General features: G+C 42.5%; 7 protein-coding genes across 9 annotated transcripts; 6 read left to right on the top strand and 1 right to left on the bottom strand.

Moving 5' to 3' along the window:
* Positions 1-43,472: 43,472 nt before the first annotated feature.
* Positions 43,473-66,889, top strand: C2H2orf80 (chromosome 2 C2orf80 homolog). The gene is made up of 8 exons (XM_070800780.1): positions 43,473-43,595; positions 47,023-47,104; positions 48,919-49,001; positions 50,710-50,797; positions 51,194-51,265; positions 61,763-61,850; positions 62,137-62,258; positions 66,423-66,889. Exons 1-8 carry the CDS (start codon positions 43,555-43,557, stop codon positions 66,429-66,431), a joined length of 585 nt encoding a protein of 194 aa, XP_070656881.1. The 5' UTR covers positions 43,473-43,554; the 3' UTR covers positions 66,432-66,889.
* A 2,010-nt stretch (positions 66,890-68,899) lies between these two features.
* Positions 68,900-71,322, top strand: LOC109576830 (gamma-crystallin A). Its single transcript, XM_019985466.2, has 3 exons — positions 68,900-68,908; positions 69,023-69,265; positions 71,050-71,322. Exons 1-3 carry the CDS (start codon positions 68,900-68,902, stop codon positions 71,320-71,322), a joined length of 525 nt encoding a protein of 174 aa, XP_019841025.2.
* Positions 71,323-83,895: 12,573 nt separating this feature from the next.
* LOC109576824 (gamma-crystallin B) lies at positions 83,896-86,026 on the top strand. Its single transcript, XM_019985453.2, has 3 exons — positions 83,896-83,904; positions 84,002-84,244; positions 85,743-86,026. Exons 1-3 carry the CDS (start codon positions 83,896-83,898, stop codon positions 86,016-86,018), a joined length of 528 nt encoding a protein of 175 aa, XP_019841012.1. The 3' UTR covers positions 86,019-86,026.
* A 9,980-nt stretch (positions 86,027-96,006) lies between these two features.
* On the top strand, positions 96,007-97,917 carry LOC109576808 (gamma-crystallin C). 2 transcript variants are annotated; one of them, XM_019985440.2, is made up of 3 exons: positions 96,007-96,015; positions 96,119-96,361; positions 97,645-97,917. In XM_019985440.2, exons 1-3 carry the CDS (start codon positions 96,007-96,009, stop codon positions 97,915-97,917), a joined length of 525 nt encoding a protein of 174 aa, XP_019840999.2. The 2 variants fall into 2 exon arrangements, with proteins under 2 accessions (XP_019840999.2, XP_019840992.2); XM_019985433.2 differs by having other exon boundaries at positions 97,642-97,917.
* Positions 97,918-106,388: 8,471 nt separating this feature from the next.
* LOC109576799 (gamma-crystallin D) lies at positions 106,389-108,157 on the top strand. The gene is made up of 3 exons (XM_019985423.2): positions 106,389-106,397; positions 106,478-106,720; positions 107,885-108,157. Exons 1-3 carry the CDS (start codon positions 106,389-106,391, stop codon positions 108,155-108,157), a joined length of 525 nt encoding a protein of 174 aa, XP_019840982.1.
* Positions 108,158-113,359: 5,202 nt separating this feature from the next.
* LOC109576783 (ubiquitin-ribosomal protein eL40 fusion protein-like) lies at positions 113,360-114,317 on the bottom strand. Of its 2 annotated transcripts, XM_019985416.2 has the most exons (2): positions 113,599-114,317; positions 113,360-113,511 (listed from the first exon to the last, which is right to left on the bottom strand). In XM_019985416.2, the coding sequence occupies exons 1-2, from the start codon at positions 113,693-113,695 to the stop codon at positions 113,360-113,362; spliced, it is 249 nt and encodes an 82-aa protein (XP_019840975.1). In that variant the 5' UTR covers positions 113,696-114,317. The 2 variants fall into 2 exon arrangements, with proteins under 2 accessions (XP_019840975.1, XP_070656835.1); XM_070800734.1 differs by having other exon boundaries at positions 113,360-114,317.
* Positions 114,318-118,463: 4,146 nt separating this feature from the next.
* On the top strand, positions 118,464-121,312 carry LOC109576774 (gamma-crystallin F). The gene is made up of 3 exons (XM_019985402.2): positions 118,464-118,472; positions 118,552-118,794; positions 121,040-121,312. The coding sequence occupies exons 1-3, from the start codon at positions 118,464-118,466 to the stop codon at positions 121,310-121,312; spliced, it is 525 nt and encodes a 174-aa protein (XP_019840961.1).
* The last annotated feature ends 18,332 nt before the right edge of the window (positions 121,313-139,644 follow it).

Here is a 139,644-nt window from a genome sequence, read left to right as displayed (position 1 = left end):
AATGAATTTGAGATAGGCAGAACACCTGGCTGGAGAATTCCTAGCAGCATCTAAAGATGAAGGATTGAAGACAGGGCTAGAGATACACACAGTAGTTGAAGTCTTAAAAATAGACACTCGAAGAAAAAAATAGCAAAAGCAAAATAAGAACAGTAGGTGGTCAATGATCACCACATTTAGGAAGCAGGGAGAACGAAAAAGAAGGGACAGACAGGGGAGGTCAGTGTCAAAGGAAGTCAGAGGAAAAGCTCATTCAGGTAGAAAGGGATAGGCATTCAGCTTCATGTTAAAGAAGGGGATCCAGGTGAACGAAAAACTATCACTGACAACTCCTGACAAGTATACTCTAAAAGGCCTCCTAAGGTCTTAAACATTTAAATAAATATTTTACTCATTTGTATGAGACATCGCATTCCTACCTTCTGAACTGAAATACCTTGCTATCAATGATTAAGAATCACCTTGAATGAAGGCCGTAAAACCATTATCAGTAAGGGAACAAAATAAAGGGCATCAAATTAGCAATAAAGTCCTTTTTTTTTTAACTGAAGTATATCATTGGTTTATAATATTAGATTAATTAGGCCATTAATCACAAATATGTCAGGAAATAGGCTACCATGACACTGTCACAGCTGCAGTAGGGAAATGTAGCTCAGGCTATATTTTAATGTGTTTGGGATAACTCAGATAAACAAATTGATGATGCAGAAACTGTTCCGTCATCTCTGCATGTGTGTTTAGCCTTGTTTTCCCCAGCACTCTTCTCTGTGTGTGTGTGTGTACCCCTCTGCTTTCCCCAGCAACGCCCTCCCTCTTCCAGTCCCACACATCAGTTTTGTTTTGTTTTCCTCATTTTCTTCTTTATTTCTAGGGTTTAAATATTATTGACAAGGTTGACCGGACTGAGATCATCATAGTGGATCCTGATTCCAGGGCAACATGCGAAAAAAACCCACACAAATCACGGGCAAGGACTAAAACCTAAGGGTTACTGATTTGGCATTTTCCAAAGTCTGAAGTCCTAAGTATTTTTCCAGATGTTGCCTGAGGGCCTCTACTGCCTCAGCACAACCCTGCCCTGCCAGGCAGCTGCAGTCAGCACTTCGGGGTGAAACGACCCCTCCTTGGTTTCCAACCTGGCACTAACCCTTGAAGGAAATTCAGACTCTCTGGGGGAGGCCTCAGGGCTCCACAATCTTCCTCATCAATTTGGCTTCCTTTTATGCCAGTTCTTCCTTCTAAAGTGGTCTGCTGCCCTGACCCATGGAGACAATAACTATGTGGTCAGGAGGTAGGAATAGAGTTTTTTCCTATTTTGTATGTATGTGTATATATATATAATAATTTTTATAATATAAAAAATTGTAATTTTTTTAAATTGTGAAGTGAAAAGGGGGCTTTAAAGATACTTTGACTTAGCACACTCTGTGGTTAAATTGGGGAAAGGGAGAAGGCCTTTTATAATGCTGGGTATTACCAAATGGAATTCCAACTAGCTCAAATGTTGTTCAAGCAACAGACATTTTCCATAAAAGAATGTTCCAAGAAGCGAATTAGCATCCACCAATACTTTTAACCCATATAGAAGAAAAAAGTTGCTCCCTCTGGGGTTAAGGGACAGGGGGTAACTTAACAGAACCAGCATTTATTTTTAGAATGTACATTTACCCCACAGGGAAACCAGAGGGTAGAGGTCATTTAAGGATGTGCTCAAGATAGAAGCCATTCTATCGCCAAGTTCTTGCAGCTCGCTCTCAATCTCTAGGGACAAGAGGGGATGTCATTTAGTGTCACTTTGTAAAGGACCCAGAGCTAAATGGGCTATTTCATCTTAATTGTTCTTTTATTATAGTTTGGTTATGCAGTAATAATAATGGGAGCTAACATCTATCTCATATGGGCACTGCCCTAGCTGCGTTGTTTGATTACTTGTTTCATGCTTGCAATAAACTGATGCAGGCACTATTATTTTTTCATAAATAAATTAAAAACCTGGGGCACAGAGGTGCGCGGATCACATTGATAGTGTTCTGGTCATCTTTGGTTGCCTAATGAATTGTTTCAAAACTTTGTGGCTTAAAACAATAAGATTACTTTACTGTTACTTCGCTACAAGTTGACTGGGCTCAGCTGGGCAGTTCTTAGCGATTTCTGGGGTCTCCCAGGTGGTTACAGTCAGATGGCAGGTGTGGCTGTTTCTCCACTCATGTGTCTGTTGATAGGATCCCATATGGAGCTGTCACACAGAACCCCACAGATGACCTCTTCATGTGGCCTAGACATTCCCATGTCATTGCAGCTGGGCTCCAAAGACAAACATCCTGAGAAGACAAATAAAAGCTGTACTGCCTTTAAAAAAAAAAAAAAAACTTTTTATATTGAGTTTAGACTAACAGGAAGTTGCAAATATAGTAGTAAAGTTTCGTGAACCCATCTCTCAGCTTCCCCATAGTGATCTTTTATAACTGTAGACCAATATCATCACCAGGAAATTAAAACCACAATTAACTAGACTATGAATTTAATCCATTTCACCAGTTGTTATGTGCACTCATTTGTGCATGTGTGTGTGTGTGTGTGCATGGACGTACATTCTGTGTCATTTGATTCCATGTTAAGATTCATATAATTGCCAGCACAATCAACGTACCGAACTGGTCCATCAAGAACAACTTGTGCTATTTTTTTATAGTCACACCCACTTGCCTGTCCTTTGACAACAGCTCACCTGCTCTTCAACTCGATAGTTTGATCATTTCAAGAACGTTACATAAATGGAATTGTATAGTGTGTACTCTTTTAAGACTGACTTTTTTCACCACACATAACGCCCTTTAGATCCATCCAATTGTGCAGGCATCAACAGTTAGTTCCTTTTATTGCTGTGTAATAGTTCACGTATACCTTTTAAGACCTAGTCTTGGGAGTCATATAATTTTACTTCTATGATAATTAAAGACCTATCCAGGTTCAAGGGGCAAAATATGGCCCCCTCCCACCTTGAGTGGAGTCAATAGCTCCTTATAAGAGCATGAGGGACAGAACTGCTGTGGCCATCTGGGAAAATATAACCTGCCACTGATGGTAAGTGACAAAGGTGGGATTGACTCTAGGTCTATTTTTAGAGCAACTACATGTGCATTCTTGCCGCAACAATTAGGATGAAATATTACAAATTTAATTGAAAATAGTCCTATAAGCATAGTTTAAATATACAGCATTCATTATATTAATGTAAAAAATTTGGAGACAATTAGGAAAGGCTGGCAAAATTAGGATATCATATGATATCATTTACATATGGAATCTAAACAAATGATACAAATGAACATATTTACAAAGCAGAAACCAACTCACAGACTTCAAAAAACAAAAAGTATGGTTACCAAAGGAGAAGGAGAGGGAGACATATATTAAGAGTTTGGGATTAACATATATATATTACTATACATAAAATAGATAATCAACAAGGACCTACTGTATAGCACTGGGAACTCTAGTCAATAATCTGTAATAACGTATATGGAAAAAAATCTGGAAAGAGTGACTATACATACGTGTATAATTGAATCACTTTGCTGTAGACTGGAAACCAACGCAAGATTGTAAATCAACTGTATGCTAAAAAAATTAAACTTTAATAAGTACTCTTAAAAACAATCTACAGGGCTTCACTGGTGGCCCAGTGGTAAAGATCTGCCTACCAATGCAAAAGACACAGGTTTGATCCCTGGTCCAGGAAGATCCCACATGCCACGGAGCAACTAAGCCCATGAGCCACAACTGTTGAGCCTGTGCTCTAGAGCCTGAGAGTTGCAACTACTGAGTCTGCAAGCTGCAACCACCGAAAGCATGCACGCCTACAGCCCATGCTCCGCAACAAGAGAAGCCACCACAGTGAGAAGACTTCACGCTGCAACTAAGAGTAGCACATGCTCGCCACAACTAGAGAAAGCCCTTGTGCAGCAATGAAGACCCAGCACAGCTGAAAAGAAACAAAATTAAAAGCCAAAATTCAATGAGGCAATACCTACAATTAAAAAATAAAAAACAACAATCTACAGAAGCTGCCAGCTTTTCACTTTAAGTTAGAACTTTGGCAGGAATGAGACTAAGCTCTGTTCAAATATGGTAGCAAAAAAGTTGGATTTAATAAAAAAAAAATCAGAGAAAGTAAGGGACTGGAAGTAAAAAGGAAAGTTATAGAAAAAAAATCCTTTCACTAATTTTTTAAAAATTTCTCCCCAGATTAACATTTGAATACTATTAAATACTACATTTTACTGATTACAATAGTGGGTTCATTTATTCCAGATTCTGAGATAAAGAGTTTACAGTACAGTATTTGTCATCTTTGTCATCTTTCTGAATAATGTTCATTATAGAACCCCACTTTCAGAGCATTTCTCAGCAGAGAACATGCCTTTAGAATGTATCCTGAATTCTGATACAACTTGAGGAAGCATGAATAGACTGGGGTAGTACTTCTTAAATAGAAAGATGGATTGAAGCAACTATTATGACTCAAAAACTAGAGTGTGTGTCCAGAAAATTATTTAGTTCATTTACTTTACCAAATCCCACACTGAGGAACATGCTCAGTACTGGCAGGGGCGTTGGCCACCCAGCCTTCCACTCCAAGGAGCAAAACAAGGCTACAGCAATGCTCCCAGTCACCCCCAAGGTACCGTGAGTAGACACAGAGTCCCTGGGACCTCCTGCACCTCAGCTGCTACCAGGATAAAGCAGCCGGAAGCCAGGCGATCACAAAGGTTTCTTTCATCCTGAGGTGAACACTAAACAGGAACAGCTTCAATAACAACTGTGTTTGACACATATATTACATTCCTGGCCTGACTGCATGAGTCTATGGCATCACCATTTCTATACACCCAGGGCCGCCATTTAAAAATGTCCCAGTCTGGACATTGTGCTGGTGGTGTACAGCTGTGTGTACATAGATGTCCTCAAGTTTTGTAAAAGCATCATTTCCAAATATACTTCTCTGTCTCTTAGTGCCTTTAACTCATCCTCAAGAATAGGATGGTATCTTTGAAATCCTGCCAAGAATCAAACAGTGCTTGTTATGAGATAGCAAGTTTTGGTTGATTTACAGCTCCCATAGAACAAATTCTGAATCTCATCAGGATTGGACATAGATGCCTCCCCACGACCTTGCATGTCCTCTCTTTAGAATAATTTTTGTAATTACCAAGCTAAAATCTGACAACTAAAAACTAAGGAACATAGACTTTGCATTATCTGAAAGAAGATTGGCAATCTTTAACTTTGGTGTCCAAATTTGGCCCATTGATTTAGGACATAGGTCACTGAAAACATTCTCTCTAGAAATTATTACCAGAATCTAGGGTGTAGGTGAGAATATCACCAGATATGGGTAATGCTATCTTGGGAGAAGCAGGGCAAGAGATATAAAGAGGGCACAGAAATAACAAAAGGAACAATGGATTAGGAGGAAGAGAGATTTTATCCTTTTCTGTCCTCCACCCCTGCTCTTGGTCCTAATTGCTTAGGGAGGCTTATAGTGCCAGATTTAGTAAATAAATAAAAATATACACTGTCTAGTTAAATTTCAGTATAATCATTCCCCTGTGAAATATTTGGGACATACTTATAATAAAAAAGTTATTTACTGCTTATTTGAAATTAAAATTTGGAGCAAACTGCACTATCATGAGAACTGCAAAGATTTTAAAACAAAACATATAGATTTGAATCCTGCACAACTGCTTATGAATCATGAGATTCTGGGCATGTCATTTTGCTTCTTTGAGCCTCAGTCTCCACATCTTAGGATGAAGAAATGACATTTCTTCACAGATTTGTCATGGGGATTAAAAATAAGCAATTACTGCAACTAGCAAGCGGAGAAGGCAATGGCAACCCACTCCAGTACTCTTGCCTGGAAAAATACCATGGATGGAGGAGCCTGGTGGGCTGCAGTCCACTGGGTCGCTAAGAGTTGGACACGACTGAGCGACTTCACTTTCACTTTTCACTTTCATGCAGTGGAGAAGGAAATGGCAACCCACTCCAGTGTTCTTGCCTGGACCAGGGATGGGGGAGCCTGGTGGGCTGCTGTCTGTGGGGTCTCACAGAGTTGGACACGACTGAAGCAACTTAGCAGCAGCAGCAGCAACTAGCAAGAGCTCAACAAGATGATGTCCTCTTGTTAATCATATTAACTGTTGTATTTGCTGCTTCATGAATCTAAAATATCTAAACTCCAAATATTTTTGCAGCCATTTTCCCCTCCCCATTACCACTTTACTTCATGTAATGTGGAGAACATGTGTTAATATTCCACAGCGTTTTTCACCCACTACAGATAATTTAGTAATAAGGAGCCATAAGACTAAAGAATTTTCATTTGTAGCACCACGAATGGACCTAGAGATTATCCTACTAAGTGAAGTCAGAGGAAAACAAATACCATAAAATATCACTTATATATGGAATCTAAAATATGACAAAAATGAACCTACCTACAATACAAACTCACAGACACACAGAACAGACCTGTGCTTGCTAAGGGCATGAAGCGTTGGGGAGAGCTGGATTGGGAGTTTGGGGTTAGCAGGTGCAAGCTATTATACTAGATAGAATCGATAAACAACAAGGTCCTACTGAATAGCACAGGGAACAATATTCAATATCCTGTGATAAACCCTAATGGAAAAGGATATGAAACAGAATGTATATGTGTGTTATGTGATCGCTTTGCTGTATAGCAGAAACTGGGCTTCCTGGTGGCTCAGTGGTAAAGAATCTGCCTGCCAATGCAGGAGACACAAGAAACAGAGGTTCGATCCGTGGGTCAGGAAAATCCCCTGGAGAAGAAAATGGTAGCCCACTCTAATATTCTTGCCAGGGAAATCCCAGGGACAGAAGACCCTGGTGGGCTACAGTCCATGGGGTTGTAGGGAGTCAGACACAGCTGAGCACATGGTACTTTAATCCCCAACTTAAAAGAGAGATGGAGTGCCGAGGTCCAGCCCCGGTGGATCCGGGGAATTCGAAGTGGGGACGGCATCGGCGAGGATCAGGAAACAATTGCTTAATTAAACATTAATTAAGGATATAAAGAGTGGTTAAATAAGGATAGCTCAGTGAAGAAATTCAGTGGAGAAAAGAGGCTGAATAATTCAGCCAGAAGGTGAGAGAAAGAACGACATGGGGAGACCAAGTTTCCGTGAACAAGGCCCGCACTTGATTTTCCAAAGTAGTTTTTATACCTTAAGTTATGCATAGAGGATAAAGGGGGAAGGGGTAGAGTCATGCAGTAAGCCAGGCTTTCTTCCTGCAAACTTATCATGTGCAAAAGTTTAGGTGATTTGCATCATCTTCTGGCCCAGAGGCCTGTTAACATTTTAAGACCCTTTCTTCAGAAAACTTATTTTTCTCTAAAGGTGATTAGTCAGGCGCCACCCTCCAAAAGCATTAGATAAAGTTGCATTCCTACAGGGCAAAGGTGTGGTGGGCTATAACAAGAAAAAGAATTAACTCAAGGGTCCAAGGTTACAAACATTAAAGCTACTACTTACACCAATTATATTAATCAATACACTGCCAGGGACACTGCAGGTAAGGGATATGGAAACTTGGCAGCAAACATTGGCCCAACAAGTGAAAAACCCTTCACCAATACAATTTCTAATCAATCTTTTAACTGCTCAAAGGAATCTGTATTTAGACAGTTTAGAACATCTCCTGCCTCTCACAGTTGGGAGGCTCTGAGCAATCACATGTGGCTGGAAAAACCTATTCAGGCAGGCTAGAGGACTTTCAAAGGAGTTTGTAGGTTAAAACACTATCACAACCAGGAACTTTATTAACTGGAGCTGTAAATTAACTCTTTTTTTCAGAGAGAGGTTGTGGGGGACAGCCCCCCGTAAAGTCAGAGGTGTAGGTGAGAGCACAAAGCAGAAAGTAGGCAGACTCTGGTTTTGGGGGTAGATGCTCGAGAATTTCCAGGGGGACTCCTGAGGCTCGATCCCGCCTTTGCATGTGCCGAGCCTCCTTCCTCATGACCTTTGCCACAGGCGGAGCTCCTGCTCCCGGCAATGGAGTGTCCTGCAAAGCTGAGAGCTCGGGCAGTTGCAGGGACACGAGAGCACAGGATGGTTAGCAGGGGCTCGCAGCTCAGAACACCAGGTGTCAATGTTATTTCTTAAACACTGAACAATAATGAAGCTATTCACTGGAGAAAAGCTAAGAATTTAGCAGTTCTCTCTTTCTAAGGAAGATCTGGAAAAGTCCAAGAGAATTATTTTTAGGATTAAAAATTGGTTTCAGTGTCTCCCCCCTGAGTTATTAAGGAGAAGGGAAAGGGTTGTTTCTGTACCATCCAGGCCAGATCATTATAGCTGACCTACTGACAGCTGTAACCACACTGAGAACACAAACTGTTGCTGAGGCGACGAAATGTGCTTTGAAAGTTTTATTAATAAAACGTAGCATTATGAAGGAAGCCTCACAGACACGAAAGGAGATGTCTACCTCAGAAACCACAAGTGTGCAAAGCCTGGTCTCCATCGTCTTCTGGGGCAGACTCTGCAACCCTGGAAACGAAGGATTGCTTTCAATACCCAAGGGGTTCACTGTACTCTGGAAGATCTGCCAAAATCTCTCTTTGTTTGTTTATGCAAAATCCTGGTGATCCCCTAATCATACTGAGAGACTCAGTTGATAGGCTTTAACTAGACTCAATGTTGGGGGAAAGTAAATGGAAAAGTCAGTCTAACCGCTTTTATCAATATTTAAATTCAACAATTCCACTATGAAATATCTATCTTAAGTGCATGCTCATTCACAAAGGTAAATATATATATATTTTAGAAAAAATGTCACTTTGGAATTGCTTATTATAGCAAACAGTTAGAAACATCCTCCATGTTTCTCAATAGAGAACAGTTGAATGTATGACGGTGTAGTCTTACTATGGAATATACACAGCAGTTAAAAAGAATGAGATATGTTTATATATTCCAATAAAGAGAGCTTTCTAAGACATACTTTTAGAGGGGTTAGGAGAACTGCACAAAATATCACAATAATCTGATTACATTAAGAAAAATAAATGCCACAATTTTTTCTGTATTTATCTATGACCCTGATGCTGGGAGGGATTGAGGGCAGAAGGAGAAGGGGACGACAGAGGATGAGATGACTGGATGGCATCACTGACTCGATGGACGTGAGTTTGAGTGAACTCTGAGAGTTAGTGATAGACAGGGAGGCCTGGCGTGCTGTGATTCATGGGGTCGCAAAGAGTTGGACATGACCGAGCAACTGAACTGACTGAACTGATATATACAAATGCTTTGTGTCTTGAGTTATGCAACAGTGTTCAGATCCACTGAAGGAGGGCAGGGCAACTCACTCCAGTATTCTTGCCTGGAGAATCCCATGGACAGAGGAGCCTGGCAGGCTGCAGTCCATGGGGTTGCACAGAGTCAGACACTATTGAAGCAACTTAGAACTGGTGCCTCAGTGGTAAAGAATCCACCTGCCAATGCAGGAGATGTGGCTTCGATCCCTGGGTCAGGAAGATCCCCTGAAGAAGGAAATAGCAAACCGCTCCAGTAGATTCTCTTGCCTGGAGAATCCCATGGACAGAGGAGCCTGGCAGTCTATAGTCCATAGGGTCAAAAATAGAGTCAGACAGAACTTACCAACTAAACAGCAACAATATTTGAGAATTACTTGTATCATTTTAACTAATCACGTTTAGAAAGAAATGCAAAAAGAATTAAATTAACCACTTTGAATATTCTCCTCAAATCTTATTTACTTATCTAAAAAGCCTATACTTTACAAAACAGAAAACACAGAGAAAAATCTAAATTGTGTGCCTGTGGCCTCATACCTAGGACTTCCTGCGTACATTCTCCTAGGAGTCTGGCACCTAATTGCTCCAGGGGCAGAGGAGACTCAGAGAAAGAATTACACCCTGGGCCAAGTAAAAATACCCAAGTTTTGCTCAGGGATTCTGCAGAACCATCCAAAAAGAGGAGACAGGTCATTTGTGAGTACACACGTATGAGCACAGGAATGCTCAGATTACCCTCACACTCAGGGATTTATAGCAAAGACTTAAAGTGAAAATACTGTTTAAAACAGCAACCAACAACCAAAATTAAAAGCAGCAGATTCTGTGAGTCACCAAGAGCCTCCAACAGCAACGCGTTGTAAGCTATAGAGAGGATTGAACACGGGCATATGTGGGGTGGAGTTTCTTCACACCTGAGAGAGGAGACTGCAGATGATGCTGGCCCGTGGAAGGGGCCGGGTGTTCAGTCCTGGGAAGCTGAGAGTAGACTGAGTCTCAAGCCGCCAGATTGGAGAGTGAAAGTGCGAATGCTAGCAGTGATGGGGAGCATGAGGCCAAATACAGAAGCGGGAGGAAAAAACAAGACAAGAGAGCACAGGGGACCCCCTGGAACTTTGTGAGCTTCTAGGGAGGCGTCTGTGGGAAACTGAAACTTCCTCGACTCTGTGGTAGAGAACCGGTGTATTAATACTGTTTACTATTGTTAAACTCTATTATAAGCCCTGCCCCCAGCCCCACGTGGCTGAGGAAACCTGTGCATGCTCAGTCACTCAGTCATGTCTGACTCTTTGTGACCCCATGGACTGTAGCCCACCAGGCTCCTCTGTGCATGAAATTTTCTAGGCAAGAATACTGGCGTGGGTTGCCATTTCCTAGTCTAGGGGATCTTCCCGACCCAAGGATCAAACCCACATCTACTGCATTGGAGGCAGATTCTTTACCACTGTGCCCCCTAGAGATCCAGGTTACAGTTAAGAACCAAGCCCACTTCAGAAGTCTCACTTCATTTCTGAAATCTTCTTTTTTTGAAATAAACATCTATTTCTGCTTTATTGACTATGCCAAAGCCTTTGACTGTGTGGATCACAATAAACTGTGGGAAATTCTTGAAGAGATGGGAATACCAGACCACCTGATCTGCCTCTTGAGAAATTTGTATGCAGGTCAGGAAGCAACAGTTAGAACTGGACATGGAACAACAGACTGGTTCCAAATAGGAAAAGGAGTTCATCAAGGCTGTATATTGTCACCCTGTTTATTTAACTTATATGCAGAGTACATCAAGAGAAATGCTGGACTGAAAGAAACACAAGCTGGAATCAAGATTGCCGGGAGAAATATCAATAACCTCAGATATGCAGATGACACCACCCTTATGGCAGAAAGTGAAGAGGAACTCAGAAGCCTCTTGATGAAAGTGAAAGTGGAGAGTGAAAAAGTTGGCTTAAAGCTCAACATTCAGAAAATGAAGATCATGGCATCCGGTCCCACCACTTCATGGGAAATAGATGGGGAAACAGGGGAAACAGTGTCAGACTTTATTTTTCTGGGCTCCAAAATCACTACAGATGGTGACTGCAGCCATGAAATTAAAAGACGCTTACTCCTTGGAAGGAAGTTATGATCAACCTAGATAGCATATTCAAAAGCAGAGACATTACTTTGCCAACAAAGGTTCGTCTAGTCAAGGCTATGGTTTTTCCTGTGGTCATGTATGGATGTGAGAGTTGGACTGTGAAGAAGGCTGAGCACCGAAGAATTGATGCTTTTGAACTGTGGTGTTGGAGAAGACTCTTGAGGGTCCCTTGGACTGCAAGGAGATCCAACCAGTCCTTTCTGAAGGAGATCAGCCCTGGGATTTCTTTGGAAGGAATGATGCTGAAGCTGAAACTCCAGTACTTTGGCCACCTCATGAGAAGAGTTGACTCATTGGAAAAGACTCTGATGCTGGGAGGGATTGGGGGCAGGAGGAGAAGGGGACGACAGAGGATGAGATGGCTGGAGGGCATCACTGACTCGATGGACATGAGTCTGTGTGGACTCTGGGAGTTGGTGATTGACAAGGAGGCCTGGCGTGCTGCGATTCATGGGATCACAAAGAGTCGGACACAACTGAGCGACTGATCTGATCTGATCTGATCTGACTTGCATACGGTCAACATTTAAAACCAGATTCTGAGCAGGAAGAGGAGATGGCAGTGATTGATAACTGAGTGATCTGAGTGACAAAAAAAGAAAAGGGCCCCAAGATTCTGAGATGAAGGAACTATTCCATGAGCTGGTGAAGAAGGTGTAGTCTGCTCCCAGGGTTCCATCTCTAACTGTTAATCAGATCAGAGATTCTCAAGGGTGATGGTGAAGGGGAGGGCGGAAGTACCAGCATATAGGGAGAGGGGAAATCTGTTGTTGGGATGCAGCAAATTCTATATTAAATTGCAATTTTATCTCAGGGAGAGTTGTGAAAGTCCTATTTTTGATAATACAAATTTTTATATTTAATATAATGTGAGATGTTTTAGTTTATCAAAATTGGGGTGGTCTAAATTTTTTGAGAACACTGAGGTCAATCTTATTTATTTTATTGCTCAGATCCTTTTGTGTGGTGGGGGGTAGATTTACAGACTAGGATGATATTATGTTGATTAAATATAATTAACAGCTAACATGTAATGAGTACCAGGATACCCTATGAGTAGAGTTCCTAGAAGGGAAGAAGTACTCCCCTCAGTAGTGGGTCAATGTGTGGTCAGTTGCATCTGATGCTTTGCAGCCCCACGGACTGTAGCCTGCCAGGTTCCTCTGTCCATGGAATTTCCCCAGGCAAGAATACTGGAGCATAATTTGGTTAAAATCTAATTAACAGCTAACATGTAATGAGTAGTCTTGTTATACCAGGTAATTGTCTAAGTTGTACACATGAATGATCCATTTAATTCTCTTAACAGCTTCATGAGGTAGATACTCTTAAGATCCTCCTATCTGGTGGACAAGTGAGGCATAGAGAGGTTAAGCAACTTAGATCACACAGCTGTAAGTGGCCAGAGCAGGATTTGAACCCAGAGATCCTTCTCTGAAGCCCTTCTCTACACTGACTGTAAAGAGTTGAAATTTGGTGGGGTGGGGGCCGGTGGTTGTGGTGTTAGTAAATAAAATCTACTTTTTCCTCCCTGCCTAAATTCAGAGCCATTGAGAGATAAACACAGAAAGCAGATAGTAAAGGATGGCTTGGATTTCTGGCCAAGCAGCCTTGCTACTGCTTCCCTTTCAAAAAGGCTGACTTTCCCACCCAGCCACAAAACTACTCTGCAACCTCAGGTTCCCCCCCACCCTACCCCCACTCCCTACCATGGGGAGAAGCAAGGCAGAAAGGACTCCCAGTTTACTAGACAGATAATTCATTCCTTTACCCCAGGGAAGGAGTGAATGTTGGTAAACCTAGATTTGAAGGCCAAGGTCATTTCTCTAATGGAGGGGGCTATGAGTATAGTGGAGCATGTATTCTTCCAACATGCATAAAAATGTATAGAAGGAGTTCTATAAAAATGAAAAAGTGGGTGTATGAGCAAAGACATCGGAGCAACAATCAAGTCAGAGAAATTATAATTATTTTGTTACAATCCAAGGTGAGTGATGCTTTTCAGGAAGATGACTGATTCATGATCGATTGTTAAAAGAAGAAAAAGAGCTTAAATCAGAGACAGAGTCAGAGCAGATGTTCTGATAGTTGTCATCAATGCACCAACCAGGTACCCTCTACTCCAGTGGAGTGGACACACGAGGGTTTCACTATAGAGATCCTACTTATGACCCACTGTTCCTGGCTTTTTCCCTCTTCTCCTGTTGCAGGCCATCAGGGAACAGCTGGTGAGATGAATACCCACAAGTGACACACCAAAGCGTTTGGAGGCAGCCAAGAGCAATGAAAATTGCTTCTCTCCAACTGCACTACGGAGTGGACTTTTTCTGACAGGTCACCAAAGAAGCAAACACTGAATCATTTTATTCTTGAACAGTAAGGTTCAAGGACATATTTCATGTGTCCAGCTGAGATGGGGTATACAGAAGAACAGTTATAAAATGCTATGTTTCTAATTTTTGCTCATTCCAGGCACACTCAAGATGGATCCAGTACTATCACTGTGCCTCTTTTCTTCGTGACACTTTTTACTGAAAAATATTGAGTTGGCCAAAAAATGTGTTTGAGTTTTTCCATACCATCTTATGGAAAAACTTGAATGAACCTTTTGGCCAACCCAATAGCAGCTATGCAGTAAAGAGCACATGCTCTAAGTACACAACTCAGTGATGCTTTATAAGTTGAACATAGTCTTGTACCAGCCTCAGATAAAGACTGAGAACATTACCAAGACCCCCAAAGCACTCACTTCTTCCCCTGGCCACAAAGATTTGGTAACCACTACGCTGACTTCTGGGCTTCCCTGATAGCTCAGTTGGTAAAGAATTTGCCTGCAATCCGAGAGACATGGGTTCGATCCCTAGGTTGAGAAGATCCCCTGGAGAAGGGAAAGGCTACCCACTTCAGTATTCTGGCCTGGAGAATTCCATGGGCTAGTCCATGGGGTCACAAATAGTTGGACACAACTGAGAGACTTTCACTTCACTTCACCCTGACTTCTAGGGTGTCTCAGGTGTCTCTGTGGTAAAGAATCCAACTGCCAATGCAGGAGACATGGGTTCAATTCCTGGGTGGGGAAGATCCCCTGGAGGAGGAAATAGCAACCCACTCCAGTAGTCTTGCCTGGAGAATCCCACGGACAGAGGAGCATGGTGGGCTACAGTCCATGGGGTCACAAAGAGCACAGCACAGCACCTTGACTTCTGATAGCTTGGATTAGTTTTCCCTATTTTTGACTATTATACATGTGGATCAGATCATATGTGTTCTTCTTTTACATGAGCAGAGCTGACATGTACCTGCTTGAGGCTTTTGAGAATTTAAGGGTACAGAATGAAATAAGATTCCACATGACTAATAAGGACGTTTCACTTCTCTTCAGCAATGCATGATTCATCCTGGTGTCAGATACCCAAAGACAAATGGCAAAGCTAGCCACAATTTATTTCAACAAGAAGGGGAGATGAATAAAAGAGAACTGATTTGGACAACATTGAGCATCTCTTTCACACTGAGATTTTGAAAGTTTATTTGTAAAAACAAGGTCACTTGGACTCATTTGGGAGACCTGGCTTCTGGCCTCAGCTCTGTCTGTGGTTTAAGGGACATTTCTTATCTCCCTGACCCAGAGAAGGTTTTACTAAATGTTCCCAAATTCCTTCTAGTTCTTACAGCTTTTGGTTCTATGATACCAGCTCCAATCCCCTGATGTTGTCAACACAGCCAGGTCACAGGGCTGTGGCGTGTGCCTGCTACTGCAGCCCAACCAGCTGGTACAGAGAGAAGAGCCAGGTTTAACTTGGAGATAGTAACACAGGGAAAGAACCAGTCTCATTTTACATGTTGTACTGGAGACAAATATACCCATGTTTACACATAATGTATACTATTTTTAACATTAAATTTCCACTTTAAGGCCTCTTAATAGCTCCTATACCTAATAAGCAGGGCTTATCTTAGAGGGGAGATGAGGATGGAGGATCAGAGCAGGGGGTCTATTTAGCACCCCCATGACCTTATCCCACTCATGACATCATTTCTAATTGTATATATTCTCAGTGTTGAAAGGAACAACAAAAAAATCTTTATCTGTCTACTTTAAATCTTATTTCAACGTTTACATCTTCTTTCTAGGTCATCATGGAGCCATATCTTTTATCTTCCTATTATTAGCTTGTAAACAGCATACTTATAGTCCATAATAATTTAAATATTTTCAGTATTAAATTTAAACAGTTAAAATATACTATACTTTTTATAACCCTACTTTGACTTTCTTTTTATTTATATTATTCAGTTCAGTTCAGTCACTCAGTCATGTCTGACTCTTTGTGACCACATACACTGCAGCATGCCAGGTTTTCCTGTCCATCACCAACACCCGGAGCTTGTTCAAATACATGTCCATCAAGTTGGTGATGCCATCCAACCATCTCATCCTCTGTTGTCCCTTTCTCCTAAGGCCTTCAATCTTTCCCAGCATAAGGATATCTTTTCGAATAAGGCCGTTCTTCACATCAGGTGGCCAAAGTATTGGAGTTTCAGCTTCAGCATCAGTCCTTCCAATGAATATTCAAGACTGATTTCCTTTACGATGGACTGGTTGGATCTCTTTGCAGTCCAAGGGACTCTCAAGAGTTTTCTCTAACACCACAGTTCAAAAGCATCAATTCCTCGGCGCTCAGCTTTCTTCACAGTCCAACTCTCACATCGATACATGACTACGGGAAAAGCTAAAGCTTTGATTAGACAGACCTTGGTTGGCAAAGTAACGTCTCTGCTTTTTAATATGCTGTCTAGGTTGATCATAACTTTTCTTACAAGGAGCAAGCATCTTTTAATTTCATGGCTGCAGTCACCATCTTCAGTGATTTTGGAGCCCCAAAAAATAAAGTCTCTCACTGTTTGCATTGTTTCCCCATCTATTTGCCATGAAGTGATGGGACCAGATGCCATGATCTTAGTTTTCTGAATGTTGAGCTTTAAGCCAACTTTTTCACTCTTCCTCCTTTACTTTCATCAAGAGGCTTTTGAGTTCCTCTTCACTTTCTGCATATCTGAGGTTATTGATAATTCTCCCAGCAATCTTGATTCCAGCTTGTGCTTCATCCAGTCCAGCATGTCTCATGATGTACTCTGCATATAAGTTAAATAAACAGAGTGACAATATACAGCCTTGACATACTCCTTTCCCGATTTGGAACCAGTCTGTTGTTCCATGTCCAGTTCTAACTGTTGCTTCTTGACCTGCATACAGATTTCTCAGGAGGCAGGTCAAGTGATCTGCTATTTCCATCTCTTGAAGAATTTTCCAGCTTATTGTGATCCACACAATCAAAGGCTTTGACATAGTCAATAAAGCAGAAGTAGATGATTTTCTGGAACTCTCTCGCTCTTTTGATGATCCATCAGATGTTGGCAATTTGATCTCTGGTTCCTCTGCCTTTTCTAAATCCAGCTTGCGCATCTGGAAGTTCATGGTTCACATATTGTTGAAGCCTGGCTTGGAGAATTTTGAGCATTACTTTACTAGCGTGTGAGATGAGTGCAATTGTGCGGTAGTTGGAGCATTCTTTGGCATTGCCTTTCTTTGGGATTGGAATGAAAACTGAACTTTGCCAGTCCTGTGGCCACTGCTGAGTTTTCCACATTTGCTGGCATATTGAGTACAGCACTTTCACAGCATCATCTTTTAGGATTTGAAATAGCTCAACTGGAATTCTATCACCTCCACTAGCTTTGTTCATAGTGATGCTTTCTAAGGCCCACTTGATTTCACGTTCCAGGATGTCTGGCTCTAGGTGAGTAATCACACCATCGAGATTATCTGGGTCGTGAAGATCTTTTTTGTACAGTTCTTCTGTGTATTCTTGCCACCTTTCTTAATATCTTCTGCTTCTGTTGGGTCCATACCATTACTGCCTTTATCGAGCCCATCTTTGCATGAAATATTCCCTTGGTATCTCTAATTTTCTTGAAGAGATCTCTAGTCTTTCCCATTCTGTTTTCCTCTATTTCTTTGCATGGATCACTGAGGAAGGCTTTCTTATCTCTCCTTGCTATTCTTTGGAACTCTGCATCAGATGCTTATATCTTTCCTTTTCTCCTTTGCTTTTCGCTTCTCTTCTTTTCACAGCTATTTGTAAGGCCTCCTTGGACAACAATTTTGCCCTTTTGCATTTCTTTTTCTTAGGGATGGTCTTGATCCCTGCCTCCTGTACAGTGTCACGAACCTCCATCCATAGTTCTTCAAGCACTATATCAGATCTAATCCCTTGAATCTATTTCTCACTTCCACTGTATAATCTTAAGTCATTTGATTGATTTAGATCATATCTGAATGGTATAATGGTTTTCCTAACTGTCTTCGAATTTGGCAATAAGGAATTCATGATCTGAGCCACAGTCAGCTCCCAGTCTTGTTTTTGCTGACTGTGTCGAGATTTTCTATCTTTGGTTGCAAAGAATATAATCAACCTGATTTTAGTGTTGGCCATCTGGTGATGTCAATGTGTAGTCTTCTCTTTTGTTGTTGGAAGAGGATGTTTGCTATGACCAGTGTGTTCTCTTGGCAAAACTCTATTAGCCTTTGCCCTGCTTCATTCTGTACTCCAAGGCCAAATTTGCCTGTTACTCCAGGTATTTCTTGACTTCCTACTTTTGCATTCCGGTCCCCTATAATGAAAAGGGCATCTTTGTTGGGTGTTAGTTCTAAAAGGTCTTGTAAGTCTTCATAGAACCGTTCAACTACTGGTCGGGGCATAGACTTGGATTAGCACGATATTGAATCATTTGCCTTGGAAATGAACAGAGATCTTTCTGTCATTTTTGAGATTGCATCCAAGTACTGCATTTTGGACTCTTTTGTTGACTATGATGGATACTCCATTTATTCTCAGGGATTCTTGCCCTCAGTAGTAGATATAATGATCATCTGAGTTAAATTCACCCATTCCAGTCCATTTTAGTTCACTGATTCCTAAAATGTCGATGTTCACTCTTGCCATCTCCTGTTTGACCACTTCGAATTTGCCTTGATTCATGGACCTGACATTCCAGGTTCCTATGCAATATTGCTCTTTACAGCATCGGACCTTGCTTCTATCACCAGTCACATCCACAGCTGGGTGTTGTTTTTGCTTTGGCTCTGTCTCTTCATCCTTTCTGGAGTTATTTCTCCACTGATCTCCAGTAGCATATTGGGCACCTATTGACCTGGGGAGTTCATCTTTCAGTGTCCTATCTTTTTGCCTTTTCATACTGTTCATGGGGTTCTCAAGGCAAGAATGCTGAAGTGGTTTGCCATTCCCTTCTCCAGTGGACCGTGTTTTGTCAGAACTCTCTACCATGACCTGTCTGTCTTGGGAGGCTCTACATGGCATGGCTCATAATTTCATTGAATTAGACAAGGCTGTGGTCCATGTGATCAGACTGTTTAGTTTTCTGTGATTGTGGCTTTCAGTCTATCTGCCCTCTGATAGAGAAGGAAAAGAGGCTTTTGGAAGCTTCCTGATGGGAGAGACTGACTGAGGGGAAAACTGGGTCTTGTTCTGATGGGCGGGCCATGCTCAGTAAATCTTTAATCCAATTTTCTGTTGATGGGCAGGGCTGTGTTCCCTCCCTGTTATTTGACCTGAGGCCAATCTATGGTGGAGGTAATGAAGATAATGTTGTACTCCTTCAAAAAGTCCCATGCACGCACTGTTGCATTCAGTGCCTGTGACCTGGCAGCAGGCCACCGCCGACCCACGCCTCTGCCGGAGTCTCCTGGACACTCACAGGCAATTCTGGGTCAGTGTCTTGTGGAGTCACTGCTCCTTTTTCCTGGGTCCTGGTGTGCACACAAGGTTCAGTTTCTGCCCTCCAAGGGTCTGTTTCCCCAGTCGGGTGTACATTCTGGCGGCTCTATGGTGGGGTTAATGGCAACCTCCTCCAAGAGGGCTTATGCCATACCCAGGTCTGCTGCACCCAGAGCCGCTGCCCCTGCAGCAGCCCACTGCTGACCCGTACCTCCACAGGAGACACTCAGACACAGTTCTGTGTCAGTCTATGTGGGGTCTCTGGGTCCTGGTTCGCACAAGGTTTGTTTGAGCCCTCTGAGCGTCTCTGCAGGCTATGGGGTTTGATTCTAAACATAATTTTGCCCCTCCTACTGTTTTGCTGGGGCTTCTCCTCTGCCCTTGGACATGGGGTATCTCCTCATAGTCATTCCAGCGCCATACAGCCCCCAATCCAGAACAGTTTTGGGGAAAACCATAGCTTCTCTTATTATAAGACTTTTAAAGATGAAAATAGTTCTCAGCCTCAGTCTGAGAGGTGTTGAGGTGTTGCCTGCAGGTATCTGTTCTACTCTGTGATAGTCCTCACAAATGACACAAACGCTGATAGGATGAAGGCTTTGCCTTTAAGAAGGAAACAGTGAAGGAACAACAGCTGCTACTTCCACCTTAACTTTTTTCCAAGCCAAGCTTTGGAAGCACAATAGAGGTTGGACTAATCCAGACCTCTTATTTCTCAACAAATCTAAGGAGATAAATTATCTTTAAATGATGACCTTGCAAACATCTTCCTTGAAACAGTAAAAGCAACAATTTAAAAACTAATCCAGTAATCCAATCAGAAGGACTAAAAAAGTTACCATTATCATGCTTCAAAAGTTATCATTTCTCTATTTTCCAAGAAGTTTTACTTTAAAAATAAAAGGAGATTCCCATGTTCAAGAACTTAATATAAGCTTTGAAAAAAGTCGTCATTAATTAAGATATTTCAATGTGAGCCTGTTTCCTAAGGCCCACCAGCATGCTCTTGACAGTGAGATTGATCCTTCTAATCAGAAATTCTGGAGGCTTTATCTCAGAGCATGCTAAGAAAGGGAAGACTTTACCTTTGCCCGCAGCACACATTCTTTGTTCTGAGAGCTCCTCCCTAGAGTAAACATCTTTCACATATTGGTATTTGCTGGAGTGGTATTACGGAGAAGGCAATGGCACACCACTCCAGTACTCTTGCATGGAAAATCCTATGGATGGAGGAGCCTGGTAGGCTGCAGTCCATGGGGTCGCTAAGAGTCGGACACGACTGAGCGACTTCACTCTCATTTTCACTTTCATGCATTGGAGAAGGAAATGGCAACCCACTCCAGTGTTCTTGCCTGGAGAATCCCAGGGACCGGGGAGCCTGGTGGGCTGCCGTCTATGGGGTCGCACAGAGTCGGACACGACTGACGCAACTTAGCAGGAATGGTATTAACGTCATGAATGATGTTTTCTGGGCGGTGGCCAAGAGGAGCTACCACATGCCCGAGGTCAGGGGAGGCAACTGAGAGGAGCTACTACACGCCTGAGGTCAGGGGAGGCAGCCGAGAGGAGCTACCCCACATCCAAGGAGCGGCAGCTGTGCGGGTGCAGGAAGGCCGAGAGGAGCTACTCCACGTTCAAGGTCAGGAGGGGTGGCGGTGAGGAGATACCCATCTTCCAAGGTAAGGAGCAGCAGCTGCGCTTTGCTGGAGCAGCCGTGAAGAGATATCCCACGTCCAAGGTAAGAGAAACCCAAGTAAGATGGTAGGTGTTGTGAGAGGGCATCAGAGAGCAGACACACTGAAACCATAATCACAGAAAACTAGTCAATCTGATCACATGGACCACAGCCTTGTTTAACTCAATGAAACTAAGCCATGCCATGTGGGGCCATCTAAGACTGAGGGTCATGGTGGAGAGGTCTGACAGAATGTGGTCCACTGGAGAAGGGAATGGCAAACCACTTCAGTACTCTTGCCTTGAAAACCCCATGAACAGTATGAAAAGGCAAAATGATAGGATACTGAAAGGGGAACACCCCGGGTCGGTAGGTGCCCAATATGCTACTGGAGATCAGTGGACAAATAACTCCAGAAAGAATGAAGGGATGGAGCCAAAGCAAAAGCAATACCCAGTTGTGGATGCGACTGGTGATAGAAGCAAGGTCCGATGCTATAAAGAGCAATATTGCATAGGAACCTGGAAAGTTAGGTCCATGAATCAAGGCAAATTGGAAGTGGTCAAACAGGAGATGCCAAGAGTGAATGTTAACATTCTAGGAATCAGATAACTAAAATGGACTGGAACGGGTGAATTTAACTCAAATGACCATTATATCTAATACTGCGGGCAGGAATCCCTTAGAAGAAATGGAGTAGCCATCATGGTCAACAAAAGAGTCTGAAATGCAGTACTTCGAAGCAATCTCAAAAAAGACAGAACAATCTCTGTTCATTTCCAAGGCAAACCATCCAGTATCACGATAATTCAAGCCTATGCCCCAACCAGTAAAGCTGAAGAAGCTGAAGTTAAATGGTTCTATGAAGACCTACAAGACCTTTTAGAACTAACACCCAAAAAAGATGTCCTTTTCATTATAGGGGACTGGAATGCAAAAGTAGGAAGTCAAGAAACACCTGGAGTAACAGGCAAATTTGGCCTTGGAGTACAGAATGAAGCAGGGCAAAAGCTAATAGAGTTTTGCCAAGATAACACACTGGTCATAGCAAACACTCTCTTCCATAAACACAGGAGAAGACTCATGGATATTACAAGATGGTCAACACCAAAATCAGGTTGATTATATTCTTTGCAGTCAAAGATGGAGGAGCTCTATACAGTCAGCAAAAACAAGACCAGGAGCTGACTGTGGCTCAGATCATGAACTCCTTATTGCCAAATTCAGACTTAAATTGAAGAAAGTGGAGAATACCACTAGACCACTCAGGTATGACCTAAATCAAATCCCTTATGATTATAGAGTGGAAGTGAGAAATAGATTTGAGGGCCTAGATCTGGATAGATAGAGTGCCTGATGAACTATGGACGGAGGTTCGTGACATTGTACAGGAGGCAGGGATCAAGACCATCCCCATGGGAAAAAAAATGCAAAAAAGCAAAATGGCTGTCTGGGGAGGCCTTGCAAATAGCTGTGAAAAAAAGAGAAGCGAAAAGCAAAGGAGAAAAGGAAAGATATAAGCATCTGATGCAGAGTTCCAAAGAATAGCAAGGAGAGATAAGAAAGCCTTCCTCAGTGATCCATGCAAAGAAATAGAGGAAAACAACAGAATGGGAAAGACTAGAGATCTCTTCAAGAAAATTAGAGATACCAAGGGAACATTTCATGCAAAGATGGGCTCGATAAAGGCAGTAGTGGGATGGACCTAACAGAAGCAGAAGATATTAAGAAGAGGTGGCAAGAATACACAGAAGAACTGTACAAAAAAGAGCTTCATGACCCAGATAATCTCGATGGTGTGATCACTCACCGAGAGCCAGACATCCTGGAATGTGAAGTCAAGTGAGCCTTAGAAAGCATCACTATGAACAAAACTAGTGGAGGTGATGGATTTCCAGTTGAGCTCTTTCAAATCCTGAAAGATGATGCTGTGAAAGTGCTGCACTCAATATACCAGCAAATGTGGAAAACTCAGCAGTGGCCACAGGACTGGAAAAGGTCAGTTTTCATTCCAATACTAAAGAAAGGCAACGCCAAAGAATACTCCAACTACCACACAGTTGCACTCATCTCACACGCTAGTAAAGTAATGCTCAAAATTCTCCAAGCCAGGCTTCAGCAATACGTGAACTGTGAACTTCCAGATGTTCAAGCTGGTTTTAGAAAAGGCAGAGGAACCAGAGATCAAATTGCCAACATCTGCTGGATCATGGAAAAAGCAAAGGAGTTCCAGAAAAACATCTATTTCTGCTTTATTGACTATGCCAAAGCCTTTGACTGTGTGGATCACAATAAACTGTGGAAAATTCTTCAAGAAATGGGAATACCAGAACACCTGACCTGCCTCTTGAGAAATCTGTATGCAGGTCAGGAAGCAACAGTTAGAACTGGACGTGGAACAACAGACTAGTTCCAAATAGGAAAAGGAGTACGTCAAGGCTGTGTATTGTCACCCTGCTTATTTAACTTCTATGCAGAGTACATCATGAGAAACGCTTGGCTGGAAGAAGCACAAGCTGGAATCAAGATTGCCGGGAGAAATATCAATAACCTCAGATATGCAGATGACACCACCTTTATGGCAGAAAGTGAAGAGGAACTCAAAAGCCTCTTGATGAAAGTGAGAGAGGAGAGTGAAAAAGTTGGCTTAAAGCTCAACATTCAGAATTTCTAACTAAGATCATGGCATCTAGGCCCATCACTTCATGGGAAGTAGATGGGGAAACAGTGGAAACAGTGTCAGACTTTATTTTTTTTGGCTCCAAAATCACTGCAGATGGTGACTGCAGCCATGAAATTAAAAGATGCTTACTCCTTGGAAGGAAAGTTATGACCAACCTAGATAGTAAACGCATAGACATTACTTTGCCAACAAAGGTTCATCTAGTCAAGGCTACGGTTTTTCCTATGGTCATGTATGCTTGTGAGAGTTGGACTGTGAAGAAAGCTGAGCGCCGAAGAATTGATGCTTTTGAACTGTGGTGTTGGAGAAGACTCTTGAGAGTCCCTTGGACTGCAAGGAGATCCAACCAGTCCATTCTAAAGGAGAGCAGCCCTGGGTGTTCATTGGAAGGACTGATGCTGAAGGTGAAACTCCAATACTTTGGCCACCTCACACGAAGAGTTGACTCATTGGAAAAGACTCTGACGCTGGGAGGGACTGGGGGCAAGAGGGAAAGGGAACGACAGAGGATGAGATGGCTGGATGGCATCACCAACTCGATGGACATAGTTTGCGTGAACTCCAGGATGATGGATGGGTGATGGTGATGGACAGGGAGGCCTCCCATGCTGTGATTCATGGGGTCGCAAAGAGTCAGACACAACTGAGTGACTGAACTGAACTGAACTGAGTAGAAGCCTCACGTGTGTTCTGAAAATTCAGTGTGAGTGTGAAGTCACTCAGTCATGTCTGACTTTGCGACCCCATGGACTATAGCCTATCAGGCTCCTCTGTCCATGGGATTTTCCAGGCAAGAATACTGGAGTGAGTTGGCAAATCCTTCTCCAGGAGATCTTCCCAACCCAGGGATTGAACCTGGGTCTCCTGCATTGTCGGCAGGTGCTTTACTGTCTGAGCCACTAGGGAAGTCCAGTCTCTAGGTGAAAAATCATTGTAGCTGTAGCTGCTCCTGGAAGTTGTGGTGGTGGTGTTTTAGCCACATGTTCTGTGAAACAAACTCACTCAGAAGGACAATGCAGATAGCGAAGTGCAGTTTTATTACACCGGCGGGCCCAAGGCAGAGTGTCCTCTTAGCCAAGGACCCCGACCAGCATTTGTGAAAATCTTTTATACCCAATGTATACGTGTCTGAACCCACCACTCCAAATTCCTTGAGACTTACATAAGCAAAGGAAGGGTAAATACAATCCTAATAACCCCATCATTCACGTGTTATGTGCTCAAACAGTTAAACAGTTGGCCAATAATCAACAAGCCTGAGGTTACAGTCTGATAGGTACAGAAAAATTTATGGCCTGTCCACAGGCAGGGATGATTAGTGTATGTTTTCTCTTAGGCGATGAGTAACCTGGATACGATCTTCAAGGTTCTTCTGTCCAGAGGAGGTCTTATCCTTCTGTTGTCCTTTCCATAGGCACTAAACACAGAGTTCAGAATCCATTGGAGAGGTGTCCGAGCATGATCAGCATAAACAGGCCTAAGATGGAGTCCAGGCCCTATGAATTCCTTCCTCATTCCCCTCACTTGATGTTCCTAATTTCCTTAATGAGCATCATTTATTGGGATATATTGTACCCTAGCCCTTCGGCCACTCACATGAGAGAATGCTATCAACCCCTGGGTTACAAAATTCACAAGACTTTGTAAGAAGCAGGGTCCACAAAGCAGTATGATTAGAACGATTATGACAACAGTAACAATAGTTTTTCACCAGTCTCTGTTTACCCAGGACAGGACTGAAGTCCAAAAGGGAATATTTCCATCAGACATGGCTTTCACTTGATTTTACATATCCTCCAAGGCAGTGGATACATTTTCAGACAGGTCAGGTATGTATACACAACACTTGACTTTAATTATGGTGCAAGTCCCCCCCCTGGGCTGCTATATGTCTTCAGTTCAGTTCAGTCACTCAGTCGTGTCAGACTCTTTGCAACCCCATGAATCGCAGCATGCCAGGCCTCCCTGTCCATCACCAACTCCCAGAGTTCACTCAAACTCACGAGTGAGTCCATCGAGTCAGTGATGCCATCCAGCCATCTCATACTCTATCATCCTCCTCTCCTCCTGCCCCCAATCCCTCCCAGCATCAGAGTCTTTTCCCATGAGTCAACTCTTCACATGAGGTGGCCAAAGTACTGGAGTTTCAGCTTTAGCATCATTCCTCCCAAAGAACACCCAGGGCTGATGTCCTTCAGAATGGAGTGGTTGGATCTCCTTGCAGTCCAAGGGACTCTCAAGAGTCTTCTCCAACACCACAGTTCAAAAGCATCAATTCTTCGGTGCTCAGCTTTCTTCACAGTCCAAGTCTCACAAGCATACATGACCACTGGAAAAACCATAGCCTTGACTAGACGAACCTTTGTTGGCAAAGTAATGACTCTGCTTTTCAATATGCTATCTAGGTTGGTCATAACTTTCCTTCCAAGGAGTAAGCGTCTTTTAATTTCATGGCTGCAGTCACCATCTGCAGTGATTTTGGAGCCCCCCCAAAAAAAGTCTGACACTGTTTCCACTGTTTCCCCATCTATTTCCCATGAAGTGATGGAACCAGATGCCATGATCTTCGTTTTCTGAATGTTGAGCTTTAAGCCAACTTTTTCACTCTCCTTCTTCACTTTCATCAAGAGGCTTTTGAGTTCCTCTTCATTTTCTGCCATAAGGGTAGTGTCATCTGCATATCTGAGGTTATTGATGTTTCTCCCGGCAATCTTGATTCCAGCTTGTGTTTCTTCCAGTCCAGCGTATGTCTAATGCCATCCTATTTTGAATTACTGTCTTTCTTATCTGAATTTGTTCTTCATTCAAGGCTTGAATGGCTTTTGTACTGTCTAAAAGGGCCTGTTTAGTGAAATTAGTTAAGGCCTCTACCTTAACCATGATATCCGTTGTCCCTATAGAAGGTACAAACAAGGCAGTAAGACAGTCATATCATTGGAACATGGATCATGTCTACCTTACATGCAGATAGGGCAGGTTTACTGGAGGTTGGTGTAGGCTAGGCTTAATACTGTCATGGGCGAAAGCAAATTCTAGTGTGCAATGCCCTACCCAGCCAACTGGTAACTACGGCCATAAGTTAAGCCCACAGAGCCACTGGGTCCCGTTGCGGGCTACCCAACAGATTTTGGGATTATATTTCCCATCGGAACCGGGCCACTGAACAGACCAATTGGGGTGATAGGTAACTTCAAAGATTTGTTTACATTGTTCAGGGGACAAATAACCCATATATTTTAATTTTTGGAGGTCTAGGGGGCGTCTCCAAATCCAACTTTGTGTTCTTTTTGTTCTCAGCAAATAGTAGTGGGAGTAATCAACTGTCTTTTCTCAGGAGTCATCCAGAAATATTCATCCCAGACCTGGTAGGGTTGTTCAGGGTACCGGGAGGCCTGTCCCTCTCTTGTAAGAGAGCCCCCCTCCTTTTTTTTTCATATATGAGGTATAAGTCCTTGTAAGACTAGTGTTCATGTTAAAGGTAACCCTATGTCCCCAACCCATTAATGGCTTTTTCTTACACCAGGAGAGCAAAGAAATGTTATGATTGGTGAGAGAAAGGAAAGTTCCTTTCTGTTGTTTCAAGAAGGAGCACAGTGGTATAAAGTCCCCATAACGAAGTGGCAATACCCACCACGGGAGTCCATCCATTACTGACAGGGGCATAGCTCTACATACCCAACAGTTGGAGGAGCTGTGGAAGTCCACGTGAGAATGTGCCCATGAGATGAAGACGTTGTCCTGTGCAGGAACAGTGGTCAGGTTCAGAATTGTGTTGGTGAGGCCGAGTAGCAGGAGTCGTTTACCCAGCTCTATCTTAGAGAGGGCTCATCCGAGACCTTGTTTTCTTCTTCTTCTTCAGAATGATCTTGGTTTCCCGTGGGTCAGTGGAGTCCTTCTGGGTGGTCCACTCGGCATCTTCCAGGTCAGCGTGGTATGCCTTCTTCACTCTGGTGTGATGGATCCAAGGGGCAATGTCTGCAACTTTAACTGCGGTAGGGGTGGTTAAAACAACAGTATATGGACCTTTCCATTGGGGGCCTAGAGTGTCATGCTTTCAGTCTTTCACCCATACCTGGTCCCCTGGTATAAACTCATGCATTTGCTCCCCCAGGGGGAATGGTATTCTTTCTTGCACAAACCTAGTTACTTGATTAATTACGTTACCTAGTTGTTCCATCTGCTGTGATATCTCATCTCCTCTTATCTGAAGTATATCAGTTGCTACTTGTCTTATTATGGGAGGAGGCCTCCCATATACAATTTCATAGGGAGAATAGCTGTGGGACCGTGGGTCATCCTGAGTTTGAGCAAGGCCATGGGAAGTAAATCTACCCAGGAACAGTCAGTTTCTATAATCCATTTAGAAAGCATCTCCTTTAGTGTCCGGTTAGTTCGTTCTACCATTCCGGAGTTCTGAGGCCGGTAGGCAGTGTGTAACTTCCATTTTATATCCATGGCTTTACTTACTTGTTGTATCAGATCTGATATGAAGGCTGGGCCATTATCTGATCCTATGCTGATGGGGAATCCAAATCGAGGAACTATTTCCCTAAGCAGGCTCTGAGTCACTTCTGATGCTCTTTCAGTTCTGGTGGGGAAGGCCTCCACCCATCTCGAGAATGTACATATCAAGACCAACAGGTAACAAAAATAGCGATATGGTTTCATCTCAGTGAAGTCCACTTCCAGATGTTCAAGGGGAAGGGTACCTTTTAATTGGATACCTGGGGGTTTTGGTCTGCACCCTGGAGCAGCGTTAATCTGAGAGCAGGCGTTGCACTTTTGGGATTCTGTTTTACATAGAAAGGAGAGGCAAGGAACCAGAAAATACCTTCGGATCAATTTCTGCAATTTGTCATGTCCTAGCTGAGAGCCAAAGAATTGATGCTTTTGAACTGTGGTGTTGGAGAAGACTCTTGAGAGTCCCTTGGACTGCAAGGAAATCCAACTAGTCCATTCTGAAGGAGATCAGCCCTGGGATTTCTTTGGAAGGAATGATGCTGAAGCTGAAACTCCAGTACTTTGGCCACCTCATGCGAAGAGTTGACTCATTGGAAAAGACTCTGATGCTGGGAGGGATTGGGGGCAAGAGGAGAAGGGGACGACAGAGGATGAAATGGCTGGATGGCATCACTGACTCGATGGGTGTGAGTCTGAGTGAACTCCGGGAGTTGGTGATAAACAGGGAGGCCTGGTGTGCTACAGTTCATGCGGTCACAAAGAGTTGGACACAACAGAGCGACTGAACTGAACTGAACTGAAGGTGAGTCATATGGTGAGCTTGGCTCACCAGAGAGGGGGCCATCTCTTCGGGCACTAGTAGCTTACCACCTGCTGGCTCTCACCATCTTTTTTCTGTTTTGGTGGCTCTCTCCGCTTCAGCTAGTTGGTTTGGAGCCTCAGTGTATGTCGGGGAGTCTAGGGCCGGCTTGGGTAGCTCAGCTAGGACAAATGTTCTCATGGGGATTTCCCCGGATCCCTTTCTGTCCTCAGCTGCCCATCTGGTGGGCTTGTCACCCAACCTATTTCCTCGAGTCTGTGGGGTGTCTTCCTTTTGGTGCCCACAGCAGTGCATGACGGCTACCTCCGTGGGACTCCAGACAGCGTCTAGCAGAGTCAGGATCTCCTCCTTATTCTTAATGTCCTTTCCATTGGCCATTAGAAGGCCTCACTCCGGGTATAGGGCCCCATGTACGTGGAGTATAGCGAAAGCATACCGGGAGTCGGTGTAGACGTTCACTTTTTTACTCTTTGACAATTGCAGCGCCCGGACTAAGGCCCATAACTCAGCTCGCTGGGCTGACCAATGTGGTAAGGAGCCGGCCTCGATAACAGTCTTTTCTGTGACTGCAGCATAGCTTGACAGTCGCTGTCCTGGCTTTATCAGGCTGGTGCCATCAGTATACAGAGCCCAGTCAGGATTTGAAATTGGCCTGTCTCGGAGGTCTAGACAACTAGCATCGACCTCCTCTAAGACTTCATTGCAATCTTGGGTAGGTCCACCTTCTCCCGTTGGGAAAACGTTGCCAGGTTTAAACCCTGGCAAGGCTCGATACAGAGGTTGGGGTTTTCATATAGCAGTCCCTGGTATTGAATAAGCCGGGAATTTGACAGCCGTTTGACACCCTCCTTGAAGGAGGGTGTTGACTTCATGTGGGACCTTTACAATCAGATCCTGGCTGAAAGTCTGCTTTGTGGCTTCACGTACCAGTAAGGTGACCACGGCCACAGCCTGCAGACAGCTAGGCCACCTGGTGGCAACGTTATCAAGTCGCTTTGAAAGGTAAGCTATTGGCCTGTCCCATGTTTCCAAGGTTTGAGTCAACACCCCCATGGCTGTTTTATCTTTCTCGGTCACATATAAGGTGAATGGTTTGGTGAGGTCTGGCAATCCCAAGGTGGGGGTGGAGGTGATTGGTAGTCTTAGCTCTTCAAAGGCTTTCTGCTTTTTCTCAGTCCAACTTACTGGGTTTTCTTCAGGCCCTGTCAGGAGCTCAAATAGGGTCTGGGCTATTTGAGAATATCTTGGAATCCAAATCCTGCAGAATCCTGTGGCCCCTAGGAACTCTCTGACTTGCCCCCGAGTCTTAGGCGTGGGGAGCCTCAGAATTACTTCTTTTTTAGATTGGTCTAGCAACCTTGTGCCTTCTCTTAAGACAAACCCCAAATACCTTACCTCCTCCTTGCAGATTTGTGCTTTTATCCTCGACACTCAGTATCTCGCCTCTGCCAGTAATTGGAAGAGCACTTGGGTCCCTTCCCAGCATTCTTCTCAAGTCTCAGCAGCCGGCAATAGGTCATCTACATATTGCAGGAGCCAACATCCATACCTTTTAGGCTGGAAAGCTTTCAGGTCCAAGACCAGGGTTTCTCCAAAGATGGTTGGGGTGTTTTTGAACCCTTGCAGGAGATGGGTCCAAGTAAGCTGCTGCTTATTGTCTCTGATTGGGTCCTCCCATTCAAAGGCAAAGATGGGTTGTGACGCAGATGCTAGGCATATACAGAAAAAGGCATCTTTGAGGTCTAAGCCAGTATAGGTCCTTGTCTTAGGTGGGAGGAGGCTAAGTAAGGTATAGGGGTTTAGCACAGTTTCATGAAGAGTTACAGTGCCCTGATTGACCAATCTGAGATCTTGTACAGGCCTATAGTCTTGTCCTCCTTCCTTCTTTACCGGTAAGATTGGTGTGTTTCAGGCTGATTGACATTCCACCAGGATGCCTGCCTGCTTTAGCCTATGAACGTGAGGCAGAATCTCGATCCAGGCTTCTTTGGGTATTGGGTATTGACACTTTCTCACCGGGGTGGCCCTGGTTTGAGTTCTATTATTTTAGGGGCTTGGTGTCTGGCTAGCCCAGGGGGGGTTATTTTCAGCCCAGACCTCAGGGAACAGCTGAGTTAGCCTTTTCTCCAACTCTGTTGCCTTGCCTTGTCTATCTCCAGGGGGCTCATGTAGCCTCCATTTGTCTTGAGGGGGCACAAAGAGGGAGAGTAAATAGGTTGTTGTGCCCACCCAAAAAGTGGGCTTCTCTTCAGGAGAGAAAATCACTTGTGCTCCCAACTTGGAGAGTAAGTTTCTCCCCAGCAGGGCTACTGGGCACTCAGGGATATAGAGGAACTCATGAGTCACTTGGTGACCCCCCATCTGGCATTTCCTGGGCTGGCAAAATGACTTACCCATTTCTTCTCCCGAAACCCCAGTTACTGCGGCTGTCCTTTTAGACAGTGGCACCACAGGCTTAGTTACCACGGACAATTTCACTCCAGTGTCCACTATAAAGTCAATGTCTTGGTCCCCAGTTTTTAAAGTTACCATGGGCTCTCAGGGACCTGATGTCTTTGAGCCCCAGCATCCCTATTCAGTTTCTATGTTAGTGAGTTCTGCAACCGGGAGGGGTTTATTCTCCCTTCTTTCTGGGCACTCATTTTTTTCAATAATCGAACCCACGGCATTGGTCGCATTGATTTGGATGTAATAAAGCCTGAGACCTCTGTTGGGACCGGTTGGAGGGCTGTCCTGACCTCGAAGCTGGGGGCGGGGGGGTGGCGGTTCTTTCCTTTGGCAGTGGAAAAGTCTTCGGAAGACTTTCCAAGCTCAGCAGCCAACATTGCAAACCTCTCTCTGTTCTCCTCTGCTCATCTTTATAACGTTTTTCATATTTTTTTTTCTATTTCCATGTCCCTAGTTCAAAACACCTTATCTGCTATTTCAATGAGCTGAGAACTAGACATGGATAGAACTCCCTCGGTCTTTTGAAGCTTTCGTTTTACGTCAGGACATGCTTGCGAGATAAACGTCGAATTGATAACAATCTGGGAGCCTGTAGCTTCTGGATCTATGGGTGTATATCTGTAGGCCTCACAAAGTCTCTTGTAAAATTCAGAAGGTGACTCGTTCCCCTTCTGAACTATTTCAGCTGGTTTTGACATGTCCGTTGGCCTCCGGGCTCCCCTTTTAAGTCCTTGTATAATCGCTGTCCCGTATCTGTCTAATTGGATTTTTTTCTCCTCTGTATTATAGTCCTAATTAGGTCTGTCAGTGGGGAAGCCTTGCTCTATCCGCCTCTCTGGGTTAGCAGTGCCCTCAGGAACCATCTCCTGTAACCATTTCCTCGCCTCAGTGTTGATCCTATATCTCTCTTCTGTAATTGCATTATATCGTCCCAGGTTGGTCGATGGGTGCAGAAAATAGTCCTTATTAGTCTAGTCATGCCCTGGGGTTCCACTGAGTAAGAGGGGGTGTGTTTTGCCAGTTCAGTAAATCAGTTGATGAAAAGGACTGAGAGTAATAGGCTACAGGAGCTTGGTGATAATTACCGTCTTCCCCTATCATTGGACTTCTCTGAGGGGCATCTGCAAGGGTATTCTTTCTTCTGGCTCTTTGGCAGAGCAGAGCCTTTGTTTAATTCCAGTGGTTCCTGCCCCTTGTCCGGGAGTACTTACTGGGAGTGGAGGGTAGAGTTCAGGGAACGTAGTGGCAGCATCCGGGGTGGTAGAGTCCGGTGGGCTCATTGTCCCTCCAGCTGAGGCTGGAGCCTGCCAGGAGGGCGGCTCTACAACCTGTGGAGCTGTTGGGACCATTGAGGAGCCCGGGAGGCTTACGGGTCTCAGGCTGGTTCCTCCGGTTGGGCCTCAGGTGGCCGCGGTGATACTAGCTGGCGGGATCATCATCCAATACAGCGGTGGGGGAAGTTCCTTTCCGTCAGGGTCCTGTAAAATTTCCTTCTCATCCTTGGTTACCTTTTGGGCCATCAAGATTTTTCCTTCCCCGCCAGGAGCATTAAAAACAGGCCCATTTGGGGGGGTCTTGGGCTATTCCCAGCCAAGAGTCTATGTACGGGAACTGATCCAGGTGTCCGGGCTTTTCCATAACGATAGCATAGACTGCCTTTATGAGATTTAAGTCCATAGTTCCCTCTGGTGGCCAGCCAACTCCCACTGAAGGCCATTCAACTTCATAAAGGGTGCAGAGCCAGCCGGGTGTCATTTTTTTCCCGTAGTCTCCATCGAATCTTTTCTTAAAATTCTTAATCATATTCTCCAATACAGTGGCCTTAGATCTGCTTCCTCCCATTTTCTTACCTCTGGATTCCTATGTCCCAGAGCCTTCCCGAGAAGCCAATCTACCTGTTTCCACTGACAGGGGAGATGATGGGTCACACAGCAGATGGGTACCTCCTGGTGGAGGGCGGAATAGGAGCACACGGAATTCGATATTCTCTTTCTAAAACCCTGTGGCGAGCGCTCCGCACATTTCCTAAAACGGCGTGGACACACCTCCTGACTGGTTTTCTTAAATCCTAAGTTCCCTTTCTTTATCCCTGGCACGACCATCGACCGGAGTGCTGAGCAGCCGTTGTCGCCAACCTAAACCAGTTTTCTCTGCGTCTCCCTTCTGGTCCCTCCCAGGGGGGTGATCAGGCCCCCTCCTCCACCCTAGCGGGTGGGCTCCTCCTCACCTAAGTGCTCAGTTCCCTTGTTGCCCTTCACTACCTGCAAAAGCAAAGAAACCAGGCATTGAAAGGCTTTTCTTCCAGAAGGGCAAGGTGCCTTTCCCCCTCTAGGAGATTCAAGCCACAAAGCCTCGGGTGGCCTCAAATGAGACCTGTCTCCTCAAAGTAAGGAGTTTCCCCGCCATTGCACCAAATATTGTAGCCATGTGTTCCGGGAAACAAACTCACTCAGAAGGACAATGCAGATAGCGGAGTGCAGTTTATTACACCGGTGGGCCCAAGAGTCTTGTCTTAGCCAAGGACACCGACCAGCATTTGTGAAAATCTTTTATACCCCATGTGTACATGTCCATACCCACCACTCCAAATTCCTTGAGACTTACATAAACAAAGGAAGGGTAAATACAATCCCAATAACCCCACCATTCACGTGTTATGTGCTCAAACAGTTAAAGACTTGGCCAATAATCAATAAGCCGGAGGTTACACTCTGATAGGTACAGAAAAATGTATGACCTGTCCGGAGGCAAAGATGATTAGTGTATGTTTTCTCTTAGGCGATGAGTAACCTGGATATGATCTTCAAGGTTCCCCTGTCCAGAGGGGGCCTTATCCTTCTGTTGGTGTTTCCATAGGCACTAAACACAGAGTTCAGCATCCATTGGAGAGGTGGCTGAGCATGATCAGCATGAACAGGCCTAAGATGGACTCCAGGCCCTATGAAATCCTTCTTCAGTGGTGCGCATTAATTTCCAGGAGTCGCCCCTGTTTAGGGATTGACCTTCCCCTTTGCACTTGTATGGCTGCAGAGGGCCCCAGTGTTCCTAACATGAGACCCTACTCCTTGTTGCAATTGATGAGGCCAGTGGCAGACCCAAGTGAACCCACCAAACAATTTCTTCCTGAGAGCTTTTGGAATTGGAATAGAGCCAAGGAGAGTGAAAGAGAGAGCAACATCTCCCTGTGTTGCTGGATGAAGCCTGTAAACTTTAAATCTGCCAGAGGCAGCTATTTTCTGCCTCGGGGGTTGGGAAAGAGAAAGCAGGTGTGGATACCCACAAGAGAGAAGTGAATGAAGCAGACAGCCAGAGAAGAGTGGGAAGGATGGATGAGAAAACACTTCCTTATTAAAATTTCATACCCAGCTTCACCTAGCCAGCTCTGTCTTTGCCATTAGATTCTGTGAGAATTTTTTAGCCACCTTTCAATAAATTGTCTTTTTGTATAAGTTAGCTCAAGTTACATTTCTGTTAAGTGCAGCCATATTTCCTATAATAATGTCTCTTCTTGCTGTCTAAACCTAAAATGGTGACTCTGCCCCTAGGGAAGATGACAGCTGGTACCACCAAAGGGAATACCACTGCTATTCTCATAGTGCCTGTCAAGGTTTAGGGGATCAGAATATCCCATTCCAACCCCTTGGCGTACGGATTACTTTGACTTGAAGGCTGCTGAGAAAAATCAGACACAGAAAGAGTTCTCTGCCCTCCCCCTGTTGCCTAAAAGTGGGGCATAAATTTCTCATGTGACAATGTCCCCCTTCTCTCCTGAAAGGTATCCTCCTCTTATAACAGGAAAAGGAGATCAACTGTTATTACCCAAGATGGAGAGGATGCCCAAGATGCATCTGCATAAACAAACCTTACTAAACAACTGTTATCTACCCTCATATATTTTAAAATCACTTTCCAACAATTTATCATCCCTGAGAACTCCAAACCCCTTTTCTTTGTCCATAATTTATTATCCTTTGTTAAAATATTTTTTTTTAAAGTTTCCAAGCCAAATCACTTCTTTTCTGGGAATCACTGTGCACATAAAAGTATCAACACCAAGAAGAATTGATGTGCCTTTTCTCCTGTTAATCTTTCATCAGTTTAAATTGCAGGATTCAAATGCATAACTTAAGAGGATAGAGGAAATTTTTTTCCTTCCCTATAAACATCTACATCAAAGTTATTGATGCCTAGTGCTTAAGTTGTTAATATGTGACTTTAAGGGTATCTTCCTGCTTTGCTGCTGTGGCTGATGCTACTGTCTCTCATCATGGCAGAAGCTGTGATACCATTGCTCCAGCGGACTTGTGCTCCCAAAGTCCCATGGTGATCAGAGGGGAAATATGCTTTTTATTTTTGTTCACTCTTTTTAAAAAAATTTTTTTAGTGCTTTGTTTCTGGTTCCACTGGGTCTTTGATGATGCACATGGGCTTTCTCTAGTTGTGATGAGCAGGGGCTACTCTTCGTTGTGGTGCACAGACTTCTCACTGCAGTGGCTTCTCTTGTTGCAGAGCATGGGCTCTCTACGTGCTGTGGGCTTCAGCAGTTGCAGCACGCAGGCTCACTAGCTGCAGTGCATGCGCTTAGTTGCTCCACAGCATGTGGCATCATCCCAGACCAGGGATTGAACCCGTGTTCCCTACATTGGCAGGTGGATTCTTAACCACTGGACCACCAAGACAGTCCTTTATTCACTCTTCTCTTGCAGTCCTTTCTACTGAGGATCCTGGCATGAGTTTGAGGCTAGATTTACGATGTCTTTGGATAAAACTACTTTTAACCTCCAACTAAAACTGACTTTGAAAATAAGAATTATTTTCAAAATAAGAACTTCAGGGACTTCCCTGGTGGTCCAGTGGTTAAGAATTAAGAATCCACCTGCCAATGTAGGAGACATGGGGTCAATTCCTGGTCTGAGCAGCAACCAAGCTTGTGTGCCACAGCTACTGAAGTCTGCACACTCCAGAGCCTGTGCACTGCAACAAGAGAAGTGACCACAGTGAGAAGCCTGCACACAACAACAAAAGCAGCCCCAGCTTACCACAACTAACGAAAGCCCTCGGGCAGCAACAAAGACCCAGAACAGCTGAAAACAATAAATTAAAAAAATTTTAATACCATTAAAAAATAAGAACTTTAAAATATAAAAACACACATCAAAAGGGTTTTTGTTTGTTTGTTTGTTTTTTAATTCTGCCCTTTTTCCTGATAGCTCAGTTGGTAAAGAATCTGCCTGCAATGCAGGAGACCCCAGTTTGATTCCTGGGTAGGGAAAATCTGCTGGAGAAGGGATAGGCTACCCACTCCAGTATTCTTGGGCTTCCTTTGTGGCTCAGCTAGTAAAGAATCCTGCAATGTGGGAGACCTGGGTTCAGTCCCTGGGTTGGGAAGATCCCCTGGAGATGGGAAAGGCTACCCACTCCAGTATTCTGACCTAGAGAATTCCATGGACTGTATAGTCCATGGGGTTGCAAAAAGTCAGACATGACTGAGCGACTTTCACTTTCACATATCCCTGTAGTAGCTTCATCTTCAGATTAGTAATAATTTGACTGATATGGTGCTGGGCATCATATCTAGGGTGCAAAGATCAAAGGGAAAACGTGGTCCATCTCTTCCTCATGCTTTTTTTGGAAAGTAAACTTTCCCTCAAATTAAAGGTCAGTGTAACTGCAACAATGGATTATTACCTAGGATGTCCCCAGGTCTTTCACGTGTCAGTGGTTCCTAACCTCATCTGTATATTGGAACCCCTGGAGATATATAAAGAATATGGATAAGTGAGTTCTACTCTCAGAGATTCTGAGTTCAATGTTCTGGGGAATTTTAGAAGAACCTCAGGTGATTCTAAAGCATAGCCAATGTTGAGAACCACTGATGCAAATAGAATCTTGGTCTAACCCCAAAATCCCTGGTTCTCCAGACTTGCCCAGATACGCTCAGACTTGTCAAAATCCTAGGGGCAGCACAGTTATAGCTTTGTTACCCTTCAGTGTCTAGTCTGTGTTCACAGAGAAGATTACTAAAACTATTTTTTTTTTTTTTTCATGTAAAACTTGAGAGCCGTGCTTACATATACTGGCTTATCATACACTGTCTACACATACACGAGGTTTTTCTCCCCTACAAAATGCAAATGTGAAAAACACTACCATCAGGTCAACCCCTGCTGACCCCTAATTGTTCAATCAAAAAGGGCAAGAACATTCCTACAAATGAGAGCAGAGATTTTATCTGTAAATGTGTTCAGAATTCTCATTACCCTCAGAACATAAAAAATTTCCCATGCCAGATCATATTTAGTGAATGCATGACAAACACAAAGCATTATTATGCATCTTACTTGAGAAGCACAAAGAAAGCACAATGTTTACGCTTATGGAACTCACCACTGAAATAATGAAATTCAACATAAACCCACCAAGAGTACTTTTAAAGAGCAAAGGATGAATAGATACAATTAAGACTCAAAGTGAAAGTGAAGTTGCTCAGTCATATCCGACTTTTTGCAACCCCATAGACTGTAGCCTACCAGGCTCCTCTGTCCATGGGATTTTCCAGGCAATAGTACTGGAGTGGATTGCCATTTTCTTCTCCAGGGGATCTTCCCAACCCAGGGCTCAAATCCGGGTCTCCCGCATTGTAGAAAGATGCTTTACCATCTGAGCCACCAGGGAAGTCCAAGACTCAAAACCCTATGGTATTAATAACTACCATCTGTGAAAGACCTTTAATGTCCCATATCAATATATATATATGTTTATATATGTACATTTTATATATAGATATTATACAGTCCCTCAAAGAAGAAATAAAGTGTGGGAGTTAACTTATCCCAAATCACATAGTTATTATTCCATTATCATACTATGTAGTATTAAGAAATTTAAATATAAATTTTAATGAAGATAAAAATTCATACCAACATTCTGTGAAAATATAATTTCACTTCCACAGTATCAAGTCAATATATAATTTGCAGCTATTATGACTATTTCAAGAATTTTAGAAAGTTTAAAGAAGACATTAAAATGTTTGGTGAAGATGTAGTGCTTGGGAAGTCAAACCTGATAAAATGATTTTCCCCAGCAAATTACCCCCTTTCCATCTCTTGGTTTCCTTATGTATAAAACATGGGTATTATTTTTACACCTGCCTCAAGTATATGCTGTGAGATCAGAGAATTTCCTCACTGAGGTATAAGAGTGGTTTTGTTTTGATTTTAATGTCTTGAGAATAAGAAGTTTAAGAAGAGGTGGGCTTTCTCCCAAAGCTGTCAAGGTGGAGGGTCTATCACTTGGAATCACTGGGTTCTTCCAAGGCTAAATGTGTCTTCCATAGAGGATGCAAGGAGGAGGTGCATTGCCCCAGCCAGAGGTCACTTTCCATGTCCTGGGAGTGGTCCTGGCATTGCAGAAGGACGGGCAAACTACCAGCATCGTCTCCATCAATGTCTAGTCTTGGCAACAAGCAGCCCGTGACGGATCGTTAAGCACCTGAACCTTCCGTCTGTCTCCAAGGACCAAAGCTGGGGAGGGGAGCACTGGGGTCAATGAGTACTCGGTTGAGTTGGACCAGCTTCAGCAACCTCAGCTTGTGTGGGGATGAGGATGAGGTGGATGCAGAGGTGGGGTTGAGGGGAGGGGGAGGGCAGGGCTGAAGAAGCTTAGGGAGGTCAAGGCCGAAGTTTTCCAACAGTTGCCCTGGGAAAGGAGTATCTTTTGATCAGGCAATTGTGGCAAACCTAATAAAAAAGATGATACCCAAATATTGTCAATAGGCTGGAAAATAATTCTTAGCTTATTCTAAAATGTTATTGATAATTTAAAATAAATTGTAAATGGCCCCACTAAAGGAAAGACAATTTTTTTTCCAAACTCTCTACAGAAAATAATTTTTAAAAATATCTTTGTTACATCAAGAGGTAATCAAAGAGTATGTAAGAAAAAAAGACTTTAGGTATGTCAAGAGTTAGTAAAGGTAATATTAATATTGAGATTTTTTTCTTTATTTTTAATGTTTGCAGTATTGGTTCTTTAGAATGTGTAACTTTTGGTGATTAATAGTTCTAAATAAACATTCAATCTTGTATTCATATTTTTGCAGTCTTTGTCTTCAAGACGGTCCCCAATTTGTATAAACTTCAAGCTCACAAAACCTGGAATGTTCTGAGCACAATATAAATATAAATTCAATATGGAGTGTACACAGTACTGTATATAAAATAGATAACTAATAAGGACGTACTGTATAGCACAGGGAATGCTATTCAATACTCTGTAATGACCTATGTGGGGAAAGAATCTAAAAGAGATATTTTTATGTGTGTCTGATTCACTTTGCTGTACACCTGAAACTAACACAGCATTGTAAATCAACTATACTCCAAAAAAAAATTGAAAAAGACTCAATATGGAGCGAACAACTAATCTATAAAAATCCAAATCTAGAGTGCTAGTGTCAATCATAGAACACCTGAGATCCCAGGTAAGTAAGAGAGTTGAATGGCGAAGAGGAGAGGAAATGAGAGTTAAGTGGTAATGTTAATAGACACCCAGACCTAGATGGGCCAGAGTGACAAAGTCAGCACCTGTTCAGGGTCATGAGGACACTTACTCACAGGTCATGGTTAGGAGTTTAGATCTAAGATCCATGGGAGATTGTCAGCAAGCTTTAAGCAAGGGAGGAAGTGTTCGAGATGAGGAACAAATGTGTGAGCAGGGAGACACCTAGCAGGAGAGAAATGGTGATGCTTCTTCAGGATTTCCCTGCCCCCATGTCTATGGTCACCAAGTAGAATCAGCCTGTGTGTGTGGTGAGCCAGAGGTTCACTGGCTCCCTAGAAATCCTTGCTTGGTCAGTTGACTCCAGGGTCTCCCACTGAGCTATACAAAAACTCCTGGGGGAGATGGAAGGCTTGCAGGCTCTCACCTTTCCATGAATCATTTAGAAGGGAAACCAAAGCCTGCTTAGGTAAAAAGATCCGTGAACTCCAGGTCAGGATCATATTCCTGTCCCAAACGTAAGATTTCTTTTTTCCCTTCAGGGTGTGTAGGTGTATTTTAAAAAACAAAATATTTTCATTCAGTCACCGTTTCCTAGCAACCCCCACCTCCCCCCAAAAAAAGCATCTATTTTTCTGAATGTCTGTGAACACCATTCCAGTGGATGCTCAAGCACGCCTCCAGAAGCACAGAGAGAACAAAAGCACTGGGATCACCCTGGCTGGCGAGAGATTATGAAAGGGGAATTTCTTAATAGAACACAGTCTGAAAGACCTGTACCATAGATGTGGGGTACAGAGTGGGGACCTGCTGCGAGTGTGCAGATATTCTTAAAGGGTGTGATATTCCTATGGAAAATGGGGGCTGTGATTTCTGGGGGAAGGTGGTTTCTATGAAACAGCTAATGCACGAGATGGCTGACACCTTTTCAGCAGCTCTTTTCTGTGTATTTCCAGCCAGAATCTTGTTTCATTAAAACTCTATAGACCGAAAAGAGGAGTGACTGGCTGAATTCAAATTTAAGCTGAACAGAGTCTGTGCAAATGGTCCTCTTTCAACCAGGCACAATGCATGTGAGTCACTGAACTGGACAGCTGGCAGAAACCCCTCCAATCATTCAATGCTTGTTTTACAGAGGAGGAAACATGAAAACACAGAGAAGCAAATTCACTCATTCAAGGTGGCTTCACAGGGTCTGCCGACCTCTGGCTTTGTGGAATGGAAGTTGCTTATATTTTAAAAATCTTTTACAGAAATTTTCTGGAGGTCCAGTGGTTAAGACATCACGCTTTCACTGCTAAGAGAATGGGTTCATTCCCTGGTTACCAAACCAAGATCTCACAAGCCAAGCAGCGTGGCCAAAAAAAAGGGGGGAAAAATCTGCCTATTATGCGATACTGAATGATAAGGGGGAAGGAAAATGGGTCTAAGAGAAAGTTGTCCCAACAACCAAGAGACTCACATTTTATAATTGGTGCATCTGAAATTCAAAGGACTAGCTCAGAATTACAAAATAAGAATAGGTTAAAGCAAAGGCTAATCTTTTACTTTTTAAAAAGGCATCTAAGCCCCACTCCAGTCAAGGAATTGAGGTAGGACAAATGTTTATTAACAACTGTTTTTCTAATTATTGAATTGGAAGCATGATAACACAGTCTTCCATAAATGCTAGCCTTTATGGAGTTGTGGAATGTTAGGGTGAAAGGTGCTCTGGATGACATTAACCAGCCTCATCACATTTTAGGCAACACCTGAGACTGGAGTGCAGCAGAGCCAAGAGGCTTGGCCATGGCCACAGCAGTCAGTGCTGGAGCAGACTTCACATTCTGGCATCTGGTCTCTCCAGGCCCAGCGCTTTTCCTTGTCTAAGCCACCAGAAAACCTTTCTGGCTTGCAGTGTCCTCTCCCAGTTGACTCTCCTGTAGGGCACAACAGTCCTGTCTTTATCTTTACTTCAATTCCTATGCTCCAGCTTTATTCCCTTTTCTACATCTCATCTAGGGCTTTAGCAGATGAAGCCACAGCAAGTATGGTCCAAAATAATTTAATTGATTTGGTGAAGAATTTGGGCTTCCCACGTGGCTCAGACGGTAAAGAATCCACCTGCAATGCGGGAGATCTGGGTTTGATCCCTGGGTTGGGAAGATCCCCTGGAGGAGGGCATGGCAACCCACTCCAGTATTCTTGCCTGGAGAATCCCCATGGACAGAGGAAGAAGCCTGGCAGGCGATAGTCCATGGGGTTGCAAAGAGTCAGACACAACTGAGTGACTAAGCACAGGTGAAGAATTTATTTAAATCAGTGGCATCCAATTATTGTTGGAGAGCTTAATCGGATAAAGCTTAATGTTTATATGCTACCATTTTAGAAGTTTTTAAAGCTTTTTTTCCCCAGCCATTTTGGATTAGTGATTTAAAAACATGTGCAAAATTTCAAAAGTAGAGAAGGTAATACAATGACTATCCATAGGCCTATAATTCCAGAGTCAACAAATGTTAACAATTTTCTTAGATGTGTATTAGCCAGGGTTCTCCAGAGAAACAGAAACAATATAGGGAGAGAATTAGTTTATTGAACTGGCTCATGTGATCATGGTGGCTTGACCAGTCCCAAAGTCTGATGGGGTCAGCAGTCAGGATGGAGACTCAACGAGGAGCTGCAGTTCAAATCTGAAGGTGGTCTGCTGGCAGAATTCCTTCTTGCTTAGGAAGATCGTTCTTTGTTCTTTTAAGGTCTTCAGCTGACTGGATGACTCGCCCACATAATGGAGAGTCATCTGCTTTACTTAAAGTCTACTAATTTAAATGTTAATCTCCTTCAGAAACCACCTGTGCAAAAAATAAATAAATAAAAATAATGTTTGACCACAAATATGGACAGAGTGGCCCAGCCAAGTTGACACATAAAATTAACCATCACAATTTGCTTTAGATTTTTTTTAAAGAAATAAAACACTGCAGAAAAGTTGATATCCTATTTATATACCTATCTCTGGGCACCCCATTCAATGGTGATAATTTGTAAAAAACTAACTCCTTTTTGTGACATCAGGCCCCATTTTACTCCATCACCTAGGCTCAATTTCTTGTTCAAAGCGGGGGTGAGAATTGAAGATATGGCCTCACCTTTGTCATCACCACATGTTTCTACAAGGACCTGCTGGCCATTGAAAGTTGTACATAGGTTCTATAGAAAATGCCATCACGAGCCATGAACCAGGTGGATTCACAGAGAGTCACTATGTTGAATGCACACAGAACTCAAACACATTCAGATCACAAACCATCTGTGTTTGGATGCTTCTGTCTATATAGTCTCATCCACGATTATATGAGCCGTGTCTGTTTTACTTGTGAGTTTATTGCAAGAATAAGTAAATGATGAATATTGACAAAAAATTTGGAAGGAATAAGAAGTGTCAGATAAATTCAAGGCACAGTGCACTGGCTGGCAGGCAGCTTTCTGACCTGGAAACCTGCTGGATAAGAGGCCTGCTCTCAGATCCCTTCCAAAGCCTAGGACTCCATGACTGGTATTAGGAGTGATAGCATCCTTTATTCAAATTCTCTCTGATTTGCTGCTGTAGCTTGAAGGCTCAGAGACGCTGGGTCTTTCCAAAGGATAAAGGTGCAGTGTAGCTGCAGTTACCTGCTTAGCTGGATAAGCCTTTAATCATGGAAAGAAGGCTCCTAAAGAAGGAAATGAAAAAGCTCCTGTAAGTCTGATGGAAAATAGCTTACATTTATTGCACTGAGCATTTGGTGGGTTGTATGTCATAGATAGTCTGGATATTGGCAGAGGGGTTAAAAGCCTAGGGAAGAATTTGTTCCTGTGGTGTAGGAGACAGCCAGATGATCTGGCCTCTGTCTCCTGTCCCGAGGGCCTCACATGTGGTCCAAAGCAGGATGCTAAATCTCTAGAGAGGATGTTTCTGCCAGCAGTGTGCACAACTGAGACATCCCTACTCTAGAGCCTAGGATCTGAGCTGAGAGCTCCAGTCCGCGCTGGGCAGGGTATGCCTTTGAAAGGGTTCGACTAGTAAAAGATATGAGTGAGATTCCTGAAAAAATGTACCCAAGGGTGCAGCATTTACATTGCAGCTTCTGCTTCTTCTATTGTGAATCTTATCGGTTAAATAATTTATCTCTATTTTTTGCCATCCAAACTTCATTTTATTTTTTTTTTATTTATTTTTTTTTTTTCTTTTTTTCTCAAACTTCATTTTAAACACATAAAGAAAACATTAAGTTTTCCCATGGAAATTTTTTTCTCCTGTGGTAGCTTTTCATTTACTTGATACTTTGTTAAGAGGTTGGTGAAAATCAAAGACCATATAAAAAGGGGAAGAAAGGTTATTATGGTTCTATTTCAAGATTATAGGCATAACAATAATACACTTATTAAAAACATCATTATAGTCCCCATTAAATATATTTTCTCTGCCTACTAAGATAATTATCTTTTAACAAGTGCTTAAGAAATGCTGCAATATGAATTCACACATTTTATATGCATGTGTTTGGAGGTCAACATAATAAAGAACAAACCATAATTAGGAATGCCAATTCCTCTACATATCTCATCCAAAGAACTAGAATTTCAGAACTAATATAAATATAAACTTATAAATATACATATACATATATATGTGTGTGTGTATATGCTACTGGAGATCAGTGGAGAAATAACTCCAGAAAGAATGAAGGGATGGAGCCAAAGCAAAAATAATACCCAGTTGTGGATGTGACTGGTGATAGAAGCAAGGTCTGATGCTATAAAGAGCAATATTGCATAGGAACCTGGAATGTCAGGTCCATGAATCAAGGCAAATTGGAAGTGGTCAAACAGGAGATGGCAAGAGTGAACATTGACATTCTAGGAATCAGCAAACTAAAATGGACTGGAATGGGTGAATTTAACTCAGATGACCATTATATCTACTACTGCGGGCAGGAATCCCTTAGAAGAAATGGAGTAGCCATCATGGTCAACAAAAGAGTCCGAAATGCAGTACTTCGATGCAATCTCAAAAACAACAGAATGATCTCTGTTCATTTCCAAGGCAAACCATTCAATATCACAGTAATTCAAGTCTATGCCCCAACCAGTAACGCTGAAGAAGCTGAAGTTGAATGGTTCTTATGAAGACCTACAAGACCTTTTAGAACTAACACCCAAAAAAGATGTCCTTTTCATTATAGGGAACTGGAATGCAAAAGTAGGAAGTCAAGAAACACCTGGAGTAACAGGCAAATTTGGCCTTGGAATACGGAATGAAGCAGGGCAAAGGCTAATAGAGTTTTGCCAAGAGGACACACTGGTCATAGCAAACACCCTCTTCCAACAACACAAGAGAAGACTCTGCACATGGACATCACCAGATGGTCAACACCTAAATCAGATTGATTATATTCTTTGCAGCCAAAGATGGAGAAACTCTATACAGTCAGCAAAAACAAGACCAGGAGCTGACTGTGGCTCAGATCATGAGCTCCTTATTGTCAAATTCAGACTGAAATTGAAGAAAGTAGGGAAAACCACTAGACCATTCAGGTATGACCTAAAACAAATCCCTTATGATTATAGAGTGGAAGTGAGAAATAGATTTAAGGGACTAGATCTGATAGATAGAGTGCCTGATGAACTATGGACTGAGATTCGTGACATTGTACAGGAGACAAGGATCAAGACCATCCCCATGGAAAAGAAATGCAAAAAAGCAAAATGGCTGTCTGGGGAGGCCTTACAAATAGCTGTGAAAAGAAGAGAAGCGAAAAGCAAAGGAGAAAAGGAAAGATATAAGCATCTGAATGCAGAGTTCCAAAGAATAGCAAGAAGAGATAAGAAAGCCTTCCTCAGCGTATAGTCAGATCAGATCAGATCAGTCACTCAGTCGTGTCCGACTCTTTGCGACCCCATGAATCACAGCACGCCAGGCCTCCCTGTCCATCACCAACTCCCGGAGTTCACTCAAACTCACATCCATCGAGTCAGTGATGCCATCCAGCCATCTCATCCTCTGTCGTCCCCTTCTCCTCCTGCCCCCAATCCCTCCCAGCATCAGAGTCTTTTCCAATGAATCCACTCTTCACAGGAGGTGGCCAAAGTACTGGAGTTTTAGCTTTAGCATCATTCCTTCCAAAGAAATCCCAGGGCTGATCTCCTTCAGAATGGACTGGTTGGATCTCCTTGCAGTCCAAGGGACTCTCAAGAGTCTTCTCCAACACCACAGTTCAAAAGCATCAATTCTTCAGCGCTCAGCTTTCTTCACAGTCCAACTCTCACATCCATACATGACTACTGGAAAAACTATAGCCTGGCTACTTTAAATAAAGTGTCTTGAAATTACAAAGCAAAACTTCAATAATTTTTATTAGTCTAGAATAGCTTAATGACACAAAACAGCTTTAGAATCCAAAAGCAAATTTATCTCCAGCATAGGAACTTGCCCAAAGTGTTTGGTAAAGACCTTGACCAACAGAACTCTACTTATGTAACACTGTGAGATTGACACTGGAAACCCCAGAGTCTTTTTTCCTACATCCAGTCTCTCCTCCCAACTTTCCTAGGGTAGTACCCCTTTCTATTCACCTCCCAGGGCCCTTATTCTACTCTCCCCTTATTAAAAGTCCATTAGGGAAGGACCTGATAAGTATACACTAAAGTGGAATCACTAATACGTTTTTATGTCTAACCCTCCTAACGGTATTTGCATTCTAACGGGGGGGAAAAAGCCTTCAAGCTAACTAATATATCTGTATGGCATATCATATATCTGGAAGTTATCAACTTTAGACATTCTGCCTGAATTTAGCAAGGGCAGCAGGGGAATCTTCAAAGAGGGGGTCTTGATCCTTTCGGTTTTGTAACATCTGTTCTGCCTATTGAGGGTTTATCATACTCCCTGCTTTCCTAGAAATTCAGTTCTATGTGAGTTTTATTTGTTCATTATGGTTGGACACTTTAAATCTGCAGGGTTGCAGAATGGCTGTTTAAATCAAAATGAATATTGATTCAGCTACTAGAGCCATCGGTGACTTCTCTTGTATTTGGTGGAGGAGGGAGGAATTGGGGAGGAATCTTCGGCAGACCGCGCTTCTGTGTCATTCCTGCTAGTTCAATCCTGCTCTCTTGTTTTTAAGGGGAGATTATATTGGCATCAGACTTCGGGAGAATGAGTTTGACCCAAAAGGAAGAAGGCAACTCACCTTTCTAGATGATATGGTAAAGAAAGGCGTACTGCTGCAAATCACATCTGTGTCATATGTGTGTTACAGGGAGGAACAGGATCTAATGTCCATCGTAAATGAGGCTAATCTTGATCCCCTTCCCCCAGAATTTCCTCTTTCTCATCTGTTATCATAGGATTGTCCAGGTGGTCTTTTCAACTCATTAAACTGAAAGCAAGAAGAATGAGAATAAAAAGTCACGAGACTTTCGCTATTTATTTACTTTTATGAGAGAAAAGATAAAAAAAGCAAGATGAGTATACAATTAAAAGTATGACAGCCATGATCTTAAACGCCTTTTGATGAGATTAAACTACTATTGTATAGTTCTCAAATGTCATAATTTTTTACCATTCATGGAGAAAACCAAGTAATTGAATAATCCTAAATTCCTGTTATTATACCTGTTGAAACTCAGATTCATGCTATGTAATCAAATTTACTTCACATGAATTAAAGAAGCTGTGAAGAGATCTAATTAAAAAGAGATTAGTAAGCCCTCAGCCTTTTTATGCTACCCATTTACTGTTCTTGCACTAATGAGGAGGCAGGACCACGTGTCTCCCCCTCCTCTCGCCCATCCCTGTCTGATTTCCCTGGTACTGAATGAGCAGTTAAGGAAGGTTTCATGTTCTAAACTACTTCTCTATGCATGTATTAAATAGAGAAATTAAATCGATTAGACAAGTGCTGGTCAAACTTTAATGAGGTCTTATTACAAGACCGTTTTGATTCAGGAGGTCTGGGGTGAGGCTGGAGATATGCCTTTCTAATGAGCAAACAGGTGGTGACAGCTCTACCTATCCAGGCATCAGTCTTCCAATTAGGTTTCAACAAGTGATTATTGCCTTTCTTTTTTTTCTCCCTTCCTTCCCTTCCTCCCTCCTTCCTTCCTTCCTTTTCTTTTTCTTTCTTTCTCTTTTCAGCTTGGTTCAGTCCCTGAAAGAAATGATTACATTGTTACACCTTTTAGAGAATGTTAAGATTACCTAGAACCTTGGAATTCATCTACAAACACAAAAACAAAACTGACCTTTCTTCGTCAAACTGAGAAGGAATGATTTGGCAGATAAATGGTGAATACACTTAGAAATGACCAGGAAAAGGTGGTCAATATGATAAGAATGAACACTGACTTGGTCCTTAGCTTTTTAGCACACAGAAGGCAAGTCACTTACCCAAGTCTGCCTCCAGTTCCTTGCGTCCACTGGACCCTCTGCCTAGGAGGTCCTTCACCTATGGAAATTCTCTTCATCCTTCAAGCCCAGCTCTGCCGAAGCCTCTTTTCTGAGTCTCTAGGGATTCTCCCAACTCATCAGGTGGACACACCTCCTCTGTGACCCTGGGAGCACGTTTCTGACGTTACACAAATTAGAAATTGTTCTCTATGTCCCTCTTTCTCTACCTTCCCCTTTTTCTATTTTATAATTCAAGGAAGTTGAGGCCCAGAGAACAGCAATTGCTCGCCCAAGGATATAGTACCATGAGTTGTTAGCAGTAACCTAGATTTGAACCCAGATTCCCTGATTCCCAATTTAGTATTTCATGAATCCATCAATCATTTCTGGCACCTCCACCCACCCACCCAACACACACACACATTTGTCTAGTGGGGGGTTAAATGTAATGCGGGAAGAACACTAGTTATTTCTATCTGAGCATCAGGTTACAGGACACAGCTGGTGATCCTCACTGTTGCGGACATGACAAAAGATTAGAACAGGCTTAGCAGTGCCATTGTCATTGCCAGGGTAAGCTTCAGTCAATGTCTCAGCCTGTTCCTTTGTTCTCTGTGCTCCCTGCTTCCAGGCACACTATGACTTGGCCATCAATGTTGCGTTGCAATGGCTGGATCACTCAGAAGACTTAACTTGGCTGGAGTGGGAGAAAGTGTAAGTTGAATACTCCTTTTTCCTATGTTTTTTTTTTTTTAAACAACGAGTAATGACAGAGGAAATTTATCACAAGGCACTCTGATTTGAAAATACTATGGAGTATTTGTCTCCAGCTGCTGCTGCTAAGTCACTTCAGCCGTGTTCAACTCTGCGCGACCACAGAGGCAGCCCACCAGGCTCCCCCGTCCCTGGGATTCTCCAGGCAAGAACACTGGAGTGGGTTGCCATTTCCTTCTCCATGTCTCCAGCTAGAAACCTGAAAAAATCTCACAGTCGTCAGTTTGAGGAAGTCTTATCCATGCTTACATATTTAGCATCCCTGTGAATTGGTTTCTGTCAGATACAGATCTTTCTTGCGTAAGATGTTTTGTCTTAGAAATATAACTGTGCTTTATTGTGTACATGCCTTGATTTTTTTTAAAATGATCAGTTTTTTGGGTAAAGCTGCAATCTTTTCCCAAGGACCATCAAACATTACTTCTTAAGCATTTAACCAGATGTGTACCTGAGCTAAGCAGTTTGAATCACCACTGTTTTAATGCTTGCCAGGATTATTGGCATTTTCTCCCAAATGTGGGGCTTTCCAGGTGGCGACAGTGGTAAAGAACCAGCCTGCCAATACAGGTGGCATACGAGACGTGGGTTTGATCCCTGGGTCAGGAAGATCCCTTGGAGGTGGAAATGACACCCACTCCATTATTCTTGTTTGGAAAAGCCTGGATAGAGAGCCTGACAGGCTATGGTCCATGGGGTCATGGAAAGTTGGACATGACTGAGCAACTAACCACACCTGTATGTGCCAGGCAGACTCATTCAGCTAGAAAGAACATGAAACTGATGACGTCAGGATTGAATCCCTTGTTCAAGAGGCCAGTTGTTTTTTTCTGCTCTGTTGCTTTAGCACACACACCTGGGGCTAAATGGTTGGATCAGTTAGTATTTAGTTGCAATAAGCAGAAAATCCAATGTGAATGGACTTAAGCAGGAAAAAATAAAAAAGAAAAGGAGGAGAGATTTATTGCCTCTGTATCTGCAAAGTCCATGGGTAGAGTGGCATCAGGCATGGCTTAATTCAAAACTCAAACCAGGTCATCAGGATCTACCTCTTGGCTATTTCCTCTGAGTGGACACTATTTCTAGTTTTAGCCTACTTTATCACAACAGTCAGGCCAGGGGAGAATGGATCTTTAAAAAGCACAGAACTGTGTCTCAATGGCACTGTTTGCTCTGACTTATCTGGGGGTGGAGTGAGGGAGAGAACATGCTGGCTAAATTAGTCCACAGCGTGTTTTCCATCCTTGGAATCTAGGGGTGTCATCACGCCCCTAGAAGCTTATACAGGGGGAAGCTTTATAGGCTTACACAGGGGGAAGGCAGTTACCCCCAAGCAATTGCCACAAGAACAGGAAAGGATATGGGTTGGTAAAACCACAATTGTCCACCATAGTGGCCACTCCTCTGGGGTTTGATACCTGTGGAAACATGGGTAGATGAGGGTAAATTCATCACCACTGTTGGAAGATTCAAAAATCAAAGTGTATACTTTGCCGATGATGGATTAAGCATACCAGTTTTGTGAATAAATGCATAGCAAGCAGCCATTGGCTATTATTTATTACTTATGATTATCATCACAACCTTGTCAAAAATTCTTGTTAAAAAGAACAAGAATAAACCCTCCATTCTTATTCATATTCCCCCTTAGGAAAATGTCATTTCGGGGTAGACCCATATATCCAAACCACAGAGAACGAGAAGCAATGATTTTATCATCTTATGCTGGAATCTTAATGGTAAGGAAAAGAACATTATTTGCATCTATGAAGATTTTGCATCTATAATGTGCATTTTATATTAAAGAATACTTATTTTATTTTTCAACCAATGTTTCCTAAATATTTAAAATTTATTGAAATTAAAATTTTCATTTTTAAAGGTTAATAAAAAGACTGACTTCTGTATTATATTGTAAAAAAAATTTTTTTAAGGGATTTAAGGGAAAAAATAACACATAAATAACTGATGTTAGGATACTCTGACTTATCCATTTATTTTAAAGTTATTTATCTGGTGCCCATGCTCTCCAGGCATGGTACTGAATGTGCAGGAGCTGTAATAGTCTTATTTTACAATAAAAGAAAAGTCATGATATGATAATATATTTTTGTTATTATTTTATTGTTTAACAGAACAGTATCCCAATTGAGGAAGTCTTTAAAATTTATGGGGCTGGCTCTTCTTCCAGTTCTGGTGCTGCCAAGGTAAGGATGACCTGAGACTATCAACATAATGGAATTTTAGAGAGAATTTCTTTATTTTATAAATTGGTAATATTGTATTTTCAGGCATGAAATGACAGCTTCATATCAAAATATATAAAACCAAATGTAATTATACCTTATTGAGTAATAAATCTAAGATGCTTTCACTACATAGAGGACTATACTCATAATAGCAAATGCATTTTATTAATTCATAAATAGAGGCAGCCACTTGAGCACCTTAAAGTCTAGATGCTGTCTCTGTTCTGCATTAACAAAAGTTCTCACTTACACTTTTCATAATATGGGTCTGATAAATCCAAGTGCTCCTCTTGTATGATGTACCATAACTTCTAGAACCAGGACAAGATCTGCAATGTTCATTCTCATGAGAAATTATCTAGTGTACTGCTGCCACATTTCTCCTTTCCACAAGACTGCTTGGAATTCAGTCCAGTTGAAGTACTAAAGATCAGGGAGTCCAGGTTGAATTCTGACTGTGTCCCTTCCTCTCTTTGGGTTTCCATATACTAATCTTGAAAAATAGAAAACAAATAGCCCAGAGTATTCTGAATTATCTTTACTATTAGTTCAGGTTTTGCTACTTATGAATATATAAACATTTACTAAACATTTTAAATATGGGCTTCTATTTAGAGGTGAACTGATGATCCCTTTGCCTTTGGATAACCTCTAGAAAAGAGAAGAGGAAAGGGCAGATGGGGTGGGTAGAGTCGGGCAGCGGTGTGGAGTGGGAGGAAGTCAGGGAGGGAAGCCAGGAGAACCCACACAAGGCCTTCTGCTCCCACTGTCACTTCCCTTGTCCCCACCAGGGTTTGAAAGGGAGGCCAGGGCAGGGGCAGGGCTGTGGCCACAGAAACACTGCCTGCCTTGCTGTCTTACCTGCAGACCATCCTGCAAACGGTGGGGTCATATAAAGTCAGGAGTCTACCAGGGCCACCTTAGGACTCCAGCATTTACTCAGAAGTATCATAACTGAATCCAGTGGTCCTCTCACCTTAGTCCATATGTAAGCTGGCCTGGTCTTGAGACTCAAATTCCCTGGATTATGGAGGAAATCAGCACCCCCTCTCTGATTTCTCTGGTTTCAACTCTTCCATTCATTCATTCATTTGTTATAGTCGTAGGTGCAGGGATACAAGGGTGGGTGAGTCTGAAAAAATCACTTTCTCATAGATTTCATATCTCATATTGGAGCTGACATGCTTCCTTGGTTGAAGTATAAGCCACCCCAAGACTAATGCTCCTCAGACACCAAGCTCTTCTTGGCTTTTGAAGAAAGACTACGTTTTTTGTTTTCTTAGAGAGTCAAGCAAACCACACTGCTTTAATCCTGTTTGATTTTTTTCCTGCAGATTTCTCACTTCTAGGATTTCCCCCTTTTAGGCTTTCCTTTCAAACCACCCCCTTCAACACATACATATAAATATCTGAGCCCAAGTCCCTCTGTTTCAGACATTGTGTTTTCTTCCCTTCATCTTCTTTGCCTAGCAGAGAACAAAGGCAGGCAGTAGGCAGATCTAGTTGCTTGGTTTCAACTCAAGTGGCCAGAGGACATATATGGAAAATCACATCCTGGAAGGAAAGGCACCATGAAGCCCTCCAGTCTTAGCAGGGTTATCCATCAAGCAGGTTTGCAAACATGGGTGTTCAAGTAGCTTGGATAAACCAGATTCATTAAAGGGGCCAAAATGGAGGGGAGTGGGGAAAGATAAATTAGGAGTTTGGAATTAAAATATACACATTAATATATATAAAATATATAACTAACAAGGACCTACTATATAGCACAGGGAACTATATTCAATATTTTGTAGTAACCTATAAGAAAAGAACCTAAAAAGAATATAAATATATGTGTATGTGTATATATATACATATGTATGTATGTATGTATGTATATACATATAGGGAAGCCGAAGTGGTACCCTCTGCATATCTGAGGTTGTTGATTTCTCCCAGCAATCTTGATTCCAGCTTGTGGTTCATTCAGCCTGGCATTTTGCATGATGTACTCTGCAAACATGTCAGGCTGGATGAATTACAAGCTGGAATCAAGATAGGTGGGAGAAACATCAACAACCTCGGATATGTGGATGATACCACTCTAATGCCAGAAAGTGAAGAGGAACTAAAGAACCTCTTGATGAGGGTGAAGGAGAAGAGTGAAAAAGCCAGTTTAAAACTAAATATTAAAAAAACTAAGATCATGGCATCCGGCCCCATTACTGCATGGCAAATAGAAGGGGAAAAGGTGGAAGTGGTGACAGATTTCCTCTTCTTGGGCTCTAAAATCACCGGGTTGGTGACTGCAGCCATGAAATCAGAAGACAATTGCTTCTTGGCAGGAAAGCTTTGACAAACCTAGACAGTGTGCTGAAAGGCAGAGACATCGCTCTGTTGACAAAAGTCTGTAAAGTCAAGGCTATGGTCTTATCAGTGGTCACATATGGTTGTGAGAGCTGGATGGTAAAGAAGGCAGAGCAACAAAGAATTGATTCCTTCCAATTGTGGTGCTAGAGAAGACTCCCGAGAGTCCCTTGGACAGCAAGGAGATCAAACCAGTCAATCCTAAAGGAAATCAATCCTGAATTTCACTGGAAGGACTGATGCTGAAGCTGAAGCTCCAGTATTTTAGTTATCTGATGCAAACAGCTGACTCATTGGAAAAGACCTGATGCTGGGAAAGATTGAGAGCAGAAGAAGAGGGCATCAGAGGACGACATTGCTGGATGGCATCACTAGTGCAATGGACATGAACTTGGGCAAACTCCAGGAGATGGTGAGGGACAGGGAAGCCTTGAGTGCTGCAGTCTATGGGGTCGCAAAGAGTCGGACACTACTGGGTGACTGAATAAAAACAACAGCAACTCTGCATATATATTAAATAAGCAGGATGACAATATACAGCCTTGACATACTCCTTTCCCAATTTTGAACCAGTCAGTTGCTCCATGTCCAGTTCTGTTTGTCCACTAAAAAGATGCACACTGTAAGAATTGTGAGTTAAGTTTTACTGAGGGCAAATGAGGACTGCAGCCCAGGAGACAGGACCTCAGATAGCTCTGAGAGACTGCGCCAAAGAGGTAGTGGGGGAAGGTCAATACATAAGATTATAGTGAAGGGGGAGTTCAATGCAATCAAATGTTTACTTTACAAAAGGTTTCTGCTAGTCAAGAGGAGCTGATGTCTCCATGAAAAGATTTAGCACTTTTCTAGATATGAAGAGACGTCAGGTTTGGAATCATGAAATCAGTTCCTAAAAATATCTATCTAAAGACCTGTACCACCACTTTCTCTGAAGCACAGAGTGCTTCACTCTCCACCCTTGAACTCCCTTCAGGGTGTGTCGAAGTTCAACAGCTGCAGCAACACAGGGTTCAATCTCCGCAGAGGCAGACGGCAAACGCCCTTGGCAAGTGCCAATTTGTAGTTGACAACATAGACTACATAATGATCAGCTCTGAAGGAAAATAAATCATATCCTCAGAAAGGGGGTTTTGTCAAACTCAAGTTCAAGTGCCTGATACCAAGTGAGGTCAAACAACCAAAACATCAGAGTTTGGAGCAGAGATAGGATTATTACAGGGCCGAGCAAGGAGAACAGGGCAGTTTATGCTTAAAGACCCAACCTCCCCATGGGTTTCAGGGAAGAAGCTTTTATAGGCAAAATTTGGAGGGTCAGGCTCCAGGGTGTGGAGCCTAAACTCTAAACTCTATCAGCCTCGATTTCATTTGTAGAAGCAGGAGCCAGAAGCTGGGATTGCTATGGGAAATGAGGTGAGTTACATCAGTAAAGCCCTTAGTGGTTGGCATCTGGTAACCTCAAAACAATAGCTATGGTTAAGGTTCTGGTACTCAGGGGGTTGGGGGTGTATCTGATTCCCTCCGTATTCCTCTAAATCAGGGTTTCTCAACATTTTGAACCAGATAATTTGTGTGTAGGGGGTAGAGTTGGGGCTGTTTAGTGCATTGTGAGCTGTTTAGCAGAATTTCTGGCTTCCACCTGAAACTGTTTACCTCAGATCGGGACTTGAACTCATCTGCTGGGACTCGAACCCAGCCAAAACCCTGCTTGGGACTCTAACCCACATGGCTGGGACCAGAATCCGGCCAAAACCTAGTTTTGGACTCTAACCCATATGGCTGGAACTTGAACCCAGTCAAAACCCACAGTACCCGGTTTCAGGACCTAATGAAGCTCAGGTTTTTGATGTCTCATCTCAGAAAATCCAGTGAGAGACAAAGTGATAGGTAAGAAGTAGATTTATTTAGAGAGAAACACACTCCACAGACAGAATGTGGGCCATCGCAGAGGGTAAGTACAGCCGCCTTGAAATGTGGTGTGGTTAGTTTTAATGAGTTGGTAATTTCATAAGCTAATGAGTGGTAGGATTACTCTATTTTGAGGAAGAGTGGAGAATTCCAGGAATTGGGCCACCCCCCACCTTTTGGTCCTTTGATGGTTCCTTGGAACTGCATATAATCATGATGATCTGATCACATACCTAGAGCCAGACATCCTGAAATGCGAAGTCAAGTGCGCCTTAGGAAGCATTACTACAAACAAAGCTAGTGGAGGTGATGGAATTCCAGTTGAGCTATTTTAAATCCTAAAAGATGATGCTGTTAAAGTACTGTACTCAATATTCCAGCAAATTTGGAAAACTCAACAGTGGCCACAGGACTGGAAAAAGTCAGTTTTCCTTCCAATCCCAAAGAAAGGCAATGCCAAAGAATGTTCAAACTACCGCACAATTGCACTCATTTCACATGCTAGCAAAGTAATGCTCAAAATTCTCCAAGCCAGGCTTCAACAGTACATGAACCATAAACTTCCAGACATTCAAGCTGGATTTAGAAAAGGCAGAGGAACCAGAAATCAAATTGCCAACATCCGCTGGATCACCAGAAATGCAAGAGAGTTCTAGAAAAACATCTACTTCTGCTTTATTGACTATGCCAGAGCCTCTGACTGTGTGGATCACAACAAACTGGAAAATTCTTAAAGAGATGGGAATACCAGACCACCTGACCTGCCTCCTGAGAAATCTGTACTCAGGTCAAGAAGCAACAGTTAGAACTGAACATCGAACAACAGACTGGTTCCAAATCAGGACAGGAGTATGTCAAGACTGTATATTGTCACCCTGCTTATTTAACTTACATGCAGAGTATATAATGAGAAACACTGGACTGGATGAAGCACAAGCTGGAATCAAGACTGCTGGGAGAAATATCAATAACTTCAGATATGCAGATGACACCACCCTTATGGCAGAAAGTGAAGAAGAATTAAAGAGCCTCTTGATGAAAGTGAAATAGGAGAGTGAAAAAGTTGGCTTAAAGCTCAACATTCAGAAAACTAAGATCATGGTATCTGGTCCCATCACTTCATGGCAAATAGATGGGGAAACAATGCAAACAGTGAGAGACTTTATTTTTTGGGCTCCAAAATCACTGCAGATGGTGACTGCAGCCATGAAATTAAAAGGCGCTTGCTCCTTGAAAGAAAAGTCATGACCAACCTAGACAACACATTAAAAAGCAGAGACATTACTTTGCCAACAAAGGTCTGTCTAGTCAAAGCTTTGGTTTTTCCAGTGGTCATGTGAGACTTGAACTACGAAGAAAGCTGAGCACCAAAGAATTGATGCTTTTGAACTGTGGTGTTGGAGAAGACTCTTGAGAGTCCCTTGGACTGCAAGGAGATCAAACCAGTGAATCCTCAAGGAAATCAGTCCTGAATATTCATTGGAAGGACTGATGCTGAAGCTGAAACTCCAATACTTTGGCCGCCTGATGCGAAGAACTGACTCATTTGAAAAAACCCTGATGCTGGGAATGATTGAAGGCAGGAGGAGAAGGGGACAACAGAGGATGAGATGCTGGATGGCATCACTGACTCAATGGACATGAATTTGAGTAAGCTCCAGGAGTTGGTGATGGACAGGGAGGCCTGGTGTGCTGCAATCCATGAGGCCGCAGAGAGTCAGACATGACTGAGCGACTGAACTGAACTGAACTGGAACTGCATGGCACCCCTGGGTGTGTTATTTAGCTTGCCGATTGAGGATCAAGGTCTAGTTGAAGTTGACTTGTCTGCTCTCTTGGACCCATTTGATTGTAATCAGTTTATGCTGTGTCCTCAGGCTATGTCATTCTTTCAAAAGTTGTGCCCTGTCCCCTTCCCTCCTGTTTCATACCCATTATATGCCAGTAGCTTCCCACTCCTGCCCCTTGATCTAAAATATCTTTCAGTGTTGCCATGTGTCCCCTAAGAGGCAAAAATCACAGCTAGTTAAGGACCACGTCCCTAAACATTCAAAAATCAAAGAGCTCATCAACATCCACTGTACCATTAAGACACGTTGTTGTTGTTGTTCAGTCATGTGTCTGAGTCTCTGCGACTCCGTGCACTGTAGCCCTCCAGGCTCCTCTGTCCATGGGATTTCCCAGGTAAGATGATTGGAGTGGGTTGCCATTTCCTTTTCTAGGGGATCTTCCTGACCCAGTATCAAACCTTCTTTCCTACACTGGCAAGTGAATTCTTTACCACTGAGCCACCAGGGAAGCCCCTTATTAAAACATAAACTTTGCCTACTTTAGATAAATTATCACAAAGGGTATGATATGATTTCAGCCACAGATACAAGCGTCTAAGGGTCCTCTACCGTGTGGACCTCACAAGGTCCTCCCTGCCCCAAGGATGCCAGCTCAGGCCTTTCCCCTGAGGCTGCACATCAGCTCTGTCCAGGTACCTTCCTCTACATCTTAAACAAGGAGTTAGCAGGCCCTCTTAATGAAAACATAGTATTTCAAAGATTAAATTGTGAGAGTGACTTTAAAACAGTCCTTAAGAGTATAACATAATTTTTAAAAATTGGATTTGTGTAGAACAGTCTTTTGGACTCTGGGAGAGGGCGAGGGTGGGATGATTTGGGAGAATGGCATTGAAACAAGTATATTATCATATGTGAAATGAATCACCAGTCCAGGTTTGATGCATGATACAGGGTGCTCGGGGCTGGTGCACTGGGATGACACAGAGGGATGGTAAAGGGAGGGAGGTGGGAGGGGGGTTCAGGATGGGGAACACATGTACACCCGTGATGGATTCATGTCAATATATGGCAAAACCAATACAATATTGTAAAGTAATTAGCCTCCAATTTAAATAAATAAATTTATATTTAAAAATAAAACAAACAAACAAAAACTGGATTTAACTACAAGGTGGGGTAGTTTAAAAAAAATAGTTGATAAAGGTCCTTCTTTAATGGCTGCATGTGTATGAATAAACTTTGATTCCTCCAGATACAGTGTCTCCTAAGCAACAGCTAAAATCCTTCCCAAGCAAAAGCTTAAAGCCCTGTTGAACACTAATCAGATTATGTAGAGTTTTTGGCCACTAGAACTGGCCACTTGGGGCTTCCCAGATGGCGCTAGTGGTAACGAACCCTCCTGCCAATGCAGGAGACGAAAGAAACACAGGTTCAAACCCTGGGCTGGGAAGACCCCCTGGAGAAAGGCATGGCAACTCACTCCAGTATTCTTGCCTGGAGAATCCCATGGAGAGAGGAGCCTGGCTGGCTGCAGTCCATGGGGTCACATAGAGTGGGACATGGCTGAAGTGATTTAGCATGCACCACATGGGTACTGTGTGGGCTTGATAGCTTTTTTTCAGGACTATCTGCTGCCACCTGGTGACAGAAAGCCATCAAGGACCCAGAATTGTTCAATTCTGTTAATACAATGCAAGCTTCTAGTTCTACTCCTGAGAGGGAATTTTTTTGCTGACAGGGAGCCGTTTTTCTGCTGAGAAACTTAGACCCATAGGAGGAAAAAAAAATTAAGAACTTCGCATGTGATGATTATTTGCAGTTGAAAGTGAAGGTGGTGAAGGTGTTAGTCGCTCAGTTGTGTCTGCTCTTTGTGATCCCATGGACTGTAGCCCATCAGGCTCCTCCATCCATGATATTCTCCATGGATGAAGAATACTGGAGTGATCTGAAGTTAGATTCAGATAAATGTAAGAGATTCTACGCATTTTCAAACTGAAGGAAAAGGAGCATAAACCTTCCTTTGACAAATAAAGCAAGCAATAGAAATATTCTGCAGTTCCATTTGACAGAAAAAGAGGGGAAAAGGAAAAGGAGGTGAAGAGTGAAACACCGAACAGAAAGAGGAAAAAGACAGACAGGTAACTAGAGAATGTCAGAATCTCTTCTTTCCTCCTCTCTTCATGAAGCCACACCCCAGTGTCTGAGCACCCATCACTCCTCTCCACTCAAACTTGCATCCAAAATTCAAAGCAAGCTCTTCAGAGACCAACAGACTGGTGTCCAGTCCCAACTCTGTTACTCCCTAGCTGAGTAGTACAATGAAGGTATCAATCAGTAACTTTGAAGGGAAAAAAAAAAGAGCATATAGCTAACTCTAGGTTTAGGACTTCAACGTTATCCTACTTGTAAAATAATTTTTCTTATAAACCACAGAGAGAGCTACATTAACTGCTTGCATAAGTTATCAATTATCAGGAGTCACAGGATATATGAACTGGAAGTGACCTTTAAAATACTCGGGTTCTTTCTTCCCCAGTGGACAGGGAAACTAAAGCATGAAAGGCCTGTCTTTTTATTTTTTGGCTGCATCACTGGGCTTGTGGGATCTTAGTTCTCTGGAATGTAGGCCACAGCATGAAAGTGCCAAGTTCTAACCACTGGACAACAAGGAATTCGAAATGCATCAAGACGCTGTGCAAGCCAGATTTCTTTCTTACACAAGGCGTGTATCATCCTGCAGGGCTGTTATCACACCTATCTTTGCTCCACACAGATACAAAGCCTCCTTTTAATTACTTTCTTTGTTCTCGGTCATCTTTCGGAATAGATTACATGCTTCTTGAGGTTTTGTGTGTCATGCATGGTTTGGTTGATCAGTTGTGTCTGACTCTTCATGACCCCATGGACTGCAGCCTGCCAGACTCCTCTGTCCATGAGACTATCCAGGCAAGAATACTGGAGTGGGTTGCTTTTTCCTTCTCCAGGGGATCTTCTTAAACCAGGGATAGAACCCAGGTCTCCCACATTGCAGGCAGCTTCTTTACCATCTGAGCCAACTCAGCTGGTAAAGAACCTGTCTGTAATATAGGAGACCCCAGTTTGATTTGATCTTCCCCAGTGGGGAAGATCCCCTGGAGAAGGGATAGGCTACCACTCCCGTATTCATGGACTTCTCTGGTGCTCAGATGGTAAAGAATCTGCCTGCAGTGAAGGAGACCTGGGTTCGATCCCTGGGTTGGGAAAATCCTCTGGAGGACAACAGGGCAACCCACTCCAGTATTCTTGCTTCTTGAGATTAGAAGCCATCATTCATGCTTATATTTAATTCTTTACAAGGCTGGATATGACACAAACTCTCAATAAATACGTTTACCATTTCAATAAAAGCCTGAGGTCAGGAACTTCCCTAGTAATCTTCTCCTTCCAATGCAGGGGGTTCGGGTTCTAGCCTTGGTTGGGGGGCTAAGATCCCACAAGCCTCATGTCCAAGAAACCAAAACATAAAACAGAAACAATATTGTAAAAAATTCAATAAGGACTTCAAAAATGGTCCACATTAAAAAAAAAAAAGACTGAGATCAAATCTAGAAGGGCCCAGCTGAGGAGACTATAAACCATTCCGTCTATAAAGAGAATATTCATTGTATAATCCATGTTTTCTGTCCTTTCTGTCTGAAGTGATGGTTGCCCAATGACTTGTTAGCACAACCTCTTGTTTAGTTGATTCAATTTGTCACAGTGTATGATGAACTTGGTTATCTAATAGTTTATTGTTCTTTTCTCCTCACTCAGCCCTAGAAAGGCTGGAATCTTGTCTGTCTTACCAACCATGGCTTCCTAAAACAGGGCCTGCCTTCCGTAGTGCTCACTAGAAACTTATTGCGTGAATGAAAGACTGACGAGACAGTCCTAACCTTGAGTTTCCAATGCGGTGCAACGGACAGTGGGTTATTAACTGTCACCACTGGGGGTGTTCTATGTGTTAATGTGCTTTGCATTCACAGATGAGTGAGTCCATAATTTGGCCTTAGGATGGGTTAGGAGAGTGCCAGCAAGGAAGCAGGAAGCTGGGGAGACAACTGGACCAGTTTCTCAGAAAAGGTGATATTTGAGCCACATCTTAAAGGAAAAGTAGGTGCCTTGAGGCAAAAGAGGAAGAAAAGGCTATTCCAGGTAAAGGGAGCCACCTGAAAAGCACAGTTTTGTGAAAGACCATTCTAGGCAAAGAATGGCCAGCAAAGGCAGCACGGGAAGGCGCATGACCCACGAAAGGTGATCCTCAAATGCTAGTCATGTGTCAGGAAGATGGGTTGGGGAGACAGGCCAAGTCTTGAGACAGGTGCTATAACCAGCAGCTGCTTACAGCACAAAGTGGCTGCAGCTTTTAAAAGTAGGTCTGTTTTCCTTTCAGGTTCCCCGAGCTCCACCCTTCCGCCTCTCCTTGCACCCTTTTGCCATGTTAACAGCACCCAAAGCCGCAGAATATGCCAGCAAACAGAGTAAGCCTGTTTACTTCTGTAATTTAGAGAAATTTAAGTAAAACTCAGAGATACGCGCACAAAGTGAGGTCAAAGTTGTTCTGGTAATAACATCTTTCTGTCTGGGGGAATTTAAAAGAATCAGGAATGTTTATGACTTGATTTCCCTTCTGAAATCAGGGAAGTCATTTCTCAGACCTTTTGTTGATGGAAGCAGAGGACTCTAGCAGGGAAGAATCTAAAACCAAGGGTGGACTTATTTTAAAAAATAGTTTAATACAGATATGACTACCTCATGCATCCCTAGGTGTCAAGCTAAGAAGGGCAGCAATGAACAAAAATGCCACCAGCAGTTCTACAAGGAAAGCAAATGCCATGGAATGGAAATCATCAAAAAATTTATCTTTGGACACACAGCCGAAGGACAAAGTAGGTCTAAACATGCAAATTGAACCAAACTGATACCAGGTGTTTGGGGAGTACTTATAGTTAAAAGTCTAGCCTTCGGGTGTTAGATGTTCTGGCTTTGAAACTAAAGCCCATTATTTATCAGCTGTGTGACTTCAGGCAAGTTGCTTAACTTGTCTGGGGCTTAAGTTTCCTTCTCTGTAAAATGGGAAGAACAATGGTACTTACCTCTTAAGGTCGCTGATATGGGTGTGGACAGGGAGGCCTGGCGTGCTGCGATTCATGGGGTCACAAAGAGTCGGACACGACTGAGCGACTGATCTGATCTGATCTGATGGGTCTTAAGGAATTAAAACCGAGTTAACTCCTAAATATTGACCATTATTATCTTTTCATCATTTAAGAAATACTAACCACAGTTAACCAACTAGACTTCTGTTGATTCAAGTAAAAGTGTTGAGGAGAGAATCTGTGTTCATATCTGTGTCCAATGTTCCTATTCTTGATCCCTTTCTTGCTAATAAGAATTTTATCTTTGCCTGCTTTGTATCTCTGCTGTTTCTGCCCTGCCTATCTGGTTCCTTGGACATTTATGTTGCAGACTTCAGAAAATGGTCAGAGATGGACAAGGCTGGAAGGGAAGGAGAAAGCAAGGAGGGGTCTTTGACTTTCCAACACTGTGTTCTCAATTATAATGTACAAAGTGAAAAGGAAAATTTTAAAGTCAGAGAGACCAAGGTGGTCAATATATTAAAAGCAAGGAGAGAATCAGAAAAGTAGTTTAGGCTTGGTGGAGGGGGTGGCTGGGGTATTTTAGGATTTTGTTGAATGAGAGATTCTGGGTCAGCTGGAGGTTGTAATGTAGGAAAGGGAAAGAGGAATTTTGAAAACAGAATCACTAGGTTCTGAATTGGGCTTGCTTCAGGAAATACAGGGGCTTCCCTAATGGCTCAGCAGGTAAAGAATCCGCCTGCAACCCAACAGACACAGGAAATGTGGGTTCAATCCCTGAGCAGGGAATGATCCCCTGGAGGAAGAAGTGACAACCCACTCCAGTGTTCTTGCCTGAAAAATCTCATGGATAGAGGAGCCTTGTGGGCTGCAGTCCAAAGGGTTGCAAAGAGTCAGACATGACTGAGTGACTAAGCATTCAAGAAACACAAGTGAAAACTGAAATTCCTTTTTATGTAGCTTGGTTGCTATACTATGCATTTTTAAATGTGAATCTCTCATTAGGCTGAGTCACACAGGGCTCAGAATTTGTTCAGGTTTTCTGAGGCCAACTATTGACTGATTAGAAATATAATCTTATCATAGCAAGTCACAGCTTTAAGAACTGCCTGAAATCTTTGGTCATATTGAAAGTGAATGAAAGTGAAGTCACTCAGTCGTGTCTGACTCTTTGCGACCCCATAGACTGTATTTACCAGGCTCTGCCCATGGGATTTTCCAGGCAATAGTACTGGAGTGGATTGCCATTTTCTTCTCCAGGGGATCTTGCCAACCCAGGACTCGAACCAGGGTCTCCCTCATTGTAGACAGTCGCTTTACCATCTGAGCCACCAGGGAATATTAGGCCTTTAATATGTGTTATTCACGTAGCGTAACAACCATGTTATTAGGAAATATTTACAAAATATTGAGATTTCCTTTAAAGACATTTGCTATAATGAGATTTGGGCTTCCCTGGTGGCTCAATGGCAAAGAATCTGCCTGTAATGCAGGTTCAATCCCTGGGTCAGGAAGATCCCCTGGAGGAGGAAATGACTTTATTCTTGCCTGGAAAATCCCATGGACAGAGGAACTTGGCAGACTACAATCCATTGGTTTGTGAAAGAGTTGGACGTGACTTAGCGACTAAACAACAAATAACAATAATGAGACTTGAAGGTGTAGCTTTTCTAGAACCATATCTTTGTTACTGAAGATCTTTTTGAAGTAGATCTACTTTTTGAAGTAGGTAATAATTTTAAAAATATGAGTTTGGGAATAGCAAACTTTGCGTGCTTAGTTGCTCAGTTGTGTCCAACTCTTTCCGACCCCATGGACTGTAGACTGCCAGGCTCCTCTGTCCATGGTGATTCTCCAGGCAAGAATACTGGAGTGGGTTGCCATGCCCTCCTACAGGGGATCTTCCCAACCCAGGGATTGAACCTGGGTCTCTGGCATTTCAGGCGCATTCTTTACTGTCTGAGCCACAAAGGAAGCCCTAGCAAACTTTAGGAAGTAAAACAGAACACAGAAAATAAGAAAACAGTAACAACTCCAGAAATAACACACACACACACACACACACACATGCACACTAGTAATCAAGACTTTAAGCTTAATCATGAAAAAATAGATCTCTGAAACAGTGGTTCATTGCCCTCTGAGGCTCATCTATGCACCCTATGTCTGGAAGATCTAGCTCTCAAGATTATTCATTGGAGTGTTATTTTGAAAATACAATTTCGTTCCCTGTATGTTTTCTTTCATAACCATTGAAGACTGTTGGCTTCTTGATGCAAGCAGATCTTTTATTCCCTTATTATTTCCCACATGGATGTAAAGTGCTTTCCAGGCAGTAGATATTTAGTAGTTATTGGTGATTAGTGAATTAGCAGTAAGTGAATGGTCCTTAGGTGAGTGTGCTCAAATCACTGTGCCTTGCCCATACTGATTGAGACGCTCGTTTCTGGGGACCAGCTTTTCCCATAGGTTAACTGATGCTTGTAAACCCAGGCATGTCAACAGTATAAGTGTCCATCTTGCAGTAAGGCCAGATCCTGAGATGAATCACTCCTACATGGCCCCTTCTTGATAACTAAGCAGCAAAAACCACATTTGTGAGGGCTTTTCATGCTTTATTGTTGATATTTGTGTACTTCAGGCATCTTTTCCAACTTTTGGGTAATGTACTTTCCAAATTAATTTTTCAATTAAAATAGTGGTACTTACAGTAAAAGTTTCAAATTACATAGTGAAAAGTAAAAGAATCCTCTCTTTCCCACACCCCGTCCTACTCCTCAGAAGTAACAACTGTTAATAATTTTCAATTCTAATATTTGCCATACATGTACACATCAATGTACATATTAACACATGCACACCTGATTAGAAACAACAAGTAAATAAAATAAATAGCTTATTACGTGAATGAAAGGACTTCCCTGGTGGTGCAGTGGTTCAGAATCCACCTGCCAATGCAGGGTACATGGGTTCCATCCCTAGTCCAGGAAGATGCCACAACTTCTGGGCAACTAAGCCCATGGACCACAAATACTGAGCCAGTGCTCTAGAGCCCAAGAGCTACAACTGCTGAGCCCATGTCCTAGAGTCTGTGCTTAAAAATAAGAGAAGCCACTGCAATGAGAAGCCTGAACACCACGACTACAGGGTAGATTCCTCTCACTGGCACTAGAGAAAACCTCACACAGTAATGAAGACCCAGCACAGCCAAAATAAATAGATAAATAAATTTTAAAAATGTTTTCAAATGTATGAAACATCCTTTTTAGTTTATTGTTTGAAGAAATCTTTCATTTATGTTTAAGCGTCTTAGTCTTTTCTTTTATGCCTTATGGATACTGTATCATGTCTTTAGCTGATGAACACTTTTAAACTGCAAGATATTAATGCCTTATTCAGAATTTTCTATTTATTTCCAGTCACTGAATTTCTTTAATAAATAAGGGAAAAAGAAGAATTATTTTTTTTTAAATCCAGGTATTCTGGAAAACAGTTTCCAAAATTTCTTTTGTACTGCTTGGTACTAATAGCTCATTTATCAGTTAAAATGGGTATGAGTAACACCACATCCTAGGAAAGGTAGAAAAAGCGTGAAAGACAAATAAGAACAAAGAACAAGGGCAAAAAAAATAGAAAATATTCACAAATAACCATCCTGTGGTTATTTAAGGGAATAATTTTATTCTTAGGAAATACACTATAAAGTGTATTATTAACCCAATAATTTCCCTCTGTGGGATCATGTATTATATTTAATTGAGAAATATAAGTCAATTTCCAAATGTCTGAGAAGAATTCCATGGAAATTCTTTTGCACCCACTTTTATTTTAGCTCATCTTTGTCAGCAACTTGGTATCTGATATTTGATCTTAACTCCTCTAGCTTGAAAGCTAATGTTCATGTCCATTTTAAACTGATGTGTTTGATACCATAATCATCTTTTTATTCTGCAGGTCACTTAGAAACTTGGAATTGCACCACGGGAGTTCATAATAAAGTCTCTGGAAGAAGGGAACCATCATCTTAAAACTGCAACTCTTGCCAGCATATTTCTCTTTGCAATTAGCTTTTGATGCAAAGTGCATTGAAGTGTTATTTTGGATGTTGAGCTTTCTTATCTTAGAATCATGTTGTTTGGTCATATTGTGGTTAATAGCAAGTATATATCTTATGCTACTTCATTGTGACTGGAAGATGGGTGGCTAGAGAATTTTGAGAATATATACCATTTCTGTGTTAGAGTAGCCTGACTTTGCAGCACATTTTACAAATGTTTAGCACTGAACATTGCAGAATAGTGGAGTAGGAGGCAGTTTTCCAAAGTTTCAATCCAAAATAAAATTAACCTTCATCAATTGCCTTTACTATGTTCTCACATGGAAACATTTAAACTCATTTCAATAAAGCCTTAAAAGAAAAATGAGTACAGGCTTTCTTTCAATAGAACACAAGGACTAGTAGAAAAAGAAAACGTTCTAGTCTTTCAACACCTTTTCAAAATGCTGCTTATAAATTGAGTTTAGGGATGGGGGGGGCCTGGTGGGCTGCCATCTATGGGGTCACACAGAGTCGGACACGACTGAAGTGACTTAGCAGCAGCAGGTAGCAATTTGACCAAATGAACGAGAGTGTAAGTTATGCCATCTTAAGGTTTTGTTAACACAGAACAGTTTTCTTTAACATGTGCCAAAACCGGCATGTGGTTTGTTGACTTTTGTTCAAAGTGGTGGTGTATTTCAATGTGGCATTGTGGCTGGAAAGACCAAGGCAGCCTTTTCCACACTGGTTCAATTACGGCTGTAACTAAGGTTGACCAGTAGACCTGCTGCATTAGGTCTGTCCTCTGGTCCTATGTATACTGTAGAACTTCACAGAACTCTGCCCAGCTTTTTTTTTGGGGGGGGGGGGCGGTGGAGGGAGTCTAACTCTGCCACACGCAAGGGAATGTTTTTCTTTGTAGCTATTGATGCCTTTCCTCGTAACATCTGCACCTTTGCTTTACATGCTGCCTGAAGACTTTCACAAATGGCATTGTGGACGTATTGCCAGCTGTAGTTGGATGTCCTTTTAGATTCCCCTCCACAGGTCGAGAACCAGGACCCACGTTTGATCTCATCTTTCTGCATATGTATGGGATGACAAAGCATGGGGAATTGAGTCATATTCTGCCCCTGCATATCTGAAGAGTATTTCTAAAGCAATAGGCTGGCAGCAAGGGAAAAAGGTTCTCAAACAGTTGCCTGGGGTCTTCCTATGAAACAGTGATGCTTCAGGGAGGGGAAACTCAGGCAAATCATGATACCAGTTTTGAAAACAAAAAGCAACCCTAGAAGATGGGTTGAGGGGAGAGGGGAATGAGAGGATCCTGGATATGTTCCTGCTCTTGGAGTGTTTCAGAGAGTCTTGGGAGACGTCTCTCATTTAAGCCCAAGGGGAGATGTTAAAACTCAAGACAAAATGTGGCTATTGATAAAATTTGCTGCCTTTCACTAGCACCTCACAGTAAACATTTACAGGTTGATTTTATTTTTTCACCTCATAAAAGTCGTATATATGTACATAACAGAAAGTTAAACCGAAAACAACAAAAAGGAGAAATAAAAACATAAAATTAAGACCTGTAACCTTGCCATTCATTGATAGCTATGATTGACACTTAGGCTTCTATATGCACTAATCGTTTCTTCCCTACGGAAACATGCAAAATATTTTTATCAAAACCACATAATCCTGACCAGGCGATTTAGGAAATGTGGGCTTCCCAGGTTGTGTTAGCAGTAGCAATGGGGGCTCAATCTCTAGGTCTGGAAGATACACTGGAAGAGAGCACGGCAACCCACTCCAACGTTCTTGCTGGGAGAACCCCATGGACAGAGGAACCTGGCGGGCTACAGTCCACGGGGTCACTAAGAGTCAGACACGACTGAAGCAACTTAGCATGCAAATTAGGAAATGTAATTGCTTTGCAGTTAGAGGATTTTTTTTTTTGATTGCCCTTAGCACGTCAAGTCCTTCTGGAATTCATAGGATTGTCACGCGTCACCCCAGGGGGAACCACCAACTTCATCTCAGCAGTTTCCATAGGCAAACTGTACAAAATACTGGGCACGTAATGTATTTCTAGAGCCCTGCATAGGCTGAGAAGTGCATCCTTTGTCTCCAAGGTCATAATGGCTCTGCTGACTTCAATTCCTTTCACTGGCACGAGTGAGGACAACCTGAAAAGCCCAGAGAAAATGAGAGCCCCCTGCCCCATGATCCCAAATGAAAAAAAAAAAAAGGGAGAGAGAGGACACGGAAATCCCCTCACATGCTACCCCCAGGCCCCTTTTGTGTTGTTCTTGCCAACGCAGCAGCCGTCCTGCTATATATACCAGCTGCCACGTTTGTCCCCATCAGACTGGACGCTGATCATCCGCTATCAACAGCCATGGGGAAGGTGAGCCAACTGAGGTCCCAGACCATGCCTGCTGCGTGTGGATGGTGTTTGTGTAGGGAGGGTGTATCTCGCAGCTGACTTCCTGCTGTCACCTTATGTTCCACCTGCATGCAGATCACCTTCTACGAGGACCGGGGCTTCCAGGGCCGCCGCTATGAGTGCAGTAGCGACCACTCCAACCTGCAGCCCTACTTCAGCCGCTGTAATTCCATCCGCGTGGACAGCGGCTGCTGGATGCTGTATGAGCGCCCTAACTACCAGGGCCACCAGTACTTCCTGCGGCGCGGCGACTACCCCGACTACCAGCAGTGGATGGGCCTCAACGACTCCATCCGCTCCTGCCGCGCTATCCCTTACGTGAGTCTTGCTTCAACCTGACTGGTGTGACGGCATCACTGATCCAGGGCCATAAATTCCTGTTTATAAAAGTCAATTTGTTTCAACTCAGGACTAGTGTTCACAGTAAAATAACAAAGCCCAACTCTCAAGCATTGGGGGGGAAAAAAAAGATGCCTTTTTACTATGCTCTCATAGGGAAATATTTAAACTCATTTAGCGTTAAAAAGTGAAAGTGAAGTCGACTTCACTTTCACTTTTCACTTTCATGCATTGGAGAAGGAAATGGCAACCCACTCCAGTGTTCTTGCCTGGAGAGTCCCAGGGACGGGGGAGCCTGGTGGGCTGCCGTCTATGGGGTCGCCCAGAGTCGGACACGACTGAATCGACTTAGCAGCAGCAGCAGCAGCATTAAAAATGGGTAAATTGTTTTTAGGCATAAGAAATCACAACGATATAGCTTCTAAAACTGAACTTGGTATCATCTAGCTGATCCCTAATTTCTAAATAAAAATCACATGTTAAGTAAAAAAAAAAATCTATCAGTGTATCATTATTTCTTAACAATAAAAATACTGACAGACTATGGGAGAACAACATAGGTATAACATATTCTGACTGTATTGGCAATTATTTTCAATACCTTCTCTATGACATACAGATCTAGAAACTGGAACAATATGTCTGCTTGCAAGTGGCTCCCTGTATTAAGCAGATATTATCAACTAGTTTCTTACAAGGGTCAGAAAAATTGTTCATTAAGAGTTCATGGGATGTAGTCCTCACCAAAGTCCTGCTTAATGTCTATTAATCATGTGTAGCTTGTATTTGGACTTTCTGAATCACCAAATTATGTGTCATGGCAAGCGGATTCAGGAAGTGAAAACAAAATTTGGCTAGAGAAATTTGCAGATGCAAAAAGAGGTACAAGATAGGAACTTCTTTGAGGCCAGAAACTCAAATGGTACAAGGGACTTGGCAAAATGTCAGACATGTGGACTAAGAGTAAACGTGAATTGTTGTCAATGGTGAGTGCAAAAGTGACTTAAAAACATGCTTGATAGGATTCAGGGATACACAGTTATAATGGAAAAGGGAGTTAAATCTTCTCTGCTGCTGCTGCTAAGTCGCTTCAGTCATGTCCAACTCTGTGCAACCCCATAGACAGCAGCCCATCAGGCTCCTCTGTCCCTGAGATTCTCCAGGCAAGAATACTGGAGTGAGTTGCCATTTCCTTCTCCAATGCATGCATACATGTTAAGTTGCTTCAGTCGTGTCCGACTCTGTGCGACCCTATGGACAGCAGCCCCCAGGCTCCTCTGTCCACAGGATTCTCTAGGCAAGAATACTGGAGTGGGTTGCCATTTCCTTCTCCGAATCTTCTCTGCAGACTCAACTAAATATAGTTACAATAGTTGTTTTTTTGTTTTGCTTTCAAAGGATCCCTTTTCTTTATTTCAATGTTTATTTCTTCCATAAGATAGATTACTGGTCAGGTAAGTTTTATTCTAATACCTTCCCTGAAGAAGGAAATGGCAACCCACTCCAGTATTCTGGCCTGGAAAATCCCATGGATAGAGGAGCCTTGGCAGGCTACAGTCCATGGGATTGCAAAGAGTCAGACATGACTTAGCAACTAAACAACAACAACAATTTGTTAAACCAACAATGTAAGGAGAGGATACATATGTGACAGGATGGTTTGAAAACCATGCTTCATGAAGCTGCAGGATGACTGAGTCACTTTTACTGACATCCAGGATGCCCACAACTTATTTTTCATCTTTGGTTTATTGTCGCAACAGACCAGCTCTCACAGGATAAGGCTGTACAAGAGAGATGACTACGGAGGCCTGGTGTCCGAGCTCACGGAAGACTGCTCCTGCATCCACGACCGCTTCCGGCTCAATGAGCTCCACTCCCTCCACGTGCTGGAGGGCTGGTGGGTCCTCTACGAGATGCCCAACTACCGGGGCCGGCAGTACCTGCTTCGGCCGGGGGATTACAGGCGCTACCACGACTGGGGGGCCATGGATGCCCGAGTGGGCTCTCTGAGACGGGCCATTGATTTGTACTAGGCTGTGCTTTTCTTATGATCCACATAGAAATGCACTATATATACAAATCGTGTTACTGGCCCATAAGTAATTCTTGTTCATGTTAAAGAATAACTGAATTTTAATAAATGGTGACCCTTGGCAACTTACCTGGCCCTGAAATCAAGTGTTTTGAACGTCTACTTACTTCCTGATGGCAGCAGTATTTAAGAAGTTCCCATTCACATCATGGGAAGGAGGCAGAAACACTGTCTCTGCCTCTACAACCCACAGTATGAGGGAGAGAGAAAAGAAACATAATGAAAACTATTAAATCCATACGCAGGAGAAGATATGGAACCAGTTGTGGCTGGGACACAAAAGGACTGCTGGAGAGGACTGCATTATCCTGGACTACAATATAAACTTTTATCAAAATTCAATTAGGGAATACTCAGCTATGCAGAGTGAAGTAAGACAATGTGTTATCCTACACACCGGGATTTATTTCCGCTAGAGTAGAGTTGCTCACCCAGAATACTAATTCTTTTTACAAATTTACATGAGCAAAAATCGTGCTCTGTCCCAGTTAAATTCTTCATGGACATGGAAAAGCTCATTTTAAAATTCATATGGAATTTGCAAGGGACCCAGAACAGCCAAAACAATCTCGAAAACAGAAGAGCAAACTAGGAGGACTCATACTTCGCAATTTCAAAGCTTACCACAAAGCAACTGTAAACGACACAGCGGGGTACTGGCATACAGCAGACGTGGTGATGACAGGGATAGACTCGAGAGTCCAGAAACAATCCCACCTGTTTATGTTCACCTGATTTTTGACAAGGGTGCTAAGACCACTCAATGGGGAAGAATAGCTTTTCAACAAATAGTGCTAGGACTACTGGATATCCAAATGCAAAATAATAAAGTTAGACCCCCATTTCATACCAGAAAAAAATTAATACGAAATAAATCAAAGAACTCAAACTATAAAACCCTTGGAAGAAAATAGAAACATACATCTTCATGATTTTTTATTAGGCAATGACGTCTTAAAGATGACACCAAAAGCACAAGCTAACAACAATAAAAATGATAAATGGGACGTCATCAAAATTAAAACATTTTACACTTCCCAGGTGGCGCTAGTGGGAATCAACTACGTGCCAATGCAGGAGACACAAGAGACCCAGATTCAGTCCCCGGGTCAGGAAGATCCCCTGGAGGAGGGCATGGCAACCCACTCCAGTATTCTTGCCTAGAGAATCCCATGGACAGAGGAGCCTGGAGGGTTACCGTCCATGGGGTCACCAGGAGTCAGACACAACTGAAGTGACTTAGCATGCACGTGTGAATCAAAGAATGCCATCAAGAAAGTGAAAAATACATGTATACCTATGGCTGATTCATGTTGATATATGGCAGAAATCAACACAACATTGTAAAGCAATTATCCTCCAATCCAAAGTTTTTAAAAGAGAAAGTGAAAAGACAGACTCTTGAATGAGGGAAAATATTTACCAAATATTTACAAGCTTCTTATCTGGTAAGAGTCTAGTATTCAGAGTATTAAAAAAAAAAAAACTCTTAAAATAACAACAAAAGATAAAAGACAATTAAAAATGGGCAAAGTACTTGAATATTATACTTTTACAAAGAAGATATATAAATGGTCAAGAAGCTACTGAAAAGATGCTCAGCATTATTAGTCGTTGTTGTTGGTTGTTGTTTAATAAGTCAAGTCCAGCTCTTCTGTGACCCCATGGACTATAGCCCTCTGGGCTCCTCTATCCAGGGGATTTCCCAGGCAAGAATACTGGAGTGGGTTGCCATTTCCTTCTCCAGGGGATCTTCCCGACCCAGGGATCAAACTCGCATCTCTTGCGTTGGCAGGGAGTTCTGTACCACTGAGCCACCACAGAAGCCCATTATTAGTCATTCGGGAAATTCAAATAAAAACCACAGGGAGATAGCACTTAATACCCACTAGGACGGCTGGACAGCATCGCCGACGCAGTGAACATGAACTTGGGCAAACTGTGGGAAATGGTGAGGGACAGGGAGGCCTGGGGAGCCGCAGTCCATAGGGTCACAGAGAGCTGGACTCGACTGGGTGACTGAGCAACAACAACAACAACCCACTAGGTGGTTATATTAACTGTAGAGAAAAATAAAACAGAAAATAACAAGTGCTAGGAAGGACGTGGTGAGATTAGAACTTTCATAAATCTCTGTAATGTAAATTAATGTAAATACTTGTAAGTAATGTAAAGTTCTAATGTAAAGTAATGTAACTAGATGCAGCCACTATGGGAAAACAGTTTGGTAGTTCCTCAAATAGTTAAACTGAGTTATCATATGACTCAGCAATTCCAGTCTGACATATACACTCAAAAGAATTGAAAAGAAATGTTCCAACAAAAACGTATTCACGAATGTTCCCAGCAGCACTATTCACAATAGGCAGAGGTGAAACAACCCAAATGTTTATCAGTGGATGATTGCATAAACGAAATGTGATAATCCAGACAATGGGATATTCTTTGGCTGTAAAAAGGAATGCAGTCCTGATACATATTACATCATGGATGATCCTTGAAAACATGTCGAGTGAAAGAAGCTGGTCATATATATTATAGGATTCATTTATATGAAACACCCAGAATAGGCAAATCTAGAGACAGTAAGTATATTCACGGTTGTTTAGGACTGGGGGATAGGTCGATAAAGGAATGATAACTAAAGGGTTCAGGACTTTTCACTGTGGAATGGAGCATTTTCTAAAATTGACTATGGTGACAGTTGCACATAACTGTGAATATACTAAAACCACTGAATAATACACTTTAAATGGGCAAATATTAATGTGAATTATATCTCAATGAAGCTGTTTAAAAATAATAAAGCCCTGAACAGAACCTTAAGTAATAAAGAATCTTTTAAAATGAGATTCCTTCTTGCTGAAGGAACATATGCTATGAATTATAGGTATGAAAATACACATGTTATTAAACTGCTGTGGCTCTTACCAATACCAAATGTGCAGGAGACTTGTGGTTTTGCTGCTGGCTTAGTTAAACCACACTTAAACTTAGTGTGTTGTCCTCTGTTGAGTGACCAATGAATTACGAGCTCTGTTTTTGTTGTTTTTTTTTTAAAGGAAAACCCAGGTGATATGTCTCACTGAAGATAATTTTAACTTGGAGGTTTTGTTTTGTTTCAACCTAGTGAATTTAAGGGTTTAGAAACTAGCATTTTATCTAAAAAACCTTGGAATGCCACAAGCTTCTTTCTCTATAAAATTAGGGGTGTTGTTCAAGAGGAGTTCCTGCTTCATTCAGTTCTGATTCTTTAAGACACTATTAGGTTTCCAGGTGGAATATCTTAATGGTTACCAATGTAGGCCATGAGGTCCGTGGACTTGGTTTCTGGCCTGACCACCTAGTAGCTGTGTGACCTTGAGCAAGTTATTCATCCTCATAAGCCTCAGTTTTCCCACTTGTATGTTCTTGTGAGGAATAAATGGGATGCTTCTTATAAAGAAGCTCAATAAACAGTAGTCATCACTCCATCAGTTTTACCTCATTATGCTGCTGCTAAGTCGCTTCAGTCGTGTCCAACTCTGTACGACCCCAGAGATGGCAGCCCACCAGGCTCCCCCGTCCCTGGGATTCTCCAGGCAAGAACACTGGAGTGGATTGCCATTTCCTTCTCCAATGCACAAAAGTGAAAAGTGAAAGTGAAGTCGCTCAGTCATTGTCCGACTCTTAGCGACCCCATGGACTGCAGCCTACCAGGCTCCTCCGTCCATGGGATTTTCCAGGCAAGAGTGCTGGAGTGGGGTGCCATTGCCTTCTCTCTCATTGTGCTATATATATATATATACACACACACACACGGATTTCAAAAAAAGGGGGGGAGGGTGAAGTAAATTCACTATTTTCTAAAAAAATTCGAGAAAATGTGAACATCCTCAATGTGCTTTTCGTAGTCGTTCATTACTGCCGTCTTGCTACCCGGATGGCTCAGTGGTAAAGAATAACCCCTGCAAATGCAGGAAACGCAGATTTGATCCTTGGGTCAGAAAGATCCCCTGAATGAGGAAATGGTAACCCTCTCCAGATCCTTGCCTGCAAAAATCCCATGGACAGAGGAGCCTGGAGGGCTATAGTCCATGGGGTCAAGAAGAGACAAGACTGAACGACTAAGCACACATACATACATAGGTGGTTACAGGCTGGCTCCAATCAACTCTGACACAACTTCCAGCCTGTGTCATGTGATACTGTAAAATTCATCCAGACCTCTTGCAAAACTGGTGGCAGGCATCACTAACAGAATCTTGAGGCAAACAATTAGATTAAGACATTTTAGGTATCAAATAAAACACCTAGAAATAAAGTATAGCCATTGTTCGGTATCCAAGGGGAACTGGTTCCAGAATCCCCACGGATATCAAAATCTGTGGATGCTCAAGTCCCTTATATCAAATGGAGCAGTATTTGCATATAACTATGCAATCCTCCCATATACTTTAAATCATCTCTAGGTTACTAATAATACCTACTACAATGTAAATGCTGCGTGCTGTGCTTAGTTGTCAATTGTGTCTGACTCTGCAACCCTTTGGACTGTAGCCCACAAGACCCCTCTGTCCATGGGATTTCCCAGGCAAGATTACTGGAGTGGGTTACCATTTTCTTCTCCAGGGAATCTTCCCAACCCAGGAATCGAACCCATATCTGTGTCTCCTGCATTGCAGGCAGATTCTTTACCCAAGAGGCCATCAGGGAAGTTTGAAATTTTACATATAATTTACATTGTATTTATACAGTATTAGTATGTAAATGATATGTAAATAGTTGCCAGCGTGGCAAACTCAAGTTTTGGTTTTTAAAATTTTCTGGATTTTTTTTTTTTCCTGGTTACTTTCTGTGGTTGCTTGAATTCATGGATGTAGAATTCGCGGATACAGGGAAACAACTACATTGGTTCAGGAGATTGCTGAGAGACTCGGCCTTACCTCCTGACTCCAACGTCATAGGAAAGATTGAGTCAGAGACTGCACACAAGCCCTTTTACTTGTATAGTCAGCTTCTGATTTTAGGGCATCAGGGACCTGGACTGAGTCAGGTAGGGGGTGAGTGGCTCTTTCAGGGCCTACATCATTGGTTGGTGGAGGAGGAAGCCCTTGCAAACAAAACTACCAGTGACCACCTCCCTGCCTAGCCCATGCCTTGCTTTCACATTGCTTCTTCTAAAGCATTTTTTACTTTCACAGTACTCACAAACACATGAAATTCTTGAATAGGCACTATTTCTGAAGAACACATTCAGGAAGCAGTGACTTCATCCATCCATTCATACTCCTGCACTTATTGCTTGTATAATCTTTGGAACAGCAAGGAGATCAAATGAATCAATCCTAAAGGAAATCAACCCTGAATGATCATTGGAAGGACTAATACTGAAACTGAAGCTACAATACTTAATACTGAAGCAAGACTGCAGGTGTGAGTGAGGGGTCGTAGCTGCACTCACAGGAGGGAATCTGCAGTGAAACAGGCCAACAGTCAGTGAAATCCTCCCAAGAACACATAACTATGAGTTCCTTGACTGGCCCCTGTTCTAAACCCACCTCAGTGCGGTTGGCAGACTGCAGAAGCCAAGGGCATCATCACCTGTGACAATACTGTATGTGCTGGTGTGTGTGTGCATTTCAGATCTAGCAGGTGATTTAGGCCTGATTTGGCTAACAGTAGAATTTTTCTTCTTTTCTCATTTCCGTATCACCAATGAGGTTTTTTTATTTAACTTTTTAGTCTTCACTACATTATAACTGTATCCTTTCCCTTAAAGTGCTCTGGGGGTCTTTGAAGTAGTATGGAAAAGGAAAGTTGATATGCAAAGAACAAATCAAAAGAAGTATCCTCACTCTCATTATTTTATTGAACTCTTTTTGGGCTAAGTAGAGAAATAGTAGGAATAGACACAATTCACATTGAAATTTGTTTTAAAACTTGGAAGTGCAGAAGGGAGTTTTTTCCCCCCTATCTTTTCATCTAAATTCAAGATGTCTGATGATCTGGGCCAATGGAAGGAATCTGTTCCCAATACTGGAACGCCTTCCCTTCTTGGAAGCTTATCAAATCCCACCTAATCTTCAAGGCAGTCTAGGTCCCTCTTCCCAGGATAGCTACTCATACAACCAGCTTTTACTTGTCTCTTCCTTCTCTGAACATCTATATCTACTTCATGACCACCCAACTTAGCACTGAAGCACTGCCTTTCTCACATAATGTCTTTTTGTCTTGGTTTAGTGTCTTCAACAAGGCATAAGGATAAGGGCCATGTCATGCTTCTCTAATCCTCATGATTAATTACTAATTAATTATAGGATAAATAGTAGTCATGTATGGATGTGAGAGTTGGACTATTAAGAAAGCTGAGAGCTAAAGAATTGATGCTTTTGAACTGTGGTGTTGGAGAAGACTCTTGAGAGTCCTTTGGACTGCAAGGAGGTCCAACCAGTTAATCCTAAAGGAAATCAGTCCTGAATATTCATTGGAAGGACTGATGCTGAAGCTGAAGCTTCAATACTTTGGCCACCTGATGCAAAGAGCTGACTCATTGGAAAAGACTCTGATGTTGGGAAAGATTGAAGGCAGGAGGAAAAGGGGACGACAGAGGATGAGATGGTTTGATGGCATCATCGACTCGATGGACATGAGTTTGAGGAAGCTCTGGGAGTTGGTGATGGACAGAGAGGCCTGGCGTGCTGCAGTCCATGAGGATGCAAAGACTCGGACACGACTGAGCTACTGAACTGAACTGATGTGGATAAATGGAGCCCTGGAAGCCTGAAAAACAGCAAGGGATTCTGACTTTATTGCAAACGATTCCAGTTTATTTTGGAAAGCAATGAATCTCCCACACAAGGTCACCAATGTGGATGTTCAGAGACATAGACGGCATTCTCTCACACTCAGTCCTCTACCCGGTTCTTATAGCCTCCAGTCCTGTCTGGTTCTTGGTGACCTTGGAAAACTTGAAGGGAGGTAAAAAAATGGCCCAGAGATTGGCAGGCTGGTGTAGTATGGCAGTAGGGAGACCTTCGTGAGGGGAGGGGCGGAGTTAGAGCACCACTCTATGAAGGTCTCAGAGCTTACCTCTAACAGCTAAAGGAAAGAGACAGGGGAGACAGCCTGAGAAAGAGAACAAAAATGAAAGAAAAGGTGAAAAGCAACATTTTTTTGTGAAGAAAAATAATGAGATTTCCCACCACTGCCTTGCATTTTAGAAGATGGATAAGTCAATGGAATGAGACATTTGGTCCTGGGTGCGGCAAGACATGCTTTGTTACATCTCTTTGTAGGATCAGCCAACACCCTAGTCTAAAATATATGGGAGATTAAGGGAGGGACTGAACCAATGAGCCTTTTAGCACGAATATTTGAATACCAAGTTCACAGTACACAAGGTTTTTTTTTTTCTTTTCTTTAAAAAGAACTGCAAAACTCATTTTTAAAAACACAGGTCTCATTTAAATCAGAAAAAAAATTATAAAACCCTTTAAAGTTCTTTAGGATATCACAGTTGAATAAACTTGTATATCAAAATACATTTGACTCAAATGTCAAAACACATGAATGGATCTAACATAACCCTGTTTTTTTCCAAAAATGAAATTGTTCATTTAAGAGCCATTGAAGTTACCTTCCCTGGTGCTTCCTTGGTGGTTCTGAAGGTAAACAATATGCCTGCGATGCAGGAGACCCGAGTTCAATCCCTGGCTTGAGAAGATCTCCTGGAGAAGGGAATGGCTACCCATTCCAGTATTCTTGCCTGGAGAATTAAATGGACAGGGGAGCCTGAGCGGCTACAGTCCACAGGGTCACAAAGAGTTGGACACGACTGAGAGACTAACACAACAACAGGATGTTTTGGGCTCCCTGGTAACTCAGCTGGGAAAAAATCCACCCTCAGTGTGGGAGACCCCAGTTCGATTCCTGGGTTGGGAAGATCCCCTGGAGAAGGAATAGGCTACCTACTCCAGAATTCTTGGGCTTTCCTGGTGGCTCAGATGGTAAAGAATCTGCCTGCAATGTGGGAGACCTGGGTTCCATCCCTGGGTTGGGAAGATTCCCTGGAGGAGAGCATGGCAACCCACTCCAGTATTCTGGCCTGGAGAATCCCCCTGGACAGAGGAGCCTGCCAGGCTATAGTCCATAGTGTCACAGAGAGTCGGACACGACTGAGCAACTTGGCACAGCACGAAGTTACCTGGAGGCTTCCCAGGTGGCTCGGTGGTAAAGAATCCACCTGCCAAGCAGGAGACTCAGGTTTGATCCCTGGGTGGAGAAGATCCCCTGGAGAATGAAATGGCAACCCATTCCAGTATTCTTGCCTGGGAAATCCCATGGACAGAGGAGTCTGGTGGGCTGCAGTCCACAGGGTGGCAAAAGAGTTGGACACGACTGAGCAACTAAGTAACAACAAAAGTTACCTGAGGCCTGTTAGAAGCCTCAGCGGAAATAGTGCATTACCTTCCCTGCCACCCAGTCTCATACAAATGTTTTAGTTTGTCAACTGGGTTTTCTTGAAGCATCTGCAGACTGCTTTCTCTGGTGGCCCAGATGAAACCTCTTGAGCTCATTGGCACATCACTGACACAACCGTGCTGAAGGAAGCCAAGTCTGCTCTCACTTGAGTGGGTACCACTGAACTTTCAGCAAACTTTACATCATTTATTTAGCTCATGATGATGAAGTAGTAATAGTTAATAATGAAAGCCTACCATATGAAGAGTGTTGTGTGTGCTCTAGACATCATACCAGAAATCTTAGAATACATCATATGGGGAAAAAAAAAAAAAAAAAGAATACATCATGTGGCTAACATAGCACAGTTATTATCAAGAGTTCCCCAAATATTTGGGGGATCTGGGACAAGAGCATAAATAGATCCCCATCACCACTCCATGGCCCACCCTCCTCCCTTCTCACTCCTGCACATGCCCAAGCTCCATCCACATGTTCCACCTCCCCTCACCCCCGATCACATCCCCCAAACAGGCTCCCTTTTATGAACAGTGTCCTTGGGTGGGTGGGTGAAGATTCTCTTCCAGGTTTTGGAAGCAAGGATGTAAATGGAGGAAATGTGGGGGCTCCAGGTACAAGGAGTGTGGTTTCTAAGAAGTGTGGGCCTGTCCCCATTGCCACCACACATTCCTGTCCTGTGAGCAAGACTGCCGCTAGAGGGCGCCAGAGGATGCTCTCTGAACACCCAGTCCAGTCCAAGGTTCCCGAATGACCAAGTTTAATCACATGCCGATCACTGTGAGAACCAAATCTAAAAAAGTACACACAACCCCAATGTTCATCACAGCACTGTTTACAATGGTCAGGACATGGAAGCAACCTACGTGTCCACCAGCAGATGAATGGATAAGAAAGCCGTGGTACATATATACAATGGAATATTACTCAGCTATTAAAAAGAATGCATTTGAATCAGTTCCAATGAGGTGGATGAAACTGGAGCCTATTATACAAGAAAGAAAAACACCAATACAGTATACTAACACATATATATGGAATTTAGAAAGATGGTAACGATGACCCTATATGTGAGACAGCAAAAGAGACACAGATGTAAAGAACAATCTTTTGGACTCGGTGGGAGAAGGCAAAGGTGGGATGATTTGAGAAAATAGCATTGAAACATGTATATTATCATATTTGAAACAGATTGCCAGTCCAGGTTCGATGCATGAGACAGGGAGCTCAGGGCTGGTGCACTGGGATAACCCTGAAGGATGGGATGGGGAGGGAGGTGGGAGGGGGTTCAGGATGGGGAACACATGTACACCCATGGCTGATTCATGTGAATGTATGGCAAAAACCACTATAATATTGTAAAGTAATTAGCCTCCAATTAAAATAAATAAGTTAATTTTAAAAAAAAGCAAACAACAAATAAAATAAAAAGGTACACACAGCTAGGAAGTAGAGGAACTGGGAACTGAGCTCAGGTCTGTTAGCCTTGAAGGCCTATAAACGAATTGTTTCTGCATAAAACATGGCTTGTTTTAGAAGTTATCTTTCTAGATATACATATCTTATACACTTCACATAGTAGGTTCAATGTCATCTTTCTTTTTTTTTTTAATTTGTAAAGCTGTGTCTCTATCAACCTTGAGAATCTTTGGCTTTAACAGGAATTCTGGTAAATTATAGTTGCTGTTCTAGTTGCTAAGTTGTGCCTGACTCTTTGCAACCCCATGTACTTCCCACCAGACCCCTCCATCCATGGGATTTCCCAGGCAAGAATACTGGAGCGAGTCACCATTTCCTTCTCCAGGGATCGAACAGACCCAGGGATCTTCCAGACCCAGGGATCGAACCCATGCCTCCAGCATTGGCAGGCGAATTTTTTAGCACTGAGCCACTCTCCTTCAATTGACATTGTTGCCAGGCTGATTTCTTCAACCTGGTTCTAGGATCTCAGCATTAGCTGACTGTAAAGGGTTCTTTAATCCCCGAGTCACTGATCTGGGTATAGCTTCTAAGACTGCAGTGCATGTGTGCATGCTCAGTTGTCTCCGACTCTTTGGGATGGACTGGAGCCCACCAGTCTCCTCTGTCCATGGGATTTTTCAGACAAGAAATACTGGAGTGGGTTGCCATTTCCTTCTCCAGGGGATCTTTCTGACCCAGGGATAGAACCCAGGTCTCCTATGCCTCCTGCATTGCAGCCAGATTCTTTACCAGCTGAGCCACTGGGGAAATGGTAACCACCTAATCTCTCTCATTACATAGAGGGTCATGCCAGGGCCAGTATCTGCTGGATACTGTGTTGGTTCTATTCCAATAGAGGGACCCCCTACCCATGGTGGGTTCCTTTTTTTATAGGAAGAGCCTTAGGTAATAAATCTATTACATGTTAACATAAATAACATGTTTCATGAATAATAACCATGTTTTCCAAAGCAAAAAGCAAGTAATGAAAAGACTGAAATTGCTTTACATTTTGCCAAATCTCTTTCATGTCATACAGCCTCTGGAAAAACTCCACTGCACACTTGTGAAAGAAGAGTGAAAAGGGCAAATAACATCTTGGGGGCTTCCCCAGTGTCTCAGCAGTAAAAAAAAAAAACAAACCCACCTGCAATGCAGGAGCTGCAGGAGACACAGGTTCAGTCCCTGGGCCAGGAAGGTCCCCTGGAAGATTAATCCACTCCAGGATTCTCACCTGGAAAATCCCACAGACAGAGGAGCCTGGTGGACTACAGTCTCTCGGGTTGCAAAGAGTCTGACATGACTGAAGCGGCTGAGCACACACACACCCATTGTTAGGAAAACTGTTCTGACCATATGAACCCCTTGGAAGTGTCTTGGGGACATTAGGGGTCCCCATACCACACTGTGAAGTCCATACTATGAAGATGCTCTGTTGTCGAGTCTGGGTGCTGTCTAGCATCTCAAAAGTCTGAGAAAGTAGGGGATGTGGCACCTTGAGGGTTTCTACATTACTACTTGCTGTTGTTCAGTCAAAAAGTTACGTCTGATGTTTTTGCGACCCCAAGGACTGTAGCCCACCAGGCTTTCCATGGGATTTCCCAGGCAAGAATACTGGAGTGGGTTGCCATTTCCTTCTCCAAGGGATCTTCTTGACCCAGGGGTCAAACTCACACTTCCTGCACAGCAGGCAGATTCTTCACCACTGAACCACCAGGGAAGCCCCTACATTACTCCTTATACTAACTCAAATCACCCTTATCAAGGGAGCAGGAACTTATCAAGGTGAAGAGGAAAGACAGATCTTAGGACATTTGAAGGAATCCAGGAACCCCCCAGAAAGCGAGCAGTCTCTGGGCAGCACCAGCAGAAGGAAGGGTGCAGGCTCCCAGGGAGACATGAAGAGAGGAAGGCACAACCATCTGCTTTCACTCAGGTCAAAGCCAAGGACTGAGGGCCTACTCTGTGCTCATCCCCTGCTCTAGGCCTCAGGGACAGAAAAGAACAAGAATCATTCCCAGCCTCAGGGAGCCCACAAATTTCCAGCCAAGTGTCAATTTCACTCAAGATAGGCCTCCAAACAACAACATTGATAATCACAGAGTCTTGAATTTGAATTAACTTTATGCTTTTCAAAGCATTTTCACAAATTACTTCATTTGATTCCCTCTTCCTTAAGATATTAAAGTTCTCATTTTCAAGAATTTTTTTAAACACCAGTCCCTAAGCAGAACACATTGTTTAATTACCTTTAAGGAGTCAGTTAAGCAGAGTAGGCTATAAACTAAAAGCATGGGGATAGAATTTTGCTCGTCCTTCTAAAGAGGAAAGACTTTTCATTTTGGTGGCAACAACAGCTTTTGTGAATTAGAAAAACCCGAACCTACCAGAAAGAATGACAATAAACATTCAGCTAACCCCAATGACCAGGGGGAGGGGGAACGGAGAGCTTGCAAATCCCCTTACTCACCGAAATAGGCCCCTTTTGTGTGATTTCCTGCGGAGGCAGCAGTCAGAGCTGCTATATATACAGCGGCCCTCCCCCTAGTCCCACACAGCACCCAGCGAACACCTCCTGCTGCCTTTCGCCAACATGGGGAAGGTAAGTGCGGGGTACCTGATGCTCCACCTTTGCCCCGTCGTGGCATCTTCAGCGGGGCTGCAAATCGCTTCATGCTCCCACATCTTCCATTTTGCAGATCACTTTTTACGAGGACCGGGGCTTCCAGGGCCACTGCTACGAGTGCAGCAGCGACTGCCCCAACCTGCAGCCCTATTTCAGCCGCTGTAACTCCATCCGCGTGGACAGCGGCTGCTGGATGCTGTATGAGCGCCCCAACTACCAGGGCCACCAGTACTTCCTGCGGCGCGGCGACTACCCCGATTACCAGCAGTGGATGGGCTTCAACGACTCCATCCGCTCCTGCCGCCTCATCCCGCAAGTGAGCCTGGTTCTGTCTTTGTCTTCTGTCTCTTTGGAAATCAAAGCCATTAAAAAAATAGCATTCTTCAACCTAATCGTTCTAACTAGACAGCAGGAAGTGGGAGTGAGCCCAGGGCATGCAGTCCATTCTAGAGGGGTGTCTCAGATGGGAAGCCATTCTTCATGAACTCTGTGGTGTTTTTTTTTTTTTTTAAATCACAGATTCCCAGTGTTTTATGTTTTAAATGTAGTCAAAGATAAAAAGACGTATTAAGAGAAAGCATGTCATAGAAGAGATTGAAGTTATCTGTTCAAGATATCATTTCTTTAAGTATAGGTGATTTAAAATGTGTTAATTTCTGCTGTACAGCAAATAGATTCAGTTATACATCCAATACATTTTTATATTCTTTGCCATTTTGGTTTATCACAGGATATTGAATATAGTTCCCTGTGCTGTATAGTAGGGCCTTGTTGTTTATCCATTCTATATACAATAATTTGCATCTGCTAACCCCAAACTCCTACTCCAAGATACAATTTTTTTTTTAAGTGGTCATTCCAAGCCATGTCAACTCAGAAACCCAGTATATCCAAATTTATAAATACAATCTGGGTCTGTTTAATTGATAAAAAAATACTTTTGCTTGCTTTGACTTACTTTTCTATTTGATTATCTTCCTAGAGAAGACAGGCCCCCTGGTTTCTATTCTAATTTTGTAATCGGTACCTATTAGCTTGCTTAGGGGTAGGAATCAGAGGAAAGGCTTCATCAAAACTAAAGTTTGAGATCCGGTACTTCCCTGAGAGTGATTGCAGAGTTCTTAGAAGAATGTGTGGGAGTTGAGGGGTGGGGGGTGTGGGGTGGGATAAGTGTCATCCAAACTTCACAAAACATCCAAGTTTCATGAAGATGATTCCTGCTGCTGGGGGAGTGAGGAAGGGGAGGGTAGGAGGTCAAAAAGGAAGCTTGATTGTCACATAGGTTGAAATTTGAACTGAAAATGAGGTTACAAAGACAGAGGTAGAGAAAATATGCCATCTTTTTTTTTTTTTTTTAAAGAGCTTCATAATCCTTTGTTCCAAAGTAAACGTGAAAACCAAAACATTGGTCTTACAGAAAATAGTTAAATTTTGGTTCCTTTTTAACAAGAGTAATAGATCAAATGAGGCTTCACTTTCCAATGATGCTCACTTTTCTACTTTGAGAGGAACTTTCTCTGATAAAAAGCCCTAAAATAATCAACCTTATTTTAGACCAACCTTAATTCTCAAGGAGAGGGTGGTACATAGCAACTGAAGGGCTGCTGTGTTCTGTTTCTAGCTTAGCCCAGAAGTTGTTAGATTCACAGGTGAGCGATGAGGGCAGGGAAGGCATCTTAACCCTGCAAACATGGTTGTTGTAGACTTGGACTAAAAGAGCTCTGAGGCAGGTGTGACCAGGGAGTGCAGGGGCTAGAACTTTGATTTCTCTCTATTTGTGTCCATTTACTTTTTCTTTTCTATCTGTCACCCAGCACACCGGCACTTTCAGAATGAGAATCTATGAGAGAGATGACTTCAGAGGACAGATGTCAGAGATCACAGATGATTGTCCCTCTCTTCAAGACCGCTTCCACCTCACTGAGGTTCACTCCCTCAACGTGCTGGAGGGTTCCTGGGTCCTCTATGAGATGCCAAGCTACAGGGGAAGGCAGTACCTGCTGAGGCCAGGGGAGTACAGGAGATATCTTGACTGGGGGGCAATGAATGCCAAAGTTGGTTCTTTAAGACGGGTGATGGATTTTTATTGAAGTTTTAAATTCCCCACTTTTCTCCTTTAGAATCTAATAAAAGATTTAGCTTGTGTTTCTGGCACAAATAGAGTCCTGCCTTTCTTTTCATGTATGGGGTCTTCATAAGCAATAATGGCATTTGGCCAGACATGATGACATGTTTTCAAGATGGGGAACAACATCTCATAAGGGGAATTAAGTAGAGGATATTACTGCCAGCATTCTTTTAAAGTCTAGACCATGTGAAACTGTGGTCGCTCAGTCATGTCCAACTCTTTGTAATCCCATGGACTGTAGCCCGCCAGGCTCCTCCATCCATGGGATTCTCCAGGCAAGAATACTGGAGTGGGTTGCCATTCCCTTCTCCAGGGGATCTTTCTGACCCAGGAATTGAATCCAGGCCTTCCACTTTGCAGGCAGATTCTTTACCATCTGAGCCGCCAGGTAAGCCCCATAGCTAGACCATGTAGGCTCAAAGTTCAACTCAACTGGGTCAACCCATTTGTGGTTAATCTTACAAGGATATATTTACAGTTATAATAATATTAATAAGTACTTGTTGAAACACTTCAAGTTATCCCTCCAGGTTATCCCATCAGCTTCCCTATTTAATCCAAGTTTTACCTAATCAAGAAAGTCATCCTTAGCATCTTGACTCTTCCTTTAGCTCCATAAAGAAACAGACAAACTGGTCATTTCACCTACTGCCCTCCTTGTCTTTCTAACAGCCTCCAACCATTTCTCCCAATTCCATGTCCATTATCTCATACCTCCATGAGATTTTCATGGAACTAGAACTCACTGTCTCTTTGCAGTATGTGCTTTGCAGAAAATTTTCAGGATTTTTACCAAAAACACTGACACATAGGAAAATTCTGCCTCCTATCACTTTAATAGGAGTAAAGTATTATGACATATGGAAAATAATACTAAATCAAAAATAAAGCACTGGGAACTTCCCTGGCAGTTCAGTGGTTGGGACTCTATGCTTCCACTGCCGGGGTCATGGGTTCGATCTCTGGTGGGGGATATAAGATCTCACATACCACTCAGGAAAGCCAAAAATAAAGAAAAGATGAAAAAAATAGAAGATTGAAATTTTCTGGAGAAGTCTGATTAATTGGAGGGGACATATATATACTTATAGTTGATTCATGTTTATGTTTGACAAAAGAAAATTTTGTAAAGCAATTATCTTTTATTTAAACAATAAATAAATTTACTAAAAAATGAATTAAGGTCACTAATAAAAAATTGCAACATAATACATTAAAGAAAGTAAAAATAGATGAATGAGGAAATTTGGTCATAAGAAAAATAAGAGAGAGAAAGAGAGATGGAGCTAAGAGTGAAGCTTAAGCCCAAACTGGGTGTGATAAGGCACTTTGGTGGCTGAAGATAGAGCCAGATTTGGACCGAGCAACCAGGATACAGAGGGAAGTAAGATCACCTCCATGACTGACTGAGTTTATAAAGCAAATAAATTAATTATTCAAAACTAGCCTAACCATGCCCAACAATGAAACCTAAAAGAAGATTTTCTTGTGGGTTCTAGTAAAGAGGATATTGCGTAAACAATGTCCTAGATAATTAAACACAGGTCTTAGGACTCTTTTAAAGTTCCTCAGGACTTGCCTAGTTGGTCCAGTGGTTAAGAATCCACTCTGCAATGCAGGGCACGTGGGTTTGCTCCCTGGTCAGGGAACTAGGATCCCACATGCTGTGAAACAGCTAAACCTGTACGCCACAGCTAAGACCTGATGCAGTAAAATAAGTAAATGTTAAAAATAAGTAAGTTCCTCAATGAAACTGTCGGCTTCAGGTCAAAATTCATCTGAAGTATCCCATCCTTTGAGAAATCTAATAAACGGCTCAAATCTCATCTTACACGGGGTAGGAGATATGTACCACTTCTTCCAACACACCCAACATACCCACTTCCAATATACCCAACATGTCTTGTCATTCTGGAGAGGGAATGAGTTGTTTATGGTTTCCCCAGTTAGGGAGCTGACTGTGGCTCAGATCATAAACTCCTTATTGACAAATTCAGACTTAAATTGAAGAAAGTAGAGAAAACCACTAGACCATTCAGGTATGACCTAAATCAAATCCCTTATGATTATATAGTGGAAGTGAGAAATAGATTTAAGGGATTAGATCTGATAGACAGAGTGCCTGATGAATTATGGACGGAGGTTCGTGACATTGTACAGGAGACAGAGAGCAAGACCATCCCCAAGAAAAAGAAATGCAAAAAAGCAAAATGGCTATCTGAGGAGGCCTTACAAATAGCTGTGAAAAGAAGAGAAGTGAAAAGCAAAGGAGAAAAGGAAAGACATACCCATTTGAATGCAAAGTTCCAAAGAATAGCAAGGAAAGATAAGAAAGCCTTTCTCAGTGATCAATGCAAAGAAATAGAGGAAAACAATAGAATGGGAAAGACTAGAGATCTCTTCAAGAAAATTAGAGACACCAAGGGAACATTTCATGTAAAGATGGGCTTGACAAAGGACAGAAATGGTATGGACCTAACAGAAGCAGAAGATATTAAGAAGAGGTGGCAAGAATACACAGAACTGTACAAAAAAGATCTTCACAACCCAGATAATCATGATGGTGTGATCACTCACCTAGAGCCAGACATCCTGGAATGTGAAGTCTAGTGGGCCTTAGGAAGCATCAGTACAAACAAAGCTAGTGGAGGTGATTGAATTCCAGTTGAGCTTTTTAAAATCCTAAAAGACGATGCTGTCAAAGTGCTGCACTCAAAATGTCAGCAAATTTGGAAAACTCAGCAGTGGTCACAGGACGAGAAAAAGGTCAGTTTTCATTCCAATCCCAAAGAAAGGCAATGCCAAAGAATATTCAAACTACCACACAATTGCACTCATCTCACATGCTAGTAAAGTAATGCTCAAAATTCTCCAAGCCAGGCTTCAGCAATACGTGAACTGTGAACTTCCAGATGTTCAAGCTGGTTTTAGAAAAGGCAGAGGAACCAGAGATCAAATTGCCAACATCCTCTGGATCATCGAAAAAGCAAGAGAGTTCCAGAAAAACATCTATTTCTGCTTTATTGACTATGCCAAAGCCTTTGACTGTGTGGATCACAATAAACTGTGGGAAATTCTTGAAGAGATGGGAATACCAGACCACCTGACCTGCCTCTTGAGAAACCTGTATGCAGGTCAGGAAGCAACAGTTAGAACTGGACATGGAACAACAGACTGGTTCCAAATAGGAAAAGGAGTACGTCAAGGCTGTATATTGTCACCCTGCTTATTTAACTTCTATGCAGAGTACATCATGAGAAACGCTGGGCTGGAAAAAGCACAAGCTGGAATCAAGATTGCAGGGAGAAATATCAATAACCTCAGATATACAAATGACACCACCCTTATGGCAGAAAGTGAAGAAGAACTAAAGAGCCTCTTGACAAAAGTGAAAGAGGAGAGTGAAAAAGTTGTCTTAAAGCTCAACATTCAGAAAACTAAGATCATGGCAATCGGTCCCATTACTTCATGGCTAATAGATGGGGAAACAGTGGCTGACTTCATTTTTGGGGGGCTCCAAAATCACTGCAGATGGTGACTGCAGCCATGAAATTAAAAGACGCTTACTCCTTGGAAGGAAAGTTATGAACAACCAAGACAGCATATTAAAAAGCAGAGACATTACTTTGTCCACAAAGGTCCGTCTAGTCAAGGCTATGGTTTTACCAGTAGTCATGTATGGGTGTAAGAGTTGGACTATAAAGAAAGTTGAGTGCTAAAGAATTGATGCTTTTGAACTGTGGTGATGGAGAAGACTCTTGAGTGTCCCTTGGACTGCAAGGAGATCCAACCAGTCCACCCTAAAGGAGATCAGTCCTGAGTGTTCATTGGAAGGACTGACGTTGAAGCTGAAACTCCAATACTTTGGCCACCTGATGTAAAGAGCTGACTCATTTGAAAAGACTCTGATGCTGGGAAAGATTGAAGGCAGGAGGAGAAGGGGACGACAGAGGATGAGATGGTTGGATGGCATCACTGACTCGATAGACATGAGTTTGGGTAAACTTCATGGACAGGGAGGCCTGGCATGCTGCAGTCCATGGGGTCTCAAAGAGTCAGACGCGACTGAGCGACTGAACTGAACTGAGTTACCCTCCGCTCTGAACTCCTGCTTCATGACTGAGTGGATCCACACTGACCTAAATTGGTGACATACTGCCTTTTCCTTTAACTCCTGAACCATTTCTCACATAAAGCAATAATGTGTGCAGCCAGCTTTGTTATAAAGGTTGTGAGGGTGAGATGCAAGTTTAGATAATAACAACACAGCAATATCAAGTTTAATATTAAGTTATTAATATTAATAACATAGTATTATTAATATTAAAGACTGCTCTAGTCTGCTAGCTCCAACCTGCTCTTGGGTGGGCTGGTCTTTCCCATCCCTGCTCCTCTCTTCTCTGTTTTTAGATATACCCACATGGTTGTTCACTTTTTATAGAGCATCCTCCCATCCCACACCCTCAAGGGCTCCATATCCACTGCCCTAGTGGCTTATTACCAGAGCAAGCATAGAATTTGTTACTTAAAGTGAGTCATTTTTGAGAGTGAGATTGTGTTTTATTAAGGATTGCACTGGGGCAAGAGGCATTAACAAGGACTGTTCCATGCAAACTGGGGCACATGGTTAGGCTTTTTATAAAGTTTCCTTCCCTGGAGGTTGCTGCATTATTTGATATTAATTGTTCCTAAATTCCAGTTCTTTTAACCTTTAAACTCTTAAGAATTGTGTTGGCTTCCTGGAGATATTAGCCAGCATCCTCTATTTGCCAATAATAATACAACAAACATGAATGAGAAAGACAAAAGCTTCTTGGAGTGCTGAGCTTTATGTTATTTGCTTAGCAGAAATACAATCACAAACTTCATATATGGAAATTATCCTGAAACACTGGAACTGAAAGCATGTAAAATTAGAGACACTGCTAATTTCTACCTCAGGGCCTTTGCGTATGAAGCTCCTTTCGGCTTATAATGACTTCTACATGATCTCCACAGGCTGGCTTCTTTTGGACAATAGGTCCCCGTACAAATATCAACTTCTCTGGAGATGCCATATGACCATTCTATCTGTTGATTATATCTTGCTCCATCTGAAGTGGATTACACCCAACTCGCTCCATCTGAAGTGATTTACCTGAAATTTTATCTTTTACTTGTTTAGTGTTCCTCAATACTATCTGAAGTGTTTTCTTTTACTTCCTTAGTGTTTCTCTTTCTTACTAGAATGTAAAATACCTGTGACCAGCTGCGTAGCCATTGATTGAGTGCAATCAAATGTTAATTGAGTGCTGTTTGAATAAATGTGGTATAATAAATGGAAATGGTTCTATAAAAAAAATAAAAGTGCTTCACTGAAACCCTTTGGGGACTTTGGGGTTTGGGGGGGCATGAGCCACCTGTCTCCCTGCATGGCCTTGCAATAAGCCTTTCTCTACTCAAAAAAAAAAAGTTAGAGACCTTGGTTCTTGTTGATCAAGTCTGCAAGTTGTTTCCCTTCCTGAGGTGCAGGCAAAGGGAACACTATCCACCCTGTAATCCCAAAGTAAAGAAAAAGTCAACGATGGGGGAAGACATTATGCTCAAACTAACTCCTAATCCAGCCTTCCTCCTTCTCTCTGTCCTCTCTCTAAACACTGGGATCTTGAACAGATGAGAGTCTGAGGTGAAACAAAGAAGGGATAACCCTATAGGAACTCACTAACCTTCTCCCCATGAAGATGAACTACCAATTTGAGAAAACCCTGGTATCAGCTTACATACTCTACACACACAAGTATTTCCTATATGTCCTAGTTTGTAACAAGTTCAGATTTTAAATCTTTTCCTTCCATCTTGTCCTCTTTTCTCCCTTTGAATCCCCAGCGTTTCTGGCCTGACTAACCTTATAAAAATTCCACCAAAGAAAGAAACTGAAGTAGCAGCTATTCCAGAAAAGTGTCAAGACCCAATCTACCAAGCCATACCCTCAAAACTTTCTCCTCTCCACGGGTTCCCTCTCCAGTTTTCCTGCCCTGCTGTCAAGGGGTATGTCCTGATGTTAGCAAGTGTCTTATTCCCTTCCCTCTGGACTTTTGGAATTCAAATTTTCTTCTTCAGGGGTTTGTTAAAGCAAAACTGACAATCACAACCACCTGTTGCTTAAACAAAACAACATCGTTTTCGTCAATGAAAAATTAACCAGTCAACCTAAAAAGGAACTGGAAAATTTTTATTTGAGTCAAATTATAACCTGGGAAGAGCATCTCAGGAAGTTCTGAGAACAGTTCAGCCTGTTAGAAGTTGACACTGTTTATATAAGTTTTCTGAGGCTACAATGATCATCTGTGGGCTCTTACCCAGTCTCCTTCTTTGAGAACGCTTGGTCTTCATGGCCACCAACCAGATGACATCTTCTCATTTAACCAAGCATGTATACGATACAAGTGCTACATTAATTACTAGGAAGAAAGCAGGTGTATGGTAAGGCCAATTGTTGACTGGACTTCAGACACTAGCAAAACCTTGGAGTTGGCCCCTGCTGTTGTAACACTGATGCGGCATCTCAGGAGACATAACCATTAGAATTATGAAGGAGCAGAGGACTTAGGGGACAACACAACTTTTGTTTTCTCTCTTTTGCTTACTCATCTTGCCTATTATAAAGTGCCATTAAATAGATCAAAAGCAGGGTGCTTTTGAAAGTTGCAAGTTGCAAATGCTGAACTTTGATGTGAGTGTACAGGCCTGTTGTGCTGAGCATTTGAAATAGGTCCTGTGGACTACTACAATGATGAATTTCAGATGAGGGAATAACATTCATATCCCCCAGACATTTACTGAGCAAACTTTATGTGCCAGTTAGTGAGAATACAAAAGTAAAGATGGATAGGGAAGAGGGAGATAAATTAGGAGTTTAGGATAACATATACAGGTTAGCATATATAAAATGCAAGCAAGGGCCTAATATATAACACAGGGAACTATACTCAGTAACCCATAAGGGAAAGCATCTGAGAAAGAACAGATATAAATATACATACAACTGAATCACTATTCTTAAAACTAACATAACATTATAAATCAACTATACACACACAGAAAGAAAGAAGGAAAGAAAGAAAGGAAGGCAGGAACAAAAGGAAAAAAGAAGGAATAGATCAGAACAGTGTTTTTCAAAGTTTGGTCCAAGAGCAATCTGGTGCCGCTGGTTAGAAATATAAACTCCTAGAGTTTTTTCTAGATCTAATGATGCAGAATCTTGGACAAAAGTAGAGCCTTAGCATTTTTAATAAGCACAGATGATTCATATGCACACTGGAGTTTGAAGAGCACTAGGTGATTTTTTTTTTTTCCACTTTTCATTTTGAATCAGGTTATAGCTGATTAACTGTCTAGTCAAGGCTATGGTTTTTCCTGTGGTCATGTATGGATGTGAGAGTTGGACTGTGAAGAAAGCTGAGCACCGAAGAATTGATGCTTTTGAACCATGGTGTTGGAGAAGACTCTTGAGAGTCCCTTGGACTACAAGGAGATCCAACCAGTCCATTCTAAAGGAGATCAGTCCTGGGTGTTCTTTGGAAGGAATGATGCTAAAGCTGAAACTCCAGTACTTTGGCCACCTCACGTGAAGAGTTGACTCATTGGAAAAGACCCTGATGCTGGGAAGGATTGGGGGCAGGAGGAAAAGGGGACGACAGAGGATGAGATGGCTGGATGGCATCACCGACTCAATGGATGTGAGTCTGAGTGAACTCCGGGAGTTGGTGATGGACAGGGAGGCCTGGCATGCTGTGATTCATGGGGTCACAAAGAGTTGGACACGACTGAGCGACTGAACTGAACTGGACTGATAGCCAATCAACAATATAGTGATAGTTTCAGGAGAACAGCAAATGGACTCAGCCATGTATATATAAATGTATCCATTCTCCTGGAGAAGGAAATGGCAACCCACTCCAGTATTCTTGCCTGGAGAATCCCATGGACAGCAGGGTCTAGCATGCTATACAGTCCATGGGGTTGCAATAGTCAAACACGACTTAGTGACTAAACCACCACCACCACCATCCATTCCCCCCCAAGCCCACTTCCCATTCAGGCTGCCACATAACACTGAGCAGAATTCCATAGCCTTAGGTGATTTCTAAAGTTCCTTCCAAATCTATACTTTCTTTGTGGTGGAGACATTTTTTTAGGCATCTTTGAAAGGCTGAGCACTGAAGAATTGATGCATTTGAACTGTGGTGTTGGAGAAGACTCTTGAGAGTTCCTTGGACTGCAAGGAGATCCAACCAGTCCATTCTGAAGGAGATCAGCCCTGGGATTTCTTTGGAAGGAATGATGCTCATGGGGTCACAAAGAGTTGGACACGACTGAGCGACTAAACTGAACTGAACTGAACTGAACTGAACTGAAAGGATTGAACATCTTTGAGAGAAATGAATGGGTTAAAGTCATCCTTAATAATATCTCACTATGACTAATACCAAACAGTTATTCAGTGCTCATTTGTGCCATGTACATGCCCAACACATAAGACACATAATCCCATTTATGCATGTCAATGTCCTTCAGCCAAAGACCACCAGAAACACGTGCATGAAACAAGAGGGTTTGTTATTGGTAACAGCAGCAGAGAGAACATACACCATGGGGAAGCATGGACCGTCTTTGGAGGCTTAGAAAGAACTATGAAAGGATTTGTACTTCAGCTAGGTGAACTGGAAAAATGTCTAAAAAACAAGAATTTACTTGATTGGGTGGGGCAGCAAGGGTAATTTTATGATTGAATATCTTAATAAATCTGCTCATGGGGAAGGGAGCAAAGAACAAAGATAAAGCTGCAATTGATAAAGAAGTAGCAGTTAATCGTTTTGGCTGAGGGGGGAGGGTCTGGTATTTTGTGGGTGGCACATTGGCTTTGTTTCTGCCTATGCTGAGATAAAATTATGAAACAGCCTTATTTTGCTTCATTTCATTATGGTCTCAGGGTAACCTTTCCTGAAATTGGTATTTTGTGAGATTCTTTTTGTCTAGCAGGGAAATATGGCCTAGCTCTGAGGGCCAGGCCAGCTCTCAAATGTTAGAAGCTACCCTTCCTTCCTTTCTCATTCCACATAGTATATCCCATGAGGTAAGTATTATGAAATAACTCCTGCTTTGAGAAGTCATAAGGCTTGGCCAAGTTCACATGGCTACTAAACGGACATTCTGAGTCCACGAAGTTTTACCACCTTCTCCTGGCAAAGGGGAAGCAATCTATAAAGCAATATACTTCTCAGTCTTGAACCCAATGGCCATAAAAACCTTTCTTTTGGTCTGTATCACAACTTGACTGCCAGGGGCTAGATTCCAGTTATATGAAGTGTACTCACCAAAGAGGAAGTTTAATAACTATGTCTTAACAGGTCAGCCCAGTCAAAACTAGCAAAAATCAGAATCCAGATTTGTGTCCTGCACTGGCTGGACAAGAGCTGTGAAGAAAGAAGTCTTAAATAGAGTGGTCTCTGTCGTCCAGGAAAGTTAGTGCTTGTGGCATTCTGCTTCACCCACAGCCTCTCTGGAATTCTGGGTGCCCATCCATAAGGGCATAGATTTTTCCCAGAAAATACACGGGGCGTAATTGAATCATATGTATACAGATGTGAGTCTCAGGTCAAAAGTTCAGTCTGATGTGCTGATAAATTTATAAAACACCAAGAATCCAAATAAAAGCAACTCTAGGGACTCACCCAGAACCCGTACAGGACAACGTTAGAATATACCAGAGAATGAGGGCAAGCTCGACAGGCATTTCCACTGAATGCAGCATGTAAAAGGGATCCAAAAAATCCCCTTACTAACCCCCCCCCCCCCGGGGGCCCCTTTTGTGTTGTTCTTGCCAACGCAGCAGCCGCCCTGCTATATAGACCCGGCGCGCGGCTGGGGCCTCATAGCACTGAACTCGCATCATCCGTTGTCAATCAGCCATGGGGAAGGTAAATGGAACACAAGGGAAAGAAAATGGAGGGGGGAAATGCCTTTATACAGGATTTATTACGGGGAGCTAACGATTTAATTTGCATTATTCTTCCTTTGCAGATCACATTCTACGAGGACCGGGGCTTCCAGGGCCGCTGCTACCAGTGCAGCAGCGACTGCCCCAACCTACAGCCCTACTTCAGCCGCTGCAATTCCATCCGCGTGGACAGCGGCTGCTGGATGCTGTATGAGCGCCCCAACTACCAGGGCCACCAGTACTTCCTGCGGCGCGGCGACTACCCCGACTACCAGCAGTGGATGGGCTTCAACGACTCCATCCGCTCCTGCTGTCTCATCTCCGACGTGAGTTCCGATTGATTCCAATCCTGCCGCCTGAGTGTCCTGCAGTCTATCACCGATGGGTGTTAAGTCATGGAGGTTTTCCCTTAAATACACCTAAGAGTTAAGTGGCCTTTCAGAAGCTGACAAAGCCCAGTTAGATCGAGGCACATACACACACACACACACACATACACACACACACAAACCAGCAGAGAATAAAAGAACAAATTCACTTAGGGAAAGAGTCAGTTTTGTTTTTAATTTTTACTGCCATTAGGTCAAACAGAGCTTGTCTGTAACAAATGTTACTATCACTGCAGGATTTAACACAAGTGGGGAGCCAGTTGGGCATAAGAAGGCAGTATTTCTAACAAATCAGTTTTTACCCTATAGTAAAGGAATTGATAATGAGCAAATTTGATAGTTTCCAGTGCAGACTAATAAATATAGACAAGTCTATTATTAATTAAGCTGTTCAAAGATATTGTCCACTTCTGGGAAAAGTAATTTTTCTTAATTTGGAAAGTCAATTGAATTCTGGTTTCAGACTATTTAAACAAAACTTCCACCAAAGGTGTGGTTTTTAAAAATCTTATTTTAGTGGTAAATTTATGTGTATATGTATATACAGTTGGGTTTTCCTGGTAGCCCAGATGGTAAAGAATCCACCTGCAATGCAGGAGACCTTGGTTTGATTCCTGGGTCAGGAATATCCACTGGAGAATGGATAGGCTACCCACTCCAGTGTTCTTAGGCTTTCTTTCCTCGTGGCTCAGCTGGTAAAGAATCTGCCTGCAATGTGGGAGACCTGGGTTCAATCCCTGGGTTGGGAAGATCCCCTGGAGAATGGAATGGGCTAACTACTTCAGTATTCTGGCCTGGAGAATGCATAGTCCATGGGGTCCCAAAGAGTTGGACGTGAGTAAGCAACTTTCACACACTCCCATATATATTTGGGAAATAATACTCATATTAAAATATTAACAAAATACTTAACATTTTCCTCCCAAATATAAGTTTGGGTTATCACGTAGGAATCAATAAATTAGGGAATTAAGTATTAGGAATCAAGATATTTGATTTTTTGATGGAGTCTAAACCAGACCTTGAACCTCTTAAAAATTCCACCTCCCACATGAAAAAAAGGAAAATGAACACACAAATATTTGTTAATATTTGCTAGTAGAATACAGATCACAGCAATTTCAGAGTCTCAGTTCTGACATTGCCCATCTCATGTCCCAACCTGCCAAGTTCATCTCCTGTTTGGTTGCTTTTTCTGCTCCTCTGTGTGGACCGAGCAGACAAGCTCCCATAGGCTGCGGCTGTATGAGAGAGAGGACCAGAAAGGCCTCATTGCGGAGCTGAGCGAGGATTGCCCCTGCATCCAGGACCGCTTCCGCCTGAGCGAGGTCCGCTCGCTGCACGTGCTGGAGGGCTGCTGGGTCCTCTACGAGATGCCCAACTACCGGGGGCGGCAGTACCTGCTGCGGCCCCAAGAGTACAGGCGCTACCAAGACTGGGGGGCCGTGGATGCCAAGGCGGGCTCTCTGCGGAGGGTGGTGGATTTATACTAAAATAGGTTCACTACCACTTTCTCATTTTGGAATCTATTTAATAAAGTATTTAGTCTGTATTGTTGGCAATCGCTGGCTTCTGTTTTTCTTTCATTGTGTGCCAGTTAATCCACCTGTAAATGCTCCCTGTTAAAGGTTGAGAAGTGGATAAGGTGTGTGTGAGGGGGGTGGGGGGTAGGGAGGTCTCTTCCAGGTAGAATGAGTTTTGAACAAGGGTCAGGAGTGGAGGTGGAGAAAGGAGGGAGCCTGTCTGAGAAACAAAGGCAGACTAAAGGAGAGAAATGGGGGATTTCCCTGGTGGTCTGGTGCTTAAGAATCTGTCTCACAATGCAAGGAAATGGGTTCATCCCAGTTCGGGGAACTAAGATCCCACATGCAGCGGACCAACTAAGCCCTCATAGGGCAACTACAGAGCCCCTGTACCTCACGGAAAGAGCCCACATGATGGCAAGGAAGAACCTGAGTGCCTCAACTAAGACCCTGTGCAGCTAAAAAAATCAATAAATATTCAAATGGGAGGGGGTGACTGGGGAAAAGCAGCATTCAACTGAGGGCCTAAGGAACAGCATTCCAGCAGTTTCCTTCTGACCCAAGAAGTAGTCACGAGCCACAGAGAGTTACAGATGAGTGGTGAAGGGCAGCCCATTTGCAAAAAGCCTGATTAGACTACATAAGGAATTGTAGCTTTGTTTTACTTTCAAGCAGAGTATTATATAACTAATGCCAGGGCTTCCATCAGTCATTGGCATACTTTTGGACTCAGTTGAAGACCCTCCTTCTTATTCCAAAATAACTCCTGATTAGGGTGCACCTCTTGGCCTGTTCAGCTACTGGACCAAACACTGTGTGAATTTCAGAAACTGCACAGCTGTACACAGTGCCCAGCTAATGCAAGTAAATTAATGAGATAGACATTAATATTCTAAATAGATTTGCATAATATAGTGTGCTGCAAACAAAAAGTTCTTTACCAAAAAAAAAAAAGGCTCAAATTTAAAGGCACATTAAAGAAAGTCATAATTTCTAGTGTTTTGAAGTAACATCTGCTTGCTCTGTGTATTTTTACCTATAGTAAATATGCAGCAAAGCCCTGCATAGTTTTTAATTGAAAATTCTTTCATCAGAGAAAATTGTTAATATTTTTAATTTGAAATTTTGCCTCCAAAGTGAAAGTCTCTCATAACCTTACTACTTTATGCATCCTATAAAGAAACTGGAGGAGTCCTTCTGAGTCCCACTTTTCATTCCTAGCCCTTTTTTACACTTAGTGGGTACGCCTCTCAAAATGTTCCCTCATTTATATAGCTGTCTCATGAAGCACATGCTTTTTTTCTCTACAAGAATGAAATTATGCTGTACATATTAGTCTGCAGCTGGCTTTTAAAGTGTAATGTGATACGGATACCTATCTAGGTAAGCACTTTGTTTTGTTAACAGCTGCACTGTGATCCCTTGTTGGAGATCTGCTGGATTATTTAATTATTTATTCATTGGTAACTGAGCTTTTCCAATTTTGCTTTTACAAACAAGGCTACAATGAATATCATCGGATATATATCTTTATCTATGCATGCTAAGTTGCTTCAGTCATACACTTTGCGACCCCAGGGATGGTAGTCCACCAGGCTCCTCTGTCCAAGGAGTTCTCCAGGCAAGAATACTGGAGTGGGTTGCCATTTCCTCCTCCAGGGAATCTTCCCAACCCAGTGATCAAACCTGCATCTCTTTATGTCGCCTGCATTGGCAAATGGGCTCTTTACCACTAGTTCCACCTGGGAAGCCCCATCTTTATCTATACATGCTAGAGTTTCTGGAGGACAGAGACCTAGGAGTGACACTGTCACTCAGAGCACAAGTTATTTTTTCTTTCAATGGTCTGCTCAATTATTAACCACCAGCGAGCCTAACTTCTTTGAGTTAGGAGTGTCACTATTTACTGAGCACCTACCATAGGTCTGCTGTGTGCAGCACTGGCAATGAAAAAAGAAAGCAAACAGAAGGCATTGTCCCTCCTGCGACAGAACTCTACACAAAAATACTAAACACTAAGAATAAACAATTAGTACATGATCACTTTTTTTGATCCAGTGCTTCCCAAGTACTAAATAATTCACATACACATGTAATCACTTGTTTAACAAGTACTGTTACTGCACAGTTTTAAGGCATCCCATGACACTTTTATAGGGGAGAAAATGGAGCAATGTTTATCTCTATATTTTTTTGTCATACCTGTTTTTATTCCTCAACTTTTGGGAAGGAAAACTATTTCCCTGGTATGATACACACATTTAGAACTTCCTTACATACCTTGGGCTTCACTGATAGCTCAGTTGCTAAAGAATCTGCCTGCAGTGCAGGAGACCCCAGTTCCATTCCTGGGTCAGGAAGATCCTCTGGAGAAGGGATAGGCTACCCACTCCAGTATTCTTGGGCTTCTCTTGTGGCTCAGCTGGTAAAGAATCTACCCTCAATGTGGGAGACCTGGATTCGATCCCTGGCTTCGATCCCTGGCTTGGGAAGATCCCCTGGAGAAGGGAAAGGCTACCCACTCCAGTATTCTAGCCTGGAGAATTCCATGGGCTGTATAGTTCATGGGGTCCCAAAGAGTTGGACACGACTGAGCCACTTTCACTTTACATACCTTGCCTTTCTGCGACACTTTTTTCTCTTTTATGGGACAACAAGTCCAGTGAAAACAGTTTTCAGTGAATAGGAAAAAAAAATTAGTTTTGACACAACAGATAAAAGATTGTATGGCAGGAGTAGCTAATTCCAGCCTTTGGCCCTTTGGCTACTTCTACCCTCATCCCACTCCTACCTTTCTGACCCTTTTTCTAGCCCACTAGTTTCTTTTTTATAAAGATTTTTTTTATGTGGACCATTTTTTAAAGTGTTTATTGAATTGATACACTATGGCTTCTGTTTTATGTTTGGGGTTTTTGGCCAAGAGGCATGTGGGCTCTTAGTTCCCTGACCAGGGATCAAACAGGCACTTCTTGCATTGGAAGGCAAAGTCTTAACCACTGGACCACCAGAGAAGTCCCTAGCCCACTAGTCTTGAGGTACAAACCTCCACTGAAATCCTCCTGTCCTAAGGAGAAATTTTAACAATCCAGAACTGCCCATTTCTTGTGCTAAAAATAAACATGCTTGAGATGCACATATAGCAATGCTACCGCACAATTGCACTCATCTCACATGCTAGTAAAGTAATGCTCAAAATTCTCCAAGCCAGGCTTCAGCAATACGTGAACTGTGAACTTCCTGATGTTCAGCTGGTTTTAGAAAAGGCAGAGGAACCAGAGATCAAATTGCCAACATCCTCTGGATCATTGAAAAAGCAAGAGAGTTCCAGAAAAACATCTATTTCTGCTTTATTGACTATGCCAAAGCCTTCGACTGTGTGGATCACAATAAACTGTGGGAAATTCTGAAAGAGATGGGAATACCAGACCACCTGACCTGCCTCTTGAGAAATCTGTATGCAGGTCAGGAAGCAACAGTTAGAACTGGACGTGGAACAATAGACTGGTTCCAAATAGGAAAAGGAGTACGTCAAGGCTGTATATTGTCACCCTGCTTATTTAACTTCTATGCAGAGTACATCATGAGAAATGCTGGACTGGAAGGAACACAAGCTGGAATCAAGATTGCTGGGAGAAATATCAATAACCTCAGATATGCAGATGACACCACCCTTATGGCAGAAAGTGAAGAGGAACTCAAAAGCCTCTTGATGAAAGTGAAAGAGGAGAGTGAAAAAGTTGGCTTAAAGCTCAACATTCAGAAAACGAAGATCATGGCATCCGGTCCCATCACTTCATGGGAAGTAGATGGGGAAACAGTGGAAACAGTGTCAGACTTTATTTTTTTTGGCTCCAAAATCACTGCAGATGGTGACTGCAGCCATGAAATTAAAAGACGCTTACTCCTTGGAAGGAAAGTTATGACCAACCTAGAAAGCATATTGAAAAGCAGAGACATTAGTTTGCCAACAAAGGTCCGTCTAGTCAAGGCTATGGTTTTTCCTGTGGTCATATATGGATGTGAGAGTTGGACTGTGAAGAAGGCTGAGTGCCGAAGAATTGATGCTTTTGAACTGTGGTGTTGGAGATAACTCTTGAGAGTCCCTTGGACTGCAAGGAGATCCAACCAGTCCATTCTGAAGGCGATCAGCCCTGGGATTTCTTTGGAAGGAATGATGCTAAAGCTGAAACTCCAGTACTTTGGCCACCTCATGCGAAGAGTTGACTCATTGGAAAAGACACTGATGCTGGGAGGGATTGGGGGCAGGAGGAGAAGGGGACGACAGAGGATGAGATGGCTGGATGGCATCACTGACTCGATGGACGTGAGTCTGAGTGAACTCCAGGAGTTGGTGATGGACAGGGAGGCCTGGCATGCTGTGATTCATGGGGTCACAAAGAGTTGGACACGACTGAGCAACTGAACTGAACTGAGCTGAACTGAAAGGCTTATCAAATGTATTTCCTAAATACTCTGATTTGAAAGTCAAAATCACTCCTTGATCCATGGGCTGCAGAAGGGATGTTGTGTTAACAGGAATGAAAATAACATTAATCTTATTGTACATCTCTATCAGAGCTACTGGGTGACCAGATGCCTTGTCACTGACAGTACTATTTTGAAAAGAATCTTTTTTTGGAGCCGTAAGTCTCAACAGTGAGCTTAAAATATTCAGTAAACCATATCGTAAACAGATGGTCTATCATTCAGTCTGTGTTGTTGTTCCTTTTACAGATCACAGGCAGAGTAGATTCTGCATAATTCTGAATGACTAGGATTTCTGAAATGGTAAATGAGAACTGGCTTCATTTAAGATCACTAGCTGAATTAGCTCCTAAAAAGAGAGTCTGTCCTTTGAAGCTTTTAAGCCAGGCACTGACTTCTCCTCTTTAGCTGTGAAAGTGCTAGGTGGCAACTTCTTCCAACATAAGGCTGTTTCATTTAAATTGAAAATCTGTTATTTAGTGTAGACACCTTCATTAATTATCTGAGCTAGATCTCCTGGATGACTTGCTGCAATTTCTACATCAGCACTTGCTGCTTTACTTTGAAGTTTTATATTATAGAGATGGCTTCTTTCCTTAAACCTCAAGAACAACCTCTGCTAAATTCAAGCTTTATTTCTGCAGTTTCCTCACCTCTCTCAATCTTCATAGAATTGAAAAGAGTTAGGTTCTCTTTTACTCTCGTTTAGGTTTTGGCTTAAGAGAATGTAGTGGATGGTTTGATTGTCCATCCAGACTACTCAAACTTTATACATATGGGCAATAAGGCTGTTTCACTTTCTTCATTAGTGTGTTTACTGGAATGCGTGTGTGCATGCAAGCTCAGTTGCTCAGTCATGTCCAACTCTTTGCAATCTTGTGGACTATAGCCTGCCAGACTCCTCTGTGCATGGAATTTTCCAGGCAAGAATAATACTGGGGCCATTTCCTCCTTCAGGGGATCATCCCCACCCAGGGATCGAATCCATGTCTCCTGCACTGAGCCACATGGGAAGCCTGCTCACTGGAGTAGCACTTTTAATTTCTGTCAAAAACGTTCCCTTCAAAACCACACTTTGGCTAACTGTTTGGAGCAAGAGGCTTAGCTTTCAATCGATCTCAGCTTTCAATGTGCCTTCCTTACTAACCTACTTACACTAGCTATACAAATCATTAAACCTGCATGCAACAAAAGCCAAACCTGAACTAGTCCCTTTTTTCTTCACTTTTGTTTGAAACAATGTGAATACTTATAGAGTGACTAAGGGTTACTTCCTGGACCAGAGCTCAGGAAACAGGATGTTTCTTCTTTCTTGCTCTCCCTCCAAAGACAATTCCCAGACAACTCGTGCAGAGCTCTGCTTCTGGCCACAGATGCAAGGAGTGTCAGGCCTTAACCTATGTTCACTTAGCATACTACGGTATTGTGTACATTTGTCACTCCTACAATTTTCTGTGAAAGTGATAGTTGCTCAGTCATGTCCATCTTTTTGCGACCCCATGGACTGTAGTCCCTCCAGGCTCCTCTGTCCATGGATTTTCCAGGCAAGAATACTGGAGGGGGTAGTTGTTCCCTTCTCCAAGTGATCTTCCTAACCCAGGGACTGAACCTGGATCTCCTGCATTGCAGGCAGATTCTTTACCATCTGAGCCACCATGGAAGCTCCAGAATTTTCTGTATAGCATTGAAATTAAGCCACATTTTGGCACAAGATATTTACATTTCAATTGTATGAGAAGTGGTGGTGGGGGGGGATGGTTCCCTATTTCTTCCCCCAGGCTGAAATAAAGCCTTTCTTCTTCCCAGTTAATGAAAAAAGCCAAACCCAACATGTCCTCGTTTTGGTCCTTCAGTTGGAAGTGGAAGTGTTACTTGCTCAGTCATGTCTGACTCTTTGTGACCCCATGGACCCCCAGGCTCCTCCATCCATGGAATTCTCCAGGCAAGAATACTGGAGTGGATTTCCATTCCCTTCTCTAGGGAATCTTCCCGACCCAGGGATTGAACCCAGGTCTCCAGCATTGTAGGCAGATTCTTTACTGTCTGAGCCACCAGGGAAGTCCCTTAGGCCTTCAGTTGTATCCTAAATTTCAGCTGTAGCTGCATGTCAGCTGAGTCAGTGGTCCCCACTGACATCCCAATACTGCTTCTCTAGGTAATCTCTGGGACTCTGCATTCTGGTTGTTTCTTGTATTTTACTGTTTTCACCTATCTACACTCTCCCCACAGAAACAACTCTGAGTAAAATGATGATTTTTTTAATGGACTTTTATTTTTCATTTTTATTTAAAAAATTTTTAATTATGATGATTTTGATTCTTTAGATTCTGGCTGAGTATACTGCACTAGACTAACATAAGTAATTCTGCAAACACATGACTTTCATACTGGATAACAAGAACTGAAACATCATATTGTGCATAAGTGGTATCTAATACATAAATATCAACTTTGAAAGATTTAAGACCCAAAGTAAAGACAAATACTTCAATGAGTGACTAATTCTTTGAACATGGAAGAGGCTAAAGGCACAGGTCATCTTCCATTCCAGTGCTCTTTCCAGTTCATCAAATTATCCTCTTCCAGACTGATAAACGCTTTCTAAAGACCAGAGTCACAGCTTCTAGATATTTATTCCTCATTCTACCCATATCATTCCAGCTATAGTTCCTCTTTGTGTTCATGCAGTTAATTCCCTCTAAGTCAAAAGCTTTGTGTAATCTTGCTCCCCATTGAACAAAGGTGTATCTAGAGCCCACCAGAAACAGTTTTCTTAGGAATTTGATTTTCTTTTACAATAACCTAAGGGGTAATCTGGTTTTGTGTTTTACATGCATTACCTTTTTTTATTTCTTTGAACTTTTAGACTTTACCCTTTTATTTTATTTAACTTTTTATTTTATATTGGCATATAGCCAATTAACAACATTGTGACAGTTTCAGATGGACAGCAAAGGGACTCAGCCACACATACACATGTGTTCATTCTCCCCCAAACTCCTCTGCCATCCAGGTTGCCACATAACATTGAGCAGAGATCCCTGTGCATTATGTCCTTGTTGGTTATCCATTTTAAATATAGCAGTGTGCACATGTCCATCCCAAACTCCCTAACTATCCCTTCTCTCCACCTTTCCCTCCCTGGTAACCATAAGTTTGCTAAGTCTGTGAGTCTGTTTTGTTTTATAAATAACTTCATTTGTATCATAGAAAATTTCCTTTTATTTCTTCTTTCTGAGATGAAGCATCTTAAAGCTATTCTCTCTTTTGAATTATAAGTAGCCAAGATGAAACACCTAATCTTCAATCTACTTCCATGCACAACGGCAACAAAATTAGACCAAATGCTAAAGATTTGTATATGTTGTTTTTGGTTTTTTACCATACAGAAAGTTTGACATTTTGGGAACCCTCTTGGTAAAACATTATAACTTCTTACACTTTTTAATGAAGAAGCTCTCTTAAAGGACTAATTTGAAATTTTCAATATTAAGTAAAGGTCATTTCTTTCTGATTAACAATTAGCATTCAATATTATGGCACATACTTCTTAGAGCTTAATTTCTATTTGCCATATCAAGACTCTGCCTTTTTTGTTGGGCCACTTACATTTTCTTGTTTTTCCCCAACTCATAGAAATAAATGATTGGAATATATATGAAATGGCTGAAGCTCTACTTCTATTATTAAATAGACAATGTCCCAGATTGCTTTTTTTTTTTTTTCAAACTGTCTCATCTAGCATCAGCCAGTGATAGAAACTCCAGAGAGAATGGGACCGAACTCCACAATAAGCCCCATGGACTCTGACAGCGAAGAGTAAAAAGAGAACACAAACATCCCCTCCTCACCCCGGGGGCCCCTTTTGTGTTGTTCTGCCAGCGCAGCAGCCCTCCCGCTATATAGAGCGCGCGCCGGCCGCACCGCACTGAACTCCATCCCCGCATCCAGCAGCCATGGGGAAGGTGAGCCCCACGCCGGCGGGAGGGGCCTGCAGCCCGGCTGGAGGGCCAGGCCTCTGAGCCTCTCCTTCCCTTCCTTGCAGATCACCTTCTACGAGGACCGGGGCTTCCAGGGCCGCCACTATGAGTGCAGCAGCGACCACTCCAACCTGCAGCCTTACCTGGGCCGCTGCAATTCGGTGCGTGTGGACAGCGGTTGCTGGATGATCTACGAGCAGCCCAACTATCTGGGCCCCCAGTACTTCCTGCGGCGCGGTGACTATCCCGACTACCAGCAGTGGATGGGCCTCAACGACTCCATCCGCTCCTGCCGCCTCATCCCCCACGTGAGTCCATTTCCGTAGCAGATCCGGACCCTGTGGACTCAGAAGGGATAGTTTCAGACAGAGGTTCAACATTTGGAGTAGTGATCATTCAGAATAACAGAGTTTGAGAGGGAAAGTAAGCTGTTGTATATTATTGTATATTAGTTCAATATAATTTGCTCAGAACAAAAGCAAATTGTTGCCCAGTTCAGTTCAGTTCAGTTCAGTCGCTCAGTCCTGTCTAACTCTTTGCAACCCCATGAATTGTTGCCCAGGTACCAGTTAATCAACAAATATGTATTGAGTAAGAATGCATTTGCAGCCCTGAGCATGTATAAGATAGAGGTCCTGACCTGGAATTATTTACAATGGAGTTGTAGAAAAACCACTAATATCACTAATATTTCAAAAAAAAATAATTAGGTGCTACTTTCTGAGCAGATAGGAGTGGTAAAGGATACTTTTACAAGGGTTAGTTTTTGTAACACCCTTTCACCTTTTTGCTCCCCACTTGTATATTTTAGTTTTTCCTACCTGTACAAATAAAAGTGCTTTTTGTCAAGGGAGAATGACACAGAGATTTTACATGTGGGCTACACAGAGTTCACATGTGTGTTAAAACGCTAAGGTTTTTGAAAAGTTTTGAATCAGTCCTTGGGCTGACTGATTTTTCTTTCTCATTTTTCCTCATTCATAAATTATTAAATGAAAATCAAGCATTTAACTGAGAGACTTCAGAAGCATCTAAGTCCTTGGTGATCTTTCCAAGATTTATTTTAAACTCAATGTAGGATCATTCATTTCATAAACTGATTTTCTTGTTCAAACACGCATGCCTGAAAAACTAAAAAAAAAATCTTCAAAATGGCAAAAATAGTAATAAGCTGTTAAAGGTTTGGTTTCTCTATGGTACAGTGTCCTGAGCATGGTTAACAGTTTGTCCTGGGAAATATATGAATGTATTGAAGTACAAGAGTTCCTTCTTAATTTTTAGTCACACTTTACAATCTTGAAAAGGTACTGAATTTTCACCTTTGAAAATGAGGAGTATATAAAGATTCAGAAGTAATTCATTTTTACCTTATACTTGAAAATGGCTTGAGCCTCACCAAACTGAATGGCATGAATGTGTTGGAATCATTTCATGGTTTGCTTTTCTCCTCTTTCCACCTCTGGATGGGCCAGGCTGGCTCTCACAGGCTCAGACTTTATGAGAGGGAAGATTACAGAGGCCAGATGATAGAGATCACTGAAGACTGCTCCTCTCTTCAAGACCGCTTCCACTTCAATGAGATTCACTCTCTCAATGTGCTGGAAGGCTCCTGGGTCCTCTATGAGTTGCCCAACTACCGGGGGCGGCAGTATCTGCTGCGGCCAGGGGAGTACAGGCGCTACCATGACTGGGGGGCCATGAATGCCAAAGTGGGCTCCTTGAGAAGAGTCATAGATATCTATTGAAATAAAGGCATCGTTTCTCAATCTGGAAACTAATAAAGTATTTTCTGTTTTCCTGGCACTGGTTTGCTTGTGCTTTCCCTTTTGTCTTACTTTTATTTTATTATTTTATTTATATACTCACACAGAAGATACAAGTGGAAATCAAGGTGTGTGATCTTCAGATAACAAAATTCTCTCACTAGAACTATGCTTTCATATGAAGCAGAACTTTACAGCTTGTGAAACACTTCTATAATACATATCTTATTTGATTCTCTGGCCTTTAAACATGTTTCTGCTTCAGACTAGTTTGCTAGAAATCTCGCCAGTTTTTCTTTGAGATGTGAAGATCTGAAAATTGAGGTTCACAGATGGTGTGACCCACTTTTCAAATCAAGGATTCTGAAGCTAGTTACCACAATGGGCTTCAGAAGATTTTTAAATTCCCTACTGCTGCTGCTGCTAAGTCGTTTCAGTCGTGTCTGACTCTGTGCGACCCCATAGACAGCAGCCCACCAGGCTCCCCTGTCCCTGGGATTCTCCAGGCAAGAACACTGGAGCGGGTTGCCATTTCCTTCTCCAATGCATGAAAGTGAAAAGTGAAAGTGAAGTCAGTCATATCCAACTCTTAGTGATCCCATGGACTGCAGCCCACCAGGCTCCTCTGTCCATGAGATGTTCCAGGGAAGAGTACTGGAGTGGGGTGCCATTCCGTAAATTCCCTAAATTCCCTAAGTTGTATGCAAAAGTTAAGTTCACACATCTCTGGCAGACTCTATTTTTCTCCTTTCATTAGTTTGCTTTTTTTTTTTTAAGTGTTTGATATTGATTCTTATCTGATCTCATGACACTTTTTGGACATTGAAACATAAGTGGACAAATGCTGATGAGAAGAGGAGATGGTTCTGGAAAAAGTTTTGTCTTCCTGATGAAAGGGAATAGCTGCCTAAGGTTCCCTCTTATTTTAGGCATTTTACATTCAAGGGGTGACAAGCATGAGGGAGAAGCCACAGTTTCAGAAATGCTGGCCTATATGTGGTCAAGCCCCTGAACCAATGGTAGCTATTTATTAGGGCTCTCCAGAGTAACAGAACCAACAGGATCTCTATAGATATGAAAGGAAGTGGAAGTGTTAGTCTCTCAGTCGTGTTCGACTCTTTCCAAGTCCATGGACTGTAGCCCATTAGGCTCCACTGTCCAAGGGATTCTCCAGGCAAGAATACCGGAGCGGGTAGCCATTCCCTTCTCCAGGGGATCTTCCCAACCAAGGAATCAAACCCGAGTCTCCCGAATTGCAGGCAGATTCTTTACCGTCTGAGCCACCAGGGAAGCTCAGATGAGGAGATTTATTCTAGGAACTGGCTCATGTGATTATGGAGGCTGAGAAGTTCCATAGTCTGCAAGCTGCAGAGTCAGGAAAGCTGGTGGAATAATTCAGTCTTGAGTCCAAAGGCCTGAGAACGAGGAGTGCTGATATGTCTGAGAACAGAAGACTGATGTTTCAGCTCCTGCAGGTGGAGAAAGTAACTCTCTCTACAGCCTTTTTGGTCTATGCAGGCCCTCAACAGACTGAATAAGGCATAGGTAGAGGTGAACTTCTCTACTCAGACTACCAATTCAAATCCTAATCTCTCCCAGAAATATCCTCACAGACACACCCAAAAATAATGTTTTGCCAGCTATCCGGGCATCCCTAATCCCAGTTAAGTTGACATAAAATTAGCCATCACACAAGGCCAGCAATCCTTTACTTTGAAACTTCTCGTAATGGGAGTAAAATAAACCCACGTTTTTTTTATGCCACTGTCACGGGTGTTCTGTTATTTGTAGTTCAATACACATTTATGGTTGACACAGAGCATACCTTTTCCCAACGTAACTGCTTAGAACTTTATTCAAAGACTCAAGGAAATTCCTCATGGAAAATCTCTACCCTTCCCCCAGCCCAAAAAGAAGAAGAGAGGGAGAAAGTGAGGGAGGGAGAGGGAAGGTAGACGGCAAGTCATTATAGAGCAGTGAACTCATATGATATTTAACATATTTCAGACTTGGAGATTATCTAACTTAGATCACTCATTTTATATAAGGTAAACTAAGGTCCAGTTTTAATTTCAAACAGTTAATAATAGAAGTACATCAGAATTCAGAACTCACAGTTCAGAAAATCAGAGATTTTCCATTACGGAATCAGGAAGATTCTTGTCAAAATAATGACAGCACTAGCATACAGATTCTTACCATGAGGTCACTGCAAGCAACTAACCAGGAATTGAATTAGATATATAGGATAATCCACAGCTGCGTTCCCTGCATGCATGCAGGTGTGTGCTCAGTCACGTCTGACTTTTTGTGAGTAGCCCGCCAGGCTCTGTCCATGGGATTTTCCAGGCAAGAACACTGCAGTGGGTAGCCATTTCCTCCTCCAGGGGATCTTCTTAACCCAGGGGTTGAACAGCATCTCCTGTGCCTCCTGCATTGGAGGCAGATTCTTTACCACTTGAGCCATTGGGGAAGCCCAGTATTCTGTCTGCTGCTGCTGCTGCTGCTAAGTCACTTCAGTTGTGCCCGACTCTGTGCGACCCCATAGACGTCAGCCCACCTGGCTGCCCCGTCCCTGGGATTCTCCAGGCACGAACACTGGAGTGGGTTGCCATTTCCTTCTCCAATGCATGAAAGTGAAAAGTGAAAGGGAAGTCACTCAGTTGTGTCCAACTCTTCACAACCCCACGGACTGCAGCCTACCAGGCTCCTCCGTCCATGGGATTTTCCAGGCAAGAGTACTGGAGTGGGGTGCCATCGCCTTCTCCAAGTATTCTGTCTACATATATACAAATATGATAGCCACACAGTTATATACATTTATAGCTGTGTATATATACTCTCCGTATGTATGTATATATATGTATTAATATATTGCCTGTATAAGGTTAGAGGGAATATAACATTGTTATCATTTACATTCTCCTGCTGCTTATTGTCTTGCATTTCATTGCTAGAATCGTAGCAAGGAGGAGCGGTGATTATGTTTGTACTCAAAGACGGATCTGGTCAAGTCATTTCCCTGATTAAAAACTTCTGATATTGTTCCACTGCCCACAGAGAAAAATTCTACCTTTTCAAGAATCTGGCCACAGCTTATCCACTTCCTCTCCAATTGCCAGGCCCCAGTCATCCTTTACTCCATCTCTTCCAAGCACATGAAGCATTTTCACATCTCTTTGAATTTGCTCACGTCTTTTCCTCACCCAGATTACTCTTCCCCACCTTCTTCCTGGTGAACTACTCATCCTCCAAAGCTTGATTAGTTGTTGTTGTCCAGTCACTCAGTTGTGTCCAACTCTTTGTGATCCCATGGACTACAGCACGCCAGGCTTCCTTATCCTTCACCATCTCCCGGAGTTTCCTCAAGTTAGAATGTACCCTAATCCCTTGGCCAAAAATGGATCTGAATCAGTTATATACATTAGACTGAAATTAGCCAAAACACCATACCAAATGGGTAAGTAATATGGAAATCTACTCACACGATAGGAAGTCCTAGGGTAGCCCAGGGTTTAGGGATGGTTGATTCAGCAGCTCAACACTATCATCAGAGTGCAAAGTTTGTCCATTTCCCACAATATTTAGCATCTGTATTATCCTGAAGCTGGTGTCCCTGGTACCATAGCTGCTAGCTGCAAATGGGGAAACATACAAGGAAGGTTGAGTAAAGGAAAGAGCCTAACAAGTTTCGCCTACAGCACAGTTGTGTCCAGAGCACTAATTCCCAGCATTAAAAAAGACCCTGAAATACTACCAGTTCTTAAACGTAAGCTTTGGTGGTGTAAGATAGAATGAAATGAGTAAATGGGGAAAGAGGAAGAAAACCCAAGGAGGGAAAGGTACTAATAAAAAAAAACTTAAGACATTAATTTTATTAATTATTCTCTTATTATAAAGTAAGAGGAAGAGGACTGTAAGTTAAAATAAACTGTTTTAAATGCTTTTTAATTCCATTTAAGTCACTAGGATTCATCCCATTTTAATGTTTTTAATTTTAATGTTTATAACTACAGTATAAAAATTTTTTTTTTTTTTGCCACATCGTGCAGCTTGTGGGATCTTAGTTCCCCAGCCAAGGAGAGAGCCTTTGGCAGTGAGAGGATGGAGTTCTAACCCACAGTAGAATTATCAAAATCAAGAAATTAATTTTGAAAAATTAATTGATTCCCTTTTTTCTTGTTGCTAATGGAAGACTTTTAAAATCATAGTAAAATATACATAAAATTTACCATTATAGGCATTTTTAAGTGTACAATTCAGTGGCATAAAGCACATTCACATCATTATGCAACCATCAACACTATTCATTTTCAGAACTTTATCATCATCCCAAGCTGCTGTACTCATTACACAATAACTCCCCATTCCCACCTTCCCCCAGCCCCTGGTAACCACCATTCTACTTTCTTTCTTCATAAATCTATTCCAGGTATCTCAAATGCATTGAATCATATGTTTGTCCTGTGTCTCACTTATTTCAATTAGGATAATGTTTCCAAGGTTTGTCCAAGTTGTGAAATTCATCAAAATTGTATTCCTTTTTTAATGCTGAATAATATTCCATTCTATACATACACCACATTCTGTGTGTCCATACACCCATTCCTAAAAGGGCACTTGCGTTGTTTCTTCCTTTTTGCTATAATAAAGAATGCTGCGATGATCATTGGGATACAAATAGCTGTTTAAGTCACTGCTTTCAATTCTTTTGAGTATGCCTAGAAATGGAAATGTTGAATCGTGTGGTAATTAAGTGTTTAATTTCTCAGAAACTACCATACAATCTTCCCCAGTGGCTCTACCATTTTACAGTCCCATCAACAATGTACAAGTTTTCCAGTTTCTCTGACATCCTCACTAACACTTATTTTCTGTTCTGTTTTTTATAATAGTCATTCTAATGTGTATGAAGTATCTCATTGTAGATTTAATTGCATATCCCTAATGATTAGCAATGTTGAGCATCTTTTCATGTGCTTATTGGCCACCGTATTATCTTATTTGGAGAAGCTTCTAATCAAGACTTTTTTTTTTTTAACTGCTCCAGTCAATGAAAAGGAAACTTTATTGAGGCCCCAGGGCCTTGGGGCTTGGGCACGAGGCCACCCTGCGGTCAAAGGAGAAGCCGGTGGAGGGGCTTTATTTAACCTTCTTCTTGGGGCGCAGGTTGTTGGTTTGGCCTCACTTCTTGCAGCAGTTGACAGCACGGGGGTGCAAGTAAGTGTAACACTTGCAGCAGATCATCTTGTTGCAGTTGTGTTTCTGAGCGAGCTGGCAGAGGGAAGGCTCAGTGATGCTGCCTCGCAGAGAAAGCACCATGTGCAGGGTGGACTCTTTCTGGATATTGTATTCTGACAGAGTGCAGCCATTCTCCAGCTGTGTGCCCACAAAAATCAGATGCTGTTGGTCAGGCGGGATGCCCTCCTTGTCTTGGATTATAGCTTTGACATTCTCAGTGGTGTCACTGGGCTCAAGGGTAATGGTCTTGCCCACTAGGGTCTTCATAAAGATCTGCATCTCTGAGTCTGTTGCTTGGCCACCTCATTGAAGAGAAAGGGCAAGCCTTTTTTTTAATTGGTTTTTTTTTTTTTTTTTTAGGGGGGCATTGCTATTGATTTTGCTGAGTTGTATCAGTTCTCTGTACATTTTGAATATCAATCCTTTATCATACATGATTCACAAATAGTTTCTCACATTCCCTGGGTAGCCTCTCCACTCTGTTGACAGACTCCTCTGATGCACAAAAGTCTTTCTCTTGATGGACTCCAATATATCTATTGCCTATGCTTTAGTGTTATATCCAGGAAATCATTGCCAAGTCTAATCCCATGAAGATTTTCCTCTATGTTTTCATCTAAGAGTTTTGTAGTTTTGTGAAGCAAACTCACTTAGAAGGACAGCGTGGATAGCGGAGTGAAGTTTATTACACTGGCAGGTCCGAGGCAGTTTCCTTTTTAGCCAGGGACCCCGACTGATTTTTGTGACAACCTTTTATACCCAAAGTATATGTGCCCAAGCCCACATCCCCACATTCTCTAAAGTCCACCGGGGACAATGTTAGTAAGAGATACAATCAGGTTATAGCCATAGATTTACATCTTGACATACAGTTTAGTCTACATCAATAAACATTATTAAGATTATATAGTGAACATTGCTTTCCTTCTGGCTCTGGGAGATCTAGGTACGGGGTCTGCCTGTTTTGGTTTTTATCTGTCTAGGAAGCCTGCTTGGCTGTTAGTATTTTCTCTCTATGGCCTCCCTGGTATGCAGTTCAAAGTCCACCAAATTGTAAGATGCAGCTCCTTTTCTTTTAAAAATGGAGTCAGTCCAGTCAGGGCAACCTGCTTCTTTCCTTCTTTAGTTTTAGTTCTTATATTTAGGTCTCTAATTCACTTTGAGTTAGTTTTTGTATAATACATATTGTAAGGTAAGGGTCCAACTACATTCTTTTGCATGTGGATATCTAGTTTTCCCGGTACCATTGTTGAAAAGACTGTTTTTTCTTCATTGAATGGTCTTGGGAACCTTGTCAAAATTCACTTGACGGTATATGTAAGAGTTTGTGTCTGTGTTCTCTACTCTTCCATTTGTCTATATGTCTGTCTTTATGCCAGTACCACACTGTTGTGATTAGTGTAATTTTGTAGTAATTTTGAAATCAGTGTGAGAATGTCAGCTTTGTCCTCCTTTTTCAAGATTGTTTCTGGGCAGTTCCCTGGTGTCTGGTGGTTAGAATTTGGCACTTTCACTTGCAGCGCTCCAGATTCAATCCTTGGTCTGGGAACTGTGTGTGCTTAGTCGTGTCTGACTCTTTGTGACCCCATGATCTGTAGCCCGCAAGGCTCCTCTGTCCAAGGGCGTTCTCCAGGCAAGAATATTGGAGTCTGTTGTCATGCCCTCCTTCAGGCGGTCTTCCCAACCCAGGGATTGAACCCAGGTCTCCCGCATTACAGGCAGATTTTTCACTGTCTGAGCCACCAGGGAACTGAGATCCTGCAAACTACATGGAAAGGCCAAAATTAAATAAATAAATAAAAATTAAAAATTGCTTCACACACACAAAGTTTTGGGTATTCGGGATCCCTTGAGATTCTATCTAAATTTTAGGATGGGTTTTTTCTACTGCCACAAAAAATATCATTAGAATTTTACAGGGATTACATTGTATCTGTAGACCACTTTGGGAAATATTCATATCTGAACAATATTAAGTCTTCCAGTCCATGAACATATGATGTTCTTCCATTTATTTATATCTTCTTTTCTTCAGCAATGTTTTGTAGTTTTCAGTGTATGATATACTCATGTTAAAATTTTAACATACGTTGAGTATTTTCCATATCCTTAAATAAATTCTTTGTGAATATGATTTTTGGTAGCTGTGTAGCATCTCATCAGAGAGATGCTCTATAATTTGCCTAGTTAATGCACTATTTTGGACATTTTGTTTGAATCTAATTTTTCACATTATAAAGAGTGTTCTGATGAAATGCCACTGTGCATAACATTTTCATGTACCTTTAGCTATTTCCTTTGGACAAGTTCTTACAGGTAAAAGCATTAGATCAAAGAAGTGAAAATTAAGAGGTTTTTTTTTTTTTTTTGTGGGGGAGGAATGAGGTCTTTTTTATTTTGGTAAAAAAAAAAACACATAACATGAAATTTACCATTTTAACCATTTTTCAAACACATAGTACAGTGAACGTGAAAGTCGCTCAGTAGTGTCTAATTCTTTGCGACCCCATGGACTATACAGTCTGTAGAACTCTCCGGGCCAGAATATTGGAGTGGGTAGCATTTCCCTTCTCCAGGGCATCTTCCCAATCCAGGGGTTGAACCCAGGTCTCCCGCATTGCAGGCAGATTCTTTACCAAATGAACCACAAGGGAAGTCCAAGAATACTGGAGTGGGTAGCCTATCCCTTCTCCAGTGGATCTTCCCAACACAGGAATCAAACCAGAGTCTCCTGCATTGAAAGCAGATTATTTACCAACTGAGCCATCAGGGAAAGCCAACTCTTTGCGACCCCATGGACTATACAGTCCATGGAATTCTTCAGGCCAGAATACTGGAGTGGGTAGCCTTTCCCTTCTCCAGGGGATCTTCCCAACCCAGGGAGCAACTATTGCTAACTATTTGGATGTTGTGCAAAGATCTCTAGGACTTTTTCATCTTGTTGAACTGAAAGGAGATTTTAAAATACTTGTCCATGGTGATTTTGTTTTTTGATTTTGGTCACAACTTGAGGCATGTGGGATCTTAGTTCTCCAACCAGGGATTGAACCCTGCATTAGAAGCACTGAGTCTTGACCACTGGACCTCCAAGGAAGTCCTGACAGTGATTTTTAAAATATGGTCCTATGATTTTAATTTTTTCCTCCTTTCTTCTTCTCTATAGTTTTCACATTTCTATAAAATTAGAATTTTTGAAAGAAACAATGTGGGAAAGTCTTAATAAACATATGTGTTTCAAATAAAAATTTTCAAGGCAAACAGTTTTTTGGCTTTAGGCTTAAGTAACAAGAATCCAGACTGAGGAATGAAACAGGATGTATCACAGTTGCATATAGTTGAGGACAAGATCCTTCTAAAGCAGTGGTTTGCATCCAGGGTTGATTTTGCTCCCCCAGGGGACATATGACAATATCTGGAGATATTTTTGTTGCCATAACCATGAGGGTGATGCTAATAGCATGTAGAAGATTGAGACCAGGGATGCTGTTCAACATCCTCAAATACAGCGGACAGACCTCCACAATTGAGATTTTTTTGACCCAAACTGTCACAACAGTATGAGGTTGAGAAAATCTGTTCTAAGAGGGGAGCACCAGAAGAAGCTGGTGGAGGTGGGGTGGGAGGGGTTTAAGGGAAGGAAAGAAGATTCCAGCCTGTGGAACCAGAATATTAACCAGAGAGCAACCAGGCTTGCCCAGGAGCCAGGGGAGGTAGAGAAGGGAGAGTCTTTGCAAGATTGTAAGATTGTAAATCTGTTATATTTGCATATAACCTTGAAATTGCACGCAGCTAGAACTAATTAGTCAAGGCTATGGTCTTTCCAGTAGTCTTGTACAGATGTGAGAGTTGGACCATAAAGAAGTCAGACCACTGAATAATTGATGCTTTTGAACTGTGGTGCTGGAGAAGACTCTTGGGAGTCCCTTAGACTACAAGGAGATCAAACCAGTCCATCCTAAAGAAAATCAACCCTGAATACTCATCAGAAGGACTGATGTTGAAGCTGAAACTCCAATACTTTGGCCACCTCATGCAAAGAGCCCACTCATTGGAAAAATCCTGATGCTGGGAAAGATTGAGGGCAGGAGGAGAAGGGGACGATGGAGGATGAGATGGTTGGATGGCATCACTGATTTAATGGACATGAACTTGGGCAAACTCCAGGAGATGAGGAGGGACAGGAAAGCCTGGCATGCTGCAGTTAATGGGTGGCAAAGAGTCAGACATGACTTGGGCACTGATAACAACAACAGAATAATTAGGCTTAGCCCCTAATTTGCAAAATTATTGGTTAATTAAAAAGTTAGTTAAATAATAACCACCATGAGTTGCCTCATGAACTCCAGAGTTGGGAGCTTCCGGGAGACACTGGCTGCGTCTGGAGGTGACCGTGGTCCACTCAGTCTCCAGGGAGCAGAGCTGAGCCAGGTGCATGAACAGGGCTTCCTGGGGTCCAGCGCCTACCACCTGTCTTCCTCCGGTGTAATGTCTACTGCATCCGCTCCTGAGCCGTGAGGATGGGAGAAGCTTCTCTCAGGGGAAAATCCCATCCTCCTTCAACCGTCCTGTGCAGAAGGCAGGTGTCTGTGTCCCACATCCTCACACCAAGGAAAAGCTCTCATCTAGACGCCTCCCGCTGGGCCCCATCCTGACCTCTGACCCGGTCACTACCCCGTGTCAGTTCCTCAAAAAGAGATCACTTAGAATACTTAAAAGATAAATAAAATATTTCATTACAAGTGTTAACCCGGTTAAGCGCTTTTGCTCGCTTCCCATCTCCTGAATAGGCTTCATTTAAAGGCCCCAGAGGCACCAAGTGACAGTTTTACGCGGGTCATCAGTTCGAAAGCTCTGGAGAGTCTAAGAGAAAACATACAGTAAGTCCCCCACCCCACCCCCGCCGTCATTATATAGAAAAGAGACAGAAAGGAAATCCTCCTCACTCGGGGGCCCCTTTTGTGTTGTTCTGCCAACGCAGCAGCCCTCCCGCTATATAGAGCGCGCGCCGGCCCCACCGCACTGAACTCCATCCCCGCGTCCAGCAACCATGGGGAAGGTGAGCCCCGCGCCGGCGGGAGGGGCCCGCAGCCCGGCTGGAGGCCAGGCCTCTGAGCCTCTCCTTCCCTTCCTCGCAGATCACCTTCTACGAGGACCGGGGCTTCCAGGGCCGCCACTATGAGTGCAGCAGCGACCACTCCAACCTGCAGCCTTACTTCAGCCGCTGCAACTCCATCCGCGTGGACAGTGGCTGCTGGATGATCTACGAGCAGCCCAACTTCCAGGGCCCCCAGTACTTCCTGCGGCGCGGTGACTACCCCGACTACCAGCAGTGGATGGGCCTCAACGACTCCATCCGCTCCTGCCGCCTCATCCCCCACGTGAGTCCGGTCCCCCTGGGCCTGCCGTGGCCTCGGGTCACACCGATGCCCCAGAGCTGTGGTCAGAATGTAGGACGGTGGCCTTCCTTTGCTGGTTCTAACCGGGTTCTCTTTTCCTTTATAATATCTCTTAATTGAGAATACAATGCTCTTAATTGAGATTGTACTTTTCTTTGCTAATATTAAACTCACCTCTACTGGGAAAAAGTGGCATGGTATTTGTTCAGAGTGTCTATGCCACAGGTGATGAACTCCTCACACTCCAGTGGTCTTAGGCTAGTCCCTGGGCTATTTCTGTCTTTCCTCACCTGTAAAATGGGGCTACTGGGGCGGCTAATTGGAGAAGGCAATGGCATCCCACTCCAGTACTCTTGCCTGGAAAATCCCATGGATGGAGGAGCCTGGTAGGTTGCAGTCCGTGGGGTCGCTAAGAGTCGGACATGACTGAGCAACTTCCCTTTCACTTTTCATTTTCATGCATTGGAGAAGGAAATGGCAACCCACTCCAGTATTCTTGCCTGGAGAATCCCGGGGACGGGGGAGCCTGGTTGGCTGCCGTCTATGGGGTCGCACAGAGTAGGACACGACTGAAGTGACTTAGCAGCAGCAGCAGGGCGGCTAATTCATAGAGCTGAGATGAGGTGGATAGGAGATTGCCTGGTACCTGGCAAGCCACCCTTCGCCCTCCAGATATTGACTACTTTGAACAACCAGGGTTTCTCAAGTCCTGCTTTTTGATTCAGCAAAACAACTGACCAGCAATGTGACTCCAGGAGCCCCTGCAAAGCCACTGCTATCCAAATAAAGCCCAAGCAGCCTGGAATTCCACAGTTAGGGATGCTATAATTTGACTATGACAGCGTTCTGTGGAAAATGTACCACTTTGGGTAACTTTGAAAGACCCTCAGAGGATTTAATGCTTTGATAGAACCTAGACTGGCATTAGAAGCCTGGAAATCTCGGCTTCCACCTTCCAGTCCTGACTCTTCTGATTACAGCCTGAAAGCTCTAGTCATTAGTTTCTCATAAAAGCAGACAGAATGGTTGCTCCACGTGTGTCAGGCTGTTGTGAAGATCGAAATTAGGTAACGGACATGTGAACCCTTTGCAAACCATGGAAGATGCCTTATTAGTGGTTTTTTTTTATGCCTCAGAATGAATTGTTTATGAGAACCTTTGCTAAGGAGGGTTTGATGGTGGAAGAAGGAAGACTGAATACGTACCTGTCGGGAAGAAACGAGCAGATAAAAGCCAAGTGCTCCAAAGAGACAGACAGGATTCACCCAGGACTAACAGCCTCCCTTCCATTTTCCTAAACGTCTTATAATCTATTGATCTAGACAGGCCTGCCTCATAATTTTGAGCTTCTGTTTTTATCAATAACCTTAAAGTATTTTCCTGGATCATATGTTAGAGCTGAGGACTGAAACCTAACCATTACGATGGCTCTTGCTTTTTAGGACTTCAGAAAAGCAGGACTCAAAGCAGAAAGGAAGGGATTAGGAGATGTCTGGTCTGAACTGCTACCAATCTATGTCTTACTCTGGGGAAAGCAATTCTGCTTCCTCTCTCCCCAGCCTCTTCTAAAGCTACTGAGATCCAAAATAATGCCTTTTGCCAGGGATATATTTGCCTTTTAATTTTAAAATCTAATTATTTTTATATCCTCCAAGGAGAACTCCAGGCCACTGTAAGTCAATGGTCTTTATAAAGGAGAGAACAAAAATTATATATAAAATTGCTGCTTAAAAATGGTACTAAATAGGTGCTAAATATGGTTCATGTAGGTTGTGGTCCTAGAAAACTCTAGGGAGCACCATGCATATCCTTTTTATTTTGGCCACACCCCACAGCATGTGGGATATTAGTTCCCCAGCCAGGGACCAAACCCACACCCATTTCATTGGACAGGTGGAGTCTTAACCACTGGACCATCAGGGAAGTCCCACATATCTTTTTTTTTTTTTGAATGGCAAACCAGAACAACTTCAGTTATTTTAATAAGTAAAATTTGCAATATAAAATGATGCTAATCTGTGTTCATCTGTGTGAATGGCACTCTCTTCAGTTTTGCAGTGGGCAGTGTACCCAACTGTATACAGTTGACTCTGGTGTTAGCTGTCTTTTTGTCATCTTTGATATAGAAAAAAAGTTCTAAATGCCCATTCCCCCAGGGGTGTGAGTGATTGGTGGCTAAAGACTAGCTTTTCTGACTTTTCCCATCTGTTGATTGCTGAACCCACAGACCAGCTCCCACCGGCTGAGGATCTACGAGCGAGAGGACTATCGAGGCCAGATGGTGGAGATCACGGAGGACTGCTCCTCGCTCCATGAGCGTTTCCACTTCAGTGAGATCCACTCCTTCAATGTGCTGGAGGGCTGGTGGGTCCTCTATGAGATGCCCAACTACCGAGGGCGGCAGTACCTGCTGCGGCCGGGGGATTACAGGCGCTACCACGAATGGGGGGCTGTGGATGCCCGAGTGGGCTCCTTGAGGAGGGCTGTGGATTTCTATTGAAATATTTTTACTCTACCTTTTTCTCTATCTGGAAGCTAATAAAATATTTCCTGTGTGTTTCCTGCAGTTATGTAGACTTCTTTTCCTTTCAGACTCCTTGGGTGGACTCAACAAAATAAAAGGTAGGAATAATGTGGCTTTTCTTACACGTGTCAATAGAAAGCATGGCTAGCAGTTAGAGAGTCTGGAAAGAATGTCTGGGTCCAAACACTTACTTACATCCTGGCGTGTGAAGTCAAGTGGGCATTAGGAAGCATTCCCATGAACAAAGCTAGTGGAGGTGATGGAATTCCAGCTGAGCCATTTCAAATGCTAAAAGATGGTGCTATTTAAGTGCTGCACTCAATATGCAGAACTGGAAAAGATCAATTTTCATTCCAATCCCAAAGAAAGGTAACGCCAAGAATGTTCAAACTACCATACAACTGCATTCATTTCACATGCTAACAAGGTAATGCTCAAAATCCTTCAAGCTAGACTTCAGCAGCACATGAACCGAGAAATTCCATATATACAAGCAGGATTTAGAAAAGGCAGAGGAACCAGAGATCAAATTACCAACATCCATAGGATCATAGAAAAAGCAAGAGAATCCCAGAAAAACATCTACTTCTGCTTCATTGACTACGCTAAATCCTTTGACTGTGTAGATCACAACCAACTGTGGAAAATTCTTAAAGAGATGGGAATACCAGAAGACCTTACCTGCCTCCTGAGAAACCTGTATGCGGGTCCAAAAGCAACAGTTAGAACCAAACATGGAATAACAGACTGGTTCAAAATTGGGAAAGGAGTACGTCAGGGCTGTGTATTGTCACCCTGCTTATTTAACTTCTATACAGAGTTCAGTTCAGTCGCTCAGTTGTGTCCGACTCTTTGCAACCCCATGAATCGCAGCACGCCAGGCCTCCCTGTCCATCACCAACTCCCGGAGTCCACCCAAACCCATGTCCATTGAGTCGGTGATGCCATCCAATCATCTCATCCTCTGTCATCCCCTTCTCCTCCTGCCCTCAATCTTTCCCAGCATCAGGGTCTTTTCAAATGAGTCAGCTCTTCGCATCAGGTGGCCAAAGTATTGGAGTTTCAGCTTCAACATCAGTCCTTTCAATGAACACCCAGGACTGATCTCCTTTAGGATGGACTGGTTTGATCTCCTTGCAGTCCAAGGGACTCTCAAGAGTCTTCTCCAACACCACAGTTCAAAAGCTACATCATGCAAAATGCCAGCCTGGATGAAGCACAAGCTGGAATCAAGATTACTGGCAGAAAGCAAAGAGGAACTAAAGAGCCTCTTGATGAGGGTGAAAGAAGAGAGTGAAAAGCCTCGCTTAAAATTCAGCATTCAAAAAACTGAGATCATGGCATCCAGTCCCATCACTTTGTGGAAATAGATGGGAGAAAAGTGGAAACAGTGGCAGATTTTATTTTCTTGGGCTACACAGCGGACAGTGACTGCAGTCATGAAGTTAAAAGACACTTGCTCCTTGGAAGAAAAGCTATGACCAACCTAGACAGCATATTAAAAAGCAGAGACATTACTTTGCCAACAAAGGTCCATATAGTCAAAGCTATGGATTTTCCAGTAGTAACATATGGATGGGAGAGTAAGACTATAAAGAAGGCTGATCACTGAAGGACTGATGCTTTCAAATTGTGGTGCTGGAAAAGACTCCTTTGGACAGCAAGAAGTTCAAACCAGTTGATCCTAAAGGAAATCAGTCCTAAATATTCATTGGAAGGACTGATGCTGCAACTGAAGCTCCAGAACTTTGGCTACCTGATGTGAAGAGCTGACTGATTGGAAATGACCCTGATGCTGGGGAAGATTGAGGGCAGGAGGAGAAGTGGGCAATGGGGTAAGCTAGCACTTTTAGCATTTCTGTGTCTCACTTTTCTAGTTTGTAAGAATGGAAGTAATAATATTTTTCACTTCACAGGAATTAAATGTAGTTTAATGCAGTTAATAGTCCTAAATCTCTCACAATGAATGGCATGCACAAGCACTGCAGTCCTTAAATTTCACCTGTGGGGTGGGTCTAGGAATCTGCCTTTTATCAGTTGTCCCAAGTAATTCTATTGCAGGTGATCCTCAACCTATTATTGATACTTTGAAAACACTAATGTACAAGGTCCAGATACCCAATAATAACTAAGGAACACTTACATTATAAGTACTTACTATATAGCAGTTATTTCCCAGGATGAAAGGTGAGAGAGGTAGGGAAGCAAGATGGGGAAGAAAAAGCCAACTCAACTGGGTCCCTTGAAGTGTCCCAGAACTTGGATCGTACTTCTGAGTTTCTCCCACCTGGAGGCTAAGGATCTGGGGGCTGGTATTCCCTTTGTCTTTGGTCATGGGGCAAGGGAGCCATAAAACTCTCAGAGCCTTGGGACTCTATGGGATGGTGAAGGGCAATCTTCAGAAGGCATCAGGGCCAGCATTAGTTCAAAGCCTGCAGAAGCTGGAAGGTAAGCACACGAGCTGAAAAGAGGGCTGAGGGGATCTGGACAGAGTATACCTTGTTGGTACAGTAGGGACAGTAAAAGTGTCTTCCTTGTATGTTGTGAGGTTAAATGATATGATGCCTGTAAACACTTTAGTATAGTGTCTGACACAGAGTAAGTGCTCACCAAGTGTGTGCAATTATCATCATCATCATCATTACCACCACCATCATTAAGTTCTATAGATTTGATAGTGCTCAGTCACTCAGTCGTGTCCAACTCTTTGCAACACTATGGACTGTAGCCCACCCAGCTCCTCTGTCTATGAGATTTCCGAGGCAAGAATACTGGAGTGGGTTGCCATTTCCTTCTCTAGAGGATCTTCCCAACCCAGGGATCAAACCTGTGTCTCCTGCATTAGCAGGCGGGTTCTTTACCACTGTGCTACCTGGGAAACCCTAACGGATGTAAATGTTGTGGGAATGCCATGAAGTAATCATGTTCCACAGAAAGAAACAATGACATATACAAGAGGAACAAGGCGGGAATTCAAGTTGATTGAAGCATGAGAGACCCAAAGAAGTAAGAGAGAAAGAAGGTAGTTGAATGGTAAAAGCCAGATCTGGGAGGGAAACAGCATCAATCGTCAGACCTTGGTGGGGACGGGAGTGATATCGTTAGAATGCTCAGGACCAGCATCTAGAATCTGAACTCCAAACTGAAAATGATTTTAAAAAATAAAAGGAGAGCAATAGAAAAAGCAAAACTATTTCAAATCTACATAAACTAAAATCAGTAAAGGCAGGACTGCCTTGTGGCCCAGTAGTTAAGACTCCGCCTTCCAAAGCAGGGGCCATGGGTTTGATGCCTGGTCAGGGAACTAAGATCCCACATACCAGGGGGCAACGAAGCCTGAATGCCACAACAAAAGATGGAAGCAGTGAAGATCCTGCATGCCGCAACTAAGACTGACGCAGTCAAATAAATAAATAAATGTTTTTTAAAAGACAACAAAGGAGAAGTGTTACTACAAAACACTAACCCATAAAAAGGAATGCATCTGACTCAGTTCTAATGAGGTGGATGAACCTAAAGTGAATATACAGAGTGAAGCAAGTCAGAAAAAGGAAGATAAATATCATATATTAACACATACATATGGAATCTAGAAAGATGATACTGATTAATCTATCTGGAAGGCAGCAATAGAGATGCAGACATAGAGAACAGATTTGTGGACACCGGAGGGAAGGACAGGGTGGGACGAATTGAGAGAGCAGCGCTGAAACATATGCATTACCATATGCAAAATTAGATAGCCAATGGAAATTTTCTGTATGGTGCAGGGAGCTCAAATCCAGTGATCTCTGACAACAGAGAGGGGTAGGATAGGGTGGAAGTTGGGAGGGTGTGGACATATATAGACCCATAGCTGATTCATGTCGATACATGGCAGAAACCAACACAATACTGTAAAGCAAACCGAAAGGGAAAGTTACTCAGTCGTGTCCAACTCTTTGGGACCCTATGGACTGCAGCCCGCCAGGCTCCCCCATCCCTGGAATTCTTCAGGCGAGAATACTGGAGTGGGTTGCCATTCCTTTCTCCAGGGGATCTTTCCGACCCAGGGATTGAACCCAGTTCTCCTGCACTGCAGGCAGATTCTTTACCCTTTGAGCCACCAGTGAAACCCACGCACCAGTTAAAAATATATAAATTAAAATAAAATTTTTAAAAAACCACTAACACTATGGCTTCTTCCACAACCCTTGTGACCCCATTCTCCCCCAAGAGGTCTCAGCTACCCAGCCGCTTAGACCTCTGAACTGGAAAAGGTGGTCGTATAAGAATCAACACAAGCTATTAAAAACCTTTCCATGCTCACCGCCACTCTTTCTTTCATTATCTTTCATCGAAACTATTTCAATAACTTAATTTATTAAGTAACTTAAGTTATTTTTACCTCAGCTTTTCCAGCTTTCTTTAAAAAACATTTTTTTCCCTCTGAAAACAAAACTGGAATATCGAATACATTATTTTAAGATAGGGATTGTTTCTGTTAGGATTAATTGCTAAGGTTATTTGAAGAAACTTTAAAAAGAAAGAGGAAGGGAAGAGGAAGCAAGCAGAGAGATGCCAGTGATGAGATGACTCTGGCTTAGGATGTGGTGTAGCATTTATGGAGGTAAGAAGTGGTGAGATTCTGAAGACAGAAAGAACAAAAATTCTTGCTAGATTCAACATGGAGGTGAGAGAGAAGTTTGGTTTGAGCAACTGGAAGAATGGAGTTGCCTTCAACCCAGACAGGAAGAACTTCAGGGGAGCAGGTCTTTGGAGGAAAATCAGGCATCCCATTTTGGGCAAGACAAGTTTGAGCTGTTAGTGAACATTCAAGTGGAGTCATTAACCAGGTTACTGATTATATTAGGCTGGAGTTCAGGAGAGAAGCTGGGCTGGAGATGCACGTTTGCAAGTCATCAGTGGGTATACAGTACTGAAAGTCATAAATCTGAACAGAATGCCCAAGGGAGTGTGTAGATGCAGAAGGTGAACCCCAGCTTTAAGGGCATGAAGCAAAGAAGAAAGTGTGGGTCAGGGAAAGCTAACTTCTGTAACAAACAGCACCAACAGTTTAGTGACTTACACAATTAAATTTTATCTTTCACTTAAAAATAATAAATTTTTAAACAATAAAAAGGGTTTTTTGTTTGTTTATTTTAAACATAGTGACTTTTTAGCTAGTTCTTCAGACCAGATATATCCAGAAACATTAAAGTCAGTAGGAACAATGCCAACATTTTTAGAGAAATGGAATCCAATTGTTTTATATCACTTTTATCTTTTTGCCCATTATACTAGAAAGCACTACCTACAAGTTCACTGAGGAAATTTGGAAAATCGTAATGAAGACTTAAAAACGCCAGGGTGCCTATGCACCCACATTTAGATTTATTAACAGATTAAGGACTTCAATGCTGTAGTAAGTAGAGTTAGGCCTGGTACGCAGCTGCCTAGATTTATTTTCTCTAGGTGACAGCGCCACCCAGTGCTCACTGGAAGGAAGTGATATAGTTCAAAAGCCTTTCCCTGACCTCACAAATTGAGATTGTTTTGCACCTTTTAAATACACTTCGTTAAGCCATGAGGGCAAGGTAAACTTATAACTTAGCTAAAGATCTTATTAAGTGTAAATTGTACTCAAATAGCAGTGTCTGAGAGCTTTGTGACATCGCATAAGCATACGGAGAAGGCAGTGGCACCCCACTCAAGTATTCTTGCCTGGAAAATCCCATGGACGGAGGAACCTCGTAGGCTGCCGTCTATGGGGTCACACAGAGTTGGACATGACTGAAGTGACTTAGTATAGCATAGCATAGCATAAGCATACACTAAGAGAAGGTGGTTTCCTAAGAGAAAACAGGACTGGTGGATGATCTGTGTTCCCCTGAGCAGCTGTGGCCCTTCTCAGCAAGAAATCCAGTGCTTGTTTGTGTCTTCTCACAGAGCCTATGTGTACCCTTCCATCTCTCAACATCCAACAGATCCACTTCTAATTTATGAAACTTTGAGTTCATGAGTAACATAGATCTTGTGTGTGTGTGCTCGGTTGTGTCCAATTCTTTGCACCATAGACTGTAGCCCATCAGGTTCCTCTGTCCATGGGGTTTTCCAGGCAATGATACTGGAGCAGGTTGCTGTTTCCTACTCCAGGGGATCTCCCTGGCTCAGAGATCGAACCTGTGTCTCCTGAGCCTTCTGCATTGGCAGGTGAAGTCTTTACTGCTGAGCCACCAGGGAAGCCCAAAATAGATCCTATAGCATTGTTCAAATACTTTCTTCACTTCATCTTCAAGTTCAACATTTACTCGCTTACAATTTCTGAACCAACTCCTTTACATTTTTTCTCTAGTACCATTGTATATGAATAGTTCTTTCACCAGAGTATTGATTAATCTCTTTTAGAAAAAAGGGGCAGCTATGCCAAATCTCACTGGCTTCCTCTCTGTTTCTCTCTTCCTCTCTTGGTGTCTACAGACATAGGCAGTTATTCTTTTTGAAAATATTTGTTTATTTATTTATTTGGCTGCACTGAGTCTTAGTTGTGGCATGTGAGAGCTTAGTTCCCTGTTATTTAGTCACTAAGTTGTGTCCAACTCTTTGCAGCCCAGGGGCTACAGCATGCGAGGTTGCTTCCCTAACCAGGGAAATCACCTGAGCGCCCTACACTGGGAGCTCGGGAGTCTTAGCCACTGGACCACCAGCGAAGCCCCATATATGGTTATTCTTATCGCACTGGTCTCACTATGTCTCAGATCAGTCTAGATGTATTCAAAGATAATGGAGAGCTCCTTGTCCAACTCCTCTGCCAATCCTTGCAGTTTAAAGCCACTATCTTGGCTCTTTGGAACAACAACCAAGCTTTATGTCTGGAGGCTGTTTTGAGCAGTGTGTTTTTCTTCCAGCCTGAAACCTCCCCCTCCCAGCTTGTGCTGGTCTCAAAGCTGGGAATTGGTAACTGTTGATAGAGCTCAAGAATATAGTTCCTGTTCTCATACTCCTTGGGCTTTGTTGAAAGTTCCAGAAAAGCTCCACCAAACATTTCACACGGAAGGGTAAGTGAAAGTCGCTCAGTCAAGTTGGACTCTTTGTGACCCAGTGGACTATATAGTCCATGGAATTCTCCAGGCCAGAATACTGGAGTGGGTAGCCTTTCCCTTCTCCAGGAGATCTTCCCAATCTGGAGATTGAACCAGGTCTCCCGCATTGCAGGTGGATTCTTTACTAGCTGAGCCACCAGGGAAGAGGGGGGACACTGCCAATGAGCCCAAATCCGACCGGTTCCACTGCACTCCCGCTTGGAACTGTAACCTCTCCCACTCACTTGGACTCTGTGGCCAAGTGTGGTGTGGCCTGCCTCACCTCCCAGGGCCCTGGCTTGGAAAGTAAGATTAATTCTATTTTACCTCATCATCTTTTCTTTCCTTGAAATCAGACTAGTCCATTCTAAGCTAAATCTTACCAGATTCTTCACCATGGTTTCCATATCCTACAGTTCACTTCTTCTGCATCTTTTATTCTTGAAAACTCTTCCTCTTAATATTTATTTAATCAGGCTCTATTAAAAATGTTTCTTTTCCCCCTTCACCATCCATTATAACCTCCATTCAATACTTCATGGTACACAATTTTCATGGTACGCATTTAGGAAGCAGGAGGTAAAAGAATCTGCCTGCAATACTGAGACCTGGGTTTGATCCCTGGGTTAGGAAGATTCCCTGGAGGAGGGCATGGAAACCCACTCCAGTATTCTTGCCTGGAGCCTGGGGGGCTGTAGTCCATAGGGTCACAAAGAGTCAGACGTGACTGAAGAGACTTAGCACATAACCATCTAGCTGGTTTTCTGATGGAAGTATTGCTTCTGCATTCTCAAGTGCTAGTTTTGGGAATCAAACTTTGATACTAACATTACCATGGACTAGTTGTGAGACATCAAGGAAGCACTTAACTGCTCAGCTGCAGTTTTTACAGCTGCCCAGTGGGGCTAATAATAGTAAAATGCTATAAAATGCCTGATATATAGTAACTCATTAGATGTTAGCTATTACTGTTAATTATGTTTATCTTTTTATTGTCCTGACTATAGTGTTTTGTACTTGTTGTGGAATTTTAAAAATTATCAAGAAACTCTAAGCTCAGCTAAAAATAATGTATTTATAAGTGTATATAAGGGAGCTATAGTACCTAGAATACAGGAAATAATATATCTAATGTTCTCCAAACTAGTCAAACAAATTCCTCATCTCTAGGCCATACATCATAAAGGTATCTTTACTAAGATGTCACACTTTTTAAAGAGAATACCAGAATTGTGAAGAGTCTAGAGTCTAAAAACCATTTCCTACGAGTGAAGAACCTGGGACTGTTGAATCTGGAGAAGAACTAGTAAGTATTTTCATGTATTTAAAAGGGTCCCATGTGAAAAAATAATCTAGACTAATTTTTTGAGTAGATGGAGGCAGTCTCATAAAACTGAACCCTTAACCCACAGGATCTGATGCTGTCTACCTCTAGGTGGATAGCATAACATTGTATTATATTGTGCAATTGCGGAATTGCTTGATGGGGAGGTTGGGGAGGAGGGAGGAAGCTCCATGCATTTGGGGGACCAGAATACAAAGCTTTCAGGGTATTGTGTGTGGTATAAGGGAAAACAATTGTGTTTTCCTTTACATCTAAGAATGCTTCTCCAATAAAAGGAACCAGGGCTCTTAGGAGAAGTGATTGATTCCGAGGCAGGAACAGAGAAAATAAATATGAGTATGGAACATTTTGCGATACTAGAAAATAAGAAAATACTAAAAAATAAATAAATAACAGAGAGAGTCACAGGAGTCACACTGATGGTGATCCTAATGACAAAAGTTGGAACCATTTAAACTGCTACATCTCAGCTTGATTTTGGCTAGTGAAGATTTACTGAAACTGCTACCCTACAGGGAGCTTTTTAACATAACCACATGGTGGGAAGCCGACTTTTCACTGCCCGCTTTCCCCTCGGAGCTCTCAGTTTTAATATCTCCATTAACTCAGAAGCAAACAAAAAAATTCCCCATGAGATATAACACACATTATTAAAATTTTAGAGATAAGACATAATCGGCACTGTTCAGATAATTTTCCATTGATACTTTATGACACAGGAAATACTGAAATTCCTTAAACATCTGGAGTACGTATCCAGACATGGAAAGCTGACTGGTGTAATTTAACTCCCACATCAGTGAACAGGGATCAAGCAGCTTCTGAAAGGACAACAGTGTCAGAAGACTGTCCTGCTGCTTTGCCAATGTTTCTTTCTGCCATGTAGCCAATAATAATTGACATTTATAGTGTGTCCAGGGTGGCAAGCACAGTACCAGTCACTTCACATCCATTTGCTTGTCCAATCTTTTTCACAACCACCATATGAGACAGGTATTGGCAGTATCTGCACTTAACAAGGATACAAGTTCAGAGGAGTTAAATGATTCATCTAAGGCCACATACACATAGAAGGAGCAGAGCCAGGATGTGAAGCCAGATTTCTCTGACTCCAGAATCCTCAAAGTTTACCTAACTACCAACAAGCAGTGTGTTATCCTGCACATTCCTCCACACAGGATAACGTCATGCTTTGACAAAGGAAGGCTGGGGGGAGGGGATAAGAGGGGGCCAGAAATATGTACAGTCAACCCTCAGAATCTGCAGGGAATGGGTTGCAGGAGCCCCCAGGGATACCAAGATGCCCAGATGCTCAAGTCTCTTCTATAAATGGCTGGTAGAGGGATTTCCCTGGCCGTTCCTGTGGCTAAGACTCTGAGCTCCCAATACAGGGGGTCCAGGTTCAATCCCTGGTCAGGCAAATAGATCCCATATGCTGCAAGTAAAGATTTTGCATTCTGGAAATAAAGAATGCTGCAACTAAGACCAGATGCAGCCAAATAAACAATTTCTTTTTTAAAGTGACTGGTACAGTTGGCCGACTGCATCCTCCAGTTTGACATCTGAGGATTCAACCAACCATGGGTTGACGCTGGAGGCCCTGGATGGAACCTGTGGATGTAGATGGCCAACTGTATGTTTATCGAAGAAAAAAACCCACCTAGAAGTGGAGTCAAACAGTCCAAACCTGTGTTAGTCTAGGGGCAACTGTACACTATTTCCTGGACATAGTTGAAGGATGTAATCTCATCCAAAATGAGAAGAAAAGGCAGAGGGAGAAACAGGAAAAGCTCCCCACCTAGAGGACTGGAAACAGAGGAAAGAGGGATCTTTGCACCTAAAAAGTGAGAGCTGTTTGGGGACTTTTCAGGCCTGTAACTCTCATGAAACCAGACTGGATGCTCTAACTTCTGTCATTTCAGACAAGTTTGCCAGTGAGACCACGAAGGAGGGTGTGACTGTGGGGTCTCTGCTGCCCACGGACATTCTTGCAACAAATCTGTGGGCTCCATAGTGAAACAGAGCAGGACACTATGGTCCTTGCCCCCAGTGTCCTCAGCCTGCCTTTTGTCTGTGGAAAAACTAGCCAAAGAATAAGTTAGGGACTTCCCTAATAGTCCAGTGGTTAAGACTCCATCCTTCCAATGCAGGGGGCACAGGTTCAATCCTTGGTCAGGGAACTAAGATCCCATATGCTGTGGGTGCAGCAATAAAAAAAAAAAAGAAAAGAAAAAATTTAATCAGTGAAATGAGAAAATACAGAAACAAAGGAAATCAGTCCAACAAGACTAAATAATAATAAAGTCAGTAAACACAGTTGAGGATTTTTAGTTCCTCCTCAAAGGCTATAGATAATATTCTGAACCATATTCTGTGAGCTGTCTTAGAGATACTAAAACCCTCACCAGGTGGAAGAAGTTATCTGCATGATGACCAGATTGTAGCCATGACACAAACTGCCACAGTTCTGAGAATTAGCCTCCAGGAAATGGGAACAAACTGACTCTGGAACCGAAGATTAATTGTACTTAAAATAATCAAGATAATGCTGGTCAGAATAATGCAGGACCAAATTCAAGATAACTGTCAGAAGTGAACTGTCAGGAACTGTGCCGTTTCTACATGTAGCCCCTTCCCTTCATCTATAAAAGCCCTTGCCCAGTGATTGTCAGTGGTGGTGGAGTCAGTCTTTGGACAGGAATCTAACCCTCCACTCCCGTTCCCGGCTTCAGAAATAAAGCCAGCTTTCCTTTCCACCAAACTTGCTTCTTTATTGACTTTTGAATGGTGAGCAGCCAAACCCCCACTTCCCATTACAATAGTGGTTTGCCTTCCATGACAATCCTGCCTTTATCTGGGGAGGAATGGGTTTGATAAGCCACCACAGATCTAGGGCACGGTGCCACAAGTCACTGGCAGGTTCTTCTCAGATGATTTGTACAAGTTAAACAAGGGACCGGATGCCGTGATCTTAGTTTTCTGAATGTTGAGTTTTAAGCCAACTTTTTCACTCTCCTCTTTCACTTTCATCAAGAGGCTCTTTAGTTCTTCTTCACTTTCCGCCATAAGGGTAGTGTCATCTGCATATCTGAGATTATTGATATTTCTCCCAGCAATCTTGATTCTAGCTTTTGCTTCAAAAGCTGGATTCCAGCCCGGCATTTCTCATGATGTACTCTGCATATAAGTTAAATAAGCAGAGTGACAATGTACAGCCTTGACATACTCCTCTCCCTATTTGGAACCAGTCTGTTGTTCCATGTCCAGTTCTAACTGTTGCTTCTTGACCTGCATACAGGTTTCTCAGGAGGCAGGTCAGGTGGTCTGGCATTCCCATCTCTCTTAAGAATTTTCCAGAGTTTGTTGTGATCCACACAATCAAAGGCTTTGGCATAGTTGGCATAGTCAATAAAGCAGAAGTAGATGTTTTTCTGGAGCTCTCTTGCTTTTTTGATGATCCAACAGATGTTGGCTATTTGATCTCTGGTGGTTCCTCTGCCTTCTCTAAATCCAGCTTGAACACCTGGAGGTTCATGGTTCATGTACTGTTGAAGCCTGGCTTGGAGAATTTTGAGCATTAATCTTCTAGCGTGTGAGATAAGTGCAATTGTGCGGTAATTCATGGCAAATAGATGGGGAAACAATGGAAATAGTGAGAGACTTTATTTTCTTGGGCTCCAAAATCACTGCAGATGGTGACTGCAGCCATGAAATTAAAAGATGCTTGCTCCTTGGAAGAAAAGCTATGATCAACCTAGACAGCATATTAAAAAGCAGAGACATTACTTTGCCAACAAAGGTCCATCTAGTCAAAGCTATGGTTTTTCCAGTAGTCATGTATGGATGTGAGAGCTGGACTATAAAGAAAGCTGAGGGCCAAAGAATTGATTCTTTTGAACTGCAGGGAGATCCAACCAGTCCATCCTAAAGGAAATCAGTCTTGAATATTCACTGGAACGACTGATGCTGACGCTGAAACTCCAATACTCTGGCCAACTGATGCGAAGAACTGACTCATTGGAAAAGACCCTGATGCTGGGAAAGATTAAAGACGGAAAGAGAAGGGGACGACAGAGGATGAGATGGTCGGATGGCATCACAGACTCAATGGACATGAGCTTGAGTAAACTCCGGGAGTTGGTGATGGACAGGGAAGCCTGGAGTGCTGCAGTCCATAGGGTCGCAAAGAGTCGGACATGACTGAGCGACTGAACTGAACTGAACTGAAGAACTGAACCATTGAGAAAAAACAGACAGACATGGATGCACCAAAACAGCAAGAGAAAGGCGTGAACACACAGAGGGGCATATGGTGTCAGGTATATGGTGCATAAGGCGGACAGTGAGGAACCCAACATGGCCAGAGGACAGTATATAAGGAGTGAGTGGACATAAAGGCCAAAGAATATACTAGAAAGATGGGGTGGAGCAGCATAAGAAGTGCTTTCAGGTAATAGGAGACCCTGGAAGGCATTCAGCAGGCTTCATGGAATTGGATCTGTGTTTCTTTAAAGACAAAGGACAGGCAACTGGGAGGAGGGATAGAAGCAGGAAGCCAGGGAGCTACAATAGCATTTACAGAGAACTGGTCCAGCTCCAAGTGGACCTGCCCCATCAACAGAGGGCAGCCAGACATAAGCCCTGCCTCTCTCCTAGGGAAGAGAAAGGCCAGGCGACCGTATCTTCTCACTTTTCATGAAAATCTAAAACTATATCAATACATTCTGATGTTAGCTATCCATGCACCAGCCTGATTTGTAATACTGATTTAAACTTTAAAAAATCATGACAATCAGGCAAGCAAAATATCCTCTCAGTTAAATTTATGCACAATGGGGAACAAAGAAGGGATTAGAAATCCAGACAGCATAGTTTGGTAATTAAATCCTGCAATCAGACAGCCCTGGATTTGGATTCATATTTTCCAAGGAGGCCAGGAGTAAGTTATTTAGCCTCACTAAGCCTCATTACACAAGATGATTGATGGGGTTGTTGTGAGGGATAAATTAAATAATGCATATTAAGCCTTTAGTACAGGATTGGGCATATAGTAAGTACACAATATGTAAGCTTCCTTTGTTGTTATATCTAATGCATTATTATTATATGGTGTATTTTTCTGTAGTTAATGGATTATTCTCATTTCATAAGTTGAGTTTCTTTAAGATTCAAAGCACCACAAATAACTACTTCAATCTTTAAAAAAAACAAACCCTATTTCTCTAGTTTTAATACCTATAGTATTAAGAAAAGTAAGAAAAAAGATAACTGGCATTATTCATCCTCCCTTTGAAAACAAACCAGAAGTTATGGTCCTGAAATTCATTGAGCCTTTCCCCCAAGAATATGAGGCTCTCCCTTCTCTTTAAGTCTTGTAAGTAAGGTTTTAACTTGACAGACGTTTTCCAGCTTACATTTTCAACACTAGAGTTTTGTAGACATTTAAAAAACCTAAATCTAAACTTTAAATTAGAGGCAAAGTTGACTATTTAAAGAAGCCTATATGAACAAATATCTTACTTGCTAAAGATAAGGGTTCAGTGATTTACACTTAATCCCCCAAATGTTGTGGATCCAAGTTTGCTCAGAGAGCATTTAGTAGAAGATTAGCAGCAGCTGTTTTGTCTGACCTGTTCTTGGGTTTCATGTCTGTCTTCTAGCAAAATAGGAAAGGAAAGATTAGGCTACAGAGGGTCAGAATGCAAATAACTCTGAACTGAGATCACTTACATTGCACTGGGCAGAACTCTTCCAACTGCAAATGTCTGCAAACTAACCCATACAAGCTTTAACCAAAAGGATGATCTATAAACCTTGGGCATGGCTGGGTGCAGGGATTCAAGTAAGATTATCAGGAGCTGTTCTTTGTAGACTTCTGCTTCCTCGGCTCTGTTTTCCTCTGTGTGGGCTTTGCTATCACCAGGCTCTTTCCATATATGGTGGACCTCCATAGCTACAGGTGTACAGCATCCTGAAGCTCAGAATCCCAGTGGGGAGTTCTTAGAAAGTCTTGGCATTGAGCCTCCCTGGCCTACTTTGAGTTAATTTCCCTCTTCCTGAGTTGATCACTGTGGCCAGTAGAATAGACTATTCTAAGGAGTTAAGATGAAGCCTGGGCTTATTCCTGGAGATAGAATGAGCTAGACGGAAGCCACCTGGCTTGAGAATGAGGAAGAGACGTTCCCCTAAAGCAAAAGGGATACTGGAAAGTGGGATGGATTGAAAGCAGGGGAAAGTCCAGATGCCTGCCTCTAAGGTGCCAGCGCCCTCCACTACAAAATCCAGAGAAAACCGGTGACTTGATTTGTGGCCCAACATTAGCGAACAGTTCTGCTAACGCCTGCAAACCAGCTACTAAATCAATCATCACCAGGAAGACAAGCTGAGAGCAGAGTCTAGGGCTAGCGCCTCTGCTTTCCCAGGGCAGCACTGTCAGTTTTGACTTTATGAAGCAAAATATGATTTCTTCTTCCTTGGAATTTAGAGTGCTTTTTAAAAAACTTGCTGTTGGGAGGATTTAGAGTTATGTAAGAAATCCCTGTTGATAAAACCAAGTGGACCCTGGCATGGAATTACTGGGTGAAGTTAAGACTGTTCTGCCATGAACTATGTAAAAAGTAGGGCCAATGAACTTGCTGATTTCCTGAGGGCAAGACTTAGAATGAACGGCAAATAATCGCATTTCTTTGAATGGCCAAGTCTCCTCACAACCATAGCATCTATATAGTCCTTTAGTCTGCTATCTCATTTTTGAAAACCAGACTTTGAACTGCTATAAATTTCCCTGTAAAGCTCCCTCTTATAATTAACAGTATGATTGTGCAGCAAGAAGCAATTAAGATTTGGGATTCAAAGCCTTGACTTCAAGTCTCCAGTAGTCTTCTTTTTTGGCCTCATATGTGTTTTATTTTAGTTTTTATCAAGATATAATACTTGATATAGAACATTATGTTAGTTTCAGGTGCACAGCATAATGTGAAATGATCACCACAAGTCCAGCTAACATCCATCACCACACATAGTTACAGAGGCTTTTTATTGTGGTGAGAATTTTAAGATCTACTCTCTTATCCCCTTTCGAATACACATGTGTGCGTGCATGCTCAGTCGCTCAGTCCTGTCCAACTCTTTGCGACCCTATGGACTGTAGCCTGCTAGGCTTCTCTGTCCAGGGAATTTTCCAGGCAAGGATGCTGGAGGGGGTTGCCATTTCCTACTCCATTCAAACACACAACACGGTATTATTAACTGTAGCCACCGCATGTCTATTACCTCCTCATCCAATGTGCTTCTTGCCAGTTGCAGGGCTTTATGTTCTGTAAACCTGTTTCCTTTTCTCTCAAATACCTATAGAATTCCTGCCCTATCTACCTCGCCAGATTTTTATGAGAAGCAAATATGATCATGTTCAGGAAGCCAATATTTAAACTATCAAGTGTTCTACTTTATTGTAAGGTAGACACATGGAGTTATTCTATAATAAAACTGCTGCTTACAGAGCCACTCAACTTCAAACACATTCCTAGACTCTCCCCCAAGTGGGCAGCTATTCATATTTGAATATTTCATAAATGTGGATGGAAGTTTTTTGAAGGCCTAGGCTGCCTTCCTTTGAGAGAAATGAAATCTTATTTTCTCCTTTAATGTAATAATTATGGTTTATTTAGTTGTTTTTTTTTATTCCTTTGTAATTAATCTATTTTTCCTTCAGATTATGGAAGTATTTCTTGAGACAATATTTGTTTCATCTGTATGTCATTTCTGGCTGCCGTTTTTGCCATCTTGGATCCCTTTTCACTTCCTTCCCTTATGTCTAAACTCGGTTTCACGGTTCCCACCTCAACCATCCATCCACCCTCAAGCAGAAAATGGGACACACACACACACACACACACACACTCACACAAATAAGAAGCATATAGGTAAAAAAACAGGAAGAAAGTTAGGAAAAATGCAAAATTCTTGGGACTTGGAGAAGGATGTGGACATCAGTCCAAGCATTTGGACTGGGAGAAAAATTGCCATGAAGTTTGGAATTGCCATGAAGTTTGGAATTGCCATGAAGTTTGGAATGAATTGAGGGGAGGAACAGAGGGTTCTAAGTCATTGCTTTAAAAGCCTGGGTGTCATTTTTATGGCTTGTTTTTTGGCTGCCCAAGTGTTTGGGGGACTGCTCTCAGCTTAGGAGATATGGCTGTGCCACTTAGGGTCATTTAAGCAGTCTTTTGTAACTTTTGCACATACCATTTTTGATCTTTGAGATACGTTTTCAAAAAGTAATGTGGATGAAACTCACTTAGGGTCATTTAAACAGTCTTTTGTAACTTCTGCACATACCATTTTTGATCTTTGAGATAGGTTTTCAAAAAGTAATGTGGATGAAACTCACGAATGTAATACATTGCAAAAGAAGCCAGATACAAAAGGTCCATACTGTATAATTCCACTTTTTATAAACTAAGAAAACAGGCAAAATGATTGGATGATGTTAAAAGCTGGGCTTGAATAGTGATGAGAAGGGGCACCGGTGGGTGTCTGGGTTTCTGCTTATGTTCTGCTTCTTGATATGGGTATTGGTTATAGGGTGTGATCAGTTTGTGAAAAATCACAGAACTGTGTACTTACAATTTGGTATATATGTTATACTTTAATTTAAAAAATTTTAAATAGCATCAATTGCTTTAAGAAAATATCAAGCGATTTCCCTGGTGCTCCAGTAGTTAAGATTTCACCCTCCAATGCAATGGGTGTGGGTTCAATCCCTGGTCAGGGAGCTAAGATTCCACATACCTTACGGCCAAAAACCCAAAACATAAAATAGAAGCAGTATTGTAAAAAATTCAATAAAATGGTCCACATCAAAAAAATTTTTTTAAAGAAAATAGAAATCACAGAGGTCTTGAACTTATTTTCTCCTAATTAGTGACTTTGGCTGGAGTGAAGAAGTAGGAAAGGTTCTTGACATTCAGGCTTTTATTTCTCAGTTATTCATTCAATACATGTTTATTTAAGAATGGGGTCAGGAACTAAGGGCAAAGAGAGGTCCTTGCTCTTACACAGAGTACAGTCTAGTTAGGGGAGGAGATAGCTGTCAACCAAATAGTCACACAAATCAATTTATAGGAGACAGAAAAGAGGGAGGAGGAACCATGGGGAAGCCCTCCTCTCTAAGACAAGAAGGGTGATGAATAGAAAAGATGGTCAGATCAGATCAGATCAGATCAGTCGCTCAGTCGTGTCCGACTCTTTGCGACCCCATGAATCGCAGCAGGCCAGGCCTCCCTGTCCATCACCAACTCCCGAGTTCACTCAGACTCACTCAGTCCATCCAGTCAGTGGGTAGATGAATAGAAAAGATTGGTTTTTATGTGGTGTTTAAATGTTAGGCTTAATTAGACCACTAGAGGGCGACCACAGACAGGCATTTGAGGCAATTCCTAAACCGGTGGAGAGCCGAGGCTAAAAGTTCTCATAGCTTTTGTTCACCTCTCTGTGATGGTGATAGGGAGCACAAAATATCTAACAGAAACTAATAATCAAGTGTCAATTTACATATGTCCATGTGGCCGTGTAGTCTTGCCTAACAATATAATACAGATTCCTACCAAGCGCCTAATTGCCTTAAAAGAATAAAGGTTAAAAAATCAAAAAGGAATGGTTAAAAGAGCCACCCCCAAGTCACAGATATGCTATTACTATTGCTTATTCATTAGCACCCCGAAGTCCCTCACATCTGCAGCATCCCAGGCCCCCACAGAAAGTACTTCACTGTATGATATTACCTGTTTCTCATTGGGGCAGCGAATGAGGTGGTAGAATTTTACGTGTTGCCTTCAGAGAAACAAAGGCATTATTCTGCAATAATTCACCACATCCAGTTAAATGGTCAAGGATGAAATCAA

Source organism: Bos indicus, chromosome 2 (genome assembly GCF_029378745.1).
Source record: "Bos indicus isolate NIAB-ARS_2022 breed Sahiwal x Tharparkar chromosome 2, NIAB-ARS_B.indTharparkar_mat_pri_1.0, whole genome shotgun sequence".
NCBI classification, from domain to species: Eukaryota; Metazoa; Chordata; class Mammalia; order Artiodactyla; family Bovidae; genus Bos; species Bos indicus.
The sequence above is the reverse complement of the archived record's forward strand: the minus strand, read 5'-3'. Positions and strand labels throughout refer to the sequence as shown.

Bases quoted from the DNA above. Each gene is read 5' to 3' on its own strand.
- C2H2orf80 (XM_070800780.1), top strand. From the start codon at position 43,555: ATGGAAAGAAGGCTCCTAAAGAAGGAAATGAAAAAGCTCCT. The intron at 51,266-61,762 runs GTAAGGATGACC...TTTTCCTTTCAG, and splicing joins CCAGTTCTGGTGCTGCCAAG to GTTCCCCGAGCTCCACCCTT. The intron at 61,851-62,136 runs GTAAGCCTGTTT...ATGCATCCCTAG, and splicing joins AGAATATGCCAGCAAACAGA to GTGTCAAGCTAAGAAGGGCA.
- LOC109576783 (XM_070800734.1), bottom strand. From the start codon at position 113,695: ATGCAGATCTTTATGAAGACCCTAGTGGGCAAGACCATTACCCTTGAG.
- LOC109576808 (XM_019985433.2), top strand. The intron at 96,362-97,641 runs GTGAGTTCCGAT...GTGTGGACCGAG, and splicing joins CCTGCTGTCTCATCTCCGAC to CAGACAAGCTCCCATAGGCT.
- LOC109576774 (XM_019985402.2), top strand. The intron at 118,795-121,039 runs GTGAGTCCGGTC...CTGAACCCACAG, and splicing joins CCTGCCGCCTCATCCCCCAC to ACCAGCTCCCACCGGCTGAG.
- LOC109576824 (XM_019985453.2), top strand. The intron at 84,245-85,742 runs GTGAGCCTGGTT...TCTGTCACCCAG, and splicing joins CCTGCCGCCTCATCCCGCAA to CACACCGGCACTTTCAGAAT.
- LOC109576799 (XM_019985423.2), top strand. The intron at 106,721-107,884 runs GTGAGTCCATTT...TGGATGGGCCAG, and splicing joins CCTGCCGCCTCATCCCCCAC to GCTGGCTCTCACAGGCTCAG.
- LOC109576830 (XM_019985466.2), top strand. The intron at 69,266-71,049 runs GTGAGTCTTGCT...TTGTCGCAACAG, and splicing joins CCTGCCGCGCTATCCCTTAC to ACCAGCTCTCACAGGATAAG.